The sequence below is a fragment of the Meriones unguiculatus genome, chromosome 19, assembly GCF_030254825.1.
Source record: "Meriones unguiculatus strain TT.TT164.6M chromosome 19, Bangor_MerUng_6.1, whole genome shotgun sequence".
Lineage (NCBI taxonomy): Eukaryota > Metazoa > Chordata > Mammalia > Rodentia > Muridae > Meriones > Meriones unguiculatus.
The window spans coordinates 62163092-62306873 of NC_083366.1; the positions used below are offsets into that span (position 1 = coordinate 62163092).

The 143782-nt window shown below is 45.2% G+C and overlaps 1 protein-coding gene and 2 long non-coding RNA genes across 4 annotated transcripts; 2 read left to right on the forward strand and 1 right to left on the reverse strand.

Moving 5' to 3' along the window:
- Nucleotides 1-21844: 21844 nt before the first annotated feature.
- Rnf144b (ring finger protein 144B) lies at nucleotides 21845-86112 on the forward strand. 2 transcript variants are annotated; one of them, XM_021639026.2, is made up of 8 exons: nucleotides 21845-22130; nucleotides 34434-34624; nucleotides 53686-53790; nucleotides 65186-65246; nucleotides 75579-75777; nucleotides 77777-77921; nucleotides 81204-81293; nucleotides 82688-86112. In XM_021639026.2, exons 2-8 carry the CDS (start codon nucleotides 34460-34462, stop codon nucleotides 82826-82828), a joined length of 906 nt encoding a protein of 301 aa, XP_021494701.1. In that variant the 5' UTR covers nucleotides 21845-22130; nucleotides 34434-34459; the 3' UTR covers nucleotides 82829-86112. The 2 variants fall into 2 exon arrangements, with proteins under 2 accessions (XP_021494701.1, XP_060228833.1); XM_060372850.1 differs by lacking the exon at nucleotides 21845-22130 and adding an exon at nucleotides 22959-23112.
- LOC132649280 (uncharacterized) lies at nucleotides 86024-88947 on the reverse strand. The gene is made up of 2 exons (XR_009587726.1): nucleotides 88434-88947; nucleotides 86024-87474 (listed from the first exon to the last, which is right to left on the reverse strand). It is a non-coding gene; the product is annotated as an uncharacterized LOC132649280 (long non-coding RNA).
- An 11727-nt stretch (nucleotides 88948-100674) lies between these two features.
- LOC132649237 (uncharacterized) lies at nucleotides 100675-114618 on the forward strand. Its single transcript, XR_009587669.1, has 4 exons — nucleotides 100675-102593; nucleotides 108082-108253; nucleotides 109427-109498; nucleotides 109698-114618. It is a non-coding gene; the product is annotated as an uncharacterized LOC132649237 (long non-coding RNA).
- The last annotated feature ends 29164 nt before the right edge of the window (nucleotides 114619-143782 follow it).

Here is a 143782-nt window from a genome sequence, read left to right on the forward strand (position 1 = left end):
TGGGCAAACATTTTACAATTGAGTTCATCCCAACGGAAATTGGGTGATTATTTCGAGGGTGGCTGCTCCTTTACTTCTCTGCTGCTCAGTGTGGCTAGAAGGATCTGTGTCTCTATTCTTAGCTTAGGGTCGTGCTCCGAAAGGTCTTCTGACCTGACTGTGCACCTTGCCCGGAATGGGTGTGGGTGTTGTACAATGGACGCTATTCCCGGACTCCACGCCCAGTTGCTGAAGTCACCTGAGTTTCTCGAGAACCTGCTAGCGACTATGATTTTGTGCTTTTACCATGTCTAGTTCTGGCAAAAAGCATGGCCTTTTAGTATCTCATGTCACATGTCATACATGTGTCCCCTCTAGCACCAACTTGGGAAACAGCTCCAGCGTGGAAAGATGTTAGTAAAGGCTGGGAAGGAGAGGGACAGGAGAGGCTCAATAAAAGGAGGTTGGCTAATGACTTCAAAGCACAGCTAGAGAGGAGTAAGTTCTGTTGCTCCAAAGCACAAGGAGGACCACAGTTCACAACAGGCAATGATGGGAGCTTGAACATTCTAAACACATAAGTAACAAGGAGAGGGAAATGTCAATTCCTCTGATTTGTTCTAGGGATTCCTATATGCAAGTGATGAATTAAACTGGATCCCATGAACGTGAGCGATCAATGTGTAGCGCGCGTGCGCGCGCGCGCACACACACACACACACACACACAATGAGATCAATTTAAGCAAAAGAACAAGTTTGGACAGAGCCTGAACTACTACAGTGCAGATTTCCTCATCAGTGTCTCTGACTGATGAATTCTGCCTGCCATCCTGCCTTCCACATCCAATTCTTCTTTAGTTACAGACCCTCAGGCCAGTAGTTGTGGTCTAGGGAAAACCATAGCTCATGTGCTTGAACATTTGTTGCCCAGTTGCTGGTGTTTGGGGAGGAAATGTAAGGAGGTGGGACCCATCTGGAAGAAGTAGGTTACTGGGGAACAGGCCTTGCCATTTCTAGTCTGACCCCACCTCCTGTCCCTTTTTGGCTTGTTGGTCTGTGAGCAATAGCTGTGAGCCCCTATCACCAGCATGCCTTAGCTGACAAGATAACTTCTCCCTCCTCTGAGCTGTTTCATGTTAGGTGTGTGGTCACAGCGATGAGAACAGTCACTACTAAAGTCCATGCCCCCAACTTCCTTTGCAACCAAACATGGCCATGTGATTCAGTTCCAGCCGTTTAGATGTGAGTACCGGTGTGCTGGGAACTTCCAGCAAGGCATCTGAGGTGAGTCCTCCTAGAAAGGGCTATGTATCACTTCTTCCTTTCCCCTTCCTCTTCTTTGGTCCCGAGATGTGATGGCTGGAGGTTCAGCCAACATCGTAGAGGTGCTCATGAGCCTAGACAGCTGCTGTGAAGACAGTAGATTAGGAAGACAGAATATGCTGAGGTCCTTGAATTCAAGGGGTTGAGTCACGCACAACTGTTGCACAGACTTAAAACCGCTATACAAGATCGAGAAAAGCCTTTCATCTTATGGCATTGGTATTTATTTTCTGTTATGTGTGGCCAGACCTAATTCTTACTCAATGAACTTTTGGTATGCATTAAAATCATCTGGGGACTCTATTTGAAAACACTGCTGTCTGGATACCAATTCCAGAGGTTCTGATTTCCGTGGGTTGGCATAGGATCCAGGCAAGTGCCAATCTTGAAAAGCACCCCAGGTGATTCTAATGAGTGCTCAAGCCGCTGTCCTAGTGTGTGTGGGTATGTTCTGCATGCGTGAGTGTGCAGGTATGTGCACCCGTGTGTGCATGTGCGGAGACAAGAGCTGAATCTAGGGCTCCTTCCTCTCTTGTTCCCTCCTCATTGCCTTGAGACAGAGCATCTTTATGAAATGGGATTTTTGCCATTTAAGATAGGCCAGCCAGACAATGAGTTCTTAGATCCACCTTTCTCTACCGCTTGGTGCTGGGGTCACAGGCATTTTACATGGGTGCTGGGAATCCAGATTCGCGTCCTTGTGATTGTAGAGAAGTGCCTTTACCCATTGAGCCATCTCTTCAACCCAAATAAGAGGCTGTGGCAGCCCCTGTGAGGTTCAGACTCAGAGCCCTCAGATGTGAGTCCAACGGACACACTGCATGGAGCAGGTGGGCTCCAGATTTTTTATTGTCTTCTTATCGACTGTGCACTAGGAGGAAGGGGTTTGCTTTGTCTTATTTTGTTTTGTTTTCTGATACCACTGTGGCAGGTTTTCTGTTTCTGAAGCTACACAGACCAGTGCTAGGATCAATGCATAGGCAACTAATTTAAAACAAGGCACGTTTAGCCATTTCAAAGAGCCTGGGGGATTTGAGGGCTAATGTGAACACTGGCAGATTCCAAAGCTTAGAAAGCGTCAAAATGGCAGTGCATGAAGACTGAAATGTGGTGTCACTTTTTTTTTTTTTTTCCTCTCTTTGACAGGGTTTTTCTGTGTAGCTTTGCTGTTCTGGACTCACTTAGTAGACCTGGCCTAGAACTCACAGAGATCTACCTGCCTCTGCCTCCCAAGTGCTGAGATTACAGGCTTGCACCACGGCCCCTGGCTAGGATTCGAACTGGGATTTGGACCCAGGTATTCGGTTGTGCTGGACAAGCGCTCTTCCACCCAGCTGTATCCATAGCCCGTGGTTCTCTTGAGGACATGAGGGAGCTTGTACATTTCTCTTCCCTTCTGGAGATAGCAAGGACCTTGACAGGGCAAACTGGAAGGTAGATAAATGCCTGTGGAAGATGAAGTATAGCCAAGCTACTTGAAGGGACGAGAATGGATCTAGATCTTTATATCTATGAAGTCAGTTAGTAGTTGAGTATCTGAGGAGTGTCCATGATGAAGCAAGGTCCAGTTTAATTTCTCAGGCTATCAGTTACACCAAATTGACAGCAATTTCCCGCTTTCCTGACCAGAGGCAGAAACAGGAAATGAGCACATGCTATTTCTTAAATGCCTCATTCAGAACAAGACTTCCCAATAAGTGTCCAGCTGCTTTACTCTTGAAGTTGCCTGGTGAGAACTGAGTCAACCTCCACCCCCAACAAATGCACTGAATGTGAAGACTCACTTGGATAGACTCCAGCTGAAACTACCTGTTTCTCCTTTCCCGTGCTAGAGAAGGGCCAACTGCACCGAACCCCATCGCCATGACTGTCTGTAATAGGCTTGTGTCGGCCAGTGTCAAAGAGTATTCAAGGCAATAGGAAGAGTATGTGGTTGGGCATGAGAGGTATCATGTAATGTGAAGAAGACTGTCTAATGATTGTATAGCCCATGATTTATGTGTGTGATAATACATAACGTAGCCATCCTACCATGCATATAAACAGAGAAAGGCAGATAACATGATAAGAAGATAGAGGTGGGGCTCCGGTAGGGACACATGATGGAGGACTTGAGAGTATGGGAAGCAGTCTTGGAGGGGCGAGGATGCTCACTCAGGCTTTGCCTCGGCATTGTTGATGTGATGACATGGTTTCCTACAGACCACCCTAAAGCCTTTGCAATGACTGTTGATTTGTGAGACTCTGTATTTCTGTGGGTATAGAGAAAGAGTGGAGGGGGATTTGTTTCCCTAATACTTTACATTTGCAGCCTTTTCTAGAAGGTTTAGAAATGCGACATCTGAAAAGCACTAGTTCCTGTACACACGATTTTCTCCTGGTGGCACTGATAGTTTGTTCAAAGTTTGCTTTAGTGGACTTTTAGAGATTTGTGTTGTTTCTCAGGCATCTTCCAGACACAGTTGATGGGTGGGGAAGGCAGCAGGCTGTATCGGCCTTCCACTCTGCACTGAGCTTAATCCAGGAGGTGTTTTGTTCTAGCTTCCTTCTGTTGCAGTGACAAAGCACTCTGATCCTAGAGGAGGAATGGCTTGCTTCCCCTTCCTTCTCCTGGATCAGTCTTCATCACGGGGGAAGTCAGGGCTGGAATCTGCAGGTGGGAAGAGTGGAGGGAGCTTGCTTGCTCTCTTGCTCTCTGTATCACTCTCTGGCTACCGCTTAGTTAGCTTTCTTATACGTACCCAGGACTTCCTGCTTAGGGACAGGGCCACCCACAGTGGGCCTTCCTGCCCCCATTAATAACCAAGACAACCCCCCACAGACATGACCACAGGCCAGTCTGATCTAAGCAACCCCTTAACAGAGGCTTTCCTCTCAGATGTCTCTTGCCTGGGTCAAGCTGATAACTCATGCCCCAATAAGGGGGGCCTAGCTGGCAGGAAAGGAGCATGGGAAGGTGGGTGGAATCCAAGTATTCTGCAATATTGAGGTTGTGGGGGACTGGTGCAGGGAAAATGGGGGGGGGAGTTTTGGCTGAGCTTGGACCCTTAGTCATTTCTCTATACCAAGAAGAGGCATCGTGACAAAGGGAACTTATAAAAGAAAAAAGTTAATTGGGGCTCATGGTTTCAGAAGGTTAGGGTCCATGCCCATCATGGTGGAAAGCACAGCAGTAGGCAAGCTGGCATGGTGCTAGAGCTGGAGCAGAGAGCTTATATCTGACCTATGGGCCAGAGGCAGAGAGAGTGAGCCAACTAGGAAAGGTGTGGGCTTTTGAAACCTCAAAGCCCACCCCCAGTGACACACCTCCTACAGCAAGACCACGACCTCTGACAATAAGGCTATCCCCCCAATCCTTTCTAAATAGTTTTGCCAACTGGGGACCAAGCATTCAAATATATGAGCCTATGGGGGCCATTCTCTTCCAAACCACCTTCTAGGGTCTCTCAGGAGTCATGATCTGAAGGATTTTGTAGCACAAACTGGGCCTTCAGAACAGGGCCAGACTGTGCTCAGGATGGGATCCTTATAAGTAAATTCAAGGCTGCTAGCCACTTACCTGATTCAGCAGGCAACATCCTCAAGGAATATGACATCAATCAAAAAGTGGATCAGAGGGTCCAAGGGGCCAGTCAAACCACACTGGTTAGCCAAAGTCTTCATGTGCCTCCACAAGGACGCAGCGGATGCTACCCTGAAGTAGGCTGCAGAGAGATGCAGAAGACCTCACAGGCATTCTTAGGCGTGGGCTGCAGCTGCTCCAGAAGTCATAGGAGATGAAGCACTGCCTGCTGCTCCACTGCCTCTGCTGTCGGAGGTAGCAGAGGATGCCTGGGGAGGTCCGCTGCCATACTCGGAACCGGAACCGAGCACAGTGGTTCAGCAGACCTGAGGAGCTAGCTGCTGTTTGCAGGGCCTTCAGACCTGGACTTCCATAAACCAGCCTCCACCTATTATTTCCCTCTGTCGAGATGACGCAGCTCCAGCATTTCCCTGGGCCCAGGGACCTGCATGGTTTCTCCCCCCACACACACACCTTTTTTTTTTAAGAACTTGGAACATGCCAAGGAGGCTAGGCGAGGGCCCAGTGGTCTGCCTGTCTGCCTCTCCAGCACTGAGATGAAAAGTGTGCGCCATCATGCCTGAACTGTTTTCGCATGAAGCCAATGTTGACTTTACTGTCGCCAGTCCCATGAGCCCTTTTGTTCTTTGCCCTGTTTGAACTCTCCAGTCAACTCTGGAGCCCTCTCTCTGCTTCTCAGAGCGTCCTCTCCCCTGTTTCTTGTGCAGCCCATCCTCTCGCCCCCTTGGCTTTCCTCCTACTGCTCTGGTCATTCCTGTTTTCATCCCCTGCTGGCTCTGTTTATGAGTGTTCCTAAGAGCTCCGGCTCTGTGCTTTCTTACCTCAAACTCACACCGTTCTGCAGGTTAAATCATTCATATCCATGGCCTCTGTCCAGTATCCACACCTCTAGGACGCTCCTAAAAGAGGACTTTCACAGACCTGTTGTCACAGAACCCGATGGACACTTCCGATCGCATGCTTCACCTTGAAGTGAACAAGCTCAAGTCTAGGCCTGGCTCCTCTGGGACACGTGACCACCACCACTGGATCACGTGACCACCACCATTGGATGGTCGAATGCATGCGTCTCCATCTTATACTCCTCTGCTCCCAACAGACTCTTGTATGAGGCTGGCCAGTGCTCTCCCACACTGTTGCCGCCCACCAGCGTCTTCTCTGAGCGTGGACTGCTCAAGCTCCTGCCCTGGAAGTAGCTCCGTCAAGTTTGGCTCCCCATCCGCTGGTTCGGTGTTGTCGCCAAGGCGGTTCTTTAAAGCGTACAGACTCTGGGGCTGCAGCTAGGGCTCCATGGAGAGTGCTTGCCTACCATGGCCTACCGTTCCTGAGGCCATAGTGCTTTGACCAAACCAAGCCACACCCTCCACTCCTCACAGAACTGGAAAGCCAACCAACTGGCTTTAAAAGCCCTCTATACAAGACAGCCAGGGCCGCATAGAGAGATCCTGTCTCAAAACCACCAAAAACAAACGAAAAGGTTTACTACAGCCCTTTAGTCCAAGCCTTTCACTTACAGGCATCACTTTCTTCAGCTTTCTCCAGCCCTTACTGAAGTCTTTACATCTCTTACTTTTACCTTTGTGTCCTCTGCCCCTTAAGCATGCTGTTTTCTCTGCCTCCTCCATCTTCTTCCCTCCTATTTCCTGACCATGTGTGCAGAGCTCAGCTTAAATGTCAGTTCTATAGGGAGCTCCTCCCTCCTCTTAGATAAACCAGTAAGTCTTTTTGCTATGAAGTTCCTAACTCATGCCCTTCATCTTCAAAATGTCGGGATCCGAGGCATGCACCACACACCTGGCTTGGTTCTCAGCTCCTGACTTCACATTAATTTGTGTTGAGGAAGGTTTAAAAGAACTCAGTGTTCCAGTCCATACCCCATCCCAGAACAGCTGAATGGGGTGTGGATCAGAGATCACCTGGACGAATTGTTAAGCCTTCACCCAGTGGTCCTGATTACTGGCCTGGGAACCACTGCTGGAATCCATCGCTGTAAGCTGGGCTGGCCCCCCAGTGCAGGCTTCCAGCCCACGAGGGCAGCCTTCGGCATGGCACTCAGCACACATTACTATTACTGCCAGGTAAGAGACTATTTTCTTGCTTGAAAGGTCTTTTCTGTGAGAGTCAGGTTCCCCGACTTCTTCCTTCTTATCCCTTGGGTCTATCAAGGTCCTGGTAAGTGGTATGGGCTTATTTAGTGTATGTTGGATAAAATGAATAAGGCCGTCTAGATAAGAAGGTAGGGTTAGGGTATGTATCAACAAAGGGGGAGACACCACAGAGCAAACGTTAGGGTGCTGCGTGTATCTGTCTTCATCTTGCTTTATTTCACTATTCCTTCAAAGGTAATGGATATCTGTTGAGGTGTTTCTGTACCTCATTTCTGCTGCACATTTTACCAGTACCTGAAGCATATTTGAAGAAGAACATCAGAATGGATTCTGGCTGTGGAAGTAAAAGGTAGTTCCTGACTTAGTTGTGGGCAGACACACATGTGTGCTTCCATGCCTGTGTATGTGGTAGTGTGTATTTTGGAAAGGTAAATTTACTTTATTTATTTGTTTGTTCTCTTAGAAAGGGACTGACATTGTAGTTTGGATTGTCTTGGCGCTCAGTACAGCTGGGTGGACTTAAATTCATGGAGATTCTGCTTTTTCAGCTTCCTGAGTGCTGGAATTACAGGCATGAGACGCCGTGAAATAGAGTAGAAGAAAGTCAAAGAAGACTAGAAAGCAAGCGTTATGTATCTCTTTATTGCCAACGTCTTTCATTCTTTAGAGCTGACCTTCAGCCTTGTTGTGGATTAATTACTGTTGTGGGGAGAGGATGTTGTGAAGTAGATCAGAACCTTTTTACTGGGCCAGGCTGTAGGTCAGCATGCGCTTGGCTGGAGTCTATACACAGTACTGCAAACCAAGCCACAATCAGCCATCAAAGCGCTCCGAATGCGTGTATACTACCAAACAGTCTTCATTTCTTGAGCGAGGGACCAGCAGGGAGCACCGAGTATGCTTACAAAATACATGCGTATTTTTTTGTTGTTCATCGAATGCTTTCCATATGGAAAACAACTGTAGAAGTGACACATTTTCTGCCCTCCTCTTCAGTTCACTGTGGGAAATGTGCAAGCAATCAGTGATTAAAATACGGTAGAGTAAGTGCTTGTGTAACTTGAATTTGGTTTGTCTCCTCCAAAACTCATGCTGAACATTGGCTGTGGCTCGGCAGTGTTGTGAGGTGGGCCGTGACAAGTGCTCGAGAAGGGCTAACCCTTCCGGAACCGTGAGTTCTCTCGTGAATTTTTAAAGTTAATGTTTTTGCACTTATTCAATCATGGGGGCAGTGTATACCATCGTTTGGTTGTGGACGTCAGCGGCCAGCTTGCAGGGAGTCTGGGTTCCAGGGATCTATCTCAGGTTGTCACCCTGGATGGCAACTGCCATTACCCACTGCGTCTCTTACTGGCCCTGAGTTTTCACACTTTGGAGCCTGAGTTACTCAAAGCCCGCTCCTCACGTGTTTCTCTCTTTCCACGCACCTGCTTGTCCTTTGGCTTTGTGCCAAGAATTGTCAGCATCAGGCCCTCACCACAGATAGATGCTTGATCTTAGAATTCAGCCTCTAGCTCCTGAGACAAAACAAACCTCTTTTTCTTTCAGACTACCCAATTTGGGAATTCTGTGCCAGCAACAGATAGCAGGCTGAGCTGACGTGGTGGTAAACTGTGTGAAGAGTTGGGGGAAAAGCGCAGGCTTCCTCAGGGACAAGCAGAGACCTGCTGGGCTTGCTCACCAGGACAGAGGAGCACCTGGATTGCTAGTTATCTCTTGTCTATGGGCCAGACCCCAGGGCAGATCCTCAGATAGAATTTGAAGAAACGCCAACAACTTTATCAGACCAGTCAAAGACTCATGGATGAGACTTGGTAGGACCATGTATGTCAGAAAAAGCACCCCTGCCCCATATATTTCAAACTTCTGAAATGAGAGTTCATTATTCTCTTATGTTTGCTGCTGTATAAATTTGAAGGAGGGGTAAGAATTGACAAAGAAGTGATACTGTGCCACAGTAAAACTGGGATTTTCCCAGGACCCCTCCTCCCACGAATATAGAAGTAATCTGTAGCCATTGATACTTTGAAAAATATGTTAAGGTCAAACAATACTTAGCATATTCTAAATATGTTTTAAACTTGTGGAGAATTTACAACAGTGGCAGGAATGTTATGGGATTAACTGGTCACTTTCTCATTGAATTTAAAGTCCATTCAACAAAATGGACCCATACCTGGCACTGTTAACTGGACCTTTCCTTATGACTGCCTAGGCCATAGCACTTAGGGGAGAACCTAGTATTCTTTTGCTAACCAGACATAGTAATAAACCACCCAAAGTTTGTGTCTTTCTACCCACAGATTCATGTGTCTCTCAGCTCATTAGAGAAGCTCCTTTTTGCAGCTGTTGGTAATTAATTTGGAGGCCAATGGTCAGTCCATGGGCAGAGAATAGAGATAGCGGTGTGCTCACGTCAAAACAGCACATCTGTACCATACTGTTCCCACTGAGGCTTAGGGGTCATCATGAAAGAGGGGGCACAATGATCACCAGGCCCAGAGGACTGCATGTCTGTAGTGAACATGTTTGCTGGACATGATGGTACAGTTGTTCACAAACTCACAATGGCTGGACTGAACAAGGTCGAAGCAGCCAAAAGCCCAGCATGGCTCAGGGAAGGGCTCCTGAAGCTGTTGGCTGTGGTGGCCAATAGGGGATGGAGAGTCAGTTTTCTCCAGGGAAGTGGGCTCTGAGAGGCTGCCCATGCTCCAGTTGATGATTCCAAACTCATGTACACACAGACAGCATATACTGAATGGACTCAGTAGGTATGAAATAAAAGCACATGAAATTGGGAGGGAAACTGAAAGGGAAAAAATAGGGAGGACTTGGAGGAGAAGGAATGGAGAGTGGATTGGATCCAAATACCTTATGTGCATGTAGGAATATAAAATAAAATATTTAATAAAGAGGATCATTAACGTCAAAGAAGAACTTAAAAGCAACTTTTTTTTTTATGGATTCATAAGCTTTGATTTTCATCTTGTCAAGTTGTCTATAGCAGTATGCTGGGATTGTGGCACTGGAGCAGGTAGCAGCCTTGCCCAAATGGGAAGCAAAGAGGAGATGGATGTATACGTTTTGTGTGTCTACCATGGGATAACTTGTCTACCTGGCATCAGGTTGGCTTACTGCCCACTTGTTCAACCTGTGACCAAGACAGCCCCTCACGTGGGAAACTTGTTTATGCCGACAGATGCCCCTATGGTTCTCATGTCACTAGCATCCAGTTTCTGTCTCCCTGCCGTCTCACTCACCACAGGTAGCCCGGTGTTTCTGAGATGGGGCACAGATTCAGTATACCACCATGGTAGGAGGAGAGTGCAAAGGTTTTATTTATAGATGCTGGGAAGGGATGATGCAATGGGCAGGGCAGTAATCCACTGACCTTCAGGGGTCACACAGGACAGGACTTTTAAAAGTCGGACAGGAATGAGAAGGCTAGCACTGAGAGGACGGGAGGGCAAAGGACAGGCTTCCAGAGAAAATGTAAAAGGGCTAGGTTGACCTGCCAATTACTAAATGGCCCTTTCGAAGGAAGCAGGAGAAACGTGGGCTTAATGAATTCTAGAAGCACTTTCTCTCAAATTCTTGCTAGCCACAGGCTCAAGTCCTTCGGGAGAAGTGTTCTACTGCTGTGGACCACCACTGTGGCTACTGCGACGCCCCCTCTGAGTTCTAGAAGTTAGGGACCCTATACATGCTTTTCCAGTATCCGCTTCTATACATGGTGTTAAACAGGCAAGGAACCAAGGTTCAAACAGACCTGGAAACTCTAAACTGAACATCCCATCTTCAGGGAGACTAGTCTGGATCTACCAGATTCAGAAGTCTGTGTTCCTTTTACTGTACTATTGTGATTGATTTTATGGTTATATGGTTTACACGGGGTGTTTCCCATTTTAAATAACTGAAATAAATTCAAACAGGTTTTAACAAAAAAAAGGACAATTTACTGCAAGGACGGAGTGTCTTGAGGAACTGAAAGGAATGCAGATGGCTTCCAGAAGAAACTGGAACCAAGAACCAGAAAGCTGTCACTCTTTTTCACTGGCTTGCCCCCTCTTGCACATCTGCTTCTTTGCTCTTTGCCTCTCTCAGCTGAGTCTGTGGATGTGTGGATGATGAAATATGGCTGTTGCACTGTTTCCACTATACACAGAGATTAACTGTCCCTAAATTCAAATGCCTCAGACAGGCACCCGTGCTGGGGCCACTCAGCGTCAGCCAAGAAACCAAAAATTTCACATCATTTTTCAAACGGGGATTCCATGAGATTCGAAGGTTCTATCCATTATTGGGGTAGAGGGGACAGGTTAGTGCTGGGGACCACATCAAAGCTTAGCAATGCTGGGCTACATATTTATTATTTCTTTATTCTTGAGAAGCCTTGTTATTTAGCCCAGGGTAGATTTAAACTTTCGATCCTCATGATTCGGCCTCCAGAGTGCTGAAATCAGATGAGTATGCCATACCCTTGGGGCTCTTTCCACTGGTGGCGGAGAAAGCCTGGATCATCTCCTTATTTGCTCATATGGTTTGCCTGCCACCCTTTCTGTCTACTCTAGAACATGAAGTAGTGTAAGAGTCTCTCCGCATTTGCCTCATTGCTGTAGTTCTTTGAAAACAAGACTGGCCAAACATACCGTAGCAATGTGATTCCTACTCCCCCTGCCCCGAGACAGGGTTTCCCTGTGTGATAGCCCTGGCTGTCCTGGATTCACTCTGTAGACATGCTGGCCTTGAATTCACAGAGGAACCTGCCTCTGCCTCCCAAGATGTGCACCACCATGCCCGGTGAAACTCCTCTTTTAAAACATATTGTTCCTCCACGTCATTCCTTTCTGCTCACATGTGCTCACACTTGCATGAGTGCATATCATACTTGTGTGCACTCTCTCTCTTTCAACACACACCTGCTCAGAAGACACACCCTCCATGGGAGTTTGTTTGACTTTTCCCTTGGACTGTAGTAGCAACTCTCCGGGCCTTTTGTCCACAGGAAGTGAATAACCACCGCCATCCCTGCCAAACCTGCTACCCGCTGTCTCTTTCTAGTGTTGAGCATCCTTTCCCAACAAGCCCTGCCCACCCACAAATGAACTCCATTGCTTGCATTGGGCACAGCTTGCTCAGGACCCTTAGGAGCAGATGCTGGACATCCATTCTTCACTCCGGTGGCGCTTAAGAAAAGACATCGAATCTTAACAAGCGGTTACTCACAAGTGTACTTCCTGTTTTCTCCTGTAAAGAAAATGAAACTCAGGGGGTAGGGGTTGTGACTTTTTTTTTTTTTCTTTTCTTTTTCATAGTGGCCCTAACTTGTTAATATTCTAAAAGTTTGTTTGCAGGTCATTTGTTTAGAACTCAGCTTCGTTACATCACACAAATAATCACATTAATAATAATAATAATGCTGTCCCTGCAGCTGAGGTTTCTCCCCAAACCATAAAGGATCATTTAGCCTAAAACAGATGAAATTGTAATTATGACTTTGGAATTTTCTTTACCCTCAAAATTGGATTCTGAGCTCTTCTCAGTGCCCCACGCCAGCTTTCTACATATTTGTTCCCCTAAGGGGCTCAATCTAGTGCTCCCCCGAGTGTGTTTCTGTATTCTAGAAGGGGTGGTGAGACACCTTAGTGATATTCAAATGGATGATGGGGATAAATTCCTCATCTCGAAAAACCCTTCTTTGAACCATTTTTTTTTTCTTCCTCCATTTACCAGCAAAAAAAAAAAAAAAAAAAAAAAAAAAAAAAAAAAAAAAAAAGGCATTTTTCTAGCAGTCTGTGTTATCTGGATCCCTGAGCTCACCTGCCTCGGGTGAAGATTCGGGCCTTACGGATGCCCCGCCAGATAAGCAGGTGTGCCCCAGTCTCTTACTTCATGGCTGTGTTATGTAACCTCCGTGGGCCTTTTCAAGGCTTCTGCTTACTGCAGCTTTAGCTGATGATTTCATCTCCCTTTCTAACTTGGAACCAGGCGACTTTACGTTCCCAGCAAACAGATGGACAACAAGGTTGAAATAGGATCTTGTACTGAAATAGTCTTTGAGTCACACTCTCTTTGCTCACGTGGGAAACTTGTCTCTCTCTTCTTTCAAGAGGGCCAACACTGAGAATTAAATGCATCCAGAGTTCTTGGCCTCCACTCTCAATGTATGTTTTATGGTTCTCTTCCTCTTCAAGGTTGGAATTCTGCTAATATGGCAATATTGTCCAATTTGCTTTGGCAGAACACCTGGCCTTTTGCCCCAAGTCAATGTTAAAAAATAAAATTAAAAAATTTATGTCAACCTTCTATTTTTGTCCACTTTCCTGCTCCCCAAATGTGCTGACAAGAGAAAAGAGGGAGCTTGATTTCACTGTACTTTTTTGGGGGGAAGTGAGGGTGCTGTGAAGGAACTTAGTTGCCTTGGGCCCCAGGGTTCTAGTGACTGCTGTACCAGGAGTTTTCTTTGTGACTTCAGGGTATATTCACTCAGGTAAGATCATATGGTTGTAGTCATAAAGCATCTGATTACTCTGAGATGAAGACACCCTTAGACACCCTTATTCTGTAAGAAAATAGCCCGAAACGAACAAGGAGTAATCTACTTAAAGGAAGCTTACTCCCAGACTATTATATCTGATGCTCTTCACTCTCTCCTTGACAGAAGGGGTAGTGATGTACATGCCTTTGTGATCCCACAAAGTGAAAAAATATACATATATATGCACACACAGATATATGTACATGTGAGTGTGTGAGTGTGTGTGAGAGAGAGACATGAAAGTAGAAGCAGAACTAACAAGAGGTGGGAAAAGTTCTAGAGGGGGAGTGGGAACTGGTGAGGGACACGGTGGGAGTAGAAAACATCCCGTGTTTTGTCTCACATGGAAAGATTCAGCGCTGCCTATGTGAACGTGACAAGACCCCAGGGGTCCAGCCGAAGGAAGAGAAGCAGCAGACGGGATTGTGGAAGGGGCAGGTAAGAAGGAGGTCCACTGACGCATATTATTAAAAAAACGTCATGACGAACCCTACCTTTCTGCAATCCGACTTTAAAAATTAATTATGAAGATGATAAACCTTGAGTTTTGTTCCAGTTACAGTAGCTATTTAGAGTGTCAGCCAGGCACCTTTGTGATATGCTGATCAATAGTGTAAAATCCAGGTGTGGGACTGGATTTCATGGGGTCATTTGATTGAAAGAGTTTAAATAAGTATTTATTTATTTATTTTATGTACCAGTGACTTCAAAGTGAAGGGGTGGTTCTATCCATCTTTGAGCAAATGTTTGCTGAAGTCACAGGCTGACATCTTGGAAGGTTCAAGGGTGTTTTTCTGGACATACAGCTGGAAATGACTGGAGCCTCAACTGAAACCCAAATGCTTAAGCTTGCCCACATTGGGGACAACTTTATGCTTACACTATGTATTGTTGACACTTTTCCTGGAATGTCAGTCATTAACTATTTAAAAATAGGATACTTTGCCAGGTGAGAAGCAGAGGCAGGCAACTCTCTGAGTTTGAAGTCAGCCTGGTCTACATAGTGAGTTCCAAAATGGCTAGGAATATGTTGAGGAAGCCTGCTTCAGAGAGAGAGGGAGAGAGAGGAAGAGAGGGGAGGGAGAGAGGGAGAGAGAGAGTAAGAGAGATTCTAAGTACATAAGCGATGACGATGATGATGATGATGATGATGATGATGGTTGTTGTTCTTTATGTAGCCCTGGCTGTCCTGGAACTCACTCTGTAGATCAGGCTGGCTGGCCTTTGCTTCCTGAGCGCTGGGATTAAAGCTGTGTGCCGTCAGTGCCTGGCTAGATTATTTTTTATAAGATTACTTTTGTGAAGATTAAAAGAGATAATGCATATAGAATGCTGAGTACCAAGTTCCATGCCCACCATATGGTAGCCACTCTGCAGTAAAACCTGTTCTTGCTTCAGATTCTCCTGAGCTGAATTTGTAATGAGAGCCCTCGCTCTCTCACTACAAATGTTCAGAAGACTCTGAGAAAGCAACCCCTCACTCCGCTTGTGCTCTGGCTGAAATACCCACAGATCCCTTTTTCAGAATTTCCTCGTTGATGTTACATAGGACTTCCTCTGCTCCTTGTCTGATGTGACTCTTCCAAATTCACCCAGACAAAACATTTCAGCACTTTCCTTTCAGTGCTTCTCGCTGAGGCCTTCTTGATACGCAACACACAGGCTTTTTTTTTTCCCCCTCTTGTATCACAGGTGGGCTTGCCTGTTGCTGTGCTGAAGCGCATTGAAATAGCCAAAGGGAAAATTTCAGCCAGGGCTCCACCGGGGCAAGAAAGGAGCTTGCATGCCTTTGATTTGTTTTGATTAAATTCCGAGATGGTACAATCATCTGACTATTAAAATAATTAGTTGCCTTGTTTTCTCTCTAGAGGTGCGATGGTTCTGGACTGGCAAATTAGAATACATTTGTGATGGGGTGATGAGAGGTGAGCAATTATGAGTGTGATATTTTTCCTCCCTCCCTCCTTACCTCCTTTCTTTTCTCCTTCCTTCCCGCCATCTTTTCTTTATTTTATTTTTTAAAGACAGGGTATCATGCTGTAGCCCAGACCTATATGAAACTCACTATGTAGCCCAGTCTTGGTTCAAACTGGCAATCCTCCTGGTTCTTCCTCCCACATGCTGGTATTACAGGTGTGAGTCATTAGGCTCAGCGGACTTATTTATATATTACTTTTAGTTTTGTTTTTTTTTTTCTGGTACTGGGGATTGAAAGTAGAGTCTTACACAAGCTAGACAAGTGCTCTAACTACTTAGCACAACTTTAGTCCGAGACTGACTCTTAAGAATGGTAGGACCAGTGACCTGATCTCAGGACCATGATGCATTTCAGAGAGCAAGTCTTTGGAAACATGCAACAAAGGTTGAATTTATTAACCTTCTTGGCCCAAAGTAAAACTGTAGCAAATATAAGAAGTGAGAGGCCAGGCATGGTGGAGCACACCTTTAATCTCAGCAGCCAAGGGAGGCAGAGCAGGCGGATTAGTTGTGAGGTCGAGGCCAACCTGGTCTACAAAGCGAGTCCAGGACAGCCAAGGCTACGCACACAGAAACCCTGTCTTGAAAAACCAGAGAGAAAGAGAGACAGACAGACAGACAGACAGACACACACACACACACACAGAGAGAGAGAGAGAGAGAGAGAGAAAGAGAGCAAGAGAGAGAAAGAGAAGTGAGAGAGTCTACATCCCCACATCAGAATCCATTACATGAGAAATCAGTGCTAAATATACAAACCCAAACATAACTACTTGAAAATGAGGAAATATTCTTCCAAAGAAAAATGATCAGCTTTTTAGAGAGCCACAGAGAAGTGAGCTTTATGCCCAAATCTTCAGAGCATTGCATATACTGAAGACTTTACTAACGGAAAATTCTGTTGCAGTAAATGTTTTTATTCATGAAATAAAGGCCAGCTGAGACACCTGCTCCCTAGAGAAAACCTTTTCAAAAGAAGGCCTGCACACACATGTGGATGGGAAGAAGAGATGATAAGCTAGAATTAACGGAACAGAAGAAAAACATATCGGGGTAGAAGTAACAAAATCCTGCAAAGATAGAGTAAAATATCAGAGATTAGGAATGCGGATAGACAAACCACCTGCAAGTTTTAGGGAAGGCAGTATAGGAATTAAATATATACATGCCAGGTGCAAGACCCAAAAACTAATTTGAAAATACAGAAGAAATGGCTCTTCTGTAAGTGACCGAAGCAGAGAGGACCAGTGACTCGGATACTGCAGAAGCCCCACACCGCTTCTCCGTGAGCCACTCACTATCTGCTCTGGAGTTTGCTGTTTTTAAGAGACGCGGAGCAGTGTGCCAGAAAAATGGGGGATGGTAGCCCTCCACTGCACGTATCAGGTCCTCCTACAGTCTCTTCCAACAGTGGGTTTGGATGTGACACTTTGAAGAGCGCTCTTCACGGTGCTTAAATTTGAAACCCGATGAGTGTAACCCCAATTTCCCCCCAGTTCTTTCCAAGTGGAAGTGAGCCAGCGCCATCCTTCCTGGTACTTTCTGTTCCATTCCTTCTTTCTTCACGGCTTCGTTAGCATGTATTAGTTGTAAAGAAAACTTGTACCTTTAAAGACCAGCATGGAAGGTACTTGCCGGAAGATGAAAAATGTCCCTACTTTGGTGTCTACGTACAACTAACTCATCCCATCCCATCGTGGTAGGAAGCTGCCCGGCTGCCTGCTGGTGAGAGCGCGTAAGAAGAAACATAGAAGTCTACATGGACTTGGCACAGTGGGTCTTACTGGATTTATGTGCTTTAAACCTATTATTTATATGTGAGTTTACCACATTAGACATCATTCTGAAAAGAACCCTTCTGCAGAAAATGATAAAAAGGTGCAAAAATGTAATGACCAAATTTCAGGGTATTTTTCCCCCCACGAAGGTGATAATGGGATGTGTAATCTTGAAAGCCACAGAAGCAGCATCGCTATCAACTTCTAAAGTTTGCAATTGTCTTAAGAATCCTTTGCCCCAACATGGCAGTGTGAACCAGCAAGCTGCAGGAATGCAGCTACATTTCCTGCTGTGGTTGTGTTTCATACCGTGAGGGGCGACTTTTCAATGAGGTCAAGTGACTTCTCTAAATCAGTTTTGCCCAGACTTTCTTTATCCATGTCTGAATGATAACTGTTTAGCTGGCTTCAGTACCAGAAAAGGGCTTTGTACAGTTAAATTTTGCTAGCTCCATACTGATGTACCAAATGTTTCACATAAAGGTTTATTCCTTTGAAAGGTTTTTACCTAATTTATGGAACCAACTAGAATTGTTAGGAAAGTTGTGAATGGAATTGTTTGACCTAAAAGCTTATTGTGAAAATGAATTTTTATTTTGAGAGAAGGTCTTCCTCGAAATGTAACCCAGTCTGGCCTTGAACTCATGTCGTCTCGCCTCAGCCACTTGAGTGCTGGGCTCATGGATGTCTACCACTGTATCTACCTAAACCTAATTTAAATAAAAGACAAATATTGACTATATATCGGGGAGGATCTGGATGTGGAGGTCAGAGGACGGCTTGTGGAGGTCAGCAGTCTCACGTGTAGGTTCCAGGGATCAAACTCGGGCTTGGCAACGAGCACCTTCACTGCGGAGCCATCTCCATAGCCATTCAGTCTCTCATCAGACTACACTGCCCATTACATTATATGATATATATTGTTGTTTTATACATACATGAACTGGTAATTATTTTCAGTGTATTGGTCTCAGATTTGAGGAAAACATTTCTGTTCTTCCTTTTTAGGTTTTTTTTTTTTTTTTTTTTTTTTTTTAATATAGGGGTATTACTATGTGGCCCAGACTGGCTTCAAACGTTCGGCAATCCTCCTGCCTCAGCCTCCAAGTGCTGGCATTGCAAGTATGTATGTGCCACCACACCTGGTTTGAAAACTTTAAATTTGCTTTGGCTTTAATTGGATATTACTTTTATATGAATGGGAATACATTATAATATATTTAAATTAAAATTGACCAGGATTTTGCTGTGGCATTTCTTTGGGAAGATCTGGAAGTCAGATCCTTTATTACAATGGTGGTCAATAGCATTAGACTGGTGAGCAATTTATAAACCGTGTTCTCACTCAGAAAGATAAAAATACTTTCTAGATTGTCGTGTTTAGATTTGCTTCTGAGGCACATCAGTGGGCTATTTATTTTTCTAGTCTAAATGAGGCAATTCATTCTCGCGTTGTTTGAGAGCTTCCATCTTCCTACCTGGTGATGTAGCCCTGGCTTCTTTCTAGGCCCTTCTTTCCTTCCTTTTTTCACTTCCCTTCTTGATGTTATCATTGACTCAGTTCTTATTTCATCCCGCGGCCAGGCCCCAGCGCCCCCCCTCCCCCGTGTAAGGTTGAGCATTACCCATCTCAGATGCTCACATTCTGTTCTGCTTCCCCAGATCTGGAGAGTGCAGGGGCTTCAGTCAGGCACTGTGCGCGCGCACAGCTTTTCAGATCTCTAGTTTACTTTTGCAACAACCTATACACTGTATACCAAACTTCAAGAAAACATCTTACATGTGTGAGTGTTATGTCTCCATGTATGTCTGTGTATGACATACATGCGGTGCCCTTTGGAAGCCAGAAGAGGGCATTTGATCCCTTTGGGGCTGGAGTCACGCTTATAAGCTGCCATGTGAGTGCCGGAAATTGAACCCCAGTCCTCTGGACGAACAGCCAGTCTCTTAACCACTGAGCCATCTCTCCAGCGTCTTATCCGTCTTAATAGTAGATAAAAGGGCTGGGTTTGACTGGGTTATGCTAAATAACTTGTGGGAGGCCACAATATGAGTGGGTGGTAGAGATTGTAGGGGTCGACCATGCTTCTCCTATAGTATGCTACTTTTTGTGGGGGACCTTGCCTCTTGGTAGTTTTCAGCTGCAGCTACCGCTTAAATGAATGCAGTTCCTAAATGGCTTTCTGCTCAGTCAGTTCTGTTTGGCTGGCCCACTAGATGGTCCTTGTGCTTGGCCTAGAGGTTCGTGGGATTCTGCAGGATTGAAGTTGAATCTTCATCCTTTTCCTTTCTACTCCTCCTAACCATCTCCCAGCCCCAGCCACACCAGCAGCCTGCTCTCTGCTTGCTCCCATCTCCCACGTTCAAACAGATGCCAAGTTCCATCTACTCTGTCTCTGAAGTCTCTTTCTATTTGCACCCTACCCTCCTTTCACCCTAAACACACTGGCTTTGTCTCCATCGTGAGGAGCTTCTCTAAAATCTCAAGTCTAAGGCTAGCCTCCTGTCACTAGCCACCCATTTTGCCTGGCTCGGTTGTCTCGACATCCTCCTCTAAGCTCCTTCCAGACACAGATTGAAACTGTGAGCTGAAAGGACTATTCGTTGATTGTTTAGCCCCGTGCCTCCATGGGCTGACTCTTCCCTGTGTCGCCACAGCACATGGTCTTCAAGTGTGCCACATGGTCACAGCAGCCTCCTGAATGGTTTGTTTGTCTCACTTTCACCTGGTTTGAGAGGTCTCTGGGGACAGGGTTACTGTCTCACTTACCTTTATCTTCCTAGCCCCAGGCAGCTTATCTGAGAGATCAATAAACACTGGAGGGGATAAATATTAATCCATAGACTCCTTAGGCAGATCTGAAAGAGTCATTCGTGCATTCTTGTAAGTTTCAGAGTACTTAGCATTAAATTTTTACTGAAATTTTTGTAAATTTGCATGGTTGAAAATAATTCATGCAGATGTGGTTCAGCTCTCTCTCTCTATATATATATAAAAGTTTGTGTCCAAAAGCACCAGGATTATTGCCCAACCTGTATTTTCATTTGTCTTGGCAGTGGCTTCTCCCCTTATCCTGCTGATAAGAGCCAGCTCCTTAATTGCAGGGTGATGTAGAAAATGGACTCTGTGTTGAACTTTGGTTTGAGGCTCAGAAGATTGGCATCAGTGCTAAGGAATGCTCTGCCCTGTTGGGAGGGTTTCTGTTTATCTTTCCTGCCTCTTGTCCATCAGGAACGGTCACCATACCAAGAATCTTTCTGGAGGTAGGATATTTGGGACACCAAGCCCCACTCAGTCCGAAGCTAGTCATTCTTCTTCCTGGTTTCCACTAGTTCGCATATCTTTCTCAGTAAGCCAGATTTTGGTCTTATTCCCAGTGTGGTCTCATCTGAGCCAGCCACTTGAATCTCCGTAGGCACTGTCTTTAAACTTACCTGTTTGAGTTAAAATAACTAGGACTTGGCAAACTCAAATATCCTTTGGTTGTATGAGTTTAGGTCCCCCTTTTTTTGTGTGTGTGGGGTTACAAGATAGGATTTCTTTGTATAGCCCTGGCTGTCCTGGAACTCAGCCTGTACACCAGGCTGGCCTCGAACTTACAGATCTGCCCACAGCCGCCTCTGAGTGTACCACCACTTCCTGGCCTTTAAATCCCTATTGTGTATTCTCCTTCTGTCTGTACTCCCCTTCCTCCCTCTTCCTCTAGCATCACACACACACACACACACACACACACACACACACACACAGTGTTGACTTCCATAAGAGCTGAGAGATAGGCTCCTGCTTCCTTACTGCACACACTTACTTGTCCCAGGGAGCCTCTGCGAGCCCATTCCTCTCAGGAAGTACATCTTGACCTTAGCTGCTAAAGCAGAGTAAGGTTGCAGAGTCCACAGAAAAATCCCTATGTCAGAGGAGGGATCTTTTAGAGCTGCGACAGGTTTGAGCCTGTACTTGTGACCTGTGGGGGCTGACAGCGAGAGTAAGGAGGCTTTCATTGATTAAAAACACAGTACTAATTAAGTGTCCACAGTCCTGGCACACAGTCCTGTTTCTGGGTTAGCTGTTAGATTGCCATTAAGTGAGAAAACAACCAGTTACGTTACTGGTGTGCTTTTCGCATTTGTTGACAAAGCACTTGAAGTGAAACCATTGTAAGTCAACTAAGACCTCTCCTAACTTGATCTGCCCACTTCAGACCCCTTGAGGTGTGCAGAGAGGTGGGGGAGAGCTTGAGGGGAGGAGGGGGCAAGACAGGGCTGTTAAAAGTGGAAGAGGGAAGGCGGCCTGTGAAGATACATAGAGAGACAGCAAGAGCGGAAGGCCAAGGCGAAGCTTGCGAAGCTTGCGGGTGGGCAGGAGGAAGCGCAGTGGGGGCGGCTGCTCGCACCCAGCTCAGGATTCCAGGGGCAGCGCCAGGTCCCCGACCTGAGAGCCACTGCTCGGTGCTCTGCCTGCATGGGATCGGACAGGGTTAAGGCCATCACCTGCAGTCGAAGTGCGACCCAGATGGGAAGTAGGAAGTGCGGCGCCGAGCTTCCTGTATAAATAAACGCTCTGGCTGCTGCGCCCAAAGCTGCTGGCTGGTTCTGCAAGGTTCCTGCCTGTCAAGACAAGGAGGCGGAGAAGGACTCCTCCTCTTCCCGAGCTGTAGGTCTGGGCGTGGAGTCCTGTGGCAATCCTGCAAAAGTGTAAAGCTGTCAGCCAGGCAGAGCGCGCTGCCGGGAGAGGGGAGAGGATGAGAGAGCCCCTCCTCCTCCGTGTGCCAGCTGCCCCGGGTGGCCCAGGCTGGACCTGCTAGAGAGGCACAGCAGCCTGAGGACCTCAGCCCCAGCCAGGTAGGTCTAGAAGGGGTGCTTGTGCTCAGGATGCAGGCGGTACAAGCCAGGAAGGCTGCTAGCTTAAGAGGGATGGACCGAGGCTGCCGGGTGGGTTTTCCAAAATTCTGTTTCCAGGGCTTAAGCCATGCAGAACTGCGTGCATTCCGAGTGCCTCAAACACCTGTTAACTTTTTTCTTTCTTTCTTTTTCTTTCTTTCTTTTTTTTTTTAATAAGTACCTTTGGAAAGGTCGAAAGAAATTAGTTTCATTTCTGATAAAATGGTCTTTATAAACGGTATGATAAATCTCCCAGTGGACCGGTCCTCTGGTGTGTCTTGAGGAGAAACTGACAGTTGGCATTGTCTTGGCTGTCTACCTTCTGTTATTTGGAAATGCACAGTAACATGTTGACACACAAAGCTATGAATAATATGTTAACGGTGGAGTCTGGGCTACACGTTATGGCGATTATGTTTTTTTTTATCAGGTAATTGCTGATAAACAAGAGAGGCGCTGTCCTGTTTTCAAGTTGATGTTGAAGTGAAACTGTTTTCATGCAGGTTAGGTATCTTGACTAGCCCCTCCAAGGACCCTTTTTCTTCTTAGTTTCAGAAATTCTGCTGTCAGTCCTGGCACACACCTCCTTTACACAATGATTTCTCAGAACACAGTTCTCTGTGTGTTCCCACCGGTTCTGTCACTTTCTTCTTGCTTTCAGCCCCGCATACCTTATCAAAACCTGAGCAGGGAGTCTTGGCTCGGCCATCAGGGTTCTGGTTGGTCATTTCTGACTGCTGATTTGAACACGGGGAGGGGTGAACTGAAGGATCATGTCCTCAGCCTTTCCGAAGCAGTGGATGAGGGGTGTCTCTGCCCAGAAGCAAAATAAATGAACTTTGAGATGACTCAGTTTTTAGGGTGTGGGTAAGAGGCAAAAGGAGCCCAGCCAGTCTTCACCGGGTTGCTGGCACCTAAAGTATCTGCTGCAGCTTTCTCTGAGGTGAGTCTGTTGGTCTGCTGTTTCCATTCACATCTGATTCCTCGCTGGCTTTCTCCTCCTTCCTGAAACTTTGTAGACCTCACTCTTTTCTTTATGGGCATCAGGCCCTTAAGTATTTCTGAAACTCCCTTGAAGAGAAAAAGAAAAAGGAAAGAAATGCAAAGCAGACCCCTACAGCCCCTTGGAGATAGCTGCATCATGAAGTCCAAGCTGTCAGTTAAGCTGCCCCCTACCTTACTGTACCTTTGGTTGGCATTTTCTGCCTTTGAGTTGGCATCAAGTTGAAGGTGGAAGAGGGATGGAGGGAGTGAGCGAGAATGGTAGGGTAGAAGGGAAAGAGGGAAGGAGAGACGGAGAGAGACAGAGAGTGAGTTCTGTTTTCCAAAGTACCTTCTAAGTGCCTATTTGAATGAGTGAAAAAATATCAAGATTAACATGTTCAGTGAATGTGAAAAAGATGTCGAGTAGTAGAATCTGCATGTTTGGCTACTTATTTAAAATAAATAGTAAGAGAAAACTTGACCTAAAAATCCCCCAGGCCAATCACCCTAGATAACTCAAGGCTGCAGTATCATGCTGGAAGGCAGGCCTGAGTGTGGTCAAACACCAACCATTTACCCAGGGTTTTACAAATATTTACAGTCATCGACGCCAAATATCTTTGTGCTGAGCCCCGAAGAATATTCTCAGCCTTCAAAAGCTCCATTCTCATGAATGGTCTCAGTTCACTGGCAGTTTTAAAGGCATCCAGATTTCTAAACTAGGTCAGTGTAAGACATGTCTTTTTAAAATAATCAGTTTGGGGATCTCAGATTATGAACCTGGTTTTTGTGGCCAAATTGTCCAAGCAAAGGGAAAAGTATGCTCTCTCTAGAAAGAAAAAAGTTTATTTTATCTACCCAGCAAGACAATTTAGCTTCCTGGAAAACTTCTTTCTTTTCAACAGTGTGAATACTTTTTTAATCAGGGAAAAAAAGTGTGTTTGAAATTTTCTTTCTGGAAAAATTGTTTCAATATTTTAGAAGCCTAGAAACATTTAGACACACTGGGAATTGTTTCTTTGAAGTTTCTGCTAGTCCAGCCTTCTGTCTCCTCCTCCCTCCCCCTCCCCCTTTGACATGGCATCACATTCCCTTTAGGTGGGATTCTTGGTGTTTGATATCATCAGTTGAAGCAGCAGTCAGGAGTCATCTGCCCTCAGAGGCTGGCGCAAGAGCAAAGTCTGAACCATTCTGAGGACTGACCCTGCTTTGTGCAACCAGTTAATCTGGATGTGTGAAAGGGAGCAGGCTGCCTCTTTAAGGCGTGGTTATCTGAAGCTACTGCTCCTCTGTCTAGAGACGTTTTTCTTCTAGGGATTTCTGCCTTAACTTGTAGACATTCCCTAGTTCTACTAACTTCTTGATGTCTTCACTCTTGATTTAGTAGGAGTGAATGTGGATGAGAACCGGGCCTTTAGGACATGGTCATAAAGCTTGTCTGTTGTTGAGTGACTCTTTCCAAAGTGCCAAATGCTAGAAACATAAAGATGTGTAGGATGTGGTAGCCCCCGTCCTGAAGGAATTGTTATTATCTTGGAAGTGAGTTTGGAGAAGTGGCTACCTTTAACTTACCTTGTTTTACCAGAATGCGAAGACTCTTGATGTTTTTCATTCCAATCGTGGGCTTTTTGTTACTTGATTCTTGATGCTGTTCCCTGATGTCACTTGAGTCTTATGTAAGTTAGAGAGCTGTTAGCGCACCTGCTTCTGTGCATCTCACTGTGTCTGAGTTTTGCAGTGCAGAGGTCTAAACCCAAGACCACACTCATGACGCTTTGACTCTCTACCCGGACCTACACCCTCAGCCTTGAACACGTATGTTCATTTTTTAATGCATTATATTGATCAGTTGATTGTGTGTATAGGGGTCAAAGGGCAATTTTCAGGACCTTTCACCTTGTGGGTTCTGGGGAATGAAGTTGAGTTGTCAGAGTTGGCCATCGATACCTTTCCATCTGAGCCATCTCACTAGCCTACTTTAAATGTTTTAATCTATCTTTACCTTTAGGTGAGATGTTAGTTTTATACAGCATTTTTTTTTCAATTAAACTTGGCATTTGCTATTCACTGGTCACTGAGTAATTTTAAACTTATTGTGTCACGCTGCAGCAGTTATTAAAAACAAAAAACTCGGGGACTTGGCTCAGAAGTCAAGAGGATGTAGGGCCCAGGTTTAGTTCCCAGCACCCACATTTTAACTCTAGTTTCAGAACATCTGATGCCTTCTGGCCTCTGGGAGAATCAGTCATGCATGTGGTTCATACACATACATTCAGGCAAAGTAGTCATACACACAAAAAATATGTCTTAAACAAAACAGAAAACTCTACATTTCAGAGAGTAAAAGTGACCAGCACTCCTGTAACATGGAATAAATGGCTGCTTGTGTGTAACTGGATTCTTTTCTTTTTGCCCCTTTCTTATTATCAAAATACTTAATTTGTTTGATGTACATGTGCCTATGTGAGTTTGTGTGCACCATGTATGTGCAGGTGCCCATACAGGTCAGGGGATGTCACAGATGGTTGTGGGTCACCTCCTGTGGGTGTTGGGACCTGTATTGTGGGTTCTGGGAACTGATCCAGGGCCCTTTGCAAGGGCAGAAAGAACTTGTAACTGCTGAGCCATCTCTCCAGCCCCTGGTTTCCCTAAGTGGAAAGCACCGCTTATACCAATCACACGCCTCCTCTTTAGAGTGGGAGACCCCGTGGCTGGGCATATTGATTAGGAACACATTTTGGAAGCTTTACATCCCTGAAGCCTAATTAATTGCCCTGAAGTCATGAGTTTGAACTGGACCCTTCTGTCAGCTTGTTCGTGGGGAAGACAGAAGAGTTTCCACTACTGTCTTTCATGGGATGGTAGCTGAAACCATGCATTCACAAGTTTTCCTGTATCGTGTGACATCATCTCCTGAGAACATCCTCAGCCAGCTTCCTTCTCTACATAGGGGCTGGGTTCTTATCACCTTAATATCCCATCATCTAACAGGTGAGGAATTTAGTTATTTGTGGTTTGATTTTGTTTCCTCCATTATGGATTTTGGTTACAAGATTATTTGGGAAAGGCATGCAGAAATATATACCCTGAACCTTGTTCCCTGTGGGAGGCTGGCAACTCCACTTCCAAGCTGGTCTCATGAAAATTAGTTTCTAATTAAAATTTCTGTGGAAGCTCACAGCTTTTACAGGAGAGAGTAATATTTACAAATGCTTTTGTTCATTTGGAGAAAAAGGTTTTTTGTTTGTTTGTTTGTTTGTTTGTTTTTTGTTTAGATGTTCATGCTTTGGTGACTGTGGTTTCCTGGTAATGTCCTGACCCTAGAAGTCAGCCTGCGTCTTGTTCTGTGTGGCTTTCTGAACCGCCATGTCTCCTCGATCTGCTAATTACATGATTGCCTAACCTGCCTGTTAGAGGCATTCCTTTCTGCTTTGGGGCTTTGTTGTTGTACCGGGCAAGGGGAAGAAAATTATTCGGTGGTGCTGGATGAATAATTGTGGGAGGTGAGAGAACCAATGATTAAAGAAAGGGGTGAGCAGGGCATGGTGGTGGTGAGGAGGGCGCTGCCATGGTGAATTTAAAATCACGGTGCCAAGAACAGTTAGCTGTGGGTCTACTGCCTGCTCCTACCTACTTTGATAAGTTTGTATTGTTAGGAAAGCTGAAATGGATTTTTACTTCTTGGACCTCACTCTGCTGTATAAAGAGAACATGAAACAAAGACAAACAACAACAACAACAAAAGAATAGAGTTTTTGTTTTCGTTTATTTAAAAAAAGGGAACAGTGTTTTGTAAGGATAAAACTAGACATTCCAGATGCACTATGCTCGGGAGGGTTCAGAGTTAGGACCTCATGAGATAAACACACACACACATATACATACACACATACAAACACATACAAACATGCATACATACATGTATATATATATGTATGTATATGCTCATGTTCACATATCTCTTCCAGCATATATTTTGTAGAGAAACATTTTAAAGTTGGGTCTCATTAAAACAGTTTTCTACAGTTTTCTGGGCTTTATTCATATGTGAATTTTAAACAGCAAACGTATTCTTTAGGAAATAGTCCTTTATGAGACTTAAGACCCCCTTCCTAGGACTGTGGATGTGGTTCATTCGGTGCAGTGCTTGCCTGGCACGAATCCCGGGCTCAGCCCCCAGCACCACATACAGCCAGGCATGTGTGCTTACCTATGATCCTTGCCCTCAGCAGGTAGAGGAAGGAGAATGGTGAAATTCAGGGCCATTCTGGGCCACATGGACACTGCTCCTTCCCTAAAGATGCTCCCATTCCTCCCTCCTCATGCTTTTTCTTCCTTTCCACCCACCAAAAAGATGGCAGTGATAGAGTTATACACTGGATATGGCATTTCTGTGCATCGCCTACCTCCTGTGCATGTGACGGTGGTTCCATCAATTATAACAAAGCAAGTCCATTTCTACCACCTAGTTAGGGACTACAGAAATATCCCTATGTGTTATGACAGTTCCAGTGTAATCAGGGAACTGGAGTGCCTGTAGCACAGCGGTGCAGGCCATACAGCTGTATACAACATGCAATAACCGGTTGTGATCATACACAAGGACATTATTGGTTTGTGTTGTGTGTTTTTGTTGTCTGAGTCTACCGCCACTGTGTATTTAAAAAGTGTCCTCTGAGAGGTGCCACGTTTCACAGGCGAAACACACAACACTGTGCTCACCACGCCTCTCAGTACAGTGCGAGGCCAGGCTGCGTGCCCCCCCCCGCCTTCTAGTCGTGTATGTATGGTGCACTAGGGTGCTCACACAATGACCGGACCTCCCCAGCTGCTAAGCCATGCACGACTGTGTTCAGTCATCAGTGCCTTTCCCAGAAGGCTGTGGTCTGCAAGCTACAAAGCTGTGCTCTTATTTCTGTAATTGGAACTGTGGAGACAAAGGCTTTGAGACCAAGGAATTACAGACCTCGGGGTCTGGTCTTTGTCTCTCAGTTCCTCTGGATGAGGCCATGAGATTATGGTGAGGAATGGAGCCCCTTACAAGGCACATTTCTCAGCGCTCCTGCCTCGAGGCTGGGGGTGGGGGATGGTTATCAACGCCCATTGCATCTAAAAACTAAATATTTCTTGACGCCAGTAAAGATTCTCTGTTATCAGTACCGACGATGAAGTCTGTTAGGAGGGACACCTTGTGTGTGCTCCCTGGCCTTGGGCACTGTTCGCTTGAGGGGCAGCTGCATAGATATGAGCTGTGCTGCAGAAGCCATGCTCCTCTGGGTGCTGGTGAGTCTGCCTGCGATCCACCCGCCCTTAGTCACGGGCCGTGCAGGGGAACTGTTAGTGATGTTACTGATATGCAGTGGTTCATCTTGTCCCCGAAGGGTCAGAACACCGGTCAGAGAGCCAAGTCGGAAAGAGAAGCACACTGGCCAGCGTGGAGGGCTGCCAGGAGCCCTGGTCTCCCTTAGCACCTCCACTGCCCTTGCTGTTGCTTTAGCTACATCCCCAGTGAATACATCTGCCTTCCGTCTTGGACCGGTTTGAAGGGCAGCAGCTTATTAGCCTTAACCAGTACCAGTTAAGTCACTAGTAGGTCCTGTTAAAAACATGAGCCAGTAGCTAAAACAAACTACTTCCCCGGGCGGCAGTGCAAGGATCAACACTGTACAGTCACCCTCTGAATCTTGAGGTTTCAAATCCGTGGGTTTGGATGGTTTGTCAAAAGTGTTTGGAAAGCGAGGCTGGGAAGTGGGCCCAACAGTTAAGAGCAATGCTTGCTCTTGCAGGGGACCAGAGTTTGCTTCCCAACACCTGCATCGGACAGCTCACCTATAGCTCCAGCTCCTGGGGCTCTGACACCCCCTTTTGGCTCCTATTGGTACCTCCACATACAACATACACAGACACATATGCACCAGTAACAATGAGAAAATAAAACAATTAAAAAAGTTGTTCAGAAAGGGCCAGCAAAATGGCCCGGCGGATAAAGGCTCCTGCTGCCACCGAAGCTGGCAACCTGGGTCCAATCCCTGGGACCTACCTGGTGGAAAGAGGTTGCCCTCTGGCTTCTGCATCGTGCACTGTAGCATGCCCTGGGAAGAAGCATGGTATTATTGCCCCTCCTTCCTTGAGAAATGAATGTTCAAAACAAAACAAGAAAAAACAACAGACAAAACCCCAAAACCTCAGAAAAATAGCTGTACATGTTCTAAGCCTATGCAGATTTTTCTTGTCATCATTTCTTAAACAGTATAATGTGATGCTTATTCATGTGGCTTTTGTATTGTCTGGATATCATTTACGGCGTTCGGGAGGATATGCATGGGTTATGTGCGATACCATGCCGTTTTGTGATCAGGGACCTGAGCGCCCGTGAGTCCTGGCACCTGAGGGGAAGATGCTCTGAGCTAATGCCTTATGAATACCCAGGGACAACCGCATGGACTCTCACCGTTGTGCCTAGCCAGTGTTGGCAGAGCTTTCTTAACAAGGAAGAGGTGAGAACTCCAGGTTGCTGTTGTCCACTCTGCTAGTTCTAGAGTGGACACGGCCTGAGGCCCTCCACTACACAGCTGGCACGTGAGCTGCACGGCCCCAGGGCCGGCCCTTCCTAAAGCCTTCCCTCAGAAGCTCCCGCCACAGCCACGAGTCCAGCCCACTCCGAGGATGGCCCAGTGTCTTTCAAGGTCACATCAACAATTTGAAAGCATTCACGTGACGCCTCTTCTGTTTGGCCCTTGTCCTCGAGTCACTGTAGCGTAGCTGGGAATTAAGACTTCAGCATAGACGAACTAGACTTTTACTGACGTTCTGGTTTATCAGTAATATCCAGCTGATTCACTTTTTTTATCCAGCTGATCCACTTTGCTGGTGTTCTTTTTTTGCTCAAGTCTGTAATTGTGCCCTCTCCACTTCTGTAAATGTTTTGCAAGGTTCTAAGACAATGTAGAGAAATTTCCAAATAGCTACATTAGTACCTTAATCAAATGCTTTTCCTTCCAATTAGATTATCTTGTGTATACACACTCACCCCCCCTCTTTCACACACACACACACACACACACACACACACACACACACACACACACGGTAACTGCTTTGGTTCTGAATAGTCAAACAGGCACAAGCTACATAAGTTAAAAATACTCTGAATGTTGGCTCTCACCGCCCTCGGAGTTTCTGGAGCAGATTGCTTTTTCAGGCCACCAGCAGAATATGGAAATTCCTCATGCATCCTGTGCTTCCAGCACAGCTTCTCAAGTATTCCTTTCTTTGGCAAGCCTAATGAAAACACACGAGGGAAGCGACTTTCCTGCCCTTTCCTATCGGGCAGCGCTTGCTTCTCATAACAAACGCTTCATGGTGCAAGAAACACTTGGAGCAGATAGAAGGTCCCTGATTCTGGTAATTTTGTACAAAACAGGATGGTCGAAAGTGGTTTTCCTTCCTCACACCATCTGGCCATAGAGCTAGGTATATGTAAACAAGTGAAACCTGCCACAAGCTTTTGAAAGTTGAAACGTGAAGAAAGCTGCCAGAATTCTCTTTCCAGCACCCCCTTGTCCTCTCTGCCAAAATTTTTTCCCAAAGGATTCTGGACACCCAATAAGAGGCACAATTACATTTATAATAACTGTAAAGGTAATTGTACTTGTTACCTTGCAAGTGGCAGGGTGGATCAATCAAGTCGCTTTCCTCTGTTAGACTAAGAGTGTGAGGTATGAGGCAGAACAAGCCACACAAGCCCGTGGGCCAGTCTGAGTGAGCTGGCAGCTGTCTGTGGAAGGCAGGCCTTGCTTGAAGCCAGAAAGGGAAAGGGTGTGAATTGCCTGTGTGCCTACAAGGGAGTGGCTGATGAGGGGGACAGGAGGAATTGAGAGGGTGTCTTAGGGGTTCTACTGATAAATACCATGACCAAAAGCAACATGGACAGGAAAGGGTTTATCTTACTTTACAACGTTCAGCTCACACTAGCACTGAGGGAGATTAGGACAGGAACTCAAGACAGGAACCTGAAGGCAGGAACTGGATGCAGAGGCCATGTTTTACTTTTGAATCTTTTTAGAACTTTGGTTTCATAGTCTCTAGGCAGGTAACTAAAAAACTAAGGAGTAAAATCATAGATGTGAATAGAGACACACTGAAGTTTCAGTAGATCTTTTAAAATATAACCAATAGCTCTGTCTTTAAAAACACTAGTACGAGCCATGTGTGGTGGAGCACACCTTTAATCCTGACAGTGGGGAGACAGGGACAGGCAGATCTCTGAGTTTGATGCCACCCTGGTCTACAGAGAGAGTTCCAAGATAGCCAAGGCTACATAGAGAGACCCTGTCTCACAAAAAAACAGACCACAAGTATGTCTAAGACAGTTTCTAAGAGGCATCCAATTGTGTCTATGTTTTCAGGAATACATTAAAAAACTTGTCCCATATAGACAGTGAGATGTCTCAGCGCTTAGAGGCACTTTCAGTGTCAGCCTTACAACATGTGCTGGTTCCTAGAACACACAGTTCAGTTCCTGGAAAGTACCAACTCCCTCATATTGTCCTCTGACCACAGGAGTGCACCATGGCATCACACACACACACACACACACACACACACACACACACTCCTAGCTTTAAATTTCCCAGCATGCAGTTTCCTTCTAGAAAGCAAAACCAGGCAAGGCCATAAGAAAGTGAGCAGTAGCCAGGTTTGAAGAAAGCATTGTGTCACACAGTAACCTCCTCCAACTTGCATCTTAAATTCTTATGTATGTATGTATGTATGTTTATATGTATTCAATTAGTTTTGACACATGATCTCACTATATAGCCCAGGCTGTCTTTGAACTAAAGATTCTCCTGCCTCTGCCTCCTGAATTCTGGGATTACAGATGTGTGCCACCATGCCTGGCTCTAGTTGGCTCTGAAGGGTAATTGATATTTGAGGTGCGAGATGGTTCTGACTTGTGACAGTTCCTCTTGCCCTACTCAAGAAGCATTTACTAGTTGCATTCAGATGAGAAGACATAGTGAGGGGTAAATTGGTGGGACTATGAGAGGGTGTGCTGGGAAGTCTTAGAAAGATGACCAAGAGATCTATCCATCTATCTATCCATCTATCTATCTATCTATCTATCTATCTATCTATCTATCTATCTATCTATCTATTTATCTATCGTTTATCTATTTTGCTCTTCTCTTACATAACCGTAGGAAGAGATGACATTATTTTTATCTATCTATCTATCTATCTATCTATCTATCTATCTATCTATCTATCCATCCATCTATTTTGCTCTTACGTGACCCCAAAGGGAAGTCTGAAAGCTCAAAGTCTCAATCTTGATGTGTGCATTAATTTGATTTTAGTTTGCTCTTAGATGACAACTCTTTAATCATTAGTAAGATGAGAACACTAAGTCTTGAATTTTATTGGGCCTTTGCCCAGGAATAGCATGGCTTCCATATTGGAAACTAATCATTGGTTAGTTTCCCCCTTAACTGATTTTGAACCACGTCATTTATTACTACTTAGATTATTAGGGTTAGTAACTGCTGACACTTTGTGGTTGATGAGCAAAGATGTCACTGACTTTCCCCTTTTGTGTCACCTCCAATTTTGTCTTTCATTCTTGCTTCAGTGGTCTTGTATCTATGTATAAGTTGTAATGCTCATCCTGATGTTTCCATCAATAAAGAACCACACACATGATGGTCCCATAAGGTATTAATGTTGTTGGCAACATCCCATACCACAGTGACATCTGTAGCTGCCATAATGTTGTAACTTAGCACATTAGCCACATTTGTAGGACACTGGCATAAATGAACCTATAGTATCGCCAGACATAAACAGCACATACGATTGTGTGTAGTAAATAATGACTGGTTCATGATAGTAAGAATCTGTGTTAGTGTCTTTTATATTTATTCTACTGTACTTTTATTAGTATTTTAGTGTATACTTCCGGCAAGTAAAACATTTATTTTTATTTTTTTCAAAACGGCTTACTGGGTTAGTAGCAGCCTCAATATCGTGTATTTACTGTGCATTGTTTCTTCTTATGCTTGGGACAAGGTTCATTCATCTGTTGATGTGTACTTAGTTTGATTTCCTTTCCGGCAGCCAATGAATAATACTGCTATGAACAATGTTAATAATTCAGAGAAATTCTTCCTTAAGACTCTGTTATCAGTTCTTGTGGGAACACATACCCAGGAGTGGAATTGCTGGACCACGTGATCATTTCTTCTAGTGTTTCTGAGGATGAAATCACACATCCTTAACAAGCGCTGTATCACTGAGCTACTTCCCAGTCCATCTGGCAGTTCTTGAACTGTGTTTGGAGAGACGGCCTGTTTATGTTTTCTGAGCCAGTCACATTGACTGTAGTGATTATAGTGATATACTGTATTACTTACCTCTCCACCACCATGGGAAAATACCATGGCCAGAAGCACTTTAAGGAAGAAAGAGTTTAGTTTGGCTAATGGTTCCAAAGGGCTAGAGTCCATAATGGTGAGGAAGGCGTGGTAGCCAGAGCTGGAAGCTGGCTGTTCACATTTTCCTTGGCACCCCAGGAAATATAGAGTGAAGTAGTAGTGGGGTAAAGCTTAAACTCTCAATGCCCACACTTTCTCCTAACCTCCTCAAGCAGTGCCACCAGCTGGGGACCAGGTGTGTGGGGGACAGTTCTCCTTCAAACCACTGCTTGTACCTACCAAATGGAATGTTTGTTTACAGTATTAATTTCATATCTTCTGTGCCGGCTTTATGAGGCATAATTAATGATACAGAATGTGATGTTTTAAGGTATGCATACACACGGAATGAGTAAATGAAAGAGCATTAATGTAATCATCACCTCTCATGCTTATTTCTGTTTTCCTGGTGAGAATCATTAAAAATCTGCTCTCAGCAATTGCCAAGTAGCTGGAGTCACTGTGTTGTACTAGTGTTCTCCAAACCTTCCTCATTCTGTGCATCCAGAATTGTACACTCAACCAATATCGTCTCATCCCTCTCCTCCCTGTCTTGTGATCATTTGACTCCCACAGTTAGCTTACATGAGGACAGTGAGGTGAGGCCAGCTTAAATTTCAGGGCTTGGAAAGACCCTGCCAAGATCAGGAATGTTCCATCTCCTAGCTCTCAGAAATACACCAACTATACTTTTAGAAATCACTGAGGGTGAGGAATAAGGATTGGCTCAGCCAGATATCCAAACACATGTTTTTAGCATTAGCTGTATCTATGGCGATAACATTTCTTACCCTGGGTTTTTCTGTAGGGATAGAGGCGGCTGAAGACAGGCTGATGGGCTCCATTGATGGGCTCCACTGTCTGACCATGACTGCTGAAAACCCAGCTTCTGGAGACCTGATTCCAGCCCCCCTTGTCACTTGCAAGCTCTGCCTGTGTGAACAGTCTCTGGACAAGATGACCATGCTCCAAGAATGCCAGTGCATCTATTGTACAGCTGTAAGTTTTCCTTAATGTTTGCATCATGGGGAAGCTATAAAGGGAAAAATCATGAAAGTTTTATTTCTGTGCTATATGGAGTTTGCTTCAGTTTGACTCCACTGTGTAAAGCAAACGTACGTTTAGTTCATTTTGCATCAGGGATAGTGAACAGATTAGTGTTGTTTTTATTAAGTAAACAATGTGTATAATTAATTATTACTTATTTATTTAGATTTTATCTTATGTGGTGGAGATAGAGTTTGGAATGGCACCAGGATCTAATGCATGCTGGGGAAGTGCTCTATCCTGACTCTTGAGATTTTGAGACAAGGTGTGCCTATGTATATATGTAGCTCCAGCTTGCTTTTAACTTGCTATATAGCCCAGGCTAGACTTGAACTCATGTCTTCTCGATCAGTCTCCTGAGTTCTGAGCTAGGTGTGTCCCACCACATCCAGAGAAAAGTAATTATTGAGTAAGTGCAGTCTTTCCGTTCTAAAGATTCTTGTTCAGGAACAAGACAAAACATTGGGCCATGTCCTAAGCTAGCCATCATCTCTAAGAAGTTCTCCGAGTGTTCTGAAATGAATGTCTTTCATGTCTTGTGTTCTGTTACTTCTAAAATGTGCTGGATAATTCTTCCTCTGCATTAGTAAGCAGCAACAACAATGACACAGACGTCCAGGATGAGCTTGCCTCTGTTAGTGATGTTTGTTATCAATGCCTGTCACCTTTGTTAGTGGTTTCCTTAAAGGATGCTTGGTTCAAGTATCCAGACAGGAGACAAAAAGAATGGGATTCTGTAGGACTGAAAGATGGCAAAGAGAGGCCATTTGTTTATGCAGCACACCCCTGTCAGGCCACACCAGGAGTTCTCAGTTAGAGAAACAAAACTCAGAGAAGATCTTTGCTCATAGGAGCTTATAATCCAGAGGTTCTCAACCTGTGGGTCGAAGCCCCGATAGGGGTTTCGTATCAGGCATCCTGTATACCAGATGCTTACATTATGATTCATAACACAAGGAAAATTCCAGTTATGAAGTAGAAACAAAAATACTTCTATGGTTGGGGTCCCCACAACATGCGGAACTGTATTAAAGGGTGGCAGCATTAGGGAGGTTGAGAACTGCTGTTGTAATCCGTCAAAGAGGGCTTTGAAACAAACGCCGAGCAGAGTAAACAGGGATGTTGTATACGGTGGGGAAACAGGGACTGGGGGGAGCAGAAGCCTGCAAAGCCAAGTAGGACTGTGGGCGTGGGGAAGATGCTGAGTTCCGGGGGGTTATTGATGTTGCCCCTTCATCTTGCCAGTTTGTGTTGTGTTATGGAAAGGGAAGAAGGGCCCTTGCCATCTGAGGATGGCCATTTTCCCTTGGTCTTGCTTACGTTCTGAACCCAGCTAACAGAAGCGATGGCTTCTCTGTCTGTCTTACATGCTTTTGACCCTTCCCACCCTTTGGAACTCGTGAATCAGAAGCAACATTTAGTGAAGACCAGGATGGAAGTTTTCCTCTCACAGCGCCTGGTGTTTAAGGGCAGGATATGAGATTCAGTTTCTGCGGTGCGAGTGCGTAGGGCAGACTTCAAGCTTGTGCGTCAATGCTGGGAAAAGAATCCAGCCAAAGGTTGCATTCCAACTCCATAAGAAGCTAATGTTGATGCATTATTGTTTTAGTAGTTTTTGGTTTCTAATTAAAAACAGTGCAACTGCTTGTGGTTTCTCAGTGATTTGGGAGTTGGAGTTTGAACAATTATATTATTCTGTCATCTAGATTCATTCTTCCTTATTGTTACAGACGGCTCAGAAGCAGAAAGTCAAACGGCTTGATATTTTTGGTCCTTCTCAATTTTCTGGGAGTTTTTGCACCTCTAAACATTACTGTTCCCTGACCTCCTGATACCTCATTACCTGTGATCTACCAAAACAGTGAGCTGAACATGTGTGATTGCATTAGTGTTGGTAAATTTGCAATTAGAATCAGACTTGCCTGACGTACTATTGGAACATCTCTAGGGTTAGAGATGCGCTTCTTCATTTTATTCAAAACATGATACAAAAGCGTAGCTAGGAGCTAGTGAGATGACTCAGTGTTTAAAAGCACTTGCTGCCTTTTGCAGAGGACTTGAGTTCTGTTCCCAGTCTCTGCCACTTTTTATTTTTAATTATTTTTAACTTAAAAATTTTAAGTTTATGTGTATGAGTGTTTTTCTTTCATGTACGTCTGTGCACCGCATGTACCTGGTGCCCAAGGGGATCAGAAGAGGGCACGAGATTCTTTGGAACTGGAGTTTCAGACAGGTATGAGCTGCCTTGTGGGTGCTGAGACTGGAACCTCCAGAAGAGCAGCCAGTGCTCATCACTACTAAGCCATCTCTCCAGTCCCTGGCACATTTTAACCCTTTGGTTACTCCACAACAGGTTCTCTGAAGAGCATGCTTTAGATGCTCTAATGTCGGTAATTCTGGCTCTAAATGGCATCAGAGAAAGGAATGAAATGCGTAGCACTGCAGGGAACCATCCCTTTAGATGTGCTACTTGTGGAGATGGTTTCTTTCGTTGAACTCCATGCTTGGCTTTAATATAGAGAAAGAGGCATCTGCAAGGGAAAAAGCAAGGGAACTGGAAGATACAGACATAGGTGCAGTACCCACTCACGTGGATGAAGTCTAGGCTTTACAATACACTGTGGGTCCAAAGGGGTAGATATGCTGGATTACAGTAAGAGAGACTGTGTGATTATTTCTTATGCTCTGAAGGCTGAGTATCTCAGGAAGGTTGTAAACTAATAATAGACAGAATGCCAAGAGTTTCTCTCCTTTTTTTTTCTTTTCTTTGTTTTCATTTATCAATAGAAAGAATAGAAACATGAAAATCCAAGCTCCACTTCTGTCTTAGTTAGGGTTTCTGTTGCTGTGAAGAGACACCATGACCACAGCAGCTCTTATAAAGGAAAGGCTTTTAATTGGGGCTGGCTTACATCAGTTCAGAGAGTTAATTAATCCATTGTCATTAATTAACAATGGCAGGAAATGATGGCATTCAAGAATGGTGGCACACAGGCAGACATAATGATGGAGAGGTAGCTGAGAGTTCTATATCCAGGCACAGGAAGAGAAAGACATTGGCTCTGGCTTGAGCTTCTTAAACCTCAATGCCCTTCCCAGGGATACACTTTCTCCAACAAGGCCACACCTACTCCAACAGGCCACACCTCCAATGATGCCATTCTCTCTGAGTCTACGGGGGCCATTTTCATTCAGACTACCACACCTTCTCTGGCTCTTCTCTTTTCTTTTTTGAGGCACAGCCTTGCTGTGTAGCCTTGGCTAGCCTTGTACGTGCTGTATAGCCCAGACTGGTCTCAAACTTTTGACAGTCTTCTCTCCTCAGCCTCCCAAGGACTAAGAGTACAGGCGTTAGCTGTCATCTGTGGCTCATTTATAGCTACTGAGACTTGTTCTTTCAGATAATTCTGGACACTTTAAGTCAAGGGAAAAATTTTTCAAAGTGGTGGAAATCATGGGTTTGCTCTCTTGGGGCAGTGCTTGCCTCTGATTTCCTTTAGATGCTGTTTCTGTCAGCCATGAATGGAGGACAATGAGAGCACAGTTGTTGCTTGTTTTTATAACCTAGATAATTTCACCTGGAAAGAGTTGGTATGTTGGGCATGGCCTATTTACCTTCCAGATTAAAGTCGGGATGTGTTGATTGAAAAGAAAATAAGAGTGTAACCATATTCCTGCTTTTTTCCATTACTCTTTATTGGCTCGAGGTAGTTAGATTTTTTTTTTTTTTTTTTACTATTCAGTTTTTACAGCCAAATGGATTTTCCAATGTTTAAAAAGTGAGAGGAAAACACAACTCTTTCAGTCAAGTCCTGCTTTCCTTCAGGGCCTGTTGAGTGACCTTTAAGAAAAGATGGTCCGGGAGACATAGTTGAGGAAGGACTGCCTGTGTGTATGCATGTGTGTTTACACGTGTGCACGGGGTTGGTAACTGAGATGAGGCCGAGAACCCGCAGTTCTTTTTTCCTGGCCTCTGACTAGACCTTTATTAGGAAAGTGATCACATTTTGCTACTGCACCTTCCTTCTTCCATTACGGTACAGCACAGCTGTATCAAAGAGCCCAGACACAATGATGGAAGAGCCAGGCTCGGTCAGGCCTTGCCATCCAGTGGTATAAGATTTGGGGTAAATTCGAGCTGTCTGATTTTTGCCTTTGAGCAAGAGGAGTTGATAATGCCTGTTGTGGGTCAACAAAGAAGGTATCAAAGAGGATCCCAGTACAGAGGCTAGCTCACTTCCAAACCTGGAGTAAGCTAGCATCACTATCGTTCCTCCATCCCCTGTGTATAGAGCCATTCTGTCTCTTTTAAAAATTTTATTTAGTTTCATTATCTGTGCATTGGTGCTTTGCCTGCATGTATAGCAGTGTGAGGGTTTCAGATTCCCTGGAACTGGAGTTGCAGACAGTTGTGAACTGCCATGTGGATGCTGGGAATTGAACCCAGGTCCCTTGAAGTGCAGCCAGTGCTTTTAACCACTGAGCCATTGCTCCAGCCCCCATTCTGTCTCTTAAAACTGTCCTAGAGGAAGCAGTGCTGATACAGAGGTGAATTTGACCATCTTCCTCAGCCATTTACCAAAAGATGGATATGTATTTGTGTGTATCTGTCTGTCTGTCTGTCTATCTATCTATCTATCTATCTATCTATCTATCTATCTATCATGGCTTACTATTGCACCTTTGAACTTAAATTCCAAAAATAGATCAGGGGTCTCATGTTTCTATCCAAAGACACTCAAGACTAGTTTTCCCTAGTTTATCCCTCCTAACTGTAACTTTATTTGTGACCAAGCAAGTCCATTGATAGGAGAGGTCTTCCTCCCCTTCCATCTAACTCTAACCTATCAGGTCTCATCAGGACTGGCTGCATTGTCTTTCTCTGTGGCCTGGTAAGGCTACTTCCTGCCACAGGGGAAGGTGATCAAAGAGCCAGCCACTGAGTTCATGTCAGAGACATGAACTATCAGTGGACTTGGAGAAGGGCATGGGAGGAGATGAGGGTAGGAGTGTGGGATTGGGAGGGAATGAGGGAAGGGCTTACAGCTGGGATACAAAGTGAATAAACTATAATTAATATAAAAAATTAAAAAAGTTTACAGCAAAAAGATTAAGCAATCAGGCTAGCAAAATGTACTCAATACATACTTTTATCATAACAAGAAAGCTAATATTTCAGTACAGTGTAACTCTACAGAATACATACAATACACAGATGATCACAAAGCAAACACTAGGTTCAGGACAGATTTGAAAAAAAACTGTGATATTTACATTGATCACAATAACTAAAAATGATTGTACCATTGAACGGGCAACTTTAAAGGTGGAGATGGCCACACCTTTGGCAGATCTACACAGTTCAGGTGGAATTTTCTTGAGCTGTCATTATTTGGTAGTCTGCAGGCTTTGCTTGCTTGTTGATTTGTTTTGTTTTTTGACAGTGAGAAGGCACAGCCATTTTCAATAAATTTTACCTAGAACTCACTGGAACTGCCAGAAATAAAAAGGCATCTTATTGCAGGATGACGTCAACAGCCCTTTTCTTTTTGTCTTCTGATCACATTACTTGCTGGTTTTTCCTGAAGCTTTGAACTTGTCCCCCGTCCTGATTCCCATAATTTTGATTGATCTTGGATGGACGGATGCGTCCTGTCACTCTTACTGTTCTGTAGGTTCCGAGTGTAAGCTATCTGAAGTTGCAGGGGGGATCCTGTAGGTTTTGAGTCTAGGCCACATAAATTCACCTCATATATATGTATCGGAGGTTGGATTTATGCTTTTTCCTAACCTTGTTTTTGAGTAGTCAGCCATCAGTCAAATGAATTTAGCTGTGTCTTGTAAAATGACCTCAGTGCACTCACTGTTTATGTCTGTTTTAATGATTATGTGATGGCTTTTGTGTCTACGGTTAAATTGCTGGCTTAAAATGATGTTTTTGATGTTGTTTTCCTACTGACAACTGAGCTGCTGCCAGGTCAGGTGGTATCCAAGGGGTAGGAATGAATAATGACAGCATGAGAAATAGGTTAGAGATGACTCAGGAAGGCACTGACTTCCTGGACCCATGATCTCATCCAAGCCCTGTGCTCACCACTCACTTAGTCAAGGCAAGCAGTAAATAATGTGTCAAGGGCGGAAAAGAAGCACAGAAAACTATATTCCTAGGGCCCAATGACTTTGTCATAGCTTTACTCCTAAAATTGGAAGGTACCTTAGGTTGCCAGGGTCCTGGCCTCTAGAAGAAGGTCCTTTTCCTGGATGCCTGTGTGGTTCATCACTTAAGAGAATGGCCTTAAATCTTGCCTGGATTTCATTCAATAAGCATTTACTGGATCAGAAACAATTCTGACATGATTAGAATGTAATGGTGAACAATTGTATGAAAGCCCAATTTTCAAATAGCCTAAGATTTAATTTAGTGCGTGGTAAAAACACTGTGTAAATATAGAAGTCAGATAATAACGTGACTTCAAAAAATGCTAAGGAGAAGAAGGGAGATAGGGAGTGCTGTGGGGACGGGAGCGCTCCATTACTCTAGGTGAAGTCTAGGTAAGACATTATTGGAGAAGAAACCTAAAAGAAATGCGGTGCAAGCTGTAAAAATACCTAGGAGAAGAAGGAAGCAATGTAGGTCTCAGGCTGGGGGTGCTTGGTGGGCTCTGACGCTGAAGGAGGCTAATGGAGATTAAAGATTTCTGCGTGCACGCATGTAAAGGTGCAGGCACACATAAGATGTGTCGGGGAGGCGATAGTCCCAGTGAGAGGACCGGAAAAGATCAGTGCCCAGTGTCTCAGGTGGAGGGGAGGGAGGAAGAGAGAGACCGAGACAGAGTCAGAAAGAGTGATTTCTAAAGAAAGGGACACTATGCTTTGCCTTGCTTCCTGGCCGCAGGCTAGTTGTCTGTTTCTTGACGACCATCATGTGAGCAAGGTGACAGACTGAGCTGCTCCCGTCACCGTGCCTCTCCTCTACCTATGACACACCCTGTCCACCTGGTTTTCACATGCGTTCTGAAGACTCAAACTCAGGTCCTCACAGGAACAGCAATCACTCTATCCACTGAACCCCCCTCTTCTCATTTCTGGGCAGTCTAGTTGAAGACAGGTCTTGAAATTCTTCTTCTTCTCGGTGAGAGCCCCTAAGATCCATAATCTGGAAAGGTGTTTTCTATTATTCTTCATAGACGAGCACCTCACAGTCTTGACCTTCTCTCCTTCTATTGTCTAGATTAACAAGGTGCTGGAGAAAGTCTTTAGAGGTGTTCTTTCTTGCTTTATTAATGTAGTCACACAACTCTATAGAAACTGAAGGACGCACTTTGTTTCCATGGGTGAAACTCTTGGACTGGGCTCACCTCCTTGGAATGTGTAATTAACAAACAGCACTCATCTCTTTACCTCAGTTCGGTGGAAGCAACTATCAAATCTACAATATCTCGACTTGATCAGGAGCTGAGCAAGTACTTCAGGTCTTTCCCTGCTGAGAAAACTGGGGTCAGGAGGTCTTGCTATAATGTGGATCAAAGTTTTATTGCTGTTTCACGAGGAAGTTACAAAAAGATGGTGGTTGGTGACTATAAATGGCTACTCAGTAGCTCTTTTATTTCTAGAGCATACTCTTCAAGTACCTCACACATTATTAAAATTTCTCTCATACATTGTATTTTGATCACATCCCTTCCCCTCCTCCATGTCCTCCCAGGTCCTCCCACCTCCCTCCCCACTCAGCCTTCAAGCTCTGTGAAGCTTAGCTTTGCTCATGTCTAACTCTTCACATCACTTATCAGTGTGCTATCTGTCCAAACACGAAAACCTCAGCCAGAAGCTCCTAGAAAACTTTCCGATTTCTCTAAGCCTATTCTCATCTTAGTCCAGATTCTATCCCTCCGCTGGTGCTGCTATGGTGCAGGGATAATCACAGCATGAAAGGCAGGTATCAGAGGTCTTCAATGCTGCTTTGGAGCTGGGGGCAAGACCCTCAGGGAAAAGAGACAAACTGTAGGAGCATATGGGGACCCAACCCGACTACAAAGAAGAGGTCAGCAAAAGTTTCCTGAGGGGCAGGGACTGAAAGACATATAGGAGATTGCTTGGTGATGGTGTTGATGGGACCCTGAGCATCCCAAGAAGGAGTGTTAGCTCTATATGCAGGAAGAGTAGGCTCCAGAGAAACTCCAGTGAAAGGCGTTCTGGAAGGTGTAGCTGACAGTGGCTCCATGCCTGGGCATGAGCCTAGAGAAACAGGTAGGAACTAGAGGGTCATGTGGACAGTGCCAAGGGAAGGAGAGAGCTGTTGGAGGCTCTGTTTGTGAGAAGGGTGGTGAGGACAGGTTTGGAAGAGGGTAGAAGATGGGCAGACACATACTGGGGGAGGACAAGGAAGGGCAGCGGCCTGGGAGGAATGACAGAGCCCAGCTTTGCAGTTTGGAGTATATAGGTTGTTTTTGTGTCCCCAGGTTCTCCTCTGAGTTATCCATTAGGACACTGACACCAGATACCTTAAAGTGCTACTCTTCTAACCAGGTCACCAAGATAAGAATGCCTGTGTCCCTGTGTGAATTATGCCTTTTGTGCTGCCAACCATGTTCCTGTATTCATGTCACACAGTGTCTTACCTCTTACCTCCTACCTCTTCATAGCAGGCGACTGACACCTTCGTGCTTTTCTACCGGAGCACTCTCTCTTCCTGTTTTAGGTTCCTAGTGGTGCTGGCCTCCAGTCAAGGTACTCCATTCCTCACTCAACCTGTTGTGACTCTAATCTGGCATTAAAGAGCACTCCGTTGTCAGGATGGTGAAGCTGACGTATAGCGGTAGCTTGTTTCCTGGAGTAATAGTATTTTGGATTGATGCATCCGTGTTCTGAGGCCTACTCAGCCATCTACGCGCAGATGTTGGACCCCCCATTCCCCCACCCCCGGATCTCTGTGTGCAGCTAGGAAGCCAGCAGGAATGACAGGGCCCTGACAGCAGAGCCCTCAGGGGAGGCTGCCTAGATGAATGCTCGCCTTCCTTCCCTGCCAGCCCAGAACGGCTTTCAGTGCCATAGACTCCAGCTCAACGGGAAGCTTTTAGCACAGGAAACTAACTAGAAATAAGACAGAACCTCAGTGACTGCCCTCCCCACCACCCTCCCCACTTTTCCCATTCTCTCTTTAGCTAGAGAGGCTAGCATTTACTTATCACCGTGATATGGTCATAGCAAAGTGAAGTTAGACACTTAAACTGTCCAGTATATGAATAATTGCTCTATGTTCCTTCTAGGGTCTTTTCTAGCATAAAACTTACAAACACAGGTATGGGTACGTATCTGCACGTAACAGTTAGCTTGAGTCTTATAGATATAATTTAGTATATACTCTGGGTGTTTCTATATGTATAGCTTTACCTACAACAAAGCGCTGCACAGTATCGCATGGTATTATGGCTGTGTCATGTTGAAGAAAAGGACTCCAAGCCGGAGAGATGGCTCTACAGGTAAATAGAATTCCCTCACAAGCCTGATGACCTGATTTTGATCTCTTGGACCCACATGAAGGCGGAACAAATTGACTGACTCCTCATGTGCGCTGTGGCATGAACATGCCCACACTTAAACACATACCATATACATAATAAATGAATAATTTGTTGAACTAGGCCCCTCCTATAATAATGGATTCTAAATGATAAGTTTCTGCTCTTGCGGATGGAAATTCTTGAACGTTAAGTGTAGAAAATTCTGGAGGGAGATTTCCCTCATTGAAGGCGTGTGCGTTTTGAGTCAGTATTCAAGGTCGGATGACCTTCCCAACATTGACGCCTTTCAGTCAGTAGAGTAGTGAAATCCCACATTGGGACACTCTGGGTATTTTCAGGCTTTTCGCCCTCACTAGTCCATATGTGAGAAGAGCATGTCTGTTTCATTCATGCTGCCCCCTCAGGAGTCAGTTGTAGCAAAATAAACTTTACTCTTAAAAAGTCTGCAGCGTCTCAGTGGCAGAACAGTTTTGTCTGACTCTATACAGCATCGTCACACTTTTTAAACGGCTTATAATCTAAAAACCATACAAAGGGAGCATGTAAGAATGAAAGCACACGGCAGTAATAATGGAAGGTGCTTTGTCCCCAAAGAAGTTCATGCTCAGTGATAAGATGAGACCACGTGGAAAAGGAGATAAAAGGTTGGCTAGGTAAGGCCCCAATGGTGGATTCCAAATATGCAAGCACCCCCTTCTGAATCAGGTGAGACAAAATCTGTACCTCGTTTCCATGGGAACAAATAGCTGTGTGTTAACTGAAGGCACAAAGTCACTTCCAGTGCCCAGCGACTGGGTTTTTTTTTGGGTTGAGCCACTGGAAAGCGTGTGAATTACTTACCACATGAACTTACGACATTGACTGAGTCTTTCTGACCTTCAGCTTATTCCTCTGTAAAGCGAAATCAAGGAAGGAGGAAAAACAAGATGCTTGACTTTCTTCTGTGCATGTGTACCCAGTTGCTGTTTCTCTTTGCTTGTGTTTTATCTCCACGCAGCAGTCTGCAGGTAAAGAAATCAATGGCGAGTCAGGTGACCCACTTTAGACCCATACTCTTTTTTTTTTTTTTTACCTTTTTGAAAATTTTATTCTATGAGTGCTTTGCTATACATGCATTTCTGTTGGCCAAGTGTGTGCCTGGTACCTGTCGAAAGTCAGAAGAGAGCATCAGCTCCCCTGGTACAGGAGTTACAGGTGGTTGTGAGCTACTGTGTGGGCGCTGGTAAATGAACCCAGGTACTCTGCAAGCAGCCAGTCCTCTTAAACTTTGAGCTTTCTTTCCATCCCCCTAGATCCATAGTCTTGGTTCCTGTATTATAGTGTTTGGCTAAAAAAAAGAAGCAGTTCTATAAAAGTGTATAGTAATATGGTCCATAACCAGCTCTGTAGTTTTCACTGTTAGATAATGGGTAGAGGCCCACATGAAGTTTTATGAGCTACCTGTGGTTCCTGATACTGGAGAATGGCCCACAGAATGCAAAACGGACAGCCAGTCGCTGATGGTCTGTATAGGGAAGCTTGGTGTAGAAGCAGATACAAGGAGTGACTCGAGAAAGAAAATAATCTGAGTTTTCTAAAGAACATGTAATCTCAGCACAGCGATGGCCATGGGGTTGAGTGGTCAGCAGTGACTTCAAGCAAGCTCCTTGAGAATAGCAATCTAAGAGGCGAAGGGGTCTGGTCTGCACAGCTAGAGAGCTCCCAGCCACTGGGCATCCTACCACGTGTGCAGGAAAGTCAACACAAACTTACAGGCCTTGGCCTTGGACCATTTCCCCCACTTCCCCCACTCGTGGAGTTTGGGACCATAGCTTGCTCTTATTCCCAGAAATACCTCAGTTTCCAAAATTCCTCTTTGCTGTGTGTGGGCTGTGGATGACTCCAGGGAATAGACGCCATTGCCACAACTGGACAAAAGTACTTTACGGCTGCACGCCTGCTCTTCCTGGCTGGCATGGCAATGGCAGGCTGTTTTATATGGCTCCTGCCTAATCTTTAGTAGGCTTATGTCCTATTAAAATGATAATAGTATTTTATTATTGTATTTTGGTTAATTAACTTTGTTGGGAGGGGCACATGTCAGAGCACACAAGCAGAGGCCAGAGGACAACTTGTGGGGGTCAGTTCTTTCCTTTCATCATGTCCTGATGACACTTGGTAATCTTCAGAAAGAAAACAGTTTTCTCTAAACTTTCCTTAATTTAACTGAATTTTTATTAGTCCTTGTGTGTGTATGTTTGTGTGTGTGCGTATGTGCAACATGTTTTGCTGAGACCAGTAGGAGGATGTCTGATTAGAACTGGAGCTACAGGCAGTTTTGAACTATCCAGTACGGTTACCAGGACCTGAATTTGGGTCCTTTGGAAGAGCAGCAAGTGCTCTTAACCATTGTGCCATCTTTCTAGCTGCCCCCCCCCCAAGGTGCTGTTTTCAAGTTGTAGAAGTATTTTCTCATCTCTCTGTTCTAACAATCTAGAAATCACATAGTATATAGTAGGGAAACACAGAAGGACAAGAGTCCTGATTAGATGCTGGTTTAAACCTCAAAGTCTGTAATTATTAGTCATGAGATTTGTGGCTAGATTACTCATGCGGTTTGTGTGAAATGGAGGATACCAGTTTTGGAGTTTCTGTGAAAGCACAGGGAGGTATTTTCAGACATGTGCTGTGCTTGTCACCTTAACATCACTGTTCGGAGTGCTGGGCACAATCAGCCTGTGCACGAGAAGGGCTGGCTCTGGTGCTTTTGGCCTGTGGTGATGTCAGCACATTGTGGCTGCATGGCAGAGGAAGCCCCTCGCCTCATCGTCAGGTGAGCAACCAACAGAAAGAGGATCAGAAGAGGGTCCCCGAGTCCCCCTTGGAAGTCACTCAACCTCATAATAAGGCTAGAATGAATTCTAAGAGCAGCAGTGATGGTGGAGGCTTAGCTGAGTCTCAGAGATCAGTTCTTGCAATCCTGTGACACTGGGAATTCGGCTCCATGTGAGTTTTGAAGGGGACAGACTCCTTCAAGCCACAGCAGAGTCTAACAGTAGCCCTTTTCCTCATTACATATCTCTTTCCATTTCTCCCACTACTCCTTATGTTTGTTACATGATTTGAACATGTTTGTGTTATGTGTGAGTTCTCCAGTGGAAGGCAGTGCTCCCTGTGTTTGCACACCTGAGGTGGAATGGTAAATTCTATTTTAATAATCTCCCAAACCCTACAGCATGGCTGAAAAGATTTCCTGACTCTTTGTCAGTTTGAGTTTTGTTCCCTTCCTGTTGCTGAGGCTGTTTTCACATCTGAGAGGTTGAGAGGTTCTATGTGAGAGTTCAGGTCAGGACTCTCAAAAGAGGAGGAGGGAGAAGGAGACAGATGAGCACAGTGGATCAGCCGTGTGGAATCAGAGCATGCTTAATCTCACTGTCTGTGCCAAGTCTGTGTTGGCACTCCGATGCCAGCCAAGGGCTTGTGACTCTAAGGAAAATGCTTCTTTGGAGGAAATGGAAGGATGTACACTTGGCAAGCCTTTTTGTTTACTTTCTCCTTGAGCCATGGGAGGTTTTTTTCTTTTTTTTTCCTTTTCTTTGAGTGTGTGTGTGTGTGTGTGTGTGTGTGTGTGTGTGTGTGTAGCAGCCGGGCCAGATGGCTCTCTTGTGGACTAGAGTAGGATTTGGTAAGAAAGGAAGCCTTGATTGGGCGAAAGGAAAAGCCTCTGAAGTCCATAGGAGAGGTCTTGAGTTACTCCGTTGGAAGCAGATGTCCACCATGAGCCCTCGTCCACTGCTCTGGTGGAATGTCCTTCCAGTTTCCAGATCTCACCGCTCTGTGGTGAGGACTGGACCAGACTGTGGCTTTTTCATCAAATTTTCCTCACGGTTATTCCGGTCTCCACGTGTCTTAATTTAGGTGTTTCATGATCACTTGAGATAAAGATAGAAGTATTTGATTGCTCTCAGTTGGTGGGAACTGGAGACTTCTGATTGGAGCCAGATTTCATCTCCCATATTGAATGACTGCTCAGAATTACAAGGTGGACCTTTGTACCTCTTTCCAGGAAAAGTAGCAAGAACCATATTAAAAGTATTTAAAGGTTCTCTAAATTAAAACCATTTAAATGTTGTATATATATAATTTCCCCCTTAAATTTCCTTCCCTCCTTTGCCTGGAACTAGCTAAAGCCGGTTTTCATTGTGGATATTGATGGAATTGACTCATTTCTCTGAGGTTCATTTCACTCGGCATTGCTAAGGGACACAAGCAGTAAGGAAAGATATAACTGTATCTCCCAGAACAGTCCTGGGGGTGGAGGTGGATGTGTGGAAGGTGTGGTTCTCATATACGGCTGCACCTTACCCTCACCCCAGATTTAAGACCACAGGTGTCAGTTTAGCAAGGTGGCAGAAGACAGGAACGATGTGCAAAAGTCAGCAGGATTTCTCCGTTCTATCAATCTCTATCCTATCAAGGCTTGATATGATGGGATTGCAAAAGAAATCCCTAACTTCAAAAAGACCAAAACACCAAGGAATATATTTAATGAAAATATGTAAAACATATACTCTGAGAAATACATGTTATTGGTAAAAGAGACTAAATAAATGGAAAGGCACCTGATTGAAACATTCGGGACTGTTTATGTGGCCACGTGTTTTAAACTGAGAGAATTCGAACAGCCCAGAGAATCTTGGAAAAGAACAAAGAAGTCGGAGAACATACCTGCTGATTCCAAAACTCACTACAAAGCTACAATAATCAAAGCAGGCAATGCTTTCACGAGAAGAGAATTCAGAGTTGAGTGGGTGTGTCTTGGAGTGGCACTATATTTTTCTAGGATCCTTCTGAAAACATGATATATATATATATATATGATAATGGTATATGATAATGGTAGGTACATAATCTGAGGAAATACACCATGTAAAGAGACCCACAGAGGCATGGAAGATTGATCTTCTTGGCTGGGAAGGCCTTTCTAACAGGGTAGCATAGCTGAAAGCTCCAGAAGAAAGAAGCAGCAGAGTCAATAACAAGCAACAAAAGAAATCCATTATCCGTCAATCTGCCTTTCTATCCCTCACCTATATATTACCTATCTACCTACCTATTATCTCTTATCTACCTATCATCTATAATCCATTAATCAACCATTAATAATCTATCATCTACCAGGAGCCTGTGATCTGTAAATTATCCATTTATAACCTATCAGTTGTATATTACCTGTCTTCTCTCTAGCTAACTGTCATCTATGAGTATGTTGTCTACACCCATAGTTTTTCTTAGGTGAGTACATTGCAGACTTTTTGCCCTATCTCTGTGGCTAAGAAAAACACCGTATGAAGAACGCTATGTCCTTTGACACAGTATGAGCAGCAACCTTGAATAAAAACCCTTCCTTGAAAAATTCCCTTGACACAGGTCACAGGCTGAGCAGGAAGGAGCAGTATGAATCACCTGGCCCACGATGTGTGGCGGTTGAGCGCTTGACCACATCTCACCGGCATCCTGTGGGCTGTGGGCCAGATGAGGAGGCTCCGCTATTACCTACGACCCTTTTGGTTTTAAAGTATTCGTCTCTGCTTCGTCAAGCCGGTTAAGGGAAAGGCAGCTATGCAGAGGAAACAGTTCTTCCTTTCCCTAGTCATCAGGCTTTGAGTTGCTGTTTGGAAACATCCCCTTAGACTCTGTCCACTGTTCGGGAAGCTGCAAGACCCGCACACTGCTCAAGTTTAACAATGTGCATCTGTCAAACGTGACAAATGGTGGTAATTTTGTGTGCTTGTCTTTATGCGTGAGTTTGGTGCTAGATTTCTTCTTTCCTCCAGTATTGTTCATTATTTACCTGTGCTTGGCTTGCACGGCATTCATGGAGGTCCGCATAAAATGTTTTCAGCCGTTCCGTGCTTCTTTGGGCATCGAGGAAGGGAGGATTTGAGATGGTATTCTCCAGCGAAAGCTGACAGGAGACACGGACACAAGACACTTGAAATGTGTCGTAAGGAGCAAGGGCTAGGCCTAACTGCTCTTCTTCCATTTTTGGGTGAAGCGCATGCCCACGCTGATGGCATGTCACGTGTCTGAGCTCTCTACCTCCCAACAACCCCCCTCTCAAACAAGTGTTCAGTAGACCACAAGGAAGGTGCGTGCAGTCAGTGTGCACAGCTGCAGCTTCTTTCCTGGAGGCACAGCCCACCTTTTGTTGTTTTGTTTTGTGTCTGTAGACACGGGGGTGCTAGGGCAGAAAGCTTCTAAATTCATTACTCGACGAATTATGGTTTGCAAAACACTATAGACCGTGCATTAGCAAATGGAGCATCTGCTGTAAGCAGCCAGCAGGAACCTTAACATTCCAGCTGGCCAAGTTTGTGAGTTTAAGTAATTGTTTTTGCCTATAGGTGCCTGTGCTATCCACCTAGTTACTGTTTACATGGAGCTTCTTCTCTGCCCACAAAGAGTCCCAAGGGGAAACTCGTCTGCATACAGGCTGCTGGGATGTGCTGTTCCCACACCTTTTCTGTCTGTCGGCGCAGCTTCTCCACCCCGTGTGGGTTAACTGCTTCCTTGCAGGGAGTCCGGGAAGGAGAGCTCAGAACTCCAAAGGGTAGACCCTTTCCCTGAAACATTTCTGACAGAGTGTAAGCCTGAGACCGGAGAGTGAAAACTCGCCTAAGTTCTGCAGTTCAGAAACGTACAGGTGTCTGTGCACGCGTGCATGTGTGTGTGTGTCTGCACGTATGTGTGAAACCCTGTAACTAAACAGACATTACCGGTAACTGAACAGGTGTTATCTTCCCTCATTTAAAAACGATGCAGACAGCCAGTCCCCGGCATAGGTAGAGTCGTTTTCCACTGTATATGTCTCAGCAGCTGTGCATCTCAGCTTTGCTCTGCCCTGGAGTCCACCACACAGGGTCACTTTGTTTTCCTCACATCCTTTCCCCTTGAGCCTGGAGAATGTATATTTTTAGCGCCTGTTTACCTCAGTTTCCATGAGAGGCTCCTGGCAGGAGAGGGGATAGGGAGTAATACTGGAGCCTGGGAAGTCTCCAGAAGCAGGGTGGTAGGCGGCTCTTTGCAGGGTCCCTGGGGATGACGCCCCTTTGCATGAGCCAGGTATAGTTCCCCTGGAGTTCTTCCCGTCAGAGCTCTTTCCCAGACTGCCTCGGTGCTGCTTTCTCCTACAGAGCACTGCCCCTGGGACTGAACCATGCTTCCCACTCTAAACCTCGGACAAGAAAGTAAACGCTAACATTATGATCATCAGTGGTCCACTCACAGGGTCAGCGGGGCTGGAGTGGACATCGGCTCCCTGACACCCATTCTCTGTTTTGTACTGCACCACAGGCATGCTCTCTAGTCTATTAACTGCCAATTAAATTTGTTTGTCATGATTTTGCAGTATACCATTGTATGAATTCAGCAAAATTTATTTGAATAGTCCGTGATGGGTATTTAAGTTAGTTTCTGGGTTTTGTGTGACAGAAGAAATTTTACTCCTTGTGGTAGAGGACTGTTAACTTCCAAATCTGGCTTAAATTGTTGGCCATGGATATTGATTCATCAGGGTCTTTAATAGTCATTTCGATTAGAAAAATATATGCTTTTGACTGAAATATAATAGTGATGCCTAAGTTTCATCTTTACATAAAAATTAATTTTAAGAGGTCAGTGAAAGCCACAGACTTCTCAATTCTGACCATGGATTTTTAATTAATGGTTTATGTAATGGTGTACAGCACTGATTTTAATGTAAAGGATTGACATGTAAGTGTATAAATTTTAAAAAGCTAAACTCAGTTATAAATAACCATTTTATAAGTCATTGCTTCATTGACTAGATTGCATTTGAGATATTACTCAAACATTTAAGCTTAACACTTTTATTTTATTTTATTTTTTGTAATGAAAATAGATCAGGGCTCACCAAGTAGGACTTAATTAGATTTTGGATTTCAGGGTTTCATTTGGTGGAGCCACAGCAGTCCATTGGTTTCTGCTGGGAAGTGGTTCCAAGATTCCTAACAAGATACCTGAACCTGCAAACACATAAGCGTCTTCTTTTAAATGGCTTGCATCGTATGTATGTGCAGTCCACACACATCTTATCATGTACCTTAAATCACCTCTAGGCTATGGGAGTTCTAGCTAGAAACGTAATGACAAGCAAGAAGCCTCTATGTGATCACCGCAGACCTAACTACATCTTGCAAGCCAGCAACCTAACGCTTTGTTCTCAGTATTTGCAATCTGGAACTGGTCATGCCTGAACACGCGAAACTCATCTTCCTTCTGCCTTCTTTTCACTGTGGGCATGTGTAGTGGGGTTAGGAGGATAAGGAAGGTGTTGGAGGTCTACATGGCATGCCCAATCTCTCCCCTATGTTCTTCCCACTCACTGACCGATGGCCAGGTGCACAATCAATAAATAGATCAAGTTTGTGGATGGCGCCCCATTGGCATCTCTTCTTGGGAGACTTTCTACTTTGCAGGCTGCCCAGTGCCTCTTTTATTTTTCTATTCACGGTTCCTCAGTGAGGACCTGGTGAGACGTGCCTGTAACCGCAGTGGTTCAGAAGGCTGAGGCAGGTGGATTCAAAGTTCTAGGTCCTCCTAGCTAAATAGCAAAACCACATGTCCAAAACGAAAGCAAAGACAACAACAAAACAAAACGCATCAAAGGCCTTCTCACCATGGCATCCACTAAGGCTCCTGCCTCTGGGATGGCCTGTTCTCCCAAGTTTCTTTGCGATCCCCAGACAGCAGGAAATCACCTGACTTGTTCCTATAGAACTCAGACCTTCCTAGTACTTTGGTTCTGCTTGGGTAGCTTAGTTTCAGGGCTGTAGAGTGAGGCCCATTCTACTTTCAGTAATTTATAAGAGAGGTCCACTAGATAAACAGAATTGGGGGTGCTGGAGAGACAGTTGAGTGATTAAGAGCCCGTGTTGTGCGGGCAGAGGATTGGGTTCAGGTCTGAGCACCCACGTGGTAGTTCATAACCATCCTAACTTCAGTTCCAGGGGATCCAAATCCCCTTCTGACCTCTGTGACATACATGCTGCACGTGCATATATTGTAGGCAAAACACTCAAGACACATAAAATAAGACATCTAAATGAAAAAACAAAAAACAAACAAACAAACAAACAAACAAACAAAAACAGAAAACAGAACTGGCAGTAAGTTTTGAAAAGACTTTGCTGTGAGTGTGAAAGCATTTCTTCTTTCCCCAGTCTGCGGTGGAGAGACAGAGCGGGCTAGTGGGGATCTGACTTGAATAAACTCTTAAGTCGAAGTCAGCTGTGATTAATCGTCTGGCTCTGCATTCCTTCCAAAGGGATGGCTCTTCAGTATCCACACTTGTGATAACTTATGTTTCATGAGTGCAAGAACCGCAGGACAGCCAATTTAGGAAGAGGCGGCGGGTGTTCTCTTATGTAACCGTTGCGCTACTGTGCTGGGCACTGAGTTTAAAGTATCTGCTCTTATTTATTTTTACAGTGCCTGAAGCAGTATATGGTGCTGTCGATCCGAGAAGGATGTGGGTCTCCTATCACGTGTCCTGACATGGTGTGCATAAACCACGGGACCCTGCAAGAAACTGAGGTACGGAAGCATGCCACGACCTTCCCGTCTCCCCTGCAGAATCGCTCCGTATGTCTTGACTCTCGACTGCCTACTAGGGCATTAGCAACAAAATGCAGAGTTAACTTTTCAGAGGAGTGTTTTATTGCCAGCCAGAGCAGGAGTACTCACACAAGCTGTGAGCATGGCCGTTCGTCTCAGCTCTGTTTCCGTCTGCCATGCCGCGTGTGGTAGACGCTCTTAAGACAGGCAAAGATGCCAGAAATCAAACTTATCAAAAGTGAGGCTTGGGGGATGCTTAATGAATGATCTCATGAGCCTGAAAAACTTGAAGACAGACCATAAGTTAGTGAGTTATTATACAGTATGTAAATTGATTTTGGTTCTGTACTTGTTTTGTTTGTTTCATAATGGCACCTTCTGCAGAGGTAGCCTGAGGTTGAAAGATTTCCAAAGAGCAGAGAGTGAACCCTTTCAGCTGGGCTGCCTTGGGCATCAGATAAATCTATCCTCTTGGAGCAGGTTTTTCTATCTCTGCAGGTTGCAGTTTACTTTTTGTTGGTTTGGTCCTCCCCTGTGGCTGGCCTGAAAGATGCCTCTGGATCTTCAGTCTCTGTTCACCTGAACATAATGAACTCTTGTCTAAGAGAGTCTGTAATCTTCTGAAAGGGCTCCCCAGAAACTATTGAAATAAACTGTCTATTTGATAAGCACAGGACACTTGCCCACCACCGGGCATTCCTCTGGTTGCTTCCTTGGCCTGTGTACTAGCTAATCCTCCCCACAAGCCTCGTGAAGTCAGGTGTTTTCTGTAAATATGGAAACTGAAGTCCAGGGGCTTTAAGGGACTTACCTCAAGGGAACAATCTAGAAAGAACTAGAATTCTAATCCAGTTCTCATGCACCACAGTTGCATAGCATTAAAATAGAAACAAAGAAGGCAGAACAAATGTGTAGCAAAAGACTTGTTTGTTAGAGGTTCAGCAGTGTGTGGTGGATAGAAATATGCATGTAGGTACATGTGTGCATGTGGAGATATACGTCTTTCTGAGTACACATTTTAGAAAAACAGCATATCCTTTGCTTTGCAAGAAAAGCAGGGAGAAAGTGGTATAGCTGCCCTTCCCTGACTCAGTCCATCCTGTTTATGAGGCGTTACTATAAGTAAGGTGGAATTTCTAAAAGACGGGCTTTAAAGAAAGCATAAAAGGAACACCTAATGATGCAGAGTCGACTCATTTTACGAAAACAATGAAGCCTAGGTTTTGCTAAAAGGATGATATTGAAGATGTCCATCCCAACCCTAAGGACCACTGCTTGCTTTTGTATTGAGTAATGGGAGGAGACTGACGTGCGAGACACTAGCCACCCATGGCCCTGCTCGCCGTGCGCTACGTGACAATTGTTCTTAAAAATCGAGGCCTGCGTATTTGAGAGCATCGATCTTGGTGTTGTCACTTGTGATGTCTGACTAGTCCACATGTAAATAGAGAGAGTGCAAGGCGCAGGTGCCACCCGTGGCAGCCCAGCAGCACCCTGGGGGTGCTTCTGACCCAGCAGAGAGGCCACAAGCGTGTCATGAGCCACATGGTTACACAAGTGAAACGCACAAGTAGGCTGTAAAAGCCAGGTCTGAGTGAAATCTTAATATCCATATGGAAAATCTCTTAGACATAAATGAACAGTTTGGTGAGGTTTCAAAACAAAGCTTATGGAATTAATCCAGACCCAGTCCCGCAGCTGCGCAGTCAGGTGTAGATATTTAATAGTTGATTAATTAAAAGTACGTGAAAGAAAACTTAATTCTTCTGGCATGCTCCTTAATAGCTGATTTGAAGTGTTTGTAGCCATCCGTGGTTAAGGGCTACATGACTGACTGCTCAGAGCAGCGCATCTCTCACTGTGAAAAGCCTAGCCGCAGTGTTCTCCTGGACTCCACACGCCAGTGCTGCTCATGGGCGTCATGGCTATTGACTGTTAGGGCTAATGAGCTCATACTCTTGGTGGGTACATCCCAAGGCTCTCACAGAACAGACCTTAGATTTCCTCATTGTCCTTTGCATGCCCATTTCCTGCACACTCTTTCCCACTACTCATTACACATTCTCACTACTTTCTAGCTGCTACTAACTGTATTTAGTTTTTCCTCCAAAGCAATTTTACTTTAAGGCCATATTAAAGCCAAATAAGCTCACAATATTTCTAAACATTTATAAAAATTTCAAAGTATATTTGAGAAAACAGAACCAAACTATTCCACACTAAGGTAATTTAAATTTTACCAAGTCTTTTTCTTGTTAGATGAATAATAAGACTCTCCAGGGCATTCACAGGCCATTTCTGTTTTCACTGGCCTTACAGAGAACCCAGCTAAAGATGAGCATTTAGATGCAATAGTCAAGCTCTTAACTAGCCCGTGGTCTCCAGTGGCAAAACCATGTCATGGTGGTGGGGGTTGTTTTCATTCTGCATCTTGAACTGAACAGAGGATTATATTGGAGATCTGGGTAGCTGCATCTTTATTTGGGGCTCTGCCTTTAAAGGTAGCAGCGCACACACAGATGAGCTGAGGCTGTGCCAGCTTTTCTCCTCGGTGCCCAGATTTCTTCGTATATCGTCCTTACGCTGCTATGTGGTCCTTGGTGCCCAGATTTCATCGTATAACGTCCTTATGCTGCTCTGTGGCCCGAGTCTCTGTAGTTCCGACTATATCCCAGTGGGTCGCTTTCATACGACGCCTGACTCCATTCTGCCACAACGACTATTTTCCTTCTTTCGCTTGAGCGAAATGTTTTCTCATTCAGGTAACACATAAATATGCTTGTTAGGGAAGGTTCTGGCTACAACTGGCTAAGCTCTTTGTGTGCATGCCTTTCTGTGTGGGTCCAACTTGCTCAGTTGGCTCTGCTCCCTCTGTCTTCCTGAATCCTCCAAATTGGCTCAGCTGAGGCTCTGCCTCTTCATGTCTATCTGTCAAGAATAGCCTCGTTAGTAAAGCATTTAATGCCAGGTTTAAGCCCTGTTTGCTCTCACAGGAGACAGGAGGACATGGCAGCTTCCCTTTCAGTGTCGCAGAAACTGGTGATCGACAGTGGCTTGTGACTTAGAGGTGACCTTCTCTTTCTGGGAGCCAGGGGAAAGTCAAGTTTTCCTCCATTGCATCATCTGGTACTTTCACCTATTGCTCTGCAGTTTTTTCCCACGTTTTGGAACCAGGAACCTTGCCCAACATGGAATTATGAACACAGAACACAGATTGTTATTTCTGACAGCGTTACTTTAAGAAAAGTTCTGTATTGAAAAGCAGCATTTAATCTCAGCAGTTCCCTGCAGAGTTGGAGCAGTACCATGCCCCTGCCTGGAGAGCCTAAACTGTCAGCGCTGTGTGACGTTAGAGTGACAAGCACATAAAACCATTTCAACAGTACCTGTCACTGTGTGGCCAGTGAAACCAGGCTTCTCCAACTGGAAGCTGGCAGGGGAGGGCCGGAACGCACCGCTCCCCCACCTCTCACACACTAAGCCTCTTTCTAAGTCCTGGGGCCCTAAAACAACCAGCCTGCCTCTTACTTCCAGTGCCATGGAAGAAGAAGTGTGGGCACCGTTGGCCCTGCCAGGAACAAGGGCTCAGAATTTCTGCAGGAAAGGATTTGGAGTGTAGAGCCCAGAGGCCTAGATGAGGAGAAGCAGAGGGCTAAGGAATCGAGGTTACACATGCAAAATAGTTTTCCTCCGATGGTGTGTTCATTTAAGGTGGCTTTGGGAGAGGCTGCTGGTGCCATCTCTCCCCTCACCATGGTGGGAAGCAGGAGCAGGATGATGAAGATGCCCAGGCGAATGAAACTCTTGCCCTCACCGTAGTATCGGGGGAACAAACGGGAAGGGACTGACTGGGTCTTTAGTGCCCATCCTTTGTGATGTGTGCTGACTGGAGAAAAGCTGAATTTTGGAGGTGGAAGGGGAAAAAAAAGGACTCTGCAAACCAGAGTGAAGAGATATTTTTGAGGTTCCCAGCTGAAATTTATTTTTGAACACACTTAAAACTTCATTTTTAGATGTATTGAGAGCTCCATGTAAGAGGAGAAGAAAATCTCCTTTAAAAGCTGCATAGGAAAACGAAGCAGCCATTTAGTTGGCTCTGTCCCAGCTCTACACAGCTGCAGGAGTGTGTTCTTGTGACCCGTAGGTTTGCATGGGAAGGAAGGGCCAGGGGTAACGTGAGAAGTGAGCTTGGTCCCGACTTGAGGCGGCTGCAGAACCTACCTTTCATCCCCAACTCCTGCTCTGATGCCCTCTGGTGATTTCCATTCAGGATCTGGTTTCTGGTTTTTAGTATCTGTGGCACTCAGACCAGGGGATTCACCCTTTCTTCTCACGTAGAAGGTGCGGCCTGTGGTTTGGGTTTGGGGACAGAAGACATTGCTGGTTTCTGTGTTATTGTGATTAGAATGTGCACAAGTGGTTTTTCCTGCCTTCATTTTTGCAAGTCACAGCGCCTCAGAGATGACAGCCCAGACCTTGCTTGACTGGTCATAATGATCTGCTCATGTCCAATTGCACTCATCTGTTGTAGTCTACTGTTCAACCTGTTTCTTTACTTTTTTTTTTTTTTTTTTTTTTTTTTTTTTTTTTTTTTAAGCAGCTGATTTAAAGGGCCAGACCTGAGTAAAATGTTTGCTTCTTTTTCCTTTTGGCCTGACTTCACAAACCAATAGGCAGTGCTCCCTGAATCCTGATCTTAACTTAAAATTTTAACTATGACATTTAGTGTTCTCACTCAAAAGACTATTTGCTGCATGACCCATGCTTCTTATGGGGTCACTTATTATGTTCAGCATAAATAACTGTGAAGAGCAGGCTCCACTGTCCCATCCTCTTCCCTCTCCTCCCTTCCTTCTTTTCCAGTGTTAGTGTTAATGTGGGCGGGATGCTTGTTTCCATACTATGGTCATAGCAAACTGTGATCCAGAAAACTGTGCCCCACTTTTCATTTCTTCTCAGCTGTGGCTGTCACAGATCCCCTGTCAGTGTGTGTGTGCCTGTCCTGCTGGCTTCCTGCTTCTGCTCTGCTACGGATAGGGTGGAAAAGTAAAAACTTAGCACAACTGCAACTGGGTATTTAGTTCAGCATCTGTGGTTCATTTTTTTTTTTTTACCAGAAAACAGCGAAGATTAGAGCAAAGCTTCTGTTCTTAATGTCTGATATTATTTCTTCCGTTCTCTTTAAATTGTTTCTTTTTCTTCTTTTAATTTTTCAAAAGAAGGTCCGGAAAGAAAGGATGAGGAAGAAAAGTATCTTTTCTGCTTGGGTCTAAGGAGAGGAAAATTTTTTACCTAGCCAGGGAACTAGCATGAATTTCAAACAATAACTACATTAAACCAAGGAGTTTTTAGTGGTTGAGCCAGGTGGCAGGCTCTCTCTTTTTAAGATTTATTTGTTTTATGCATAGAAGTGCTGTGACTGCATGTATGTATGTATGTATGTATGCCATGTACGTGTGTGGTGTCCATGGCAGTCAGAAGAGGATGTTGGATACCCTGGAACTGGAGTTCTAGACAGTTATGAGCTGCCTCGAGGGCGCTGGGACCCACACTCAGATCCACTGCGAGATCAGAGAGCTGCAGCAGCATTCTCTAGTGTCTCAGTAGGTGCTCAGAGCTTTCCTGAAGTACACATCTGTTCAGCAATAGAGACGCTCACTGAGTGAAATTAGTATCCGTTGCCCATGTGTCCACAGAGGCTTAAAGTGAACAAGAAATATAGAAAGGAAGGAATAGCCACAGTATAATCATTTTATTTATTATTATTATTAGTGTGCCTTTGACGCGTTTAGGGGCACACATATGTAGTGGTCAGAGGAGAACTTTGGGCAGCCAGTTTTTCCTTTCCATAGTGGGTTCTGGGAATGGAACACCAGTTATCAGCTTACTGGACTTCCAGGGGTTTAACACCAAGCCAATGCACTGGCCTAAGTTAAAGTCATTCTCATTAGCATAGAAAGCATATACATTTTACATATTTCTTCCTTCATTTTTAAAAAGAGATTGTGTGTGTGTGTGTGTGTGTGTGTGTGTGTGTGTGTGTGTGCAGCTCATGTGTAGGTACCTACAAATTCCAGAAGAGGGCAACAGATGCCCTGGAGCTGCAATTACAGGCAGTTGTGACCCGCCCAACCTGGGTGCCCAGAACCAAACTTAGATATCCCATTCCTTCCTTTTTACTCTTCTTTTCTTCCTTCCTCTTCCTTCCTTCCTTCCTTCCTTCCTTCTTTCCTTCCTTCCTTCCTTCCTTTCTTCCTTCCTTCCTTCTTCCCTCCCTCCCCCTCTTTCTTCCTTCCTTTTTTCTTTCTCTCTCCCTCTTTCTTTCTTTCTTTCTTTCTTTCTTTCTTTCTTTCTTTCTTTCTTTCTTATCCTTCTCCCTTGTCTTCTCAAATGTTGATATTACAGGTGTGTGTCACCATGTCTGGCAACTGACACCATGATCAGGGCAATTTTTAAAATAAAGAATTTTATTTGGGAGCTTTCTTACCATTCCTGAGGGTTAGTTTCTAACTGTCATGGTGGAGATCTTGACCACAGACAGGCAGGCATGGTACTGGAACAGTAGCTGAGAGCTTACATCTGATCCATAATTTGGAAGCAGAGAGACAGAGAGAGAGAGAGAGAGAGAGAGAGAGACAGACAGAAAGACAGACAGAAAGACAGAGAGACAGAGACATATACACACAGAGACAGACAGGCCAGCATGGCACTGGAGCAGTAGCTGAGAGCTTACGTCTTATCTATAAGTTGGAAGCAGAGAGAGGGAGAGACAGAGACACATACACACAAGAGACAGACAGGCAAACACTAGAAACAGAGAGAGACAGAGCAAGACAGAGACGCAGACAGCTGGTGTGGGCTTTTGACATCTCAAAGCCAGGCCCCCAGTGATGCACCTCCTCCAACAGGTTGCACCTTCTAAGCCTTCCTAAACAGTCCATTAACTGGGAACCACACATCCAAATATATGAGCCTGTGAGGACCATTCTCATTCAAACCACCATAATCATGTGATGTTTCAATACACACAGTTTCACATGCCTTTGTCAGGTTTGGTGTATCTGTCTACTGACCTGCTTGTCGTTTCTTTATGGGGAACATGCTGAAAAGCTTTCCTTTTCGCTTTCTGAACTGCCTGTGACATTACTGTTGCTTTGAACCACCAAACTTCTTCTTTCTATCTAATTTAAACAACAACCATATTAATATTTTGGGAAAGAACCAGCAACAGGAACTAAAAATCAGCCACAGTCTTCCAGCAACCCCTGTAGTGAGTAAATGCAGCTTTCCGTCACCTTAGCATGCACTCTTGAGGACAAGCTTGGGCTTTCTCACGGAAGAACCAGATCCGTCACCCTTGACATTCCAGTTCTACTCCTCCTCCAAGGTCCTCAGTTTGGTCATTCCAAATATCTGCTTTATGCAGCATCTATCTCCCTATGGGACAGCTAGAAGCAGCCTGCTTAAGTGGCTTCAGAAGCCTTTGGTTCCACATGGCCTTCAGATAACCCACAGTAACCACAGTAGCAGTGTGACCACCTAACTCGTGTTTGTGTGCTTTAAGCTCAGTTAGAGCTCCTCACACAAAACCTGTTTAGGTAATGTCCAGCGAAGGTGAGTACGTGTTTCCTTTCCTCTCTCCCTGCTTGCACCCTCTTGTGTGTAATGTACGTAATGAAGTCTTCATCTTTATCTGTGTGCCTCCTAATTGTTGAAAGGGTGCTAGCTATCCTAAGTATCTTTAGTTAGGGGCCTAGAGAGATGGGTTAACGGTTAAAGCATTTCCTGCTCTTCCAGAGGACCCAAATTTGGTTCCCAGTACTCAGGTTGGTTGGCTTACAACAGACTAACTCCAGCTCCAGGAACTCTAATACCCTGTCTGGCCTCTTTAGGCATCCACACAAATGTGACAGACACTTGAAAAAAAAAAAAAAAAAGGATCCTAAATTAAAACATTCCTACAAGATATATGCAAATTACAACGGACAGAGAAATCTAGTGTAGATTCCCTTAATCAAATCAAGGTGTTACTATCACCAGTATTGTAATGCCCTGATGACACTGTGCCTCCTGGTGGCCCACAAATCACATCTGATAATATTCTCCCCCACCCCCATCACAACCTAAATCTAATCACAGTAAGGTGTCAGGGCAACCAAAGTTGAAGAACAGCATATGGCCTGTAAATTCCAAACATGTGAGGAGCAGGAGGGAAAGAGAAAACTGGCAGAGAAGGCCCAGAGACGTGCAGCTGGATGGAGGGCTATGGCCTTGGACTGGGTACCAGACTGGAAAAGGACACTGGTGGTGGAGTGTGTGACATTTTAATAAGTCTTGGCAACCATTTAGTCATATTACACCAATTTAATAATTAATGATAATTTTTTATATAAGGTTCTCTTTAGGGAGAAGTTGAGAGAGTAGCACTTTGGAAGTCTTTATTCGACCTTTATGACATGTTTTAAATTATTTGGGAATAAAAAATTTTTAAAAGAGCATTGCTCTGTGGTTTTGGACAATTTTGAATATATTTGTTGGGAACAAAAAAGGATAAAGGCAGACAAGTAAGGTAGCCCATTATAATCTGATCTGTTTCCTTGGAGGTGGCGAGTCTAGCTGCCTGGTACTTTTCAAGCACTTGAAAACATCTTCAAACATCTGCTGTAGCCCTTTTACTCATAGCTTTATAGAACTTTCCAGAACTCATCCTAAAAGAATTATTTAGATTTTGTAATTGCACAAATGGAAACCTTGCACAATTATGACTTTGCTCCAAGTGGCAGTGGAATCAGGAATTAATACTTCGGATAGTATATTTTTTTAAACCATATCTAGTCCTTCTCATTAAAAATAAACCATACCATGCTAGAAACACTTCAGGACATTAGTTTTAATTTATAAAACATAAGAGGTGAAAAATAAAGGAATGGGTCATTTTGACTCTTAATCTTTAATATTGACTTCCGAGTGATTTTATTCTTTGAGCACATCTTCTGCATAGCCCAGATGTCCTACCAAGTGCTTTGCCTGTCGTGGGCTGTCAGCAAGCATACTGAGAAGATACTTGCCTGGAAGAACACAGCTGGAGGAGAGATGAGTGTGCTCTGGCCATTATCTGTATTCTTGAAGGCTCAGAATGAGCACTGATAACTCTTTGTGTCTGCAAACTTCAGTGGAAAAGTTGACCTACTTTGTTAAGGCCTAATTCTAATAAATGTTTGACTTATGAACCAATAGATAGGAAGTCCAAACTTGATCAACATAAAAAAGGATTAGAGATTTATGCCTTTCCTGTTGGCCATAAAGTGTTACTCTGTCTGATGAAATCTCTTTAATTTAAAATAAACATCCAACCATATTGTTACTAGCTTTTACTGTTGTCACTCTTCTGTCATTTTTCTCATTAACATATGATCAGTTTCTAAATCATTTTTTCTGTTTGCTGGTCTTCTATAAATATTATGTGGCTTAGCTATTATATGAATTGTTCTTCCCTGGAGAACCAGCACTATTAGGGGCTGCCTTTGATGGGCTTTTAAAGAGGTGCTCATCAGGACTGACTTGTAAATGAGGGCAAGTCAGCTCATGACTGTTGAGTAGAATCAGTGATCTCGGTAGCATTCAAGAAGAGGAGGCTAAAGATAGGCATATGGAATACCACCTTGGGGTCAGGTGAGATCAACCCCCAAGTCAGCTTGGGTCCAGAGTTCAAGCAGCATTGCATCATTCGCCCTCCACACAGAGTGATCCACAGCAAAAGTCAAGCAATGAGCTCCGTTTTCTAGCGCCTGTTGCCTGGACCTTCTTTCTTCAACCCTGAATTTTATGAAATGCCTTTGACTTCCTGGGGAGTTCTTTCGGTAGTGCTATAGCAGATGAACAAATCTAATTCTCCATCTTGCTAAAGTCCAGTTATGCCTTTAACAGAACTGTAGCAAAATACATATGACATGAAATAGGTCTTATTTTTTCCTACAAGGATCCATAAAGGACCTTTATTTTAAATACCAGATGAAAACACACTTTGTTTCTAATTTGGTAAAAGAAAGTTTGAAGGGGAGTGTTTTTCAGAACAGACTGAATTTACCAAACTTAGTCTGGTATAAAGAACACCAAACTTGCTTGCTTATTTTGTAATCTTTAATTCATTTTTGCTAACTTGGTCTGATTTAATCTAAAATAAACAGATTGAGACTGTTTTTGAAGTAAATAATTTGATTTTGAATGTACTTTTAAAATGTATCATATGTTGGGCAGTGGTGGTGCATGCCTCGGGAAGTAGAGGCAGGAGAATCTTTGTGAGTTCGAGGCCAGCCTGGTTTACAGATTGAGGTCCAGAACAGCCAGGGCTACACAGAGAAACCCTGTCTCAAAAAATACTTACTGTATTTATGAAATGCAATTTTAATTCTATTATCATCTTACTTTAGTTTTCTCAAAAGCTTTGTTTTGTCAATTCCAAAAATGTTTTTATTTAAATATATTTTGTAACAAATTGTATTTATACCTTATACATGCATAATGTAGATAATAATATATACATGTAGCAGTTTAATAGTTTATTGCTGGAATTATCAAGGCTAAGAGGAGGGGCCCACATTAACTTGTTGAATTTCTTGGAGGCTGATCTCAATCCTTCCATTTCTCATTTGTAATTAGGCCACATCAATATATTTATAGACTGCTGTCAGCGGAACTAACTCTTTTAGGCTTCCAGTTTGTAGGAGCAGTTAGCTTTCCCCACTCTGACTCTGGAGTCTGCTCAATATGAAGTGTCATTGTTTACTAGGAAGCTGTTGGTTCATTCTGCTGTCCAAGCGGAAATGGGACTGTAGTCACAAGGAATGTCATAAGACGTGCCCTCGTTGCCATGGGAATACGTGTGGAATACGTGAAGTGGGTTGTCAGTAGAGAAGTTTGTTTCACCCAGAGCATACCATCTCTACCTCCAAAGTCTGTGTGATTACTGAGACACTGCCTGCTTAACCTTGGTTTTTAAAGATCCAAAGCTAAAAGTGGTCTGTTGAAAGTTCCCTTTTCAGTCACTGTAGAGAAGGTAAGAGCTTCTTCCACGTCTGTCCACAAATAATGTGAGAGCCCCAAATAGAAAAATTTGGTTTGTACCTGCTGACCAAGGATTGAAGGCAATCGGGGAGTTTTGTTGCTGGTGGCCTGAGCAGTGGTTGCCTTCTGGTAAGAAGAATGAAGATGATTTGTGAGTTCGTGCTTGTGTTACTGCACAAACAAGTAGAGACAATTGTTTCCAGACAACTGGGAGACGGTGTATAGGCAAAGTTGGAGAAGGATATCAGAAAGGGCTGGTGCAGGCCCCCCCACTTACTGAATTCTTACCTCTCATTGTCTCTGATTTCAGATTGCCTGTTTGGTGCCTGTGGATGAGTTTCAACTTTATCAACGGTTGAAGTTTGAACGAGGTACATATTCTGTTTATCCCAGTTGTGAATGTGGTTTTCACACGGATCATCCTTACACGAGCCTTATGCAAGATTAAGGCAGCTGTGGGCTGTCAACAGAACCACGAGGGGACTACAAAAAGTGTAAAACAGTAATTGCCACATGCAATTTCAACTCTCCCAGCCTCAGCCAGGAGGGGGAATAAAAAAAGCAAAGAAAAAAAATGCAGACTAGCAGGAAATGAAAATTTCATTATGTTGCTTATTTTCTATTTTTAATTTGAACTGTGTCCAGAAAGGTAGTGCAAAAGTGAAATTGATTCATAATAGTAACACAAAGAAAAAGAACTCGCAAAATAGAGGTTCATCATCCTTTTTCTCACCCTTGAAGATCACTTTAAAACATTAATCAGCAGAAACATGTCATTGGTCATCAGGCTAAAGTACCCACTGTCCACCCTTTTGGTTCAGACTTTGTAGTCATGGCCATACCTAAGAATTTGGCTGTGTGTCATTCTAATAGAATTGACAGAGCACCGGCTGATTGGTCTTTCTGACTTTGGCCTCAGAGCGGTTTTCTCAGCCTTTCTCCCTCCACAGCCCAAGGAGTGTGTTTTTATTCCTTTCAGCTCTGACAGGTCTTTTTGAGGAGTCCATCCCCCCTGCCACCCTTAGAACAATGCTGAATGGAACAGTTTATCTTTTTAGTATTTGGGGATTCTGAGGAAGATGCTGCACAGGCCTGGCATAGTCTCATGGAGCATATTACCTTCCTAACCTCCTATGAAAACGAAGCTCCTGAGGGCCAGTATCTTGATGGGGAATTGTCATGTTGACACGAGTGTGGGGAAATTAATGTCTTTCTGCTGTGCTCAGGACAGGTCAGCACAGTTGCTAAGGACAGTTACCATTAGCTCCTCTGCTTTTTCCAACTATTCTGAGCTGTGTTTAGAGAAACAAGAAAGGAAACCATTCGGAGCGTGAAGAGGGCCATTGAAGGGAAGCTTGTGGGAGAAGGACGCCATTCACTTACTTCCTTCTAGAAAATTCTGGCTTGGTCCTATGGTCTGTGAACCCTGGGCCATTTTGTTCTTCTGTCATGGGTAGATCACTTAACTAAACTTGTAAGGTGCATATATCAAGCTGAGTGTTCCCGTGTGGCCTAAATAATAGTATTTTCTGCTACCGCCATCTCTCTAACTACTGCACTACCTAGCCCTCAGCAGAAGGCTTACTTCTTATGTACGTATTTACATATAGGGATTATAATAACTCAATATTAGACAAGTGCTAATGGCTCCCAAAGTTAAAACTCGCTGTAGATTTGGTTCTCACTGATGAATCTATAGTTTTGGTTGATTTTAAACATAGTGACCGAGAGCTCAAGTGCAACAAGGTTGATATTGATTATCTATAGGCCATTTCCTATGACTGTTTCCTATGTCTCATTATTTGCAACAGTTGCTAGTAATAAAAACCCTAATCACCTTCACGTTGCATGCTGTTCTTCTGTGTCCTCCTTTCCTTAGGGAACATCCTCCTATTGCCAGAGGTGTAATTCCACAGGAGCAATGACGTCCTCCTGTCACATTGTCAATGGAAACAACGCTTTTTGGTTAGCTGGCCAAATAGGTCTTTGCATCCAAGTGTGGTTAATAACCTTGTGAGCGGGGTGCACACAGATCAACATCAACAGATATGATCACGCTCCTGCCCTAGGTGGTGTTTTAGTTTGTGGGCGTTTTTGAGTCTCCAGTGTTCAACTTTACTCATGATTGATTGGCTGACACCCCCATGACACGTGATAGTGCATTCCATCTAATTCCAAAAAACTAGGCAGGCTTTGCTGGCTGGCATCTTCAGAGATGGTGTTGCATCTCTGTGTTCATCCACGATGCTGACCAAATCGTTTTATTTATATGTAGAATTTTTCTCTACTTATAAAGTCTAGGTAGCTGTTCCACTGTGGATCTCTTGCATTGACAACTGATTTTATTCTAACCCTATAAAAAGAAATTGAGGTTTGTCTAAAATCATATAGATTCTGTGTAAGTGTCTCATCTATGAAGAGCTTAAGCTGTATAAGTTTTTTTTTTTTACATCTCCTTTAGTACAGGTTCCCCTTATCTGAGCATGACCTCTACTTTCTCTAACCATCTTCCAGGAGATCATGACTCACTTAGGTAGAACATCCAACTTGGCTGTATTATAGAGAAAATAATCCCATGGAGGTAGCAGCAACTAAAATGTACTTAATGCTATGATTTCTTTTGTACTCAGCTGTAATGAAGGGGCACTTCTTAAACTCACCAAAGTTGAGTTATGCAAAATTTTGTAACTGTATTAGAATGAATGACTTTAGATGTTATTCCAAATTAGAATATCTTTGAATCTTTTCATCTCTCTTGAGAGAAATCTGTTTGATGATGGTGGCTACTCTGGCTATGTGGACTATATTGTCTATAGCAGATGTTAATTCTGATTACTTTGGTTTAATGGCATTTTAACTATCTGTGGAAGACTCCTCTACTTTGAGATATCAAAGGCAAATTAACTTTGGCATAATTAAAAATGCATTGGGTCATAGAAGTTAACACAGCTTGATTTATATCAGCTGATAATTAAATTAACTTGGGTGTGTAGTGTTTCCCACAATAATAAAAATTCCTGTGGTATCTTTTTTGGAGTAGACTCACAATGGCACAGGATGACAGGAAAACCACTCTTGTTGGTTGAGACAAATTGCATTTGGCACATATCAAATGCCACTGGTTGTCATGTAGGAAAAACAAGGGTTGGAGTTTTGTTTCTTCTCTTCCCTTTTCGCTCCCTCCCACAATGCTGGGCTTGATTGGATTCAGGTTTTGAAAGCTGAAAGTTGTCATCTGGGTTAGATATAGTTCTTAGATCTCCTGGCAAGTTTCATTTCTCAGGCTGTTTCAATTTCCTAGTAATTGTCAGAATGCAGAAGTAGAGAAGTTTGAAGTAGCATTTCTTGCTTTGCACAATTGCCTAAACAAGCAGAGTCTCAAGATAAACAGCCACGGGGCTTTCCTTCGGTCACCAGACGCGCTTGCAGAAGTAATCGCAGTTCGAGACTGGATTTGCCGCTCTGATGCTGCGTGTCACAGTCACTTTTAAGTCATGCTAATGCACACCATGTGATTCTCACCATAAAGCTTCAAGGTCACTGTTTGGGGACTACTTTTGTCTAAATTCTTATATTCTAGGTTTATGAACCTAAGATTATATTTACTCACTCACACATTTATTCAGTGTACTTTGATCACATTCTTCCATTGTCCTGTCCTAACCACTCATTTTCCCACTAAAGCCTTTTCCCAACCAGTCTCCTCCTACTTGCATTTCTTTTAAATTTACGTATTTATTATTACTGTGTTGTGTGTGCATGATGCGAGGGGGGAGGCATGCATGCCAAGGCATGGATGAAAGTCAGAGGAAAGATCTGGAGTTGGTCTCTCCTTCCACCTGTCTGTGGGTTCCAGGAATCAAGATCAAGTCAGTAGGACCCGGGCTGTGTACAGGATCCTGCATGTGGATGTAGGTTTGGAGGGATTTAAGTTTGAAGGGGAAGGAGCAGACACGACTGTGTGCATGAAATCCTTGGAAATACGGAGCTTACTGAAGGGCGCTAAATGAGCTGACTGTGTAGAAGCAGAGCCGGCAGATTTAGAAGGCTGACTCCAAATGTATTCCCCCTACTCCCCAGGCTACCAGAGGCAGGATCAGCCACGGCACACGCAGGCCTGTGGACTGATGCTCTTCTACATCCTCTTTCCTCACAGCGGACCCGAGAAGGAAGGCCCGTAGCTGAGGACAAGAGGAAAGATGGGTACCTCAGATTAGAAAAAGCCCGGAGGGGGTGGGGACGAGTGGTGGAATTCATGTAATGTAAGGTTTCTTTAGGCGTATGGCATGTGAGTCTTTCATAATACAGTTCATTTCATACATTCATAAATCACTTACATGGTCACAGAGCCCCAGCCTTGGGGCAGTTCCTGTGTTTTCCCACTTCTCGGTAACCCAGAATAAGAAATACATTTAGCAACCAGCCCTCTTTATCTGTGCTTCCTGCATCCATAGATTTAGCCAACCTTGGGTTGAAAATATATTTTTAATAGATTGCTTCTGTACTAAACAACTTTTAATTATTCCCCAAATAATACAGCAATTATCCACATAGCATTGACACCGTGTTTTAAGGAAGCCAGGGATGTAAAGATTTGAGGGTTTTGGTATCTGTGCCTGGAGGAACGCATGGACTCACACACATGTGCACTTACAGCTCACGAAACTGATTTCTCAATCCCTTACAAAAAGTACATATTGGTAGGCCTCCTTTCAAGGAATTGAATGTTCCTCAAAGTCAAGAATCAAGTGGGAAGAAGAAACGGAGGAACTTGACTTTGCTGTGGGGAGCCCACTCTGTGTACCGGGCTATGGACAGTGATGGTAATGCTGACCAGATCATTTCAAAGGAAGAAAAGTGTTGGGTTGGACAGTTGCTTTCTAAGTGGCGGACTCCACACTCTTGTGCATCCTAACCGACAGCAGTAACCTTCAGCTCTGGGTTTGTCTTCTGTGTTTGAAGGTCTGACGGATTTCTTGGGTGGGTGAACCTTTCCATATGCACCGCTTAGGGAAACTTTAGAAACAGATCAAAACCTCTTGTAGTTTTGCACATTGTTCATGATTCCAAAGAGCTAAAGTGATTACTAAATATGGAGAGTTATAAATAACCTCGAAAGCAGGACTAATGTGCATTCAGTGTCAAATGGTTCTTGCAAGTGTGGTAGGGGTCTCAAAAGTTTGTCTCAGGAAATCCTAAGAAAATTAGTGATTAGCCTATTGAAATAGCAGGAATTGTGCCTTCACACTATGGGGCCTTTGCTGTGAAGAAAACTGGGAACTAGATAGAAGAGCCGCTTACTTAAATGTCCTTTGTGCTTCCCGGCCCAGAGGCACCAAAACGCTTTTTCTTTCATTCAAACAAAACCGTCTTTCATTTGCGGCTGTGAGAGAGCTGGGTGCGGCCGTTGGACTGCAAGAGATAAAACTCTTCAGTCCCATTTCTGTGTTCCTGAGCCACCTGCTCCCTTGGATGTCCCACTCCTCCTAACCCCTACTTTACGTAGCCCCGACTTTAACACAGAAAGAGAAAGTGGGAGGCCTTTCAGGAGCCTGACTAGGGTTGTCTATGGCACTTTCTATGGTTTAGAGAGAAGATAAGCTCCCTCCCTTAGTAAGTGGAACAAGTGACCAGGACACCACCTATAAGTCTCCTGGGACCTGCTCGTGTATCTGTGTGGGAAAAGTGTCCCTCAGAACAGACCTTTTGTGACAGATGATGCCATCTTGTTCCTTGGGCATCCTGCTGTGTGGACAAAGTCCTTGGGCTGCAGTCAGATCCTAGCTAGCAGTTGGCGAGTAGTACATGGGGAGTCAGCAGCGCCTGAATTCGCAGGTCTTTTTCTTCTGACCCTCTTGTGTGTAACCCTGCTGAGATCGACCGGCCTGCAGTGTCTGCCCTCTGACTGAGGGCAGGAGAGGTGCTTTGCAGGGGGTTCCGGAAGCACCTGCTTTGGGTGTGCTTTGTACGAAATGGTAGAAACAGCTTGTTCTCCAGGGTAGGGGACCCAGTCCTGCGCTGAGGTCAGAGAGGCAGGGAAGATGTGGCAAGCGTATAGCGAAAGCCAAGTTAGTATATGCAGCCAGACACCATCTGGAAGGTGTGCACACCTGGGGTTTCTGTTACAGGTGTGTGTGTGTCTGTGTGTATCAAGGATGATCGGGAAGCAGAAATGTTTGGCCACGAGGCACATGGAAAAGCCCCCGTCAATGACGCAGTTCCAGCTTCCCTACTCTCTGCTCCAGGATGTGCTGTGCTGGATGATGTAGATTTTAGGATGATGTATTTAGCTCGCTTTAGCTTGTGTTCAGTGATGTGTTGACGGTCAGTCTTATAGGAGGGAACTCTCTGGCTGGTAATGCTTGCCAGTTTCAAGGTGTGAATACTTCTGCTATGCTTGGCCTCCATCCGCCAGTGTGGTACCAGACACCTGGGATTTGGGGAGAGAGGCAGTTGGCTTATAAGCTGCCAGGGCCCGTAGTATCCTGCCATCACTGGTGCCTCCATTAAGTACAGAAGCTTACTTCTAACATCTGGATAGAGACTCTCCCCCTCGTGTCTTCAGATGCAGGCCGGCTTCACTGTCACTGCCCAAGGGATTTCTTTTTCAAGAATCTGTGATTATTTAGTGCTTTTGCCCTTTCTGGCTTAGACTCCTTGTGGTTCATTTCACTGTGTTGTCTGCTTTCTTCTGTGATTAGAAGGAACCAGTTTTGCCTTCTGGTGGTAGACTTGATTAAAACAGAAAATTTTATTTTGGATATGTGGATAAGAAAGAAGCATAAAGGGTTTCTGTAAGTAGCTATCAAGTATCCTATCTTCATCCCAGATACTACTACAGATATTTGTTAATCATTTCATTTTTGTTATTTTGTGGGATGCACTCCTAATCGTTGCCACTGATAGCTTTTTAAGATGTTATATTGTTTTAAATACCTCTTTTCTTTCATACAGTAATCTTCACAATGTGAGATTTCTGAGCACAAAAACATCTTTATTTTTGTATTTCATATGCCCAAGACCCTAACAAGTGCCTGAAGTCAGTCATTTGCTGAGTTAAGACTGAGAAATAGACATGCCTAATTTTCAGTCTTTTAATGACGAGGGGTGATGCTTCGAAGTCAAATGAAGATGAGGGCTGAGGCCAGCCGTGGTGGTGCAAACCTTTAATCCCAGCACTCAGGAGGTAGAGGCAGGAGGATCTCTGTGAGTTCGAGTCCATCCTGGTCTACAAAGCAATTTCCAGGATATCCAGGACTGTTACACAGAGAAAACCTGTCTTGAAAACAGAACAGAACAAAACAAAAGTTGAGGGCTGGGCCTCAGTTATGCCATAAATAAGTAGAGTGTGGTAGGAGTCTTTGAGCACCTCTTGGACAGTGCCCAGGGATGCTGGCAAAGAACAGTATTAGTGGCACAGGAGAGAGAAGAACAGTGGCACAAGAGAGAGAAGACAGAGCCTCAGCCCCAGGAGGTGGAAGGCGGGGTGTCAGGTAGAAGACAGGGCAGGCAGAGCTCCCAGACAGATTTTCCTGGTGACGCTCGGCAGACAGCTTATTAAGGTGCTTCTGCTAAGTGCTTTACTTCAGAACATTTGGGAAGATGCGATAGGCAGGTTGACGTAGGAGGCAAAATGGGTGATAGTTATCGAGAGCAGAGTTCTAGAAGGTGTAAGAACTTGTTTTTATATAAGGAAAAATGACTTGCCATTCTGAGTGATACCTCACTCCTGAGTGCTGGGGTTACAAGTGTGAGCCCCTATGCCTGACTTCAGAAAATAACTTGAAAACCAATTTAAAAAATTTTACACATGGTATTTGTATAAAAAAAAAATCATATGGAACAGTGAGATAGATGGCTCGGTGGGTAAATGTCCTTCCCACCGTGTCCAAAGCCCTGCATTCCATTCCTGGGTCTCACGTGGTGAGTCTTCCGGTTGTCCTCTGGACGTGCACTCTGTGGCATGCACACAATCACAACACGCCGTGACTAAGTGTAACTTTAAATCCATATTAACACTAAAAAAAATCTGTGCCTTTTCAGCCAACCCTTGACCTCCATTCCAGGACAAGCTGTTACCTTCCATAGTCTTCTGCAAGCAGTCAAAATGTGTCTCTATACACATAGTTTTCCAAAATAGCTCATTTATACTATTTTGTGACCTTGTCTTTTCATTCATTCTATTACTATTTTATAAGTTTACCCTATATCTTTAAAAATATGAACAGTGCACAACTGTATGACTATATTGTCTGTCTGCTCAACTACATAAAAATCCTTTATGTCGACATAGTGTATTGATTTTTTTTAAAAGTATAAGAGTTTTTGTTGGGGTGTACAAGTTTTCTATAGAATAGTATATATATATATACTGTATATATATATATACTGCCCTGTGGGAGAAACAGTCCTGCAGTGTGGTCATGAACTCTGTTCCTGGAAGTAGCCTTATCAGTTAATATGCTTTCAGCTACAAGGAATGGAATGTCTGAAAACAGCCTGAACAGCAAGGACATCTTCCCACTGCCTAAGCAGGAAGTCCTTGGGTAGGCTGTGATGGCTTTGACTGATTTAGCCTCTAAACTTCTTAAACCGCCTAGCTTTTCCTGAGTCTCCAGATCCTCACGCTTGTGCCATAACTTAACACGCCTCTGGGCAGGCGTGAAGGGGGCAGGGGCAGGCAGATGATGGGACTGGGGATCAGGTCTTGTCCTAGAAGCTCTGTGGTGGGTCTCTGCTTGCCTTCTCATTGGTTGGAATCATGTCCCATGACAAGCCTTCACTGCAAGAAGTTTGGGAAAGAACAGCTCTAGAATATTCAGACGGCTGCGGCAGACAGCTGTTTTGATACGATTCAAGGGGATTGAGAGAGTTAACCGGGAGAATTGGCTCGAGTGGCCAGTTTTGGTTTTAGGTAGAGCTAAAAATCTGTCTCCTGATATCTCTACTTCTGGTCATCTTTAAGCTCTGGAAGCCTCTCCCCCCCCCCCCCCCCGAAAGAATAAGACTACAATATAGTCCGGTATAGGGCTACTACTACCCGGGATATGTCTCATCCCCATACTAGCCCAAACAAGTCAGCAATCAAACCAAGAAAAGCCCCACACATGACTTCTAATGAAGGAACTGAAACATGAACCATAGGATAACATCTCAATCACTAACGGGACCCATCTAGGACGTGGTCCATTAAGACTGTACTATGTAGTAGCTTCATGTCATAACGTTTGTCTGAATCCACCATGGTGTTAGCACAAAAACAGGCTCTCAGACACATCCCTCTACAGAGAGCTGTAATGCCTCCCTCCTCACCCTGTTTCAATGCTTTTCTGCCTGGCCCTTCATGTCTTATCGCGATGGGGGAAAGTTCACACCCCTGTTTCCTGTGGCTGAGCTTCTTTACTGGTGTCTGTGTTGGGCTGTGGGCTGCACAGCTCTGGATTCTGATTTACTAGGATCTGTGTTTCCTTATTTACCATTTCTACCACTATTGTACAGCTTTGGATGCCTAAAACAACAAGTTGATAGAAACGTCATAACTTCTCCTGTTATTACAGCTGATTAGAGTAATTATGACAGATTGGAGTTAACTAACTCAGAGGTTTAAGAGAGGAATATCATGATTAAAAAAATCTGTAAAATACATCTGCTCCGAGAAAGAAAGGCCACTTACTGCTCGCCTTGAGTGGCCTCGTATGTCCCCTCATGAGGCGTGATACATGGAGGGAAATTGAATCTTATATTGAACAAGAACTAGGAAAACTAAGAGAGACTTAGAAATACTCAAACAGATGGCTGGAAGTCTAGCTGCCAGTCTTTTTTTTTCCTATGTGCCGAATGAATCTATCCACTGTCAGGTGAATGGCTATCATTTTACAGTTTGAGAAAGCCTCTGTTTTAAGAGCTTGTGAGCCCTCCACAAATCGTCCCTAATTCATTCACTGGTAAGAGAGCAAACTACTTAAATCTGACTTTCTAGCTAAGCCACACTGGATGCTATTTAATCTTAAAGTGTCTGAATTCTTGTTTTAAAATTCCCTGCTGTATGAATTATACTTCAGAGCCCAAAGCATATCTTCTTTTGGGGAGAATACCTTTGTTCTCTTGATTTGACACTCTTCATGTCAGCCTTTCTTCCAGGATGGTACCTAGTTCATCATAGAAGATGCTTGAGATCTTTGTTTGTTTTGAGTGCTCAAAGGCAAGTTGTAGTTTTGGGTTAAAGGCTACAACTTATGTATGTGGACCTATCTGCATTGCCCCCGTGGCACGCCTGGGTTGGCTACCCAGAGGCTATTTAAGCTGTGGGCTGGCTTTCCCCGGGGTCCGAGGATTGTTCAATGTTCCTGAATAAACTGCATTGAAAAAAAAAAAAAAAAAGAAACCAAACTTCTTAGAAAAAATTAAATAATTTTAGAAATAAACAGAACAATGTATAATAAAACATGAATAAAGAAAAAGGGAAGATATAAAAAAAAATAGATGCAGCAGTGACCTGCTCTGTTGGTTCCTACCTTGAGACTTAGGCTCTGGATGGTGGACAGCGGGCTTGGATCCATTGCGAAGATTGTCAGTCATGGAGATGGCCATTCTCTTGCTGATATTGTTATACCTGTTGGTCTGTAAAATGATAAACGAAGGGGAGGAAGCTTTATGCAAGGACCCGAGGACGCTCATCACAATTCTCTCCTTCTATGTTCCAGAGGTTCACATGGACCCCTTCCGAACATGGTGTCCTGTCCCAGACTGCCAGGCAGTGTGCCATATTGCAACAGGAGACACAGGACGGCCTGTGCTGGTGGAATGCCCTTCTTGCCACCTGAAATTCTGCTCATGCTGCAAGGATGCTTGGCACGAGGGCTCTTCCTGTAAAGACAGTCAGTCTGCTATGCCAGAGCATGGGTAAGGCGTAGAGTGCCTTGGGGATCATTCCTAGAGTTCTTTTCAAACTCCACATAAGCTGCTTCGAGAAGGAGTTACATCTTGACGGCTTTTAGACATTCACTGTAGAAATATCCCGAAAAGGAGGAGGAAGGTGGGAACACACACTAACCAGAACAGTGTGTCTACGGGGGATCTCAGCTCGTATTCCTAGGGGGACCTCTCAGGTCATGTTGAGTTAGTTTGAGTTCACTCACTTTGGGTAGAGGCGCCCCATGCTCTGTAGTTCTCAGCACTAAGTCACGGCTTGTACGTAGCTATTTGCTAAGAATCCATGTTGATCCATCACTGGTGTGGCCCATTCTTCCTATTTTCAAAGTAAGAGAGATGTGATCTTGCCTGATTAAATGGCCAGTTCCTAGAGTATGCTGATCGCACAAAGCCACACAGACATATAGATTGTCTTCCTAATGCTTAGAAAATATGGAAAGAGAGATTCTTTCCTAATGCTTTCCAATGCCATGAAAAAAAAAGTTGGTGCCAGCCCTGAGATTTTGTTCTGCTGAGAAGCAATTCAATCTGTGGGTGCCGTTTCGTATGGAAGGTTTTTATGGCAGCAGCCGGGAGCAGAGCGGGAGCCCTTTGTGCTGGATCCCATGCTTTGCTTGAGGCTATGGCTGTTCTGCACGGGCAAGAACAAAACACTGGTGTTCCCGGCTGGCTAGCTTACTCACCCGGTGCCCCGAGAGCATGCAGAACTGGTCTTCAGGAGCGGCCACGCTGCCTGACCATTGCTGTGCTTGGATATCAGACCAAGCACAGAAGAAAGAGAACTCTGACATGCACGCTGTCATGCACCATCCCCATCGTATTTAAAGCAGGGCCTTCCATAGCAGTTAGTAAGTGTAAAGGCTCAGAGGAGCAGAGGAGCGGGGTGACTTGAGTTCCACTGTTCTTGGCATCCAGGTGGCCTCATCTAAGACACTCAGTCTCTTAGGAGTCTATATCACATTGGGTTTTTAAAGGGGACATTATGTTTTTTTAGTACAGCTCTCTCTCTCTCTCTCTCTCTCTCTCTCTCTCTCTCTCTCTCTCTCTCTCTCTTTCCGTCTCTCTGTATGCATACCTGTCCGTGACTCATGTGTGGAAATCAGAGAAAAACCTGTGAGAGAATTTTTTTGTGTCTTATTTTTTTTCTTCCTTTCACACCATGTGAGTCTCAGGGATTGGACTTTGGTCATCAGGCAAAGTCCATTTACCTGCTGAGCCATCTCGCCAGCCCAAAGGAGAGCATTAAGACAGAAATGCTGTCTGTACTATCAGGGTCTCTCCAGCACCGCATCTGACATGGATTTGTCAACAGTGTGTGAAGTGTGATGTCTCTGTGTGCTGGGTAGTGGTTTTGATTCACGATTACCAGAGTCTAGGAAGGTTCTGAGCCCCTCCTACCCCAACCCGAACCACTTAATTCTGTGTCCCTCTCTGCTGTGGTCACACGCTGGCCTCTTCGCCAACCTGGAGGAGATCTTTTCAATAATTATTGGCATCTCTTTGAGTTCCTCTAAATGAATTTGACCGCTTCCCCTTGTTTCATGAGCAGGTCGTGAGGTAAACCGTGTCCCAGCTGGATCCCCAGTTAGATTCTCACAGCCCAGCTCCCTCCACGTACTTCTTATCCAGAAAACGTGTGATCTGGGAATGAAGTATTAATTTGGCAAAGCAGTAAAATCAGCCAGCTGTAGAAAGTGTGATCATATAATTCATTAGGAGCCAAAATAAATAAATTTCTTCTTATTGGGCTTTCTGAACAATTAATAATCCATCCCCCCCCTTTTTTTTTTAACTCCTACCCCTCTCTTTGGAAGTGAGTTAAACACAGCAAGCTGAGACATTTACTCAGCAACCGCTTAGCAGCCCTGGCTATCGGGTGGGAGACCCTGACGAGCTCGCTCGTGTGCTTTGCTTTCGGGCCCTGGTTGGGGCGGACCCTGACCGAGCTCGCTCGTGTGTTCTGCTTTAGGGCCCTGGTTGGGACGGACGCAGAAGCCTCCATCAAGCAGTGTCCAGTCTGCCGAATCTACATCGAGCGCAGCGAAGGCTGCGCGCAGATGATGTGCAAGAGCTGCAAGCACACGTTTTGCTGGTACTGCCTGCAGAACCTGGACGTAAGTTCTCCCGGGCACAGGCTGATCCCTGCCCCTGCTGTGTGTGTGCCCCCGTCGGAGCCCCCGCAGGCCTCCTCTTGAACAGCCGTGCCTCTTCTCATCCTGCAAAAGGGAGCTTGCTTTTCTTGGCGAGATGGCCTAAGCCCAATCTGCCCTTCCTGCCTTTCCTGTCTTTCTTTTTCCCTCCTTCTTTCTTTTTCCCCTCCTCGTTCCCTCTTTCCCTTTGTTTGCATTTGTTTCCTGGTCCTAGGCATTGGGCCCAGTCATTGCGCACGCACGGTGCCACCGAGTGGCACTCGCCCCGTCGCTCCAGCAGACACTATGAACCTCTTTGTGTTACCTTAGATGTGCCGCTTAAGCTTTTGGACGTCTTTTTGTTTTACGGACACTTCATGCTTTGGAGGAAATTGTCTGTAATGCAAATAGCTGTTTGTGCGTTTGTTTAATATCGTTGTAACACATGGTCACAAGCTTTCTGGCTTAAAACAGCACGGAATTATTTTCTATGTCTGAACATTAGAAACAGATCTCACTGGATCCTGATACTGACAAGGGCTGCAGTGCCATCTGGAGACTCTAGATGAGAGGCTGCTTCTGTACTTTCTGTCTTCCAGCCATCGGGCTGTTTGACTTGTGATCTCCTTTCCCCCTCTCCTGAGGCAACAGCATCATGTCTTTCTGATTCCCCTTGTGGCTCTTATCTCCATTGACCACAGCTGGGAAGCATGTCCTCTCTATAACGACCCGTGAAATGAGAGCAGACCCATATGGGTCACGTCCCTCATGTAAGGTCCCTGACATGATTATACATGCAGGCACAGTCACTGGAGACTTGGCCATCAGCATCGAGGGGCATCTGCCCATTGCAATCAGAAAAGCTGTTCAGATGGCTGGTGTCTCCTGCCCCCTGGGCCTTGTGTATTGGTGTGGCAGGGAAGGACTGCCGTCTTGCAACTTCCTAGATCCTGGGACTTGCCCGATAGTCGGTCTCCCTCCCCAGCCAACAGTGTGACTTCTCCCGTTCAGCTGCATTTTCATGCAGTCCTGTGCCAGTGTGAAGAGCGACCTCCCTGTGGGAAGGATGGGCGAGAAGAGTCTACTTCATTCCCAACCTTTTAAAGTTCAAGGTGGCACAAACTGTTCCTGGCTACTCCCGTCTGGGCAGTGGCGAAGCTATAGCATGTCCATATGAATGTAATGCCTCAGTCACACTTGTCTTAGTCAGGCTTGCTGTTACTGTGACGAAACACCGCGACCAAAGAAACCCGAGGAGGAGAGGGCTTATTCCGCTTACTCTTCCACGTCACGGCTCATCATCAGACAGAGTCAGGGCAGGGGCTCAAGAGGGACAGAGGCAGGAGGCAGGAGCCGATGCGGAAGCCATGGAGGGGTGCTGCTTGCTGGCTTGCTCCTCACAGCTTTCTCAGCCTGCTTTCTCAGAGAACCCAGGACCGCCAGCCCGGGATGGCATCATAATGGGCTGGGCCCTCCCATGCCCCACAGGCTTAGCCTCCAGCCAGATCCTATGGAGGCGTTTTCTCAACGGAGGCTCCCTCTTCTGATGATGCTAGCTTCTACCAAGTGACATAAAATCAATGTGCACTTGTGTCTTTTCATCAGCTCTTGGTTTTGCTGTGTGGTTGGGTTTCGTTCAACTAGAGTCTGTTCAGCGCTGTAGTATCTTAAGCAGCGCCAGGAATGAAGGTGTCATTAGTGGAATGCCTCCTGACACTTCAGCTGAAAACTAGGTAGGTTGCGGGGGACATTCTGAGGATATCTGTTAGCTTGGTCTTTTTTAAGGAAGTGCATTAGATTGAAGAGTTGAAGGCAAATGTTGGAGATGAAAGAATTTAAACAGCTCACAAATGGTTTCCATGTTGACTATCTTTGCTTCAATGTCATCCTTTAGATGACAAGTGTGGATGCAGTATTTAACATGATTTACACATTAAAAAGAGATCCTCAGGTTTTCTCCTGGGTATCAGCAGACCATAAATTGGGGTTCTATCCACAAGGCAGCTGAGTCTGTGCAGCTCTCTTGGGAGGAAAGAACATAAGAGACTAAATGTGTGCGCCAGATCTCCCTCCTTTGGCTGGGGTGTGTCTGGGGGACGGTGTGGCCTAGAAGACTCTGTTCAGACCCTTGTGTTGTGTGAGCCCCCCAGATGAAGTGGGACAGATGTTAAATGCCCGAACACACAGACTTCAGATGCTGAAGCATGTTCCCCGTCACTGTGTGTCGGGATCTCGCTTTCTCTGTTTTAGACGACGGCACTGGCACATGGAAAAGATGTATCATGGGCCACCCAGCATTGATGTGTCTGTAGGCAAGAACCATTTTGTTCTGTCTGTTGTGTGCCACTGGAGGTGGGCCAGGCTTTTCTCAAGCTGACCTCTCTATTCTCTCTTCTTTGGAAGACACATTTCCGTTGCACCCCCTCACCTCTTGCTGTTGACACCCGCCTCCCTGCAGTCCTCACAGGGCCTGCAAGTGGCCATGTGGCGGTATTCTGGCTGTATTCTTTCCAGGGTTTTGCACGATTTCTTACCGGCTTCTCTGCTACGTTTGGCATCTCACCTTTCTGGCTGTACGTTATTTTTCTTTCCAGACTCCTCACCTAGTTGTGTTCTCTTTGAACAAATTTGCTCCTCAGTCCACTTCTCTTCTAGACAATCTCATTCAGGCCTGTGATTTTTGTTTTCAATTTTATTTTTACTGATGTCCAAATCTCTCCTTCAAAGACCAGGTATAAGTAATGAGCTGCCCCTGGGTTTATTGCTTGGATATCAAGTTCAGCATATCCAGACTGTAGCTCATCTTTACCCAAAGTCCATGTCTTGAATTATTTCTCTTGGCAAAGCCATGGTCTTCTTCCTCCTCAGTAGCTTTCCCCTCATTCATGATCTGGTTTCTCAGCTTCCTCATTTAGTTTCTTACTTTCTTACTATCTCAGGACAGGCTTCCTCTTCACCATTATCTGTCAGTTGCTGGCATTTCTCACACCAGGTTTGCTCCTGGCTTGCAGTTCTCACATTCCATCATGTGCCTCTGCCAGAGCTCGCTATAAGTTGCCTATCTGAGATGGTTGATCAGGTCATTCCTTTTTATGTTGCCTCAGCCAGGAATTCATTATGATTTGTCTCCTTGGTAATTTACAAAACAAAAGGACATGCTGAAGATGGGCTCCCTAGAAAAAGCCATTCGTAGCGTCAGGTGACCCGTGCACTTTGTAGCCACTTCTCCACTCCACACTGTGATTCCTGAAACTCTTTGTTTTTCAGAATGATATATTCCTCAGGCATTATGACAAGGGGCCATGCAGAAATAAGCTGGGCCACTCGCGAGCATCGGTGATGTGGAACCGAACACAGGTACCCTCCACTTTAAGGAAGCATGAGGTGCACTGTACTCAGAATGGCTTTCTTGCTTCCCCATGTCCTCCTGGAAGGTTCTGGCACAAGGAGGGGAGGGGACAGAACAATGGAGCAGCTGCCCGAAGTTAACGCAAGAGCAATTATTGAGGGACAGAGGCACCAGAGAGCTGAGCATTAGAGTGACCAGCCAAGTGAATACCCATGTTCTCTGCTCTTGCAAAACATGGGAGGGGTTTCCTACAAGAGCACATTAACTATCAAAGGAGACGTCTCCAATTCTGTGGGCTCCTGCTGGGCTCAGAGCCCTCTGTATATGCCATTGTGTGTTTATATGGCAGGTTCAAAGGGAATTGTGGTTTGTCTTTTAATAGTGTTTTGTATTTATCAAAGGCCATTTTCCCTTTGAAGAAACCAATGTTCATATCGTAATGATCATTATTAATGTCCCTGTGAGGCTGTTGAGGAAGCCCCCATAGAGAACCAGTCAACACCCACAGTTTAGGGTTTAGCTCTGGTTACATTTGGTTAGCATTTGGTTTGTTCTCACCCTTGATTTAGCCCTTTGTAATTTTGTAGTTTGTGTCCAGTTTCGAGCATTGCTAAATGTGCCTGAGACAATACCCCAGTCATTCGTGTAACAGATTGCTGTAGCCTGGGTGCTTGAAACAGCCAAGAACAGCCAAGAGGCTTCTCCCTGCTTCTAGATGCTGGAAGTCTGAGGTCTAGACATCAACATGGGGTCCACTGAGAGGCCGCATATTGGTCACTTGCCTCAGGATTTAAAGGAGCAAGAATTTGGTTTGGCTCATGGTCTGAGAGAATACAGTCCGTCGTGGGCATACAGAGCTCATGGTGGTAGGAGCTTGAGGCTGGGACTCCTCAGCTCTCAGCAGGACAGGAAGCAGGGAGAGGGGAGTGCCAGCATTCACCTGACATTCTTCTTTTTTACTTTTGTTGTTCAGTCCGATGCCCAGCCTATGGGACCCAGTTAATCCTGTCTGGAAACACCCCCAGCCCCTCCCCCTTGCCCCCCTCCCCCTGTAGTCAGAGATGTGTCCGTTAGGTGAATCTGAATCCAGACACCTTGGCAGTGTGGACTTAACCCTCGCAGCACTCCTTCTGGTTCATAGATGATCGTTTTCTTCTGTGTTCTCCTGTGGTAGAAAGCTGAGGATGGAGGCAAGCTCTTGGGCTCTCTAGTGTCACCAAGGTCCCACAGTATCACCTAGGGCTCCCCTCTCCAAAGCCATCACACTGAGTATGATGGTTTCAGCACAGGGATCCGGGAGGGGGACACAAGCATTCAGACGATAGAGGCTGTTACACTTGGGGGCATGTGCACACCTAAGATGACAAGCCTGCTGAAATAGGGTTTTCTCCCCAACTTCCAGGTGGTGGGGATCCTTGTGGGATTGGGCGTCATCGCCTTGGTGACCTCGCCCCTGCTGCTGCTGGCCTCTCCATGTCTAATCTGCTGCGTCTGCAAGTCCTGTCGGGGCAAGAAGAAAAAGCACGACCCAGCTACAACCTAAAGGCGCCTGCGCACACATTTGGGCCATGTGAGACAGCACAGCCATAAAGCCCCTCTTAGCGACCTTGCCTCCTCCTCCTCCTCCTCCTCCTTTGCCAAACTTTGGAAGTGCCTCTGTGTCCAGACTTTGAACCTGCCCGAAAGCATTCAGTGTTGGAAAAGGCCAAGTCCCGGGTGCGAGTGTTCCCGTGAAGGGAGAAGCAGTCCCGAAATGCAGACTGTGTCTGTGGAGCAGGTTGGCAGCTTTGCCTCGAACACATCACATCTCACCATCCAAAGGCCCCCACTGGGTCACTCACCTTCCGCCTAGACCAAGGAGCTGGCACGAATATTCAGAGTAGCGATGGTGTTATCACACGTGGTGGCATTGCAAACTGAGCAAACGTCTGTGTTGATTCCACTGCCACGAGACACATGCAGAAACCCAGAGTCGGAGGGGAAGGATAAGACTGCCTGACAAGAAGTTCTGTGAGCAGTGGAGCCGGCCGCTTACCTCACGCGCTGGCTGGCGAGCCTGTGCCAGCTGCTGCATGCACCTCTTCGGTGTCCCCACGGTGACTTGGCAGAAACATAATAGCCCTCTCCCTGTGTGATCTCATCTTCAGGCAGGAGAAACGGCTGTTCAGAGGGAGCTGTCCCTTCCCAGGAAACGGCTGTAACTTGTAAGATGACATGGCCTCATCTAGTGTCTGTTGTTTGGCAGATGCTATTTTTCTAAGGTAACTAACTGGCTCGCCGCTCACAGTCAGCCCGCAGCTGCGGTCTATAAAAGTGCTTTATATGGGAGGGGAGTGGAAAAGCTTCAAAGCCTTTGTCGGAGACAGCAGGGTCCTTTCTTGGGCTCTGTGGTCGTATTCCCAACAGATTAGGATGTGGACGGAGAGGGTACATCAGCAGTAAACGGTATGGGTCACCCACCCACATAGGACCCAGGGGACTCCCACTGGGCGTGCACGGAGTCATCCAACAGAGCACACCAAATAACATCATGCAGAAGACCTTGTCCCTTTCTGTGACTAAGATAAACAAAAAGGTCTTTGTTTTGTTTGTTGTACGTTCCTAACTCACCCAGGGGGAAAGACGCAAAAACAAAGCTTTTAAAACAACCCTTGGTACAGTTCTATGCCTCTGTGAAGTGATAATCGGGTTATTTGCATACTTTCAGACACAATTTAGAGCAGCTCTCTGCTCAGCCCAATTTAGTGTCTTCTCCCAGGAGCTCCCAGGCAATCCGAGAAACTTATAAGACAACAACAGGAAATCAAATGGAAATATGGAATTAGTTTATGTGTCTTCAGTAGTTTGGATTTGTATCACCTCAGAGTGACTCCTCCTGCCATTACACGTTAGTCAGCAAGTAGGCGACAGGATTCTACGGTTGCCATTAGCAAACCAGCCCGGTGCTTCATGAAAACCGCGTGTGTTCTGTGTTAACTGAGACCAGGGAGACTATTCAGGGCCTATTCTGTTTTCTGCGGTAACTAGGTGACTAGATTGTTAAACTGCTGCTATCCCGGATCTGTTATCAAAGACTGATGCCTTGCCTCTGCCGTGGAATGTATCTTAAGTGGGGATGTATATCTTCAAGGATCTTAATCCACACATGTGTATTAGCATCTGATGTATGAACAATACATTCATTGGCCATGTATTTTTTTTTTTAATTCACAGTTTATGTAAAACATAGAACTCTGGGAAACTTCTGAATGGCAACTAGCCCAAATCATTGCAATCGTTTATTAGAAATTTCTCCATACAAAGTGGCTTTGTTTTCCATTGAATGTCTAAGTACTTCAGAAAAACAACAAACCACTCCACCTCTCTCCCGAAAAGGTTATTTCACGTTTGTCTGAATTTAAATGCACATCTGTCTGAGCAGTCAGCTTGCACACATAGTCAACTGTCCCCCTTGAGGTGAGGGCATTTGTCACAGCTCAGGGGTTTACAGGAACTCGGCTGAAACGGAATTTCTCAGCAAGAACGTCAGCAGCGCCACGCGCCACCATTAAGTGAGTTCTGTGAGCTTGCTTGGTTCTAACGGGGCAAATTTCAAGTCACCTGAAATGCTGTTATCTCTGAAGAAAGAGCTGGTGGGTTCGGAGTGAAGGCAGAAGAGAGTGCCTGTGCTATTTCCCTGGAAAAATGGAGGGAAATTGCCTTCTTAGAGATTTTTATAAAAGCGGTAGTTTTGATTTTATTTTTTTGTTTGTGAGGCGGGGGGTGGGGTTGTTTGTCAAACTGGTTTTATATAACTGGGCCTTTTTTTTTTTTAATGTTGCAAAGTGCCTAAATATGGCAAAATGAGTGTGAGAGAGTGTGTCTGAATCTACTGAAGAATTTGAGAGATGGAACCCAAGTGTGCGTATCTGGCATACCCCAGGGCACAATGCCAGCCCAGCTGACTCTGTTTACAAAGAACCAAGGAGGCAGCTGTGCCAGGGGAGGCTGGTGTTTTCACTTTGGGTGATTGGCCTCTGAAGGCTTTACTTCCTCTACCCTGAGCTTCACCTTCGTGGTGCAGGAAGATTCCTATAACAAGTGTTTGGCTGTGAAAAAAAAAAAAGAAAATTCTAGTCCATTTGATTGACTAGATTTAGAAGCCCAGCAGGTTCCCGTCTGGGTGTGGTGACCCATCTTCCAGAAAGCTCACTGGATACAGTGGTACATCAGCCGGCCTGCCGCCTCTGGGGTTTCTCCTCTGAGAGAAGACAGGGGAGAGCCACGTGGAAGCAAGCGTTAAATCCTAGCCATCCTGGTGGTTCAGGCCATGGCTGCTATTGACTCTGGACCTGAAATCTGAACTTTGAAAACGGCCTTTGGAAAGCAAATAATCCAGTGTGAATCTTGTTATAGTCTGTATCACAGAATAATCTTCTCCATTCAAGTGGAAAATCCTCATTGATTTTTGGATGTATGAAACTGTTTCTTGGAACGCCAGATTTCCTCTTTAAAATTACCCAATAACTGTGCTGCTCTAGCTTCTGTGTCCAGGACTCCTGAGGAATGTATCTCCCTGTCCATGAATGATGCCTTTTATGTATGTGAAACCATGCACACAAGCGTGGCTGTGACACCTTGTTCAGAAATGCCTTAGGTGAATGACATTTTGTTACACTGTCTGAACTGGTATCTCCATCTCATGTGGGTTCATGATCCAGGAAGTTTTGTCGTGTGCTTACTTAAATTGCTTGTTGTGTTATTTTTTTTTTTCTCAATTCTTTGGGAAGAAAGTTGTTTCAGTCTCTTTAGCCCCAATAAATGTGAGCAGTAAGCCAAATGTGTTAACCTGTCTCCTGTACAATGTTCAGTTTTTGCCTCTAAGAACCAATCAGTCACTCTGAAATCCCAGGCTCGGAATTTACAAAAGCGACCAAAATTTCTGCCTGGGCAGTGACTCTCGGTATGTGCAGAGCCGTCACTCGGTGCAGTAGGGGAGTCCACTTGAGCAGCACTCGGGGTTGCTCAGCTCCCAGAGAGGAAATCAGCCGTTCTAAACCACCACACTGCAAAAACATCGCTCTGTGTCTAAGCAGACTTCGGTAAAAACAAGGATTAGACCGAATGCTAAGATCAGTTCTACCCCTCATAAAATCTCTTAGAAGGATGTGTCTCCTCGGTATGAATTTTTAAGAAAGGAATCATAGAGAGCATTTGCTTATGGTTATTTCCATTTGATTAGTATTCAAGAAGGCAGGACTCCCCTAACGCTGAGTGCCGGAAGCTGGGTGACAGCTAGGCCTGGTGTCTCTGCAGGGCTGACGACTCACTCTCTTGTACCGATACTGCCTGCTTGCTAAATGTTGTATTCCCCTTACGTTAACACCCTAACATTTGCAATCAACTGGCTTTTAAAAATTCACCTTGTATTAAGTTTGTGGGGTGGCGGGGTGGCGGGGCAGTGTGGCCACGTCAAATATTTGGGGCTGTGGATTAATTTTCTTAATCATCTCTTAGAGCCAACATTATTGAATTTCCAAAGTAGGCTTGCTTCCATTTGCATTCCCAAAGAGACACCGAATGAGCCATTTCACACAGCACGGAGTTTCGGCAGTGTCCCAACCACCAAACTTGTTGCAATGTAAATTATGCATCTAGTGAATCTAGAGAATTATAATTAGGTTTTTCTGCAATTCAATTATTTTTACTTGTTTGATAATCTATTTTATCTTTACATCTTAAAGATCACGGCCAATTCTAGATCCTGAGAAAGAAATGGTGTTTCTTGCAATTATTACAACTCTAAGGAATTATAATTCTTTATATTTTTACATAAACTATTTAAAGAACTTTGGAAACCTTCCTGTGAGATGATCCATATCCATTTCTTAGAGAAAGCAATGGGCCAGAGACCTTGTCAACCCCAGGGTCAGATACTGAATGGTAACCAGAGAAAGAACACAAGCCTTCCTGAAAGGACTCCAGTGCCTGCTCCACACCTGACTGCCAAATCTGTGAGTTCAAGAGGAGACACACAGTCTTCTTAATTCTCTGACCACTGGAGGTATAGGTTTTATGTATGTATTCATATATATGCGTATATATTTGAAGTTACCATAGCCAAAGACTCCATGTGTGTGACAACATTCCCAGAGTAGACGGTGCCCATGAGATCAAGCCCACTCCTCGTCCGTCATCCCTGAGGCTCATCTGGAGAAGGACAGGAGAGTCATTAGATTCATTAGAGCAATAACATCATGAGCATCTGACTTGCTAACGTCACAGCACACTCTCTGAGGCCACATACTTCAAATGCTCCTCTCCTTCAGGTTTGTTTTCATAGTTCCCTTTCCGTGTTTACACTCTCGACAAAGAGGTAGTTAACTCAGATCCAGATCCTCTCCCGGTAGCTCTGCCAACTTGTGCTTCAGTGGGTGTGTGGCTGATTATTAAATGAACCAACTAACAGTTCCAGATACTATCAACGAGGTTCTGAGGAACCTGCAGAATGATTTTCTGACGGGTATGAAAACGTGCTTTGTATTCCGTTTTCTGCCTTGGTGGTTTTCGATTTTAACAGCGCTATATCAATCCTCGTTTTCGCTTTTCTTCCCCAAGCTGTAACCAGCTTGACTGCAATAGAATACTGTCCACTGTTTATCAATTCTAGTACCGTAATAGCTATCCAGCAGGTCACTAGCATGCACAGTCGCAAGGCTGGAGAATCCAGCACGATCCGTTGTCCCTTCTGCGTATAGCAGCTTGTCTCTCCTCAGCCAGATAAGCTGGCTCACTAAGGTCTGTGAGCAGTCGCTGTCTGCATTCATCCTGAGTGGAAGTAGGCCTGACTTAAATTCATACCCACCATATTGTAAAGAAATATCTTGTCCCCAAAGTCACAAATGAAAAGAGCATTTTAGCTGGGCATAATGGCACACACCTTTAGTGCCAGCGCCAGGGAGGTGGAGGCAGGTGGATATCTGAGTTTGAGGGCAGCCTGATCTATAGAGTGAGTTCTAGGACAGCCAGGGCTACACAGAGAAACCCTGTCTCAAAACAAAACAATTGCCCCCCACCCACCCCCGCAAACAAAACCCACATAGCATTTTATAGATTTCACTACCAAATGTCATGAAAACTGCTCTCCCTCAAGCTGTCTGTCTTCGTACCTGGTGAACCAGCTGATGGCTTTGGTCATGGTGGCAGCTCTCCACGAGGATGGCACAGAAAGGCGCATCATCAAACAAACCCGCTAGATACTCTTCTCTAGCCTCCGAGTGCACACCAGCACCTGCATTCTGGTCGCCTGGGCAACCTCTCTCTCTCTATGCCTCTGTCTGTCTCTCTTTCTCCCTGTCTCTCTCTGTCTCTGTCTGTCTGTCTCTCTGGAAAGGCAGCTTTGGGATGAGCTCCTCATATTTCTGATTAGTCTCTCAACGGCCATGGCTTCGGACCTCTCATGGTGAAATCCTTTTTCTCCTTCAGCGTCTCCTGTCCAACTTTCCCACCATTGATCTTAGGAGCAGTTTGATTGGCTCCAGCAATTCCCTTCTTTCACCCAAAGAAACAAGGACAATACTTTCCCAAGAACTAGGACACCGCTGTGTGATGCCCCCCCACAACATTTGTATGCTAATTAAAGTCAGACTGGGCACTTGATGAAGAAACTAAGTCCATCTTCCAGCTCCGTGCTGGCTGGTTTGACTCAAGGGTGTGAAGGTCCTTTTAATGACTGGAGGACCTGGGTGGCTGACATCAACACTGCTGCACACATTCAAATAAATATTGGGTTTCCTAGGGGTGAGTTATAAAACTGCTTATTGATTAGCTTGGATTTACCTTCTGAACCCAAGCCAATTTGCTTAAGAGCAAACAATTTTTTTTTTTAAAGTCCACCCGGGACCCTAGCCAGCATCTGAGCAGCTTGTTTTGAGTTCCAGCTTGGAGCTGGGACTTTGACACACCAGCGGCACGTGAATGGGGACTGGGACAGGACTGGACAGTAAGCTGTCACCAGGTAATTTGTCTCATGACAGCCCTCTGTCTATCCAAGAGGCGCAGGATCAGGACAGATAGCCCTACTTGCCATCAGAAGGCCTCAGGTCCAGCCTGGCTCTGCTCCTGCCGTGGGCTGGGGACAAGTGTGCACACTACAGTGTCATTTGGTCAGGTCGGGTCCTGAGCACCGGGTGAGACTCTCAACCTCGGTGGTTCTCAACCTGTGGGTTGTGACATCTTTGGAGGGCCTGAGATCATCTGCATATCACATCTTAACATTTTTAATTTATAGCAACAGAAAAATCACAGTTATGAAGTAGCGACAAAAATGCTTTCGTGGTTGGGAGTCACAACATGAGGAACTGACGGGTAGCAGCGCTAGGAAGGTTGAGAAAGAAGCGCTGCTCTAAGTGGTCTTTGTTAGAGAGGTAAGAAAGGTGAGAGCCACAATGACACACGTACAGGCCACGTACAGGCCATGTACACGCCACGCACACGCCACGCACACGCCACGCACACGCCACGCACACGCCACGCACACGCCACGCACATGCCACGGTATGGTGGCGGATGTTGAGCCAGCACTGTGTAACAGTTTTCTCCGAGAGTGAAACTTTCCGCGCTGGAGAGAAGCTCCTTCAGCAGGAAGTCATACGTCCCAGTGCCATAACTTCACATGCCCGTGGACAGGGGCAGGCAGATGATGGTACTGGGGATCAGGTCTTGTCCTAGAAGCCCTGTGGTGGGTCTTTGCTTGACCTCTTGTTGGTTAGAATCATGTCCCATGCCAAGCCCTCGGTGCAAGAAGTCCGGGAAAGTACAGCTCTAGAGTATTCAGACTGCCATGGCAGACAGGTATGTTGATAAGATGCAAGGGGATTGAGAGAGTTAACTGGGAGAATTGGAGAGCGGCCAGTTTTGGTCTTGGGTAGAGCTAAAAATCTGTCTCCTGGTATCTCTACTTTTGGTCATCTTTAAGCTCTGGAAGCCACCCTTGAAGAAGGCTGGGGTATAGCTCAGACTAGGGCTACTACCCAAAATAGGCCTCCTTCAACTAAGCTGTGTCACCGAGAAAAGCCCCAAATACGACTTCTGATGAAGCCCAAACATGATAACATCCCAGACACTAATGGGACCCATGTATGTTGGCAGGGCCAGAAGGGACCATATGGGCTGCTGGTGGGGCATTATTGCCAATGTTCCTGCTTGTCTATGAATCCTACGTGCTGAGGGACCAATGTGGTAGACATGTTTGTGCAATGTCTCGGCTACCGTGGACAAGACCAGCAGCCTTCCATTTAGAGTTAAGGCTTGCCTCAAAAGAGGGAATTCATGGCTGGTACTGTAAACCATGCAAAAACCTGTGGCTAGCAAGGTCATAGGTCCGGGGGTGGTGGTGGCAACTTCTGTCGTTTTACAATGGGGGTGTGATGTGCCTGTCAAACTGCCCTCTCAGCATTTGTCTTTGGGCTGCAGAGGTAGTTCAATGGTTAAGAGCACTGGCTGCTCCTCCAGAGGACCCAGCACCAACATGGCAGCTCAGATCTGTCTTTAGGTCCAGTTCCAGTGGATCTGACACCCTCCCATAGACATCCATGTGGGAAAAACACTAATGCATGTTTAAAAAGGTTGTGTTTATACTCATAGACCAGAGATTACTGTTACCAGCTTCAACTCAACCACTAGTGAAGCTCCTTGACAAGTGACTGCTTCTTAGCCATACGTGGACATCTTTGTCGCCCCTCCAAGAGGTTCAAGGATCATTGTGGAAGACGGGACAGAAAGAACGTAAGAGAGGAGGAAGGGGTGGGGTGTCGTGCCTGTCTCGTCCAGCAAGAAAGACGCAACCATCAGCTCTTCCTCAAGCAGTTTATTCAGGCATTTGCAAGCTTCTTCTCCCCCATACTCCGGGCACTTCCCAATTATATAGGCAACCACATCAGCCAATCACAGCCAACCACGCTCACTCATCAGACCTGTAGCAGGCAGCCAATGGGTCAGTGCCACGCTCGCCTTGACCAAACATGGACTTGTTTATCAGCAGTCAGTACATCCGGCAGGCACCATCTTTTAGGCGCGGCAACTTAATAGCCATGGCTTGCCACAGTGGGGTGTTCCATGGATTAGTCTGCAGAGAGCTCTGTAAGCAGGAAGGTAAAAAAGGAACTTCAGGAAGTCCCTGAAACTTATCAGACTCACTGGGCCCCTCCCTGCTAGAAGTAAGCAAACAGAGCTGAGAGTGCCTCTGAGACTCGCAGAACAGAGCTACAAAGGAGGCTGAGGCTAAAAAGCTTTCTGGAAGAAGTAGAAACTAGCTGAGCTGCCTGGAGGAGGTTTAGACCAGCTGATGCACCTGGAAAGGACACTGTCCAACCTGTTGAGCCATCTGCAGGTGTGCAGTGTGCTCCAGGTTCCCAGTTTTATGAGCTGTCCTGCCTGCTAGGGTGGGCTTTGATGATACTGCTGTCTTTGAGTCCTTTCTGTACCAGTAACTCCTTACCCATATTCCTGTAAGAAACTCCAATAAAACTCAGGGTTTACCAAGTTAGATTTTGGTGGTATCTGTACTCTGTTCGACTGGGGGTTCCCTAACTGGGGTGAGTAGATGTGAATCTCCCCAGGAAACATTTTTATCACACAACAGCCAGACATAGTCCTAAAAGGAGTCAAGTTGGCAGTTAGTCCTGAAACACATCTGATGTTTCATTTGTGAGCAGATAGAACCCTTCTGTACATGCCTTGTCTTTATGGCTTGAAAAGGAATGTTCCCGTATGTCACTTTTCATAAATATTTATCAAACAAAATAATGTTCTGTTCAGTTACAACGTGGCAGATAGGTGAAGAGAAAAATACATGATTTAAATCACCCTAATGATTTTAATTTATTGTTCATTTTGGATACAGGGCCTCTCTCATCGTAGCCTGAGCTACCCTCAGATTTTTCTCATTGGCCAAAGATGACCTTCAACTTCTGATCCTCTCGCTTCCATCTCCCAAGTGCTAGAAGGTGTCACGAGGTGTTCACCACCATGGCTCATGCACTGCTGATGATTGAGCCCAGGGCTTCCTGCACGCTAGGCAAGCAACTGGGCTACATTTCCAGCTCTCTCATGCCAATGACTTTTGCTGGGGAAAATTACTTTGGTTTTTTTTTGTTTTTTTATAAGCAAGGGACAGCAGCAGAAAAAGAAAAAGAAAAAGAAAAAAACCCCACATATTTGCATGGTGACTTTCATAATGTTTGGTTTTGCTTGGAATTGCTGTGCCCCCCCCCCCATCAGCCTTTTGCTGTCCTTTGTTTGCATACAGGCTCTCATGTAGTCCCGGTTGACCCTTGAACTCACAATAATCTTCCTGCCGGAGCTTCTGGGGAGCTGGGATTACAGGCACCCAGTGCTTTGCTGAGTTTAAACAATGCTAGAGCCTGAACTGGCCTTCTAAATGCCAGACAAGCACTTCGTGAGCGAAGACACATCCCCAGCCCTGCCTGGTGCCTCGAAAACATTTTCTTTAAGTCTTCTTGGTATTTCAGAAAGTAGTTGTAGCCACGTGCCCAATTTTACAGGCCAAAGATGAGGCTGTGGGGGTCAGTGGCACAGGGGCATCCCCCAGTAGGTCAGCTCAAAGCTAAAACTTCAGTTCGCATTCCACAGGAAGCAGCCTGGGCTCTCTCAGCATTAAAGGTTTTAGAGATTTATTTTAGCTTCGTGTGTGTGAGTGTTTGCCTCCTGTACATCAGGACCACATATGCTCCCGTTGCCCATAGAGGCCAAAGGAGGGCTCCGGAGCCCCATGAAGCTAGGGTAGAGGACAGAGAGAGAGACAGCTGGGGAGACAGGTCTACTCAGGGACAAAAACAGTTTTGTTCAGGCTCAACTGATAAACTTAACCTTTGAAAGTAGAACATGAAATTACTCTGGCTTTCAAAACCAGCAAATTAAGGTAAAAAAAAGTCAATTAAGCCCTGAAAATGCTTTCAGAAACATTTTCAGTCTTGAACTAAAATGTGCTTTTTGTTCCTTACACTGTTTGAAAGCCTAATAAGCTGTTCTTGCTGCTGGTGGCTCCTGCTTGTGGGAAAACGTCTCCATTTAGGCTTCTAAACATCAGAGTAATTTTGAGAGTTACTCATACCAAACTCCATTCCTCGAATTTCCCCCGATGCCACAAAGATCTAACAGCCAAGGGTGCCCGAGGCTTGCAGCTTCAGAGCTAGTTTCTGTCACCCAGGTTGATGAAATCAGAAATAAATACCAGTTGCATCAATCGAGACAAAAGAAGATGTGGCTGCTTGCCCTTTTCTGCCACTCCTCACTCAGAAGCCAGGGAGTGACGGCTGGACCCTGCCCCACAAATGTTCACCCCCGCTGTAAGAATTCAGACTCTCGGCTGGCAGAAACAGATGGTCTGGCGGTATTGTTCAGAATAACTTGAGGGCCAGACACAGGGGCGGCAGCTCCAGTTCCGTGTTAAAACGTTAATTTTATCGTTATTTTGCGTATGCTCTTGTGATGTATTCGTGTGGCCACCTTCAACACAACAGAGCGTGCTCGTGGCAGTGAGAGGACGACTTTGTGCGGTCTGTTCTCTTTTGTGGGCTTTGGGAATCGAACTCAGGTCATCGCACTTACGCGGCGAGCACCTTGACCCTCTGAGCCAGTGGTTCTCAACCTGTGGGTCACGACCCCTGTGTGGGTGGAGCAAGCCTTTCACAGGGGTCACACATCAGATACGATTTGCATATCAGATAATGTAAGTGTCTGCATGACATACAATTTTACATGACAGTCTGTAACAGTAGCAAAATCACGGTTATGAAGTAGCAATTAAATAACTTCATGGTTAGGGCTCAGCACAGGAGGAGCTGTTTTAGAGGGTCCCAGCCATTAGGGAGGTTGAGACCCACTTCGTCTGAGCCATCTCCCTGGCCTCTGCTGCTTGTTGCTTTGAGGTCATGGAAAGTATGTAGTCCCACCTGGCTGAAGACTCACTCTGGAAACCAGGTTATCCTTGAACTCACGTAAGCCTCCTGCCTCCGCCTCTCAGGTGATGGGATTATAAGCGTGTTATTTTAGAAATTCGCTCGTAAATGCAAACCTAGGCCACATTATTTTGGTTTCATCTTTGAAGATAATGTGCTGAGTTCCTGAAGTAGAAGTAACGCCTCAAAGCTGTGTTGTGGCCTTTGCCTGTTGTTCCCAGGGTTCCTGGTGTAGCCCTGGTCGGCACAGACGCCTGGGCTAGGCTCACCGAAGGCCCGTCTATTGGGTCACGTCGCTACTCGGGTTACTCAGCAGGAGTTGAGTGCGTTCTCTGTCGTAACAAACGAAGTACTGGCTTACGGGAGGGAGGAATAACGCATTGACGTGAAGAAAGCCGGAATGACCACGCCGGCTCATGTCCAGGTAGGTGCCGCGGTGCTGAGGAGAGTGGACTGCAAAGGTACTGCAAAGAGCGGCCGCCAGGAACACGAGGTGTTTTGGGAAGCCGTGTCTTCCATTAAGACACTGAAACAAAGCAATTACAGGGTGTGTGTGTGTGTGTGTGTGTGTGTGTGAGAGAGAGAGAGAGAGAGAGAGAGAGAGAGAGAGAGAGAGAGATGCACAGGAGCGTGCTGTGTGTTCATGCACTTGCCTCCCCCACCCCCACCCCCAGCAGCGGCCACGGGTTTATTTTGCCTTTTCCCCCTCGCTTCCCACCTTCTACTTGTCATCACCGCTCGTCTTTCTGTGCAGTGAGTCCCAGGGACCTGCCTGTCCTGCGCCCCTCCCCTGGTCAGCACTGGGGTGCCGGGTGTGTCCTAACAGCCCGGCTTTTATGTGATGCCGGTGCCTAACTGTGTCCTCACTGCTCCTGCGGCAGCCTCTCCCCGAGCTGTGTCCTCAGCCCCGGTAATCCAGCCTCTGCCTTGAGCACGTCACAGCATCCCTCTTAAAGCTTCCACGCGATGGCTCTCGGTCCTCTCCAGGGCCAGTTTAGAGCGGCTTTTGCAGTCAAGGCTTCTAGGACTCACGCGGGAACCATCTGCGGAACAAAGTGGGGGAACAAATACAACTACCCACCGCTCGGGACAAAGAAACTGCCAGGCTCCATGCACGCAAGCGGAGCGCGAGCTGGATTCCTGCTTGGTTTCACATTTTTAGTTCATTCTTAGGAAAGTTGAGGCAAGACCCTCCTAATTTATGAATTCGCTTGTTTTCAGAAATGGTTTCCACCCAATCACTTTCTCTTCGGGGGCAGGAAGGGGAGAAAGCCCTGGGCGCAGAGATACGGCACCAGCTTAACAAACAAGGGAAACGGAGCCGCGCTCTGGAGACGCTTTGAGGAAGTTAATCGGCTCTGTTGTTTTCGTTGCCTTGGAAAGGAATTTCTTTTGAAAATGACTTTCCACATGGCTGCCTGTCTGTCTGCCCCTGGGACAGATGGTTTCTGTGTCCTTCCATCTTCCCAGAGAACTGAAGCTGTGCTGCTATACCACCTACCCGCACAGTTGTCATGGGTTAGTCAGCGAGAACCTTCTTCAGCTCTCCGCCCGTGGTACCCGTTAGTGCGTGTGCTTAACAAGACCAGGAAGGAGAGATCGGATGCTGCTGTATCGTGGACACATTGGCTGTGCTCATCAGTAGTCACTTTTCGAGGTGGGGGGAAAGAAAGGAAAAGTGGCTGGCCAGGACCAGGAATTTGCATGGCTCTCCATGTGTGCCGCTGCAGGAAAGCTGCATGGCTGGCCTAGGGGTAGAGGGTGTGTGTGTGTGTGTGTGTGTGTGTGTGTGTGTGTATGTGTGTGTGTGTGAAAGGAGGCTTCAAGAACTGTGCAGGCAGTGTCAGAGCCAAACAGAACCCTGCATCCCCAAATTCTGACACCATTGTCTTTTCGTTCAAACATTTATTTGTTGTTTATACAGCATTCTGCCTGCACGTGTGGCTGTGCACCAGAAGGGGGCGCCAGATCTCACTATAGATGGTTGTGGGCCACCACGTGGTTGCTGGGAACTGAACTCAGGTCCTCAGGGAAGAGCAGCCAGTGCTCTTAACCCCTGAGCCATCTCTCCAGCCCAGCACCATTTTTGTATCACTGTCAGGTGCTCAGGTCTCTGCTTTCCTCTCTCATCCCCCCATCCCTCTTCTCACAAAGTCCAGCCTGCTGGCAGTTCTCTGTCCGCTGCTTTCTCTCCCTGCTCTGGACTCTTCCAGATGCCTTTGACTAGATTCTCCCTCCTATCTAGAGTAAAAAGCTCTCCTTAGCCTCCCTTGGAGTGGTCATGTGCTCATTTTGTGTTCGCAGTTCTCCTGAGCTGTCTGTAGATGTAGGTATCAGCAACTGTTTCTTCATTGTTCTGTCAATAGTCTGTTTTATCTACAGTGAAATTCTAAAGAATTGAGTCATGTATTTTGCTCTGGAAAAAAAAATCTCCTAATTTCAGCCTGTTTTATCTGGTTTCCTGGAAGTCATTTCCTAATAGCCAGGTACTTGTCTACTTCTGTTTTTCATTGTTTGCCTTTTCAATGAGCTCTTGGTTTTGATTTTTTGGTTTTTTGTTTATTTAGATAAGAACTCTACATAGCCCAGGCTGGCCTCAAAGTTTAGGTTCTCCTGCTTCAGCCCCCAGACGGCTGACATTACAAGTGTGTCACTCTGCTAACTCATTTAATTTTAATCTTAAAAACTCACACACACACCCTTTCCCCCTCCTCCCGCCCCGCAGCCTCTCTCTGAGGTTGGGGAAGGGAAGAAGGGGTGAAGGTCAAAAGTCACCTTGACTTTCTCCATGTTCGTTTCTCTTGTTGTTTGATACTTGCTAACTCTCAGGCTTCCGGGGGTCTCCTGTCTCCACCTCCCATTTTACCGTGGGAACACGAGGATTACAGACCTGCACAACTGGCCAGGCTTTACTTGGGTTCTGGGGAGCCAGAGGCAGGTCCTCAGAGTTGCATGGTGACCGCGATAGTTTTATATCAATTTGACACAAGCTACAGTCATCTGGGAGAAAGGAACACCAAGTGAGAAAATGCTTCCGTAGGATCCGGCTGTAGGCAAACCTGGAGGGCATTTTCTCAATCAGTGATTGATGGGGGCTGGGGGTCCCAGCCCATTGAGGGTGGGGACAGTCCTGAGCTGGTGGTCCTGGGTTCTATAAGAAAGAAAGCAGGCTGGCTAGGTCATGAGGAGCAAGCCCGCCAGCAGCACACCTCCAAGGAGTGTATCAGCTCCTGCCTGCGGGTTCCTGCCAGCTTTGAGTTCCTGCCTTTGCTTCCCTCAGTGGACTGTGTGATTCAGGATGTGTATGGCAGGAAAACCTTTCCTCCCCAAATTCCTTTTGGTCACAGTGTTTCATCACAGCATAGGCACACGGCAGGCACTTCACCACTGAGCCACTCCCCCCCCCCGCTCTTAATTTTAATCTTTTTAAATTTTAATGGCTTTTCGGTCACTTATCTGCGCTTTAGCACGGGGCGTCAGTTCTTCTCCTTTCTTGTTTAATCAAAACGTCATTTCACACGATGACATTCCTTCCAGCTCCGGAAGTCTCCAACAAAATCTGAATATTTAATAAATAAAGGACTGAATTATTGATGTTTTCAATAATAGCACCCACCATGCTGATTCTACTCTAGCTCAGTGATGGTTTAATTCCGACAAGCTTTAGGTTTCCACACATACATCATTTTATTTTTCTTTAAAACTATGGCAAATCAGGGATGGAGAGATGGCTCAATGGTTAAGTGCACTTAAGTGGGGAGGCACTTGTTGCTCTTTCAGAGGACCCAAGTTGCTTTCCCAGTTCCTGTGGGGAGGCTCAGAATCATCTATAACTCCACTTCTAGAGAACTTGATTCTCTTCTGTGGGTATCAGGCATGTACAAGGTGCACACACATGGCATGATGACAAAACACTCATACACATAAAATCCTTTTAAAAAATGGCTATATACATACATACACATATATATATATATATAAATTTTATATGTATGTATGTTTGCAGGTGGGGGCTAGGGCCATAAGCTCAGCTCACTGACTGCTTACATAGCATGTGTGAGATGCTGGGTTTAATTCCTGGGTTTAAGCCCCTGCAAAATGTGACTTGTGGCCACTCCCTGGGAATCCAGAGGTGGACTTAGCTAGAGTTCTTTTCTCCTGGCCAGTATATAATTAAAGCTTGCTTCAAATTTGGCTCAAACTTGCAGAACCGAATCCCAGAGAGATTAACACATAGCTAGGAAATTAAGTTACTTTTCTTTCTTTTGTTATTTTTGAAAGACAGGGTCTCATGAAGCTCAGGCGGGCATCAAACTCTCCTTGTAGCCAACGATGGCCTTGAACTTCTGATCCTCTGGCCTCAACCTCCTGAGTGCCGAGTTTGCAGGCCTGTGCCACCACAGCTGGTCTATGAAGCCTGTGAGACGGACCTGGAGATTTTGTGAACGGTAGACCAGTACCTCACAAAAGGAACCATGCCCTGGCTCCTTAGCTTTCTCAGTAGTTGGTAAGTTTTTCAGTTTGAGGGCATCTTCCTGTAAGTCCTGGACAGTCTCTATCATTTCTTCGCCTACATTTGTCTTTCTAGACTCTCATTAAAGAAACTGCTTAATTGATTTGTCCTGAGACAGGGTCTCACTCTGTAACTTGAGCTGACTTGTGACTCGCTCCACCTCTCCCACTTTGGCCTCCGGAGAGCTTGTGAATCTTGGCTTGGCCGCCCTGCCTGGTGTCGCTCATATTTTGCATCTCTTTCTCAGTTCCTCTCCCTAAGCGTTACCCTCTGCTGTCACCCTTCATCCTTTCATGTGACTGTTGGTTGCAACGATCGTGTTCTGAGCTCTAGAGGTACTCTGCTATTTTCTGATTCTCCTCTCTGTTCTCATCCTTCTAAGGCTAATGACTGGACTTTTAAAATGATCTTTGTGGTCTGGTTCTTTTATATTCCAGCTTCTCTCAAATGTCTGTTCATAGAGTGAAGGAGGGAAAGACCGAGAGCTCTGTGTACTTGGCTGAGTTTTATTAACTGGTGTGTTTTTGATGGATCCTCGCATTGCAACTCTGTGAGTGCCACAATAAGGAAAGATTTTCTGCAAGGTGATCATCAGTCATGTTCATTGCCCCTGTTTTCCTTAGACATCCTACTGACTGGTTTGAAGGCTATTTTTTGTACTAATTTATATGGATGCGTATCAATCTGTGGGTATGTGTACTTGGCTGCAGGTACCCACAGAGTCCAGAAGAGGGCGTTGGATCCCCTTGAGCTGGAAGGATAGGTGGTTTGTTGTGAGCCACCAGCATGGGTATTGGGAGCTGAACTCAGGTCCTGTGGGAGAGCATCAAGTGCTCTTCCCAGCTGAGCCATCTCTCTAGCCCAAGAGTACTGGCTTGTTTTCCTAGGGCTAAGTCAGTGCTTGCTTTCGGCTTCTGCAGAAAGCAGAAGTGGAGTGGGGAGGGTGGGTAGGCAGCTGTGTTTGGCTGTTTCTTATGCGGAACTTAAGCAAATTCCCAATGTCAGATCCAGCTCTTGCTACCTGTTGTGAGTCTGCTGGGTTGATTCTTTCCTGTAGCAGCCCCTCCCCCAGGAGTCCCACACCCAGCCTCTGCATCCTTTGTCCCGAGTCCTCCTCCGTTGCTCAAGGGTTCTAGTATTCAAGCACTTCACCTTGATGCTCATCTCTTCTGGTCCACTCAGTCTGTTGACTTTCTTTCCCTCAATATTGGCTCTGAGAGCTTTTGACATTTTCGTTTCAATGTTTATCCCTAGGAGTAAGATTGAGAATCTGGTCTGGGTTTCTCAGGGCAAGCTGGGTTGGGGTGGGGAGTTGGGGGTGGGGGGCTCTCTGCTTTGATAGAGCAGTAATCGTCCAGGGTTTTCTAGTTACAAAGTAGATGGTTTATTGGGCCCTGGCTGGCTTGTCTCCTCTCAATGGCCCTTCCCTTCTGGCTCTGGGCCCTCCATGCCCATTGGGTGTGTTGTAGTCTTAGTCTTCTTCTTTTTTTTTCAATTAAGTTAAACTTGTTGGAGGTTTGAGGTAAACTTGCCAGAGTATGTCCTCTCCTTCCATTACAAAGCTCCTAGAGGTAGAACTTGGGCTGTCAGGTGGTCGTAGGGGTTTGGGGGGCTGGGGGTCAGGAGGTAGGGGTGTAGTGGCACAAGCACAATGCCAGCCCAACCCTAATCATCTTACCAGCCCAAGAACCCCAAGATTCTTCCTTAGTGAAAGTTATTTTTTAAAAACCCTGCCGGACTGGTTACGATTCTTTAGAAATAGGCTATAGACTGGGGTAGGTTCTCAGTGACATGCTTGGCACCATACTGATTTCAGACAAAGCTCCCATAGTTGAGTTTGTTCATAATTCCTGTTGGATTTCAGTTCTTGTGGCTCTACAGGTCGTTGGTTTTGGCAACTTCAACAGGTGCTCTGGGCTCGCATGGAGTCGCTCGAGTGCTGAGAGCTACCGTATGGTATGATGTAGACAAAGATGGCGCTCCAGAAGAGTGCTCGCTTAATATACGTGAAAACCTAGATGGAGTCACTGCTACCACAGACACAGGAGGTGGCATCTAAGACTGTCATCCCAGTGGGTGGGAGGCAGAGGGAGGAGGATCCCAAGGTCAAAATCACCCTCAGCTAATTAGCAAATTTGAGGCCAGCCCAAGGCATTTGATACCCTGCTTAAAAAAAAATAAAAAGGCGGTTTAGAATGTGCAGTTGGCGATTTGACTGAAAAGGGTCATTCAGGGAACATGTGGGACAAGGCATTATGTGGGCATAAGGTTATTGTGTAGTTCAAATGCTGATTTCTGTAACCCTCCCCATATATCTGGTTGCAGTCCTTGTTCTGAGAACCTCCTGTCTCAATGTTGTGTAAACACTGCTCCCCAGTTGTCCCCTGATATGCCAATAATAAAGCAGATTACAGACAGCCACTGTAAGGGAAGAGAATAGGGCTGGACTTCCTGCCAGCCAGGGTAGGAGGAGGAAAGGAAGAAGTAGGGGATTCAGAAGATCCAGCCACGGGCAGTTATCCAGGAGGGTGATTCCAGGAGAAAGAGCTCAACAAAGAAACTACAAAGTGCAAGTGTCACTGGGATGCACACAGGGAGAAATCCAAATTGGCTTGGAGGGCTAAGAATAGAGTAATAAGGGGCTGGAGAGATGGCCCAGTGGTTAAGAGCACTGCTCTTTGAGAAGTCCCTGTGATGGCTCACAACCATCTATAATGTGATCTGGCGCCCTCTTGTGGCGCTCATGTGTTCATGCAGACAGAGCACTCCTATACATAAAATAAATAAATGTCTTTAACAACAACAACAAAAAGAACAGAGTAATGACTGTTCAGTTATTGTGCTGTGAATTATTAAACAGATATAAAAGAGTCCCAGTTATTTGTGTGATAGCCAGGTTAAGAGAGAAACTGAGAAAAACGAACGTAGTTTTATAAAAATAACTGTAACGACATTGATGTTTTCGGAGCAGTGAGGTGATGGCAGCAGTGACATACACACCCTAAGGCCCATGCCGGCTAAGGACCGTGGTGATAAATGACGAATGGTGACAGACATCCTGAAAGCGTCCCTCAGCTGAGGCTGGCAGAACTGCAGCAGACAGGGGCCAAGAGAACAGGGTACCTAGACTTTTCCTTTCAGGATGCACCTAAGCTTCAAGAGGATTAGTCTCCAAGGGATAGACCCCAGACTCTACAGGTTCGAGGCTTTTCTTCGTTTTTGACTGCTTTGTTTCTCCTGTGTGGTAAGACAGAATTTGATTGGGTATTTTGAACGACTAGGCAGTAATATTGAAGTGGGGAAGGAGAAAGAAAGGTTGTTGCAGGAGAGATGTGATGGGGGTGGTTAGGTAGTTTAAGGACGTTGACAGCCCATGATTTTGTTTCTTGTTTATTTCTTCCTCTAGGCTCTCGGGGTCCCTGCCACAGCAGAATTCACTAGTCTGTGTCTGTGTCTAGCAAGAAGTTTGTGTCCCAGCCCTCCACTTGGAAACAGGTCAACTGTGCCTGGAAACACAGACTTAGAGCAAATGGAATGCATCCTTTTTACTGAAACACAACAGAAACTGTGCTTCATTCTGACTCCAGGGTGGGCAAGGCCATTCAGGGGTGAGCCGAAACCTGAATTATTTATACTCGGACATAGCCTAACTTCCCCGAGGCAGTGACCATAGGGTAAAGAGAGGCGACGTTTAGCTGTTTTGGAGTGCACTGGTATCACCTTCTGGAGCAATGTTTGCACTCACTCAAGAGGTGTTCGCTTTACTGTCTTTTTAACAACGATTTTGAAAGTTTTGATGACGGTGTGGGCAAGGCAGGGCTGACTTCTGAACCTCAGTAAGTGCTTTGCTAATGTAATGCTTCTCGTGTCTGATGTAGCATCTGTCACATGAGAGCTGCTCAGGAAACATGCAGGGGAATGAGTGATGCTTGTATCTGAATGCTTTCGTTGTCCCCCTCCCCCCTTGTTTTTGAGTTCATGTTAGAATTCCTTAAACGTCTGAGCTGTATCATTCCTAATTCTGCAGAGACGGAAACATGCAAAATAAAAATAGATTTTTTTTTTTTGAGAGCATGGGTGGGGTGGGTATGTGGGGTGGAGGGTGAGATGAAGTTGGGGAGGGTGCCTTGGGCTCTGCCAGACCTACATAGCAAATCACCTTTTAGTGGTTAGTTTTGTCCTTTCATTTAACGGATTAAATAAAGAACACACACACATACATAGAGGCCTATGGGAGACCTATGAGAAACCTATTAATACTAAAGTTACATGCCAAATAGTGCTGTGTGTATTTTCTTGGGAAGACATAATTTTTAAGAAGCTAAACGGAAGCTTATTTAGTAAAATCACTTATCACTTAAATTTTGATAAAAAGGTACTTTTGCATAACATTGGACTCAGAAGTAGCATCACTTTTATTGTTTTTAAGTAAAAGGGTGCATTTCATTTCCAGGTACAGTTGACATTTCCAGACTTAGGCCCAGGACATAAATCTCACTGAAAACTTCAGACCTCTTGCTGCATCAAAGACTAAAGAGAATATTAACTAATTTCTTATTTACTCAGAGGCAGTAAATGGACATAAATGGTCTTTTCTCTGACCATCCGGACTACAGCTGCCCTGAATGTTTTCTGACTTTTCTTCAGGTTTAGGATGCAAAGCAGTTAAATCAAGGGTTGCTTTTGTTTTGTAGATGTTTTCACTAAATTCACTAGTGGGTGCTCGCCTGTGTCTGAGACCTGCCAGAGCATAAGCCTGATTTTGGCACTCCAAGCCCCACGGCTGCTAGCAAGGTTTACCTTGGCTTGATCTGGGCCATGTATGACACTAGATTTTCTGGATGTTCTAAAGCTGCCTTGCCAATTCGATGCAAATGTATCAAACACACCCAAGGCAGGCACCGGTGGCCAAGTTTCTACCGGCGGCGCTTACCCCTGACTGCAATCAGCAGTAACTGCAGTCAGGTGCCCGTGGCTGCCTGGGTACTGGGACACAGGTCTTTACTAACGGTCCATCCTGGGCTTGGGTGTTGAGCTGGTGGAGAGGAGAAGGCTGGCTACAGAAATCCAGACTCTTGCAGGAGAAATGGTCTTCCCCAGAAAAGGTGGGCCCTGGTTATCCGGTGGTCGGCGCTGAGATCATAGACATACAGGTGACATTGCATGGACTGAACAGGTTGTATCTATTTACACACACACACACACACACACATCAACAATTAAAAAAAGAGACCATGCATTTGAGAGAGAGCAGGGAGGGTGCATGGGGGGGGGGGCTGGAAAGAGAAAAGGAAAGGGGGGAATGATGTAATCATAATTTCAAAAACCAAAAATTACTATAAATTGAAAAAGAAATTCAATCTCTTTGTGTCTCCCTTTTTGTTTTCTTTGTGTGTGTTTATGTACTTGTGCACATGTGTGCATGCCCATAAAGTGGGCAGGGGTTGGCATAACTGACTTCCTCTTTTGCTCTCTACTTTATGTATTGAGGCAGGGTCCCTCAGCGAACCCTGAGCTACAGTTTTGGCTCCTCTAGTTAACAGCTGACTCGGGAGAACATTCTGCCTCCACTCCCTGAGCTATAGAATTACATGTGCCACCTTGTCCGCTCAGCTTTTATGAGCATTCTGGAGAGCCTGTCCAGGAGGCGTTGGTGTGGCAAGAGCATTACCCCCTGGGCCATCTCTCCACCCCCCTTGTCTTCTTTTAATACAGAACATGTTCACAGTGTAGGATGTAGACAGGAGACAAACCTCTGGCATGCCTGTGAGGGCGTTTCTAAGTTAGGGTAATTATGGTAGAAAGACGGCCCCAGCTCTGGCTGTCACTATCCCACGGACTGGGGCCACAGGCTGAATGAAAAGGGGCAGCAGGCAGAGTACCAGCATTCATCTCGTCCTGCTTTCCAATTGCAGCTGCAAAATGACCAGCAGCCTCAAGTTCCTGTCTCCATGACAGACTGCACCTGCAAACTGTGAATCATAGTGAGCCTTTCCTTCCCTCCTTCCTTCCTTCCTTCCTTCCTTCCTTCCTTCCTTCCTTCCTTCCTTCCTTCTTGTCCTTCCTTCCTTCCTTCCTTCCTTCCTTCCTTCCTTCCTTCCTTCCCTCCCTCCCTCCCTCCCTCCTTCCCTCCCTCCTTCCTTCCTTCCTTCTTTTCTTCTTTCCTTCTTCCCTTCCTTCCTTCCTTCCTTCCTTCCTTCCTTCCTTCCTTCCTTCCTTCCTTCCTTCCTTCCTTCCTTCTTGACCTTCCTTCCTTCCTTCTTGATCTTCCTTCCTTGAGTTTACTTTTCGCAGGTATTTTCACTGGTAACCTGTCAAGTAACTAATAGGCTTGCTTTTCATTTTGGTGGGTTATAGAAGGATGAAGGAGAAAGGCAAGAAAGCCATGTTTACAGAACAGATCTGTGTTTGCAACTGGACACAATGTTCACCTTTGATTCTCTACCAACTCTGGAAAACAGAGATTTAGATGTAGGATACTTCCAAGGAAACTCCAGTTTCTGGAAGAAACAACAACAACAAACAAACACACACCCCCCGAATGCTTTTCTACTGAGCATGTATTTAAATGCACATATTCAAGGTTGGGTTCAGCAGTTGGTACCATTTTCATCGCATGGCACAATAATTAACTCTTCTAGTACCATAAAGGAGATTTGTGGAAACTACAAGCTCACTATAGCAACTGAATAAGTCTATTCTATTCAGACCAGGAGCTTATCTCAAGGTAGCAATGGATGAATAAAAAGAAATTATGACAGGGCATCTAATGTCTATATTTCAAGTTTTACATGAATCACCTCAGAATGGAGCTGCTGTTGGTTTAATGTACCCCTGGGATATTGCTTCTTGAAATAGGGCTGTATTCTGAGAAGTAAGCTTCGCCCCAGGAAAGGATTGAAGAGAAGAAAATTAGTCCCTTTGTCCCACTTGGGCTTTCATTGGTACCAGCTGGGGCGGGTTATGGCTCTCAACCCAGCTCCTAACAGTCACTTAAAGGGCCCCAAAGTCACACGTGGTATCAATTAACTCTAGGAACTCGAAATGCTTTTGCATTTGTGTTTTCATTTTTGTTTTTCATACCCATGCTTATTTTCTAGGACTGTGGTGTGATGGGGGGGGGCGGTGTCTACACAGATGGGCTCAGTGCTTTTCTGCACCACCCTTCAGGGAAGCAGAGAGATTTATTATAACCAGAACTTCTGGCTGTGGAGAACTGCCTGCAGCAGAAGTTGGTGAAGTTTTTCTGTGAAGTGTCAAATAACATTTTAGTCTCTGAGGGCCGCATGGTCTCTGGGAATAATCAGCGCTGCTGCTATGGCGCACATGCAGATGGTGTGCAAATGAGTGGCCATGGTTGTATCCCAATAAAACTTTATTTATATAAACAGCAAGGGGCCAGATTGCTGGTACAGGTAGTCTGCTTACCCCTAGCCCGGATGTCTCAGCATTTTCTCTGTCTATGATATCAATAGCCAAACATATAGTAAGTCGTCATCAATTTTTAAATGACTAAATGCATGTATAAAGAAGCAGAAAGATGCTTCCAACTGATCATTATCAATTGTGTCACAAATAAAATGAAGCTGATAGGTGTAAACTCAGTTTATAGATAGAATAAAACATAATGTTGCCCCTTTCCTTTCTTTTTTCCTTCCTCCTTCTCTTTATCTTTTTGAGGCAGAGTTTCTCTGTGTAGCCCTGGCTGTCCTGGGACTCATTCTGTAGATCACGCTGGCCTTAAACTCAGAGATTCATCTGCCTCTGCCTCCCGAGCACTGAGGTCAAAGGTATGTGCCAGAATGCCCAGCTCAGTTACTTTTCTAGTACTGTAATAGGACATCATGACTATAGGGAACAAAGGAAGTGCTGGTGAGCGCAGTCCTGAATGACTGTGTATTTTGACATGGGCATGTTATGTATTTTGACACGAGACTGCTTGCTGACAGACACACACCTCCTACCAAGACTGGTCAGCCCCTTCCACCGAGTTGTCCAAAATAAACATGATGAGGTTCCGGGTTGCTCCCTCGAATTAGAGAAACCCACCGGATCCCAGCTTCACTGTATGTGTATCTGTGTGTCTGTCCATCTGTCCTTTTTTCATTCCCTTGCTACCGCTGATCCTACTCAGGATTCTGGGACCTGAGCCACGTGGGATACAACACATGACCAAGTAACTTGTAAATGAGATTGTTTAATGTGTGGTTTACAGATTCAGGGGTTAGAGTCCGTGACCATCAAGGCAGAGAGCATGGCAGCAGGCAGGCAGGCCTGTGCCCTGGGGAAGTAGCTGAGAGTTCCCATCTTGAGACATAACCACAGAGGGAGAGAGACAGACAGAGAGAGACAGAGAGACAGAGAGACATACTGGGAGTGGCTAGAGTCTTTTGAAACCTCAAAACCTACTCTAACATGAGCGACACACCTCCTCTAACATGGCCACACCCTTAATCCTTCTCAAACAGTTTCACCCACGGGCACTGTTCAGCCTCAAACCCTGGGACAAATTACTATGGTGCCTATTTAGCCTATCAAAGTGGACCTGGTTTCCAGGTTCTCTCAGCATCCCTTAGTCCCTACCTGTTATAGAGTATGGCTGGCATACTGCCCTCTACTCCAGAACTCTCCATCTTAGGGGCTCGATTGCCCTCCCCTCAAAGGCCCTTTCCTATATAATCTAGATATCTTGTTTACCCACCCGCTTTTGTATCTTTGCCATCTTGGCTAATGCACCTGGTACCCTCTCTACTCTCTCCCTTCCCCACTCTGCTCACATGGCTCAGGGTCATGTTCGTTCTGGACTCTCCCAGATGTCTCTGCCTCTGGCTATGCTCTCCCTTTTATCTACAATAGACTTCTCCTCTATCATATTTATCGGCAGCCATGTTCTTTCCTTCCCCCCCCCCCCAGGGACCAAGGATTCAAATATATGAGTCTATGGAGGGTAGTCTCATTCAAACTGCACATAAGAAATGAGGAAATTTTCCTGCAGAATTCAAGCTTCCTAACTCTTTTGTATGCTGTTTACTTGGCTCCCTAAGCCTATTCAAATCTGTATTACTTAATCAGCCATACTAAGGGAAGGGGAAGCTGATTCTTTCAAAGAGAATAATATTAATTTCTGCTGCATCAGATAAGGTTTTCTATTGCATCAGAAAACCCCGTCTAGGGCTGGAGACTGGGCTGTTAACAGTTGTTGAAAATCGTCTGTTGCCCTTCCTGAGCACTGGAGTTCAGTTCCTGGCATCTGTGTCAGGTGGCTCACGACTGTCTGTAGCTTGTAGCTCCGGGGGATCCAACGCTGTTTTCTGACCTCTGCAGGTAACTACACATACTCATAAATAAAAATAAGAGAAAATCCAATCCAAACAAGAAAACTCTGCATCTCAAGTGGACTTCCAGTCACCTGAAGCTCCCTCCACCTCTGCGTCCTCTTGTTCAGCCGTTTGGTCACCTTCATCGTCATACACCGCCCTGTGGAACTCACGCTAAGGTTTTCTTACTTGGAGTGGTGTGGTGGGGGGAACAGGAGGGTGGCTGATACCTCTCCCAGTGGAGATGGAGGAGCGGGGTGAAATTAGACAAGCCAACCAAGCATTTGGACCTCTTGACTAAGGTCAAACCCGACAGGGAAAGGAGCATCTTTTCGGATGAGTCATGGGTCTGGTTAGGAAAACAGGGACATCCCAGACATAAAAAAGCAAAGGAGCCTCTCACCCCGGAGTCCAGCTGAAGCGTCTCTCTAGCTTGAGCATTAAGCCTTCTATGTGATATGATGGCTCACTGGGGAAACACACTTGACTTGCAAGCCTGGTGACCCAAATTCGATTCCTGGGAACCCCATAAAAGTGGAAGGAGAAAACCAATGCCACACAGTTGTCACTTGATCTCCTTCCCATGAATACTGCGTCATGTGCTGCAACCCAAACACTTTGCATACACACGATAATAATAGAGTGAAAACACTTTAGAAAGAAAGAATTCCAATGCTTAAGATTTGCCCAAGACCCTTCTCTGCTGGCTGTAAACCTACAGACGTCCTGGGAATCTCAGAAGAAACTCCATTTGCTGCAAAAGACATTCCCCGAAGTCCCTGGACACCTGAGCAGCTCCTGGTTTCACCTTCTCTGAGTGCAACCCCATCCATATGGCCTCTGCAGCTACTCCATTATCTCACTCATCAAAGCAGAGAGAAAACGAAAACAACATTCTTTGCAGCTCATTTGAGATGTAACTTGAGTGCTGCCAAAATAGTATACTTCTCTGTCTTCTTCTTCCAAGACTCTTTCTCTTGACACCTGTGCTCAAAGTCCAAGTTAAAGAAGCCCGCACCCATTTCTTGGGTGTGCACAGTCTTTTGTTGTGGTTGTTCATCTTTTTCTCTAAATTGAGTACACCCCAACTCTGATTCATAGCGTCTTTCCTTTGAAGTTCTTTTCTGTATTGAAGTGAAGGATCAGTTTTACTGTGTTCAAGTCCATGAAAGATTAAGGAAGCTCCTTGTGTGATGGCACAGACGTGTGTCCCCGCTAACACTCACTGCAAGGACCTAGTAACTCTTTTTTTTAGCCCAAGTTGGCACCTCTGGAGAATGGGAGGGGAGTCGGGGTAGACATCTAAAGTCACCCAGGGCTTCTGATTTTTATTTTTATTATTTCTTCTCTAGACTGAATAGAGCGTTGCGGAAGAATCTTGAGCCTGGTAGACATGAGTCTTAAAACCGAGAAGAAACGGAGAGGTTTGTGGAAGGAGATGCTGGAAAGGGAGCAACGAGCCTTGCACCAACAGCTCAAGGGTGAAGGGGAAGAGGGAGAGGCATTCAGATAGAATGAGTCACCTGGGCAGGGAAAGCCCGAAACTGGGGTGACTCATGAGCTTCACCGGGGAGCGAGCACGTGCTGGCTTCAGAAACCCTGACTCCAACGTTTGCTTTCCAGGGAATGGACGTGGGAGTCTGGGCCACTTAGTGCGTGCTTTCCAGCTGTGTGGAGAAGGAGAGCCTACGGAGAGGCGATGGACCCCACACCCTCTCTTGGTTGCTCAAGTCAAGGAGCGTCTATGGAAAGATCTTTTCACCCATTTACAGTTGTGGTCCCACTATAAGACGGGAGGAGGAGGAGCCCTGGGTGGAGGGTTGGGACTTAGCCCCTGCCCTGGAGCCCCCTCAGCTAGCTCCTCCAGGGCCTCTGGGCGGAACCCACACGGAGGAAAACTGTCCCCTCTGTGCTGTCTTCTTTGGTTCCTCTCACAAAGGTAATGTATTCTGAAGCATCAGAGCCAAAGTGAGCCCTGAAAGGTGAAAAAGAGAGCTTCCTTCTATAGAGTCTGAGAGAGGACTCGGTTCATGCAAATGCCTCGGGCGTCCTGCCGTGAAGGCATTGAGTGCCACAGGCCTCACAAAGGACATTCTTCAAATCCAGGGGTGGGGAGTGGGAATAAAGGGAGCCTTACCATTGTTCTGACCGTGGGAACAGGAGTACGCCAGGGACATTGTCCCGGTCACTGCAAAGGGGCCTCCAGCCCCGCTCCTTGGAATCACACAAGAAGTGGGCCAGTTGCTTGCGCAGCCTGCAAGGGGTCATGGGAAGGTTGGATAGCAGTGAGCGAAACTACAGGTTTGTAGGACACCGGCCTCCTTTGCATGGTCTCAGCTCAGCATGCTTCCGAGCCCGCATGCAAAGAACTGTGGCTGGGCATTGAAGGGATCATAGGATTTAATGAAGATCTGTTAATCTGTACACATGGCATTATTATTTTAATTGTACAGATTTACAGAGCACCGTGTTGCAACACCTGTATACAGTATGAAAGGCTCAGGCCAATACAGTTAAGATTTCCATCTCGCACTTTACAAGTTTTTTTTCATTAACATGATTTGTTCATTTATTACTCGTATTTGTGGGGCACGGTGTGCGGTATGTATTGATAAAATCAGGAAAATCCACACTTGCATGTTTTTAGAATTTCTTTTATTTGGAAGCTCCTTTCTCCAGTTATTTATTAAATGCATAACAGATAACTGTGCAGTCCAGCCTCACTCCCACTGTCAGATGCCCTGGAACCGGAGTTACAGATTGCTGTGAGCCAGTCCATTTTTCTGGGAAGAGAACCTGTATCCTTGGCAAGAGCTGCAAGTGCCTGTAAACACAGAGCCAACCCTCCAGCCCTTGCCTGCCCTGTTTATGATGCAGGGTCCTTTACCGGGACCCAGGGCTCCCCATTAGATTAGGCTGGCAAGCCCCAGGGAGCTGTGAGTCTCTGCCTCTGTAGAGACTCTGTAGCACTTGTGGGTGACAAATGTATATGACCATTCTTCACCTTTTTTTATTTTTTAAAGCAGATTCTGAGGACTGAACTCTCAGGGGCTGAGCTATCTTCTCTGCCCGGGAGAATTCCTTTCTAATGGTCTATGTGGAATGTTAACTATGGGCCAGGCATCCTGGCATGGATGAGAGCCACTCATGTTCTTCAGGGGACTGGCTTGCTTCCCTGGGGTATCTGTGGACAGTCACCCGAGTCAGGAAACAGGGTTGCCCCTCCCAGGGAGTGGAAGAGGACATGGGGGTCATTTCCACAAGAATGCACAGGACACAAAGGCTTTGACCTTTGCCACTTAAGTAGCTAAGCCAGGAAAAGAGCAGAGGATTTTTTTTTTTTTAAACTGGTCTCCTTTGTTAGTATTTACCGACTCCTTACTTCCTGGGCACCATGGAAATCCCCTGATCGCAGGAATGTTCGGTCAGATGGGGAAGGCACAGGAGTTGCTTTTATTGGTTAAAGTCAGAAATTCATAGTGCTGAGGAATAGTAGCCGGCTGGTCAAAGAGTTTACACTTTGAGAGGAGAAAGAAAGCACGTTAGTTAGCCCACGCATAGAGAGCGGGAGCCTGGAAATGTGAGAAATGTTTCTGGTTTTCTGTCAAAGGTAGTTAGCCTGGCAAGGACTCATTTCCAGAACCTTGCCCTGTCCCTTTGCCTTGATTAGCCAGCAGGGTCAGACAGCGCAGTCCAGCTCCCCCCTATAGGATGAGACACAGTCACCACCTACATCCAGGGTAAAAGAAAGTCTTGGTCAAGTGTGCTTGCTAGCCAGGCTTGGGTCTTGGCTGCCCTTTTTGGAAAAATGATTGCTCCGTAGAGCTGCTTTCTCTTTGTTCCTGGGTTCCGCTGTGCGACATTATTCTTTATTCTTGGAAGTGACAGGAGAACCACTTGCCTGTTGCAATAAGCCGCAGGGGTGCTGCACTGTGGGACCGGTTTTCGGTAGTGTGAATCCTGCCAAACTGTTGGCAAGGGCTGTCCTGGTTGGTTGATGTTCTGGCCTGATGCTATGGTGCTTGCTGTTTCCCGGCATGCAATTCCCACCATGCAAACGAAGGCAGCTGGATGGTAATAGACTGCCGCTGATTCTGCTGTTCCGGTGGAGAACGTCGGATCTTTCTGTTCTGAGGATGCTTTGGGTACCTGCCTTGAATGGGGACTTGTTCCCTTTATGATGTTTTGAGTTCTGGCCTTCCCTCCAATCTGGTGTTTTTTTTTTTTTTCGGAGGCCCTGATAGCGCTGAAAATGTTCATCTATCAAATCATCCTTCTTAGCCTGCTAGTTGTGTGCAAGCCCTTGCAAAACAAACACTGCTGGTTTTGTTGTTGTTTACTGTTTCTGGCAAGGAGGAAAGCACCAACGAATGCTACTTTGGCAAAACTTTAAAAAACTTTATTATCGAAAACAGTCCATTCTACAGGAAGACCTAGTGCAGTGTTACATATAAAATCCTGAACTTTCACGAAGCAGTTCTTGCATTGCCTCAGAGGCAAGCACTAATGCTCCCCCATTTTGGTTGAACGGTGACAATTTCCCCAAACGACAGTGATATGGAACTTGCTTCTCTAGATTCCAGCCTTCCCTGCCCTGACCACCCCATGTTATGGTCACAGAGGAGAGATGTTTATTGATCACCTGACATCCTTTAACTGGGTACTCACTGGTTACCCCTAGCAACAGAGGGCTTTGGGCCAAACCAAACCAAACAAAACAAAAAACAGAGAACCCACTCCCACCCTCTCACATGGGTGTAGTTGCTCCTCAGTGACCCCGTCATGCTGCTGTCTGCCTATCTGTAGCATCAACCTGTCTCCCAATAAACCCCTTAAAAATAGAACAATCCGTCTCAGTGTCGGCCTTAGATCCCGAACTTGAAGACTCTCAGTTCTGCTAACGCTCAATGAAGGGGTAAAACAGGATGAGTCCCCGAGAGCCTTGAGCTCTGTTGCAGTATAGGATTCCACCCCCAGTACGTTCTGCTTCGGGAACCTTCCCTCCTCCAGGAGCCCCCAGCCCAGCTCTGGCTCATGGGTTGACTATGAGTAAGTGGATCATGTCTGCTTTGGGAGACGTGCTTTGTGAGGGTGAGTTTGCGGAGCTTTTCCTCATAGAACTCCACCTGTGAGTCAATAGTGCTTTTCCAGCCGGCATTCTCTTACTTTACCACTGATGTGCCTGAGAGTCTGTGGTGTCTGGTGTCGGCCGTGTGGTATTCAGGGATGTGGAGGAAGAAGAGGTGAAGTGACGAGACCACCTGTGTGGTTCAGTCTACTCTGCGAGGCTCTGTTCCAGATGGCTTTCTGTGGTTGAGACAGAGGCCCAGGAGGAAAGAACTTACAGGGAAGAAAGGAGGGAGAGCTCTCTCTAGTTTGGTCCATGACTTTGGAGGCTCAGGTTCATGTCCTGAGAGTTACTGAGGCAGAAACAACAGGTGGTGTGTGGTTAAGGCAAAGCCACTTTGCTTGCCTTGTGGTGGCCCGGAAGCAATCGGCTGCACCCTAGTTTCCCCTTCAAGGCCACACAACCCTCCAACTGGACTCCACTCACTGAAGTTGCTAGTACGTCCATGCTGAATCACCTGGGACCAGGCTCCCACAGAGGACTCTCTGGGTGCTACTGCAGATCCCAGTTGCAGAGCACAGTTCTGGACCAGTGGAAAGGAGCTATTGGGGAAAGCTATGGCCGACTAAGTGTTTATCATTAGGCTATAATTATTGCAGTGGTATTATTTAACCAGCTGTCCATCAAATAAAGACACAGGCACCTGTTGTATTTTGTAAAATAGCTTTTACCTGGGGCACTGTAGATATTAATCCTCTAAACTAACTTCTCCTCCCAGGCCAATCTCGAGCTTTCTTCCGTCCATGGTCCCAAAATACTAATTAATGTTCTCCGTCTCCTCCATCCATGCTGATCCAGCCATGTGTTCCTTTCCCACTAATCCGTATCACCGGTCCATTTCCTTCTCCGATCCTGTCTTTCTTCTCTACCTCTCCTCATGGTTCCTCGATCCCAGGCTGTGAACCCCAAACTCTACCTCCCTTTCTTCTGCCAAATCCCAAATTTCAGCATTTTAAAAAAATCAACCAATCAGCGTTAAATTAGATGGAGCAAGGTTTACACAAAAAGGACAGGTGTATGTGAGAATGTGCTTGTCTGGGCAGGGACAAGATCTTGAGGGCCAGTAATTAACACTAAAATACATAGCACCAAGCCAACCCTCAACAGGAACCTTCAGGATTATTCTATTTGAAGCCACTCTGCATGCTGTGAAGTTTTACAGAGATGAGAGCAGTAATTGCCACTAGTATGGTATGAAAAGAATCACTGCCCCCTGATTATAGAGGATAGCAGACACCTCTCAGACACGAGTAACCACTCACAAATCAGTGCTCTCTATGTGACCACAAAACTCTGTGATCTTGGGCTGGAAAGATGGCTCAGAGATTAAGAGCACTGGCTGCTCTTCTGAGAGGTCCTGAGTTCAATTCCCACCAACCACATGGTGGCTTACAACAGTCTATAGGGAGATCTGGTGCCCGCTACTGGCATGCAAGTGTACATGCAGACAGAATATTGTATACATAATAAATAACTCTCAAAAAAAATAACTCTGTGATCTTTATTGGCCAATAAACCAAATGTTTACAGATTCCTCTTTACATACAAATATGCTAGGCATTTGAGGAGGTTGAAAACAAATGGGACACACTTAAAACAGATCCCCAGGGAGAATAGAAATGGGAATAAAATCAGGTGAAAATCTATGCTGGTGCGTAGGTTAGTGCCATCATGGAGTATTGTGTGTGGCTGGAATGGTCAGAGAAACTCAGACCCTTTCCCAGCAATAACAACAATTCAGCATTTGGAGATAACAGAAAGTCATTTAACCAGCACAAGCTGCAGCCCTCAGCTGTTACTTAGAGAGACCCAGCCTCAGTCAGAAACATTTCATTGTTTATAGAGGGTTAGGCCCGGTCATAATCTTGTCTGTGTGACCCCAAAGAGGCTTTTCTCAGAGCTGAGCAAGTTTCACAGAGGCCGAAATTTGCAGGTTTCTGGCTAAAACAATTTTGTCTTTGGCAAATAGAACCTGCTGGCCATGTTGTATTCCAGGAAAGATGGAGAGGCAAGCAGGTTTACAAGAACCGAAGTCAGTACAGTTTTAGCTCTGTTTCCTCAGAGTAGAGGCAGAGTTTCTTAGTCCTATGTAACCTAACACCTCCTGTGATGGTGTGAAAATGACCCCATAAGCTCATAGGGAGGAGCAATATTAGGAGGTGTGGCCTTGTTGAAATAGGTGTGGTATTATTGGAGGAAATGTGTCATTGGGGGTGGGCTTTGAGGTCTCAGAAGCTCAAGGCAGGCTCAGTGGCTCACTAGCTCTTCATGCTTCCTGCAGATCCAGGTGGAGAACTTTCAGTTACCTCTCCAGTACCATGTCTCCCTGCAGGCCACCATGCTTCCTGCCATGACAATAATGGAATAAACCTCTGAACTGTAAGCCAGCCCCAACTAAATGTTTTCCTTCATAAGAGTTGCCACAGTCATGGTGTCTCTTCACAGCAATAGAAACCCTAATATTTAATTAATGCTAAGGCTCACTTTCCTTTTTTCCTTCAACATCCTGTAATCTGTGAAGGATTGTCTATGTAGAACAATTGAAGAAGGGGAAGAGTTGCTTATCTTGAAGACCCAACTCAACGATGACTCTCATGGTTTATTTTAACTCCTTTGTGGTGATGTTAAGTAGCTTCTTCCTCCTAATGAATTGAAGTGTTGGAGAGAGGAAGAGGGGTCTTAAGATTCATGGAGTAAATGAAACTTAGAAGGCCCAGGAAGTAAATCAGATTTACAAGGTTCAGGAAGCTGCTGTATATGAGTTGCAGATCCCTCCTCACGTGAACAATGACAAATGCAGGGGAAAGGAGACTGTCTGGTGGCAAGTTGGGCAGGAAGCTCCACGCGTGCAGCTTTTGTGAATTACCAGCCATGCTGGGGTGGGCTTTTCAGTGACACAGTTGTCTGTGCTGCTTTGAGCAACCTCCACGAACTCACTGGTTTACTCATCTAAGATAGGATCATTTCTTTAGTCTGTTGTCAGTGCATTTTCTGTTGTTCATGTTTCCTTAGGAATACAACAGGTGCTGATTAAATCTGAAGCTCAAAACATCTTTCACTATGGCACCCACTTTAGAGGTTCTTCACCGATAGACCGTGATCTCCGCTGGCATCATGATTTTCTCAGTCTGCGATAATGAAATGGCTGGAACATGGAAGCTATGATTCCTGATTCTGGAGACTGGGAGGTTGAAATTCAAGGTGTCCACAGTGGGGCCTTCATGTAAGGCCTAGGCATATGGGTAAGCCCTGTCTCACTGTGTGCTCACATGACCTTTCTAAGAGAGCGCTAGACTTCTTCCTTATTATAACAACATCTGTCTCATCAGCTTCTCCTTCTCATGACCTCCTTCAGTCCAACATCTGTCTCAACATCAGCTTCTCCTTCTCATGACCTCCTTCAATCCTTCCAAAGGACCTCATTCCAACACTACAGCATTAGCGGATCAGAACATGAGCTTCAAGATATGAGCTGGGGCCGGGTGGGATGGTCCTGTAAGTCTGATCCTGTAACATTTGGATGAACCTCAATTCTGCTGTGAAAGGACAAGGACACCACAGACTCTGCTCCCTCAGCTTTGCAATGGGGAGACGGCATCCCCAAGAGTTCTACTTCACTATCTGGTCTTTCTGCTCCTCTAAGGCCACTCTGACATCAACATCTTCATCATACTTGGAGGAGAAGCTTTGAATGTAACATCGGAGCACACTTCTTTATGCGTTCATGATTAAAACCTCCCGGATGCATTTGCGATGAACAGAGGCTGATGAGCAAAGCACACAGCTTTCCTAGACAGTGACTAGGCTGATGTGGAATGAAGAGAGGTCACGTCTCAGTTCCTTCCCAGCTCACCACTTCATTGATACTCCCCCACTCCTCAGTTTTTTTTTCTTCTATTTAGTATTTTCCATGTGTTATAGTTTGAATTTTAAGTATTCCCCAAAAGTCCCTGTGGAAACAGTTTGGTCTGCTGCTTGGCGCTATTGGGAGGTGGTGAAGGTTTTAAGAGGTGGGGCCTGGTGGACCTTGAAAGGAGATTGTGGGCTGTGGGCTCTTGTCTCTCTTTAGCTTCCTGGTCGTGAGGTAAGTAGTGTTGGCCTGCTGACCATTCCTGTTATGATATACTACCTCACTGTAAGTCTAGAATGAGCAGAGCCTGCTGATCACAGACCAGGACCTCCATATCCCTGAGCAGGAATGAACACCTTCTCCGTAATCGCCCAGGTATGTGATGCACGGATGGGAAGCTGACTAAAACATTGTGTCATCTTCTATTTCATCCTTCACCTCTATCACTTTTTCCTTGCTCAGGAAAGAACACAGTAGTCGCAGCGGTGAGTGGGTGAGTGGTTTCTTTATTTTTCCACCTCTGTACCAGGAAAAACAAGACTTGGAACACACATCTAAGATAAGCAGGGCTGGGTCGTAGTTAAATCTTTATAGATAACGTTGCAAGGAAAACAGTGTAGGAGTTTAAATAGGGTGAGAGCCTTCTGAGTCAGCTTCAGGACAGGCCTTTGTTGGGGTGCTCTCAAGACACTGCCTGGGTTGTACAGAAAGAATTCCACACAGCTCCAGAGATAGCCAATGGCCACTGGAGTTTCTGAGGCACTTCCTCCAAGTAAGGTAGCTACTGGAAAAATTGCAGCAAGGGTAACCCCTTTTGAAAAATTTTTTTAAAAAATTAAATTTATTTATTCATTTTACATCCTAATCGCAGCCCCCTCCCTCTTCACCACCCATTCTCACCCTACTACCTCTTTCTCCTCAGAAAACGGGAGCTCCCTGCCCACTACAAACCCACCCTGGCAGCACGTTAAGTTGCATCAGGATTAAGTATATCCTCTCTCACTGAAGCAGACAAGGCAGCCCAGCTAAGAGCAAGTGATCCAAAAGAAGGCAATAATCCGTATCAGAGACAACCTCAGCTCCACTTGCTAGGAGACCCACATGAAGACCAAGCTGCCCTTCAGTTACAGATGTATTGAAGGCCTAGGTCCAGTCTTTGTAAGTCTGAATGGGCAAAGGTTAGTTTATTCTGTTGGTCTTCTTTAGGAATTCTTGTCCCTTCTGGGATCCTCTGTCTTTCCCCCCACTCTTCTACAAGACTTCCTGAGCTCGACCTAATGTTTGGCTGTGAGTCTCAGCATCGGTTTCCATCAGCTGCTGTGCGGAGCCTCTCAGAAGACAGTTATGCTAGGCTCCTGTCTGCAGGCCTAGCAGAGTATCATTAATAATGTCAGGGTTTGGCTCTCTCCTATGAAGTGGGTCTCAGGTTGGGCCAGTCATCGGTTTGTCATTCCCTCAATCTCTGCTCCATCTTTATCCCTGCATGTCTTAAAAGCAGGGTAAATTTTGGGTCGAAGGCTTTGTGGGTGGGTTGGTGTCCCCCTCCCTCTACTAGAAGCCTTGCCTGGCTAGAAGGTAGCCTTTTCAGTCTCCATGTCCCCCACAGCTGGGAGTCTCAGTTAGAGTCGCTCCCATATTCTCCTAGGAGTAGACCCAGTCATAGGTCTCCAGCTTGTCTCAGAGATGCCCTTCCCCCTCAGTTTCCCTTCTCTTTCTCAGCCCCCTCGACTCCCACCACCATTTTATCCCCACCCTTGTTCCCCTCCCTACACCCTCTCCCACTCAGTTCCCTCTGTTCATCCACTGTTGATGTTTGTTCTGTTTCCTCTCCTTCGGGAGATTTAAGCATCCTACCTCGGGCCCTTTTTGTTACTTAGCTTCTTTGGATCTGTGGATTGTTGTATGGTTATCCTGTACTATATGGCTAATATCTACTTATAAGTGAGTATATTCCATGTGTGTCTTTCTGAGTCTGGGTTACCTCACTCAGGATGATATTTTCTAGTTCCATCCATTTTCTAGTTCCATCCAAATTGCATGACTTCCTTGTTTTTAATAGCTGAGTAATATTCCATTATGTAAATGTAGTAGCACAGTTTCTTTATCCATTCTTTGGTTGAGGGGCATCTGGGTTGTTCCCAATTTCTGGCTATTACAAATAAAGCTGCTATGTACATAGTTGAGCAAGTGTCCTTGTGGTATGGTGGAACATCTTTTGGGTATGTGCTCAGAAGTGGTACAGCTAAGTCTTGAGATAGATCTATTCCCAGTTCTGAGAAACCTCCAGATTGACTTCCAAAGTGTTTGTACAGGTTTGCACTCCCACCAGCAATAGAGGAATGTGCCCCTTTCTCCACATCCTTGCCAGCATGTGCTGTCACTTGAGTTTTTTATCTTAGCCATTCTGACATGTGTAAGATGGGGTCATTTTGATTTGCATTTCCCTGATGACTAAGGATACTGAGCATTTCTTTAAGCACTTCTTGGCCTTCTCTGTTGAGAATTCTAAATTTAGCACTGTATCTCATTTTAAATTAAATTACTTGGTCTTTTGGTGTTTAATTTCTTGAATTCTTTATATATTTTGGATATTAACCCTCTGTTTGTAGGGTTGGTGAAGATCTTTTCCCGATTGGTAGGTTTCTGTTTTGTTTTATTAACAGTGTTCTTTGCCTTGCAGAAGTTTCTCATTTTCATGAGATCACATGTGTTAATTGTTGATCCTAGTGCCTGAGCTGTTGGTGTCCTGTTCAGGAAGTTGTCTCCTGTGCCAAAGATTTCAAGGCAGTTCCCCGCTTTCTCTTCTATTAGATTTAGTGTATATGGTTTTATGTTGAGGTCTTTGATCCAATTGGACTTGAGTTTTGTGCAAGGTGATAAATATGGTTGTATTTTCATTTTTCTACATGCAGACATCCAGTGAGACCAGCAACATTTTTTGAAAATGTTTTATTTTTTTTCCATTGTATGGTTTTGGCTTCATTGTAAAAAACCAAGTGTCTTTAGGTGTACAAGTTTACTTCTGTGTCCTCAATTCCACCCCATTGATCAACAAGTCTATTTCTATGCCAATACTATGTAGTTTTTGTTACTTTTGCTCTATAGTGCAGCTTGACATCAGGGATGGTGATACCTCCAGAAGTTCTTTTCTTGTTTGGAATTGTTTTAGCTATTCTGAGTTTTTTGTTTTCCATATGAAGTTCAGAATTGTTCTTTTAAGGTCTGTAAAGAATTGTGTTGACATTTTCATGAGAACTGCATTGAATCTGTAGATTGTTTTCGGTAAGATGGCTATTTTTACTATGTTAATCCTACCCAGCCATGAGCACGGGAGATCTTTCCATGTTCTGATATCTTCTTCAATTTCTTTCTTCAGAGACTGAAGTTCTTGTCACACAGGTCTTTCACTTGCTTGATTAGAGTTATGCTAAGATATTTTGTATTATTTATGGCTATTGTGAAGAGTGTTATTTCCCTAATTTCTTTCTCAGCCCATTTGTTGTTTGTATACAGGAAGGCTACTGATTTCTTTTTTCTTTTTTGAGTTAATTTTTCATCCAGCCACTTTGCCGAAGGTGTTTATCAGCTGTAAGAGTTCTCTGGTAGAATTTGGTGCTCACCTACAGACACTTGATGTTTGACAATGAAGCCAAAATATCATTGTTAACAGATTATATGATATTTTGACTTCTTCTTTCCCAATTTGTGTCCCCTTGATCTTCTTTAGTTGTCTTGTTGCTCTAAGTAGGATTTCAAGTGCTATGTTGAAGAGATACGGAGAGAGTGGGCAGCCTTGCATTGTCCCTGATTTTAGTGGGGCTGCTTTAAGTTTCTTTCCATTTAATTTGATGTTAGCTATAGGCTTGCCATATATTGCTGTTACTGTATTTAGGTATGCACCTTGTATCCCTGATGGCTCCAAGATTTTAAACATGAAGGCGTGTTGGATTTTATCAAATGCTTTTTTTGCTATCTAATGAGATGATGATGTGTTTTTTTTTTTGTTTTTGTTTTTTGTTTTGTTTTTGTATAATGGACAACATTGATGGATTTTCGCATACTGAACCACCTCTGTATCCTTAGGATAAAGCCTACTTGATCATGATGGATGATGTTTTTGATGTGTTCTTGGATTCAGTTTATGAGTACTTTATTAAGTAATTTTCCATCAATGTTCAAAAAGGAAATTAGTCTGAAATTCTCTTTCTTTGTTGGGTCTTTGTGTGGCTTAGGTATCAGGGTGACTGTGGCCTCATAGGATGAGTTTGGCAATGTTCTTTCTGTTTCTAGTTTGTGGAATAATTTGAGGAGTGCTGGTATTAGCTTTTCTTTGAAAGTCTGGTAGAAGTAAAAGCTGTGAAACCATCTGGCCCAGGGCTTTTTTGGTAGGGAGACTTTTAATGACTGCTTCTATTTCCTTAGGGGTTATAAGACTTTAATTTGTTTACCTGATATTGATTTAACTTTGGTAAGTGCAATCTATCAAAAAATGTCCATTTTATTTAGATTTTCCAATTTTGTGGAGTACAGGCTTTTGAAGTAAGACCTAATGATTCTTTGAATTTCCTCAGTGTCTGCTGTGATGTCTCCCTTTTCATTTCTGATTTTGCTAATTTTGATATTGTCTCTCTGCCTTTTGGTTAGTTTGGCTAAGGGTTTGTCTGTCTTGATTTTCCCAAAGAACCAGCCTTTGTCTTTGTTGATTCTTTTTAATATTGTCTTTGTTTCTCATTAATTGATTTCAGCCCTTAGTTTTATTAGGTATTTATAATACCTACTCCTCTTAGGTATTTGCTTCCTTTTGTTCTAGAGCTTTCAGGTGATCTGTTAAATTGCTGGTTTGAGATCTCTCCAATTTCTTTATAAAGTCACTAAGTGCTATGAACTTTCCTCTTAGCACTGCTTTTATTGTGTCCCATAAATTTGGGTATGTTGTATCTTAATTTTCATTGAATTTTAGAAAGCCTTTAATTTCTTTATTTCTTCCCTGACCTAGTGGTCATTGAGTAGAGAGTTGTTCAGTTTCCATGAGTGTGTAGGCTTTCTATGGTTATTGTTGTTGTTGAAGTCCAGCTTTAATCCATCGTGATCAGATAAAATAGAAGTTATTTCAAGCTTCTTCTACTTTTGTGTTTGGGTGAAAAGTTCTGTAGATATCCATTAGGCCCTTTTGATTCATGACATCTGGTAGTTTCATTATTTCTCTGCTTAGCTTTTTGTCTTGATGACATTTCCATTGGTGAGAGCAGGGTGTTGAAGTCTCCCATTATTAATGTGTGGGATTAATGTGTGATTTAAGCCTTAATAAGTATTTTTTTTTTTTTTTTACGAATGTGGTTGCCCTTATGGGCATAGATGTTCAGAATTGAGATATCATTTTTGTGGATTTTTCACTTTGATGAGTCTAAAGTATTCTTTCCAATCTCTTTTGATTAATTTTGGTTGACAGTCTCTATTATTAGATATTAGAATGGCTACTTTAGCTTGGGTCCCATTTGCTTGGAAAGCCTTTTTCCAGCCCTTTACTCTAAGGAAATGTCTATTTTTTTTGCTGAGATGTGTTTCTTGTATGCAGCAGAATGATGGATCCTGTTTTTGCATCCATCCTGTTAGCCTGTGTCTTTTTATTAGGGAATTGATGTTGAGAGTTATTAATGACCAATATTGTTATTTTCTGTTATTGTGTTGGTTGGAGTGTGTGTGTTTGTGGGTGTGTGTGTTTCTCTTCCTTTGGTTTTGCTGCAGTGGACTTATGTCTTTCCTGTGTTTTCTTGGGTGTAGTTAACCTCCTTGTGTTGGAGTTTTTCTTTCAGTATCTTCTATAGGGCTGGATTTGTGCATACGCAGTGTTTAAATTTGGTTTTATCATGGAATACCTTTTTTTCTTCATCTATGGTGACTGAAAGTTTTGCTGGGTATAGTAGTCTGGGCTGACAGCTGCAGTTCCTTAGGGTCTGCAATACATCTGCCCAGGACCTCCTGGCTTTTTGCTTCTCTGATTTGAAGTCAGGTGTAATTCTGAGAGGTCTGCCTTTATATGTTGCTTGGCCTTATCCCCTTGAGCTTTTAATATTCTTTTTTTGTTCTGTACATTTAATGTTTTGAATATTTTGTGGCAGGAGGATTTTCTTTTCTGGTCTAATCTATTTGGAGTTCTGTAAGCCTCTTGTATGTTTATAGGCATCTCTTTCTTTAGATTGGGGAGATTTTTCTATGATTTTGTTGAAAATACTTTTCAGTCTTTGGAGCTGGGAATCTCCTCTTTCTTCTCTTCTTACTATTCTTAGGTTTTATCTTTTCATAGTGTCCCTGATTTCTTGGATGTTTTGTGTCAATTTTTTTTTTTTTTTTAGATTTGACAGATGTATTGATTTCTTCAACTGTAGAAGATACAGCTTACATTTGTGTTTCCTATTCTCTTCCCTAAGTTTCCATCTTCAGGGTTTTCCCAGTTTATGTTTTCTTTATTGTTTCTATTTCCATTTTGAGGTCTTGGACCATTTCCTTCATTTCCTTCACCTGTTTGATTTTATTTTCCTGTGTTTCTTTAAGGGATTTATTTATTCCTTCTTTAAAGGCACCTATCTGTTTAATTGTATTTCCTACATTTCTTTAAAGGTTCTATTTATTTCCTCTTAAAGGCCTCTAGCATCTTCATAAGAATAGATAAAGTCAATTTCTTTTGTTTAAGCTGTGTTAGTATGTGCAGTGCTTTCTGTAGTGGGATAGCTGGGTTATGGTGGTGCCATTTTGCCCTGGCTCTTGTTGGTTATGTTCTTATGCTGACTTTAGCCATCTGGTTGTCTCTGGTGTTGGCTGGTTATTCCTGGGGCCTAATGGACTTCTCAGGAAGGCAAGAAGAGCCCTGGTCTGGAGGCTGAATGTTCCTGGGGACCAACAGCCTTCCTCAGGATGGAGGGTAGAGCTGTGGGCTGGAGGCTACATCTCGGGGAATAGTGCATAGTTCTTCTCTGCTGTCTGTGTTCCAGTTAGACCCACAGGCAGGGGATTGGGCTAGGGTGTGGGGGTCTAACCTGGATGGCCTCCCCAGGCAGGCGGATAGAGCCATAGACTAGAGCCTGGGACCATGTGTCCCTTTAGCCTGGGATCTGTCCTCAGGTAGGTGGGTAGATGGGGAGGGGAGAGGGAGCAGGGTGATCCTGGAGCCCAGGAGCTTTCATCAGGAAGGCGGATAGTCCCAGCATTCTCCTGGTGTTTTGCAGTCATCAGCTGGCACTCATGATAGCACCGCAGTGACTGAGTTCAACTTTATCCAGACACCGTGCACTCTGGACATGGGAGAGTCCAGATGTTTCTTTAGTTTATTTTCCAAGGCAGTCCACCATAAGCATGTCTCTCCTAGATTGAACCCTATCAGTATGACTATCTATGAGAATGTCTGCTTGACTGAATGGAATTAGAGACTTGTGGAAGGAAGGATGTAGGAATTGTGTAGTCCAACCTTCATGATCCCAACCTGTGTCAGTAAGGCAAGGCCCAGTGGCTTCTGTCTTTTGACTGTTATCTGAAATGTTGGGTATGTTTCAGGGCTTTTTACATCATCCAGGAAGGACTCTGTTGACTGTGTTCCAGTGGAAAATCTTTTAAAAATGTCCTGTACTTTATTTTTAGTGGACTGCCTTTGAAGATCACCTGGTATTTTATCAAAATGCTGGGAATTTGGTAAGCCATGGTTCACAGGCGAGGTTGGCTTTGGTTTCACAACCTTTAACAGAGTATCAGATCTGGAGATAACAACACTTAGAAATTGGATAGGATAAAAACTTCCTAAATCAACAAAACTTGGGCTATGTTTTGTTCAGGGCTCTGAACTTGTGTTCCAAAGCTTCCGGAGACAGAATGAAGCCCCGGACTTGCCTCAGCAGTGCTCAACAGCCGGCAACTGTCTTTAGAATAGCGATACATATCGTCGGAAGTGGGGTGTTCTATGAGGCAGAGAATGTGGAGGGGCTTTGTGTACCCAGAAGGGAGCAGTGTGGTGACTTGTATCAGGAAACTACTTTTCATTGTGGTTTTTCTCCAACGTGGCTGTTCCATGTGTTAAGAGTTTTGCCAAGAGTGCAGGAGATAAAAAGTAATCAAGGATATGATTTATAGGGAGGTATCTGTTCACTATAGCTTCCTTCATAGGAAGCCAGGAGATCAAGAAAGCCTCTACCATGAGGCTAAGACACCAGAAGCATCCAAACAGGAATAATTCCACCCAGTCTTTATCGGTGTCCTGAGGTAAGGGATCGGGTGATGTTTTTGTATTTTCTTCCAACCTCCAAATTCCAGATCATTTCTCATGGCAACATATAGGAGCCCCACCTCTACCCTGGTTTCCCTGGGGCACCGGACAGATGTGAAACATGGCTAGAGCACGGACATACTCTGTTCAAATGGCCATAGTTTCAAGCCTCACCGTGGACATGCCCGATGTTCACTGAGAGACGGGCAATGTGGTTCCCTCATCATCAGCTTTTGGACGCTTCCTCTCCGCCCCTGGCTGCCTTGAATAAAAAGGACTGTCAGACAAACAGCCAGCAGGACTGCCCTCCGCCAGTCCCAGCTGTTTGTAACACTTCATGGATGTCTTTAGGGAACTACAGGAAAATTGCAGCTGATTGCACTGGTCCTGAAGGTGCAGCTTCAGCCGGGGCTGTTTTCAAGCAGTTTGAGTGATTTTTTTTCTATCAAAAGCCTTAGTGAACTTAGATGACCCTGCAGCCATTTACACCAAGGCCAAAGAGGGGAAGTACTTTCCCTGGTGTGTTGACAGAAGGACTGCTGTGATTGGTGTAAAAACACATCTTCATTTGCATGAGAGCTGTGCAATGGTTGGTGCAAACATAACCCTTTATTTGCATGCAAGAGATGCTGTCATTAGTCCCAGCACCCCTCCTCTGGCTTTGCAAGTAGGCTGCTAAGCCTCGTCTTTGAACAGACAAGGCTTCCTGCTGTGTTTTTTCTTATCAAGAATGACCAGATGAGCTTCATGTCTTATTTCTGACTTGTATAACTTCTGTGGAAGCCATTCCCAGATAAGGGGCATAATGTGGGGGAAGGTGAGAGGGGTAGAGTGCCCTCAGGAGCCATGGCTGCTCTCCTCATTCTCATTTGGAACTACTTTATGTAGATTTGGAAGGAGTATTTAGAGGGCTCACTGCCCCAAATGCTCCCCCTCAGAAGATGGCTGGCTCTCCCTGGTAGCTGCTCATAATTCTTATTTGTTTCTTTTATTTTTCAAGTCAGAGTCTCCTGTCGACCAAGCTGGCCTCAAACTTGCTGTGTAGCTAAGTCTGATCCTTGGGTGTCTCTCCTCTCTAGAGGTCGTATTACAGGTGGATGACACAACACTTAATTCCTGTTGATATTTTTCTATCCCACTTTACATCTTCTTTACTTCACAGTCTCAGATAGAAAACAACACCGGGCTCAATATTCTTGTTTTGGAGCAAATGATCTCTCCAGTGGCTGTGTCCTCCCCAGTGAGGATGCTTATTGGTTCTACGGACCCAGGAGGGCAACAGCTGCTGTGCGGTTAGCTACACAGCAACCCTGTAAGAGCAGGCCAAGGGGGCGGAGCCAGTGTTGACAAGTGTGGTAAGCTATGGAAGAGGATGGACAAGAGCTTTATACCTGCCACATGGAAAGGGGCCTGAGGTATCAGGCATCAAGAACATGGTTTTGAGCTGGGTGTGAAGGCCAACAACTGGGATTCTAGCACCCAGGAAGCAAAAGTAGGAGTATTCTGAGTCTGAAGGAAGCATGGGCTACATAGTGAGTTCAGTTCTTCCCGAGCCACTGTGTCGATAGCCAAAACACAAAACAAATGTAACACAGGTTGCTCACTAAATTTCTTTGCTCCTCAGAGTCTTGTTTCTCTCCCAAGTTCAGGGTTTTTCAGCTTATTTAAGGTCTGAGGTTGAATCTGAGGTAAGTGAAATTTGCAACTGGTCTTGTTCAGCATAGGGTACCATCTGTGTTGTGTGTGTTTAAAAGCATCCAAGGGAGAGTACTAAGGAACTGAGACAGCCTTTTCATCTCCCTTCTTTCCCATGACCATCAGCAGGTCATCAGGGCCACCAGGACCCACAGCTTCCCCGTGTCCCTGTGAGCCTTTCCATGGCAGTGTCATTCCATCCTCTTCTTTAGGGTCCTTTCCCAGGGCTGCTACAAAGCACTCAGTGCCAGAAGGGGGCAGTCTGGGCTGCTGGGAGACTCTTCACCATCTTTCTTTGGTTTGCTTCACTAGGAGTGCCTGAGAGGAAAGGGAATAAGTGTCTTGGGCTGTCTTCCCGAGGCTGCAGCTGTGGAAAGCATGGTCAGCTAAGCAGGGAGAGCAAATGCTTGGGCTCTGGATTGATCATATCTGACCTCTTTTGTGGTTGAGGATGGAAAGTGACATGGAGCACACAAGGACCTCAGCATTCCTTTTACAGATGCTCTCTGATCTCAGGGGGAAAATACATGCTAATGGCAGTTAGTGAACACCCCACTACAGCTACAAAAGCCTTTTGAATGCAGGATGGCACGAGGCTCCCACGGGATCCCCTTGAGGCTAGAAGAAATTCTGGTTCTCATTAATAGTTGAGGAAATGTATTGCAAAAGGTCAGAGGCTCTTGACGAAACATGGCTTGTGCTTGATATTAAATCAGATGGTGATTATATTATTAGATTATCAGTTTATTTTCAGCCACTCTTTCTGCATCTCTGACGATAATGGCACCTAAGAGGCCAAGTCTGAAGCCCTGAGACACACTATAAACATTCCTGTGCAGTGACTCTCATAGGATGGGTTTTTGGTGCCATCTGCTGCCCGATTGAAGTACTGGAGTCCATCAGGTAGCCTAGAGAGTTGTTGGGTGGGGGGGAGTGTGTGTGTGTGTGTGTGTGTGTGTGTGTTGGGGGGGTGGTGTTGAGATTTTTCACAAACTGGGGTCTGTGGGTACCTATGTTTATTGGGAGGCGTGTCTAAAAATATTTTGCTTTGCCAATTATCCTCTTCCACAAAATTTTTTTTAGCAGTGGAAATAAAATGTTGTATATGTTCATAGTGTGGTATGTTACCAAGGTGTCTAAGATGGAATCAGGTTATTCCATCACTCCTATCAGATGGAAACAAACAAACAAATAAACAAAAAGGAACCAGGAGATTTTCCTGGTATAGTGAGAAAGAGCCAGAAGATGAAGACAGAAAAATGGAGTTGGGGGATAATAGGCCTGTGAAAAAGAGATCTCTCAGTTATAAGAAGATTCTTGGCCTGTAAGTAGACAAATTAGAAACAAAACAAAAAACAGCCTGGCAGTGGTGGCACAAGCCTTTAATCCCAGCACCCAGGAGGTAGAGGCAGGTGGATCTCTGTGAGTTCGAGGCCAGCCTGGTCTACAGAGTAAGTTCCAGGACAAGTAGGGCTATGAAGAGAAACTCAGTCTTGAAAAAACAAATCAAAGCAAATTGAAACAAAACAAACACCCCAAAATTAAAACAAACAAACAAACAAACAAACAAAATCCAACCCAAAACAACAGTAACAAAAACAACCCCACTCACAAAGGTTTATACTTTGTCCCTGATTCCTGAGAGGGTTGTTGTGTTGACTGACAGATATGTTACATGAATATTGGCGTTTACATACTTAATCACTTTTGAAGAATCATTTGTAAGGCGTTTCCTACCCCCATACATAATAATTGGTTTGGCAAAAGGATTTCACTTTAGAAACTCAGTTCCTTCTCTTGTCCAAGTTAAAAGCTGAATTTAAAAAGGTACTATTTATTTGTGTTTTTGTGTGTGTGGCCGTCAGAGCATGACTTATGGCATTTGGTTCTCTCCTTCCATCATGTGGGTCCTGGTGATGCACCCTAGGTCATCAGGCTTGGCAGCAAGCAATCACCTCTACCTCCAAGGTTCCTTTTTTTTTTCTCTTCCCCTCCATTACTCATGAAGGGCTTAACCTGAGCTTCTCAGGATGCCATCCCATAAAATTCCATGGCAACTGAGCTTTTCATAATAAGTACCCAGCTGAGCTGGCAGGCAGCTGTGAGTCCTCAAATAGACACCGGGGTCATTTGGGAGATAATCTTCACCGAGATGAAAATACTGCTGAGTGTTTATTGATTTCGTCATTTCAAAGTAAGACAGAGAAGCTCTGTCAAGGACATAGTGGGTCCTTCGCTGTGGATCCAGGAGCAGAACCAGCAGCCCTTGGGGACTTAGAAATGCAAATCTGTGCCCACCATCCCCTAGAGATCCTGAACCAGGTCCTGGGGTTTGGACTTACAGTCAGAATCTTAGCATATCTTCTGGGAGAGTGATTGTCATGTAGGTTCAAATTTGAGAAGCACGAGTCATGTCCGAGCCATCTCCTCAGCACTTTAATGTTGGATTTATTTATTGATTTACTATGTGTGGACATGTGTGTACATGCCACAGTGTATTTGTGTAGGTTAGAGAATGTAGCTGGCATTTGGCTGCTTTGTGGGTTCCCTTCTCTCCCACCCTTCTCCACCCCTCATCTTCCACCCTTTTAACCCCCTCACACTAGTTAGGAGAAAAAAAGGGTAGAGAGGAAAGTTCTCATTAGACTAGTTCCTCCTGATTAGGGGTGTCATGTTTCTTGGAACAAGTTTAATCTATGCTGTCAGAATATTGAATTTCTTCTTCTCATCCCTTTGTGCATAGGCTACTTAACAAACTACAACCAACAGCAAACAACCAACAACCCACCCTAGCATTTAGATACCCTCCGGAAAAGTCCCCAGAATTCCCGACATCACAGACTCACCGAAACTATCTGCAGCTGGCAAAAATCATGCCCTTGCTAGAGCACAAGGCAAATCATAGTCAGCTAATTTGGACAGTCAGAAGCGGGCTTCTGACCATATCCACACCTGGGATTAAAATGATAACATATTCTTATATTTCTGTGTTTCTAAAGAAACCAAAATTCTCACCACAAGGGAACAACATGGAGGAGTCAGTTCCCTCCTTACGCCACCAGGTTCCAGGGATGGAACTCAGGTTGTTAGGTTAGGCTTGTGAACAAGCACGCTTGTCCATCTGGCTGCAACGCTGGCTTGTTTTTGAAGGGACCTGGCCTGAACTGGCTTCTCTCTGGTCCCACAACATGGAGATGATACTTTAGAACATTATTTATTTATATGTACTAGTGTTTTGCCTGCATGAATGTATGTTTACCACACATATGCATGTGTGTTCCTGGTGCCCGTGGAGATCAGCAGGGGATGTCAGGTCCCTTGAAACTAGATTTGCAGGTGGTTGTGAACTACCGTGTGGGTACTGGGAATTGAACCTGGGTCCTCTGGAAGAGCAGTCAGTGCTATTAACTGCTGAGCCATCTCTTCAGTCCCTGGAGATAATTTAAAGAAAGGACAAGTCTTTTTTTTTTTTTTTTTTTTTTTTTTTTTTTAAGGCACCAAAAGTATTTGTTTAGCCAAGCACATGGGCTGGCCGTGTCATGGCTGCCTTTGACTGCCACATATGATGGCAATTTCTCTGGAAAATAAGACAATATGAAGCCAGTGGGAATGGAAATAAGTACAGCAAGCAAAAGATGATGAGCCAGCTGGTGTAGCTAATGAATACTAGTTTTTTTGCAGTTACATAATTATTTGGACCTTTGAGGTGTCAGCCGTTCCCCTGACCAGGCAATACCTTCCCCAGACAAGGCAGAACTGCATTGTCACAGGGAGCCGGAGGCTGCTTCCCATCAGAAAATCAGTGGACTTATGGAGTTTTCCCTCCATGAACATCTTCATTAATACACTGAAAAAATCTATTCTTGGGGCTCTGTAGTGAACTCTAGTCTTTATGATCTATGTGCTAGGACGTACAATCCCACCAGGCTTCAAACCTGGTCTTTCATGGGTTTGCCTCACCTCAAGAGCAAACATTTCCATCTCTTTGACCACCTTTGAGTCACCCAACCCAGAAGAAGATGAACAGCTAACTTGTAAGTTTATCTAAGCACAATGCAGTTGTAACATTGTGACAATGCGGTTATAACAATGGGCAGTTGAATGTCTCCAAATCCAGAACCAACTGTACTGGGTTACTTCCTACTTGTTTTCTCATCTGCTGGTTCTGCCTTCCAGGACACGCTTCCACAGATACTCCACAGGACCCATCTTCTCCACCAGTACCTGACTAAGTATCTCAAGGTAAGCTTGACTGTTGTATTTCTAGGAGAAGGAAGAAGAAAGTCTAGACTTGGCCTTAGAGTTATGCTTTTATTGTAGTATTGTGTGGTGGCACGCAGCTGTAATCCCAGGACTTGGGAGGCAGAGGCAGGAGAACAGCAAGTCAAGTTATCTTCAGTTTCATGATTAAAGGCCAGCCTGGGCTGGGGTACATGAGACCTTGTCTCAAAAGGTCTCTCTCTCTGTATAGTTAAGTATCAGCTATTTTAAAAAGCACAAATATTTGAGCACCACAATGAGATCTTAAAAGATTAAAAAAACAAAACAAAATTGGAAAGATATAAAGTTGGGTGGCTAGGGAAGGGAGTGGGAATAGGGGTGGGAGAGAGAGAGAGAGAGATTATACGGGGCTAGAATGATGGCTCAGTGTTTAAGAATGTTTGCTCCTTTTCCAGAGGATCCCAGTTTGGTCTGAGTACCCACATGGCAGCTCATGACCAGAACTCCAGTTCCAGGGGAATCTGGTGTCTCTTTTGGTTTTCTTGCATGCTGCACACATGTGTCATGCTACACAGACATATATGCAGGAAAAACACTCCACAAAATAAAAATAAATCTTAAAATTATTAGCTATTAAAAGGGGTTATGATTTAATATAATGTATAATTAAAAATTAATGAAATTTATATGTAAATGATTTGATTTAATGTACATTTTTCAAATTAGTGAAATTTATATCCATGGATTCCTACCTAGGTTTGTGGATTTCATTAATATTTAGATAGTTTTGGACGGTGAGGAGTGCAAGTGAGGTCTGAGGGCACAAGAGCCTCTGATAACCAGTACTTCGAACATTTTGCTGCCTTGCCTTTTAGAAGTGGTGAGACAAATAACGAGCTGAAGACAAGAACGCACTGAGAGGCTGGTGGGACGGCTCCGAGGGTAAGGGTGCTTGCCAACAAGCCTGACAGCATGAGTTCGCTCCTCAGGAGTCTGTGGTGGAAGGACAGATCTGTCTCTTACACGTTGTCCTTTGACTTCCACACCGAGTTCTACTGTGCACATGCGTACTCACACATGCTCACATACAGGAGAGAGTGAGAGAGAGAGAGAGAGAGAGAGAGAGAGAGAGAGAGAGAGAGAAACAAATAAAATAAAAAGATTTGTTGATCGATGTTTCTTTGGAAAAGAAACAGTGTTGTATCTCCAGCCTTTATATTTCATGCCTTTTTGTGTCCTCTGGGTCACAGTGCTCCATGTCTGCCTGATGGTAGTAAGTAGGACCAGTGAACACACGGGTGTGAATGAGAGGAGCCTTGCGTTCAGCCCGCAGAGTTCAGCTCCCACACCTCTGCTGCGGTCGGATCTGGGTTTGTACGTGTGCAGGGCTGTCAGTCACACACTCTCTGAGGTGGGTCTGTGGCATCTCTCAGAAGCAGAGCTTACCTCAAAGGTGAGTGAATTCCAAGTCATCACATCTGCAGGCAACACTCCTTAGTGAAATTTAAAAGGCAAGACAGCAGTGTCTCCAAAGAGCCGTACTGTTGTGAAAGGTCAACACAGAGATTTTCATGCATCATGGAGCCGTCAGCACCAGTGTTGCCTTCCAGAGTCTGCCTGTCAGTGATGTCCGGCTCACACTGTCCTCTCTCCTCCTCAGTGACACCTAGTTAGCGTGGAATAGCAAAAGTCACAGCAGGCTCTGTGCTCCCTCTTGCATGCTGGGTTTCAGAGAGAGAGAGAAACTGCAAACGGTTGCTTGGGTTCTCTTTGCTACTGACTGTGTTATGTGCTGTTGATGAAATCCAACTGAATGGAGACCATTGTTTCAGAAAAGGGTGTCTTGCTTCTCCTTCATTCTTTTTCGCTGCTAACAAAGTTTGTCTGACACCTTTGCATATACCCATTCCAACATTCAGGCACAGATTTCCTCTCTGGATTCAACCCTCGTTAAACGTTTACTGAACACTTAGCATGTAACACTTAAAACACTTAAGACTGCTTATATTGTCAAGTATTCTTCTAACCATGCATTTTTCAGAACAGTGCATTGTTATGATCACTGTAGAAAACTAACAAGAAGTAGCAAAAATTAAAACCTAACAACATCAGTTTAACGATAGGCGTGGCGTTGTCACTCAGTTCCGGCTTTAATTCCACAGTCATGGTGTTGGGACCAAAAGGATTTTAATGTAAGGTGTGTAACATTATTGCATACAGAAGTCAAACACACACACACACACACACACACACACACACACCCCACCCTCGTCTCACTTAAGGGCGGGCACAACGCTTACCCACGTTCTCTGCAGAGTTGACTTATCTTCATCATACTTTTATTTTTGTGTGTGTGCATGACTTCTTACTCAGGTAAGGTCCCGTATTAATCAGCTTTGTGTCAGTGTGACAAAATGCCTCAGAAGATGACTGAAAGGAAGGAGTCCTTCACTTTGGTTCCTGGTGGCAGAGGTTTGAGCTCATGGTTGTTTGGTTCCATTGCTTTGGGCTGGGGTGAGATGGGTTATGGTGGCAGAGCGCAGTCAGGAAGGAGCGGGAAAGGGAAAGAGAAGAGAGGGAGGCGAAAAGATGGGGAGGAGGTGGCGTGTCCACGGGTGAGATCCAACCCTGAAAGGCATGGCCCCCGTGACTCCTTCCCCCATTCAGGACCCACCTCCTAAACCCAGCACATCTAGCTGGGGCTTATCAGTAGGCTAGCCTATGCGTGCACCTAACATCTCTAAAGCCAGTCAACTCTCAGGAGTCCCAGCCAGCATCTAAGGACCACACTCTCACTACATGAACCTTTTTGGAGGATAGTCCATATCTGACTCGTAACAGTCTCATAGCGTGATGGAGAGAGCCACGTGTCATCTTGTCAATGGTTCTGTGCTTTTGTTTCAGTGTTTCTCGGAGTCTGTTCAATGTTCGTAGTATTTATTCTCAGTGCACTGCTGCTCATGACCCCATCGGGGTAGCTCAGTAGAAAGTGGGCAGAGCCTAGTGAGATGGCTCAGCAGACAAAGGCACTTGCCAAAACTCTGTTGTGAGGTATCCACCGGAGAAGACTGTGCCCACACAGGTTCAAGTGAATAGAATAAAGTCTTTATTAGCTGGCTGGCGACTACACTGTGTGTGTGTGTGTGTGTGTGTTTACCCCAGTACAGCCTGGGCCTTTCCCAGGATGGGCTTTTAAGCACAAAAAACGACATCCTGGGTTGACACACCTCAGTTTGAAAGAACAGTTAGCCAGAAGTGGAACTACAGAAGCCAAAAAGCAACAGTAGTACGCTTAGGCACTTTCAAAGAACTATGGACTTTGATGGATTGGGTCTTTGTTTTCTCTTTTGCAGGCGTTGCTGTCTGTGTACTGGGTTCCAAGGCATGAATGATGCTTCCATCATGGTGTCAGTGGTGCTAAGGTCTGGGGGCCTGTTACAACTTGAGTTTGATCCCCAGAATCCCCAGGGTAGGGAGATTTAGTGTGGACTGTCTCTGACCACCATATGTGTGCTGCGGAATGTACGAGCCCACACACAGACACAAATAAATACTTTGTTTGTTTTAGATAGGCTTTTTCTGTCTATCAGTCTTGGCTGTTCTGGAACTTGCTTTGTTGATCAGGTTAGCCTTGGAACCCACAGAGAACTGCCTGCTTCTGCCTCTGGAGTGCTGGGATTAAAGGCACGGACACCATGCCCTGCTCTAAATACATACTTTCAAAAGACGTACAAAGTGATTAGGAAAACGTACAAGATACCATCTACCCCGACATCTTGCCTTCTCTTTATCTCTTTTCTGGAAGAAAGAATGTCCTGGCTTCAGGAATGCTGATCCAAGCCTAAAATATGGCTTTTCAACAGGGACGAACTCAGGGATGCTTAATTCAGCCACGGAGGAGAGTCAGGTATTGGGAGCTAGTGCCTCCCAGCGTTGGAGTATGGATACAGGTTGGTGGTAGCATCCATTTCCTAAACGATTTCTGGAAATCTGGGAACTTTTATTCCCCGCCCCCCCATGCAGAGAGAAAGCTCATCCACCAAAGCAGCTTTGCTCAAGTATGTGGCTGGGTGGCCGCCCTTAGTAAGTTTTCCTCTCTTCTACTTCCTCCTTTTTTTCTTCCCCACTGTATCCAGGGATGACTTTTTCACAGGTCAACCTGAGCTCCTGAGGGTCCCAGTGGCACTTTTTAAAAGACTGAGTTCTTAGGTTTGTATAGAATGTAATGGGGTCCATTATGACAACCATACACGCGCTCAGCATCATGCTTTATCCTCATCGGTTCCCATCCTCCACGTCCCTCACCTGTGCTCCTCCTCATCTCTCATGGATTTCCCTTCACTTAGTCCCCACTTTCTTAGCTCATATATTTCCATATCCTTCTGAACTGTAATCTACATAAACCCACTGTTCCTGACTCACCAAGTAGCCCTATAATTTCTTCGTTTTCCCCATCCTTACTGTATGCCTCATACAAACCAGACTCATCTGTAAGCCAGACTAGACTGGGTTATTGGTCTCTGTATCTCTCTTCATGGCCTCCAAACCCATGTACACAGGCTGAATCTGCTGAGTGCCCTGCCACTAGCTGCTGAGTTCTTACTGGTGTTCTAGTACCTTGGCATTGGGACAGCACTCTGCTGCTTCTTTCTCATCTCCCCAGCCTTCATTTTTGGCAGCAGAGCCAGTTTTCTGTTGCCCCATTATGCAACATTTCTAAGATTATTGAGAATGTGTATCTGTATCTTTACCTTCCTTTTCTTCCAGCGTCCGTTTTCTCTTCCAAAAAAAAGTACCATCAGTGTCCATTGGGGAGCCCAAGCCACAGTGATCCATCCTCTTTAATTGCCTGGTCTCCATTGCTATGCAATTCTATTGTCTTGGAATCTGTGAGAGCTCTATAAGCCGGAGAGAAATTTCATTTTTCTCTTCCTTTCATGTTGTTAGCAGATTGGTACTTCGAGACCAGTTTCCGGAAGGCCCTTTCAGGTTTTCCTGGAGGGTATTGAGCTTGACACCCCCTAAAACCACAGTAAGTGATTTCTTTCACCATTTTCTACATCTGGGTTCAGTAGCCATCAATTTCTATGAGCATGCTTCATCCAGTGGACAACTTTCAGGACAGCTGTGCAAGGTTTCTCTGTCTTTCATCCAGCACCCTGAAAAGTTCCCATCAAAAGATTTTGATGAAAGACTACTTGAATGTAGACAAAACAAACAAACAAACAAACAAAAACCAAAAAACCCATATATATCTATATATATCTATATATATATCTATATATCTTCCAAGCAGAAGAATGACAAATGATAAAACTCCCTTCACAATTCCATAAAGATCTTCCCGTTCTCAGGGGAGGTGTAAGCGTGAGGGACTTCTTGACGTATGTGTGGCATTTCTGCTTCAGGATGTCTAGCAAGAAATGATTATTCAAAAGAAGCCAGCTGGAGTGGGGAGACTGTTCAGTGGGTAGGGCCATCAGCATGCAAGGGAGAACTGTAGTCCAGTGCCTAGGAACCCCTCACACTGTGGCATTTATGTGCCGGTTTTCTCACTCCCTTGTCAGTGCCGAGCCTTGTTGGTGGCCACCGTTATTTACTTAACCAACCCGGTACAGAAATAAGTTCAAACTGTTGATGTATCATGGGAATGGATTGAATGCTACATTCCTAGAAGTAGAAATGCTGATTTGAAGGATGCCATCAGCTTGTGCAAGACCTCCAGATTCCAAGCTTTCCTGCGTTCTTTCTGTATTCTCTTGTCCCCTCGTCCTCCCTTTCAGGACCCTGCCACTGAAGGATGATCTGCTGGTCTAGATCGCACATGCAGAAAGATAAAATAGCAAGATGTATGACCCATAAAAGTACGGTCCCTAGTGGCTCTATTAACAAGTCACCGGATGAGGAGGACACTGACTTCATCAGCGGGTTCATCCATTATGCGTTCACAGATGGTGGGTTACCTGCCTGGGTCGTTCACCTGGCCAAAGGCCTGGTAATGGGCGTGGCCCCAGGCTTAGATCTGGGAATCCGTCTGGGCGTGACTCCTGAAAGTTTGGAGGTCCTCAGTGAAAATGGGAGCCTGGAGCTCCGTGGTTGAGTGGCTTTCAACCCACCATACTGTCTGTTTCTTACTGTGCCTCAAGGCATGTGTAGCTCTCCCACTCGGTTATGGAAGCAATGACTAATTACAAACGACACTGACAAAAAGCAACAGCAGCCTTTAAGTGTGCAAATTAAATACTCATGTGGTCTATAAGAACTCTGAATCCTTCACATATGTGGCACCAAATTTTCTGCCCATCGTACCCAGACAAACTCCCCCGGTTATTTGGCACATTTCCGGGTTTCTCCTCTTTTAAAAGATTCTGAGGATGTAACGCCAGCCCTCTCTGACGACTTAAGTCAGCTGAATGTGTTACGTTTAGGAAAACGGCATGCTGCTGTCCCTCAGCCCATTAGACAAGACGGAGGCCCTCACCATAACTGCCTTTCCCTTTACGCTGCTGATCTTTCCTGTTGCACTCCGCAGGCCTTGTGCTAGGGGGCGGCTGTGTGTTTTACACAGGAAGTGAGGGAGTTTAGCACATCAACCCTTATTAATCACTCACTAACGTGTGCTCCGTCCCAACAACTGCTTTCACTAAGCCGTGGTGGCCCTAATTGATGGGGCACGATTCGCCCCCTCCCTAATCACAGAGAAACACCGCGCCATACCCTCCATCGATGATCTTATAGATGAAGAGCCACTGAGGGGAGGCTGGGACCCGCATAGGATGGCAGGGTCTAATTCATTTTTAACCTGCTTTTAAGGAGTAGTTTAATTAATACGGGATCAGCAGGTTTGAAGGCTTGAACAGGTGCAAACACACGCTTGTAACCAGCTGTGTAATTGACCCCAGGGGAACAAGCCGGGGCTGAGCACGCAGCCCTCACTAATCACCCGCTCACCTACCCACCTGTGGCTGTAAAAAGCCGAATTCATTGCAGTGCATGGCTCCTCGGGCGTACCCAAAGGGCTAGGGTGTGTTGGGGTGAGCTGAGAATTTGAGTCACTGGGCAGACATTGATGGATGGGTTATATCTACTTAGTACACATTAGAAACAGCCCTGCTTTCTTTCTCTGCTTCCCGTGTTTTATCAAGTTCCCAAAGCTCCTACAAAGAGCCTAAAGTTTCAGGATCAGGTGAATGTAGCATATGGTTGTGCATAGATAGTTCTTCTTTTGTGTGGGGACAGTGTGTGTGTGTGTGTGTGTGTGTGTGTGCGCACACGTGTGTACGCACATACCATGGTACACACACGAAGGTTGGAGGAATGCTTGGGGATCAGTCCTTGCCTTTCACCCAGTTTGGCGTGTAGCCCAGGCTAGCTGCCTCACGAGCTTCCAGGGATCCTCCTGCCTCACGAGCTTCCAGGGATCCTCCTGCCTCAGGCTCCCATCTTGTCATAGGAGTTCTGGGATCACAGACACGTGCTGCTCAGGGCTTTCCGTGAATGGGGAGGATCTGAACTCAGGTCCTCATGCTTATGTGGCAAGCCCATTCCACCACACAACCTTCCCTTTGGCTCGCGCCTTTGTTTTACACTCCACTAGGAAGGAGTCAGCGCGGCTGGTTAGTGGGCCATGCACACTGAGATACTCTGGATCAAAAGCTGAATCCAGTTTCAGAGCTGCTAAAACAATAAATAATATGACCCGTTTTGTTCTTTGAGACAGGATCTCATGTAGCCCAGGCTACCCTCCAACTCAGTGCACAGTTGAGACAGCCTTGAGCTCATGATCCTTCTGTCTGCAGAGAACTGGGTTTCCTTCCTTCCTTCCTTCCTTCCTTCCTTCCTTCCTTCCTTCCTTCTTTCCTTCCTTCCTTCCTTCCTTTTTTTTCTTTCTGTCCTATGTAAACTGAGGCTGACCTCAGATTCTCTATGTAGATTAGCCTGGCCTTGAACTCCTGATTCTTTTGCGTCCGGTTCTTGTGGGTGAGATCACAGGCATCCACCATCACACGTGACTCTCGTCTTGATAAATCCTCAAGGAGCTGACCATGGACACACCACCCTAATAGTGGAATCTAGCCCAAAAGTCCCCATTCACAAAGCCGCCATTTTAAGTAAGATTGCTTAAAAGTTTTTACCCTTTAAAAATGTTTTATTTTAATGCAATTTACTCTTGCATGAGTGTACATGTCTTTATGTGCATGCGTGCATGTGTGCATGTGTGTGTGGCCACAGGTACCTGTGTGTGCATGCATGTCAATGACCAGTGTTGGGGAGCAATCTTGTGGTTGAGTTTGTGTGCTGTATCCACATGAAACACCATCTTGAACCCTCACACCAGGGGGAGTTCCCAGTCCTGCTTCCCCTCAGCTATAGGTGCTCAGAGCCTGACAGAACAGCTTGGGATTTAATTACATCCCATCTTTTATGGACTTGTAGAGCTGGAGGATGTCACTGAGATTGATGGGTGAGGGCAGGAAGGTGCGGGGAGATGGCTCAGGGGGCACAGGTGCTTGTTGCTAAGGCCAAGGGCTGGAATTTGAGCCCCAAGACCCACAGAGCGGAGAGGACTCACTCCTGCAAGCCGTCCTCTGGCGTTCACGGGGATGCACCCCCCCCCAACAATAAATAAGCATTAAAAGAGCACATCAGTGCGTGGGCGTGGGGGTTGCCGGACTTACTCCAAAGCAAGGGAAGCAGTTGGGGGGTGCCTGCTCCCCCCTTTATCACCTCATGCCCTTGACTGGATTTTTTTTCTCTTTTGCCCAGCACATCGAGGCTCCGCTAGGTATGCCTTTTCAGTGGGAGCTGCTCTCTAGTCACAGATAATCACCTTCTGTGACCGTTCATAGTAGCTGTCAGATTGATGGGCTCCAGAACACTTGGAGACATCTCTGGGCCCATCTCTGAAGGATTTTTTTTTTTAAAGACTGGGTTAATTAAGGTAGAGAGACTCAGTCTGAATGTGGGTGGCGCCATCCCGTAATCTCGGATCTCAGATTTGAAACCAGGAGAAAGGCAGCTGAGACCCAGCCCTCAGTCCTTCTCTGCTTTCTGATGGCAGGCTCTCCTGCTGCCCTGACTTCCTGCTCTGAAGGACTGTGACCTCTGGACTTCGACCTCAACCACCTCAGACCTCAACCTCAGTACAGGAGCTAAAGCAAAGCCTCGCTTTCCCGCCCGCCCCCTCTCTCGGTTTTTGGTTTTCCGAGACAGGGTTTCTCTGTGTAGCCTTGGCTATCCTGGACTCGCTTTGTAGACCAGGCTGTCCTCGAACTCACAGAGATCGCCTGCCTCTGCCTCCCATAGCGCTGGGATTACACGTATGCGCCAGTGGGCCGGCTCAACGGTCCTTTCTTAAAGACGTTAGGTGCTCGGCTTGTAGCAGCTGGCTCTCTGCAAGGCAAGCCACTCAAAGGCGTGAGTTTAGTAAAGTTACCAGGCAAACTCTGGTCCATCGGGGTCCGACCCCATCACCTAGGCTTTTCATCAGACCCAGGGGCCTGGTTCCTGCGAAGCCAGCACTTGCCTCTTTCCCCAGCAGCGCCACACACCACGCTGTCTTTTCGGCAGAGCGCACCACTGCCAGCCAGTTACAAAACTTCACGCTTCTTTGTATTCCAACGCTGAGCACCCAGACCCTTTTCAGTACCTGAAGAGGTCTTGTTGGCATGTAATGCACTTCCAATGTTGACGTGGATAGTACGCGTTTAGAGGAGAAGCTTTGGAAACTAGCAATAAGCGAAGTGAAGCAGAAAGGAAAAAAAAAAGTATTCACCGTCCTATGAACCTTGAAAAAAAAATCTGCCTTCAATGCAGAGTATTTTTGAAAGAATATGTGCTTACAGCTTGTTCAGAAATGCTTCCATATGTGGGCTAGTAGGTCATAGCCCGGCATTCCTAGCTTTCTCGGGTGGGATCTAAAGTTTGTTTCATTTCTTTCCCCAGTGAACAATTGGACTAAAGAATCATGTTCAATTATCACAGAGTCCCTTTCTGTTTGTACATCACTGTAGACCTAATTGTAGGCTGGCATCCCCTCCGTGGCCTAAGTGGTCATTAGCTTGCCGATAATGGACTATTCTTGTCAATGAGGCCTCATTAACCATTGGCTTTTTTTTTTTTTTTTAAGCTAAACCATTGTAAGGATTTGAACTTGTGATTGAGGACACCCTGGGCTCATAATGACAAAGGGACTTGACAGGGGGTTATGTGGTTGGAAGTGGGGACCCAGGCAACAAAGGGGGCAACCAAAGAATGACCCGGACCAAGGATGCAGCGTTAGGAAGGCAATGTGTGAGGTGGACCCTCGTCTGGAGAGCTGGCACTCGTGGGGCCTAAGGTCTGGCCCCAGCTCTGCGGCTCTGGAGCCCTGAGCCATTTAGGCTACTTTATTCTCGTTCTGCTTCTTTCAGTTACCGGGAGAGAGAATTCTTAGAGACAGGACTTCTTGCAGATAAAAATAACTTTGGTTGAGCATGGTGACACAGCGCTGTAACCACAGCCCCTTCTCTCGGTGAGGAGGCAGGAGGTAGAGGAAGGAGGACTAGGGGTTCAAGGCCAGCTAGGTCAGCCTGACTGGGAAAACAATAACCTGCTTAGTTTTTTTGTTTTGATTCAGTGATGGTATTTTCTCAGGTTACACACTAGAGGGCAGTGGTGCATTATCAATTCGCTCGCTCACACTTGTTCCTGCGTTCAGCTGAAAGTCACAGAGGCCTGCCCTTGGAGGAGCTGGCACATTGGTCATGGAAAGAATGAAGCCGTCCTGTGGGATCTCAATGTGATGTTCACCTCCCCACTTCATGTGCAGCTGGGAGCCTAACTTTACTAGTAATTTCCCCCTTACTTGGTCTGGTTAACTTGAAAATTCTTTCTTTAGCAAGAAAATCCTGATTCCCTGCAGTAGCCTGAAGCAGCGGGCCTGCGCCCATGGCTCCCACAACACCAAACAACAACAGCAACAACCCCAACAAGTAAACAACAACCCGTTGCCTCTTTCTCACCCTGTTACTTATATATTGTATAATGTAGGGGGATGGCTGCAAAATAGAGGCCAGCCTGGGCTACAAGCGAGTACCAGTTGGGTTTGTCTATACAGCAAAGCTCTGTCTGAAACAAACAAACAAACAAACACACAAACAACACCTCAACTGAAACCACCAATAACAGTCAAGAACTGTGTCACTGCAGAACACACATCATATATGAGTAACTGGCAATAATGCAAACCGTGAATACTGAGTGTTCCCTTTTGTTCCCCCATGACTATATTATTTCCAGGGTCACGTGGTCCATGGGACTAGTCCTTGTGCATAACACGGTTCAGTGGTTAGAACACTTGGGATTTAGTGCTGCTATGTGTGAACAGGGCGGAGGCAGGGGACTGTCCTTTGTGTTTGATTTTCTTTCGTTGACATTGTTTAAGCACCCTTGAGGGGAGGTCTTTTAAGAAGTGTGTCCTTAAGGTTAGCACACAGACTGTAAGCTGTGACCAGAGGGGAAAGCCTGCATCTCAAGCCGGAAGTTCAAGTTTGGTAAGGCGTGGGAGTGTACAGGTAGTTTTAAAAGCATGGAAGGGCCTTGGCGCTTGGAGCAAGGAGAGGCCAGGAGAGGCTATAGGGGAAGGTGCAGCCTCAGTTGCCGTGGCAAAGCAGGATTGAAGAGGTCATGAAGAGAATATTATATCCCAAGTCTCAGGGTGCTGGGGCCCTCGGAATTGCAAGATTCAGTGGCTTATTTATTTTTGCTAGATTTGTTTTGGCTCAGATGTGAGAATCCATTTCTGTACTCTTGATTGTTTTCTTTTGGACTGATAATATGTTGGATATATGTGACTTTTTGTTTTGTTTTCAAGACAGGATTTCCCTGTGAAGCCTTGGTTGTTCTAGACTTGTTTTGTAGACCAGGTTGGCCTTGAACTCACAGAGATCCACCTGCCTCTGCCTCCCTGAGTGCTGGGATTACAGGTGTGCGCCACCTTGCCTGACTATGACTTGTTTTTGATGTTCGTATGAACTTACATTTAAGATATCTGAGACTTTTAAACCATTTTCAAGCATTTGGGGACCTTTTGAAAGTGGATTATGTTTTATGTTCTGAAGTAAACATGAGACTTAGGGGCCAAGGCTATGGCTTAATGGCAACCTAATTGTGTGACAAGTTGAGAAGTCATTGTGCTGGTTAGTTTTTTTTTTTTTTTTTTTTTACCTTGACACAAGCTAAGGTCATCTGGGAAGGAGGAACGCCAATTCAATCTATAAGACTTGGCCTTAGGCATGTCTGTGGAAGTATATTCTTGATTCATGATTGATATGGGTGGGCTCAGCCCACTGTGGGGGCTAGGTCCCCTGGACGTGGAGCCAGACCTTTTAACTGCTGGGCCAGTTCTCCAGCCCCCTCATTTATAGCGTTACTCCTGCCTTTCTGGGCTTCAAATTCTATTCTCAAATTTCTGCAGGAAATGCTCATGGCTTTATCCTGAGAGCTGGTACAGCGTGACGAGATGTCCACCAACCAAATTATTATCTCCAAGGACAGTACTGAGAAGCCTGTTCAGTGAAATA

Excerpts from the sequence above, each read along its gene's own strand:
- Rnf144b (XM_021639026.2), top strand. The coding sequence starts at position 34,460 with ATGGGCTCCATTGATGGGCTCCACTGTCTGACCATGACTGCTGAAAAC. Across the intron at positions 53,791-65,185 it reads GGACCCTGCAAGAAACTGAG|ATTGCCTGTTTGGTGCCTGT; the intron begins GTACGGAAGCAT and ends CTCTGATTTCAG. Across the intron at positions 75,778-77,776 it reads TCTGCTATGCCAGAGCATGG|GGCCCTGGTTGGGACGGACG; the intron begins GTAAGGCGTAGA and ends GTTCTGCTTTAG.